Source organism: Spinacia oleracea, chromosome 1 (genome assembly GCF_020520425.1).
Source record: "Spinacia oleracea cultivar Varoflay chromosome 1, BTI_SOV_V1, whole genome shotgun sequence".
Classification (NCBI taxonomy): Eukaryota; Viridiplantae; Streptophyta; class Magnoliopsida; order Caryophyllales; family Amaranthaceae; genus Spinacia; species Spinacia oleracea.
Genome location: NC_079487.1, coordinates 121,037,898 through 121,182,076, shown reverse-complemented (window position 1 = coordinate 121,182,076; position 144,179 = coordinate 121,037,898). Strand labels below are relative to the sequence as shown.

The 144,179-nt window shown below is 35.0% G+C and overlaps 11 protein-coding genes and 1 long non-coding RNA gene across 15 annotated transcripts; 4 read left to right on the top strand and 8 right to left on the bottom strand.

Moving 5' to 3' along the window:
- Positions 1–4,252: 4,252 nt before the first annotated feature.
- LOC110775228 (abscisic acid receptor PYL2) lies at positions 4,253–5,373 on the bottom strand. Its single transcript, XM_021979829.2, has one exon. It carries the CDS (start codon positions 5,256–5,258, stop codon positions 4,659–4,661), a length of 600 nt encoding a protein of 199 aa, XP_021835521.1. The 5' UTR covers positions 5,259–5,373; the 3' UTR covers positions 4,253–4,658.
- A 9,656-nt stretch (positions 5,374–15,029) lies between these two features.
- Positions 15,030–15,977, top strand: LOC110775224 (uncharacterized). Its single transcript, XM_021979822.1, has one exon. The coding sequence runs from the start codon at positions 15,030–15,032 to the stop codon at positions 15,975–15,977; it is 948 nt and encodes a 315-aa protein (XP_021835514.1).
- Positions 15,978–20,556: 4,579 nt separating this feature from the next.
- On the bottom strand, positions 20,557–31,680 carry LOC110775234 (histone deacetylase 2). Its single transcript, XM_021979836.2, has 13 exons — positions 31,386–31,680; positions 31,206–31,261; positions 27,424–27,541; positions 27,192–27,254; positions 26,502–26,570; positions 26,256–26,422; positions 26,074–26,138; positions 25,935–25,981; positions 23,600–23,644; positions 23,459–23,509; positions 23,100–23,186; positions 22,188–22,275; positions 20,557–21,211 (listed from the first exon to the last, which is right to left on the bottom strand). The coding sequence occupies exons 1-13, from the start codon at positions 31,467–31,469 to the stop codon at positions 21,117–21,119; spliced, it is 1,035 nt and encodes a 344-aa protein (XP_021835528.1). The 5' UTR covers positions 31,470–31,680; the 3' UTR covers positions 20,557–21,116.
- A 5,899-nt stretch (positions 31,681–37,579) lies between these two features.
- On the top strand, positions 37,580–43,485 carry LOC110775229 (calcineurin B-like protein 10). Of its 2 annotated transcripts, XM_021979830.2 has the most exons (10): positions 37,732–38,005; positions 38,118–38,301; positions 38,568–38,650; positions 40,416–40,475; positions 40,839–40,889; positions 41,354–41,462; positions 41,561–41,613; positions 41,687–41,767; positions 41,970–42,082; positions 42,667–43,485. In XM_021979830.2, exons 1-10 carry the CDS (start codon positions 37,820–37,822, stop codon positions 42,719–42,721), a joined length of 975 nt encoding a protein of 324 aa, XP_021835522.1. In that variant the 5' UTR covers positions 37,732–37,819; the 3' UTR covers positions 42,722–43,485. The 2 variants fall into 2 exon arrangements, with proteins under 2 accessions (XP_021835523.1, XP_021835522.1); XM_021979831.2 differs by lacking the exon at positions 40,839–40,889 and having other exon boundaries at positions 37,580–38,005.
- A 4,708-nt stretch (positions 43,486–48,193) lies between these two features.
- On the bottom strand, positions 48,194–50,048 carry LOC110775231 (uncharacterized). Its single transcript, XM_021979832.2, has 2 exons — positions 49,829–50,048; positions 48,194–49,584 (listed from the first exon to the last, which is right to left on the bottom strand). The coding sequence occupies exons 1-2, from the start codon at positions 49,874–49,876 to the stop codon at positions 48,859–48,861; spliced, it is 774 nt and encodes a 257-aa protein (XP_021835524.1). The 5' UTR covers positions 49,877–50,048; the 3' UTR covers positions 48,194–48,858.
- Positions 50,049–76,798: 26,750 nt separating this feature from the next.
- Positions 76,799–83,359, top strand: LOC110775236 (uncharacterized). Of its 3 annotated transcripts, none has more exons than XM_056842654.1 (9): positions 76,799–77,169; positions 78,514–78,645; positions 78,822–78,986; positions 79,115–80,914; positions 81,002–81,060; positions 81,148–81,364; positions 81,462–81,827; positions 82,083–82,199; positions 82,533–83,359. In XM_056842654.1, exons 4-9 carry the CDS (start codon positions 79,126–79,128, stop codon positions 83,207–83,209), a joined length of 3,225 nt encoding a protein of 1,074 aa, XP_056698632.1. In that variant the 5' UTR covers positions 76,799–77,169; positions 78,514–78,645; positions 78,822–78,986; positions 79,115–79,125; the 3' UTR covers positions 83,210–83,359. The 3 variants fall into 3 exon arrangements, with proteins under 3 accessions (XP_056698632.1, XP_021835533.2, XP_021835532.2); XM_021979840.2 differs by having other exon boundaries at positions 76,803–77,169; positions 82,083–82,298; XM_021979841.2 differs by lacking the exon at positions 78,822–78,986 and having other exon boundaries at positions 76,802–77,169; positions 82,083–82,298.
- Positions 83,360–84,002: 643 nt separating this feature from the next.
- Positions 84,003–87,674, top strand: LOC110775232 (uncharacterized). The gene is made up of 6 exons (XM_021979833.2): positions 84,003–84,297; positions 85,647–85,705; positions 85,794–85,852; positions 85,940–86,392; positions 86,471–86,561; positions 87,146–87,674. Exons 1-6 carry the CDS (start codon positions 84,153–84,155, stop codon positions 87,230–87,232), a joined length of 894 nt encoding a protein of 297 aa, XP_021835525.2. The 5' UTR covers positions 84,003–84,152; the 3' UTR covers positions 87,233–87,674.
- A 434-nt stretch (positions 87,675–88,108) lies between these two features.
- LOC110775223 (protein REVERSION-TO-ETHYLENE SENSITIVITY1) lies at positions 88,109–93,469 on the bottom strand. The gene is made up of 3 exons (XM_021979821.2): positions 93,363–93,469; positions 89,443–89,852; positions 88,109–88,730 (listed from the first exon to the last, which is right to left on the bottom strand). Exons 2-3 carry the CDS (start codon positions 89,737–89,739, stop codon positions 88,305–88,307), a joined length of 723 nt encoding a protein of 240 aa, XP_021835513.1. The 5' UTR covers positions 89,740–89,852; positions 93,363–93,469; the 3' UTR covers positions 88,109–88,304.
- Positions 93,470–94,260: 791 nt separating this feature from the next.
- On the bottom strand, positions 94,261–98,248 carry LOC110775222 (uncharacterized protein ycf36). Its single transcript, XM_021979820.2, has 4 exons — positions 97,612–98,248; positions 97,489–97,517; positions 95,764–95,820; positions 94,261–94,799 (listed from the first exon to the last, which is right to left on the bottom strand). Exons 1-4 carry the CDS (start codon positions 98,114–98,116, stop codon positions 94,467–94,469), a joined length of 924 nt encoding a protein of 307 aa, XP_021835512.2. The 5' UTR covers positions 98,117–98,248; the 3' UTR covers positions 94,261–94,466.
- Positions 98,249–98,965: 717 nt separating this feature from the next.
- Positions 98,966–101,910, bottom strand: LOC130472171 (uncharacterized). The gene is made up of 2 exons (XR_008932260.1): positions 100,750–101,910; positions 98,966–99,680 (listed from the first exon to the last, which is right to left on the bottom strand). It is a non-coding gene; the product is annotated as an uncharacterized lncRNA (long non-coding RNA).
- A 1,357-nt stretch (positions 101,911–103,267) lies between these two features.
- Positions 103,268–117,823, bottom strand: LOC110775237 (serine/threonine-protein kinase EDR1). Its single transcript, XM_021979843.2, has 14 exons — positions 117,019–117,823; positions 116,160–116,600; positions 114,959–115,062; positions 113,936–114,744; positions 113,658–113,849; positions 109,977–110,017; positions 108,493–108,561; positions 108,284–108,384; positions 107,158–107,236; positions 106,974–107,072; positions 106,674–106,742; positions 104,227–104,276; positions 103,962–104,138; positions 103,268–103,874 (listed from the first exon to the last, which is right to left on the bottom strand). Exons 1-14 carry the CDS (start codon positions 117,478–117,480, stop codon positions 103,793–103,795), a joined length of 2,775 nt encoding a protein of 924 aa, XP_021835535.1. The 5' UTR covers positions 117,481–117,823; the 3' UTR covers positions 103,268–103,792.
- Positions 117,824–128,672: 10,849 nt separating this feature from the next.
- LOC110778027 (glycine dehydrogenase (decarboxylating), mitochondrial) lies at positions 128,673–135,578 on the bottom strand. Its single transcript, XM_021982586.2, has 15 exons — positions 133,958–135,578; positions 133,279–133,524; positions 133,104–133,181; positions 132,896–132,996; positions 132,620–132,815; positions 132,385–132,510; positions 131,789–131,974; positions 131,575–131,688; positions 131,059–131,211; positions 130,210–130,398; positions 129,991–130,068; positions 129,777–129,902; positions 129,405–129,503; positions 129,200–129,317; positions 128,673–129,112 (listed from the first exon to the last, which is right to left on the bottom strand). Exons 1-15 carry the CDS (start codon positions 135,179–135,181, stop codon positions 129,021–129,023), a joined length of 3,126 nt encoding a protein of 1,041 aa, XP_021838278.1. The 5' UTR covers positions 135,182–135,578; the 3' UTR covers positions 128,673–129,020.
- Positions 135,579–144,179: the final 8,601 nt, after the last annotated feature.

Genomic DNA, 144,179 nt, shown 5'->3' with positions numbered 1-144,179 from the left:
ATTATGTGTTGGTTTTTTCTTGTTTTTTCTAAGAATAGCCTGTTAAAGATTGTTGGTTCAGAATGTCTTCTGTGTTTTCTGGTGTTGTCTGGGTACTTCTTTTGGAGTTACTCAGATTGTAGGTGGTTTAACCCCTTTGTCAATCAAATGAGGGGTTTGTTGGAAGGTATGGGGAGTTATTGTGTGGTAAAGTCAGTCTCTCCATCTCTGATGTTGATGTTAGAAGAATGGAAGTTATCTGTTTTGAGTTGGCTTGGGGGTAATAGTGTTAGTTGTTTGGGTATAGAAGGAGTAATGAGTAATAGGAAGGTTCAGTGTCCTTGGGGTTGGGTTGTCAGTTGGTTGTGGAGGATAACTTGTGTTATTTCTCCTTTTAGGTTAGCGTTGAGGGTGTCTCTTAGCGCTTTCAAATGAGCGCTGCTCCCCTTTTTATGGGGGTTCATAGCATGCTATACAAGTTGTGTTTAGACGCTTGTGTGGAATACACAAGGTCTATTAATCTAGCCTGTCACATTGGTTCTCTTCCTCTCCTCTCCTTGTTCCCCCTGTTTTGCAGGTGCTTTCAGAATACTTCTAATGGTAAAGGACCTAACATCAGCACCATCTACTATAAAGGAAACATAGATGCAAATTGCCTTTGCAAGATAACGTCGTGTAAGTGGCGTGAGCAAGGCATTTCCAACAATAACGGGCTGAATCAAGAAAAGCACAAAGCCCTTGCGTTATTTATTAATACTGTTTGTAGTTTAGAATTTGTAATGGTTTATAAGATCTTAGTGTTATTAGCATGTAGTGTAGGTTTGTGAGACTTTTATATTTCTAAGTTTGAGCCTATGTCAAAAAAAAAAAATCAATGGATCCATTAACATCGTGGAGACATAAACTAAAAAGAAAGGCAAAAAAAGTGTACTCCAGCAATCAACAATTTGACAAGGTGGAAAAATAACAAAAAAGATAAGAGTCACATTGTGCATTGTGTTTTCAAGTTACACACATGAAATACTGGAAATTTATTGTCCACAATAATAATAAAAAAAACAATGGTTGTCAAGTAGCTTAATTGGTAAATTTTAAGGGGTACTTAGACCTGATATCAAATCTCGTTTATACCATTTAACTATATCAATAATATTAGTACTTCCTCTATTCTTAAATATTAGTCCTATTTTGAATTTTCAACTCAATATTTAAACGTAAATATCTCCAAATATGTATGTTAGAAAAATATAAAAATTTGATATTGTTAAACCACGCATCAAGACGAACAAAATAAGATCTCACATGAATTTGTTTTGAAGTACGTATTGGAAAGAAATTAGAAGATCCTCTTCACTTATGAATTGTGTCAAGATTCCAAAAGAGACTAATATTCGAGAACAGGAGAGTATATAAGTTAGACAATTAAAAATGAAATATGTAAAATAATTTTAATTTTTTTTTTTAGAAATGAAATAATTAAAATTTGATGCATACAATAAAGAGAAATTAGGTCACATGTATCTCAATGGTAGTTCACAAGTCCCCCAAGACTTTTACGTGCAAGTACAATCTTAATTGTATGGTGCTGCCTTTCTTTTTGTGGAAAGGTTTGACGTTTTTATTTAAGGAAGCCTCAATTATGGTTCAATTAATGGTTCAATTAATGGTTGATATATAAAAGGCTGCTTCACCGGTATCTACAACTGCTTCTGAACTTTTATTTAGTTCCACTTTTTGAGAGGGGAAACTAACAAATGAACAAAGGGTTGATAATACAATTTTTTTTGTGTATTTGCACAGTATATCCAGATAGAATTTTACAATTAATTAATAACCGGCTATATATAGAAAATTATCCATTTTTCCAATAAAAAAAAATTGATATACATTATATATTTCGACTGAAGGGACGTTATTTATTTAAAAGAAGGGAAAATATGTCGACTGAGACTATATATTTTCTAAATTTATTTATTTAAAAGTGAACCGATCCAATAACTCAAATCCAAAAATAATTTAACTTACCCGGCCCCACTGAATCCATTAAGGACTTAAGTCTATCCACAGTCCCCCACCCATAAAACTAAAATAAAATGAAGGAACCAATCAAAGATAAGAAACAGATCTAGTAGTATTAAACAAGTAGAGAAAATCTTATTTGAAAATGAATTGGTGCACATGCTTTCACTTTGTTTGAAGTTGCAAGAAACTTAATCCTAATTGGTCGGATTTCATCGAACCCACAAAGCGGTGACAAACTCACAAATTAATATACTTCTTATGAAGTACTCCGTATATATTTTATTTAAAGTAAGATGAAGTGCTCTATTAATTGGAGTTTTAAATTTGATTAACCATTTAACCCGGTTCGGTTAATAGGTTAGAGATACTTTATTATACTTCATGTATTAATAACTTCTCAATAACTACTCTGTATATTATATTTCATTTGTTCTTTTTTAAATGACATAATTATTTAGGCACGTTTGACAGTACACGATTTCAAGCATTAATATATTCAATTGTGGATAAGAAAAAATTATAAAAATTGATATTTTAAAAAATATTTATTGAGACGAAGCTAATAAGACCTTGCACGACTATATTGTTTTTTAAGTATAAATCACAAAAGAAAGTTAAAAGAAATTGTGTGAATATTGTCCAAAATGCAATTGTGTCATGTAAATAAGAATGGAGGAAGAATAATATTCACTAGAACTTACTCCGTTTGTCTTGTTTAAAGTTGATTTTTTTTTTTATTCTACTATGAGGAGTTTCAACCGCCTTCGTCGAGTGAACTAATCTCCCGCGGGAGTTTGCATGGGTACCTCGATGGACAGCAAACCTCCCAGTTGAATTTTTTCTATTTCCAAGACTCGAACCCGACACCTTAATTAAGGAGCAAGAGACTCTTAACCACTCATGCCAACCTCAATTGGTAAAGTTATTTTTCATTATTTTTAGTATTAAACTGAATTTGATTGGTCATATTTCCGATACCAATATTCTAGCATCATACACAGAAAATGAACGTAGAAACGCTTTCATATTGAACATCAAATTACGCCAAACTGCAAAATCTGCAAATTCTCTAAAATTGACCAATCTAACCACCGATATTTGCACCAATTACAGCTTATCGTGTTTACCAATACGTTTGTGCTTCATCAGGAAGATTCGTCAGTGCAAGACTTGTTCAATTTAAAAACATTACAAAAAACGAACACAAAAAATTTAAAAGAATATTCCAAAATGTTATGCGCCATTTTCCATACATTACCGAGTTCACTTGTTTATTTGTACGAAATATAACATTGTAAGTTTGTAACCCCATTAAAAAAAACAATGATCTCCCATCATACGAGAAAGGATGGACCTCTTTTAAAGATAAGATGAATGCTCATGAATCTTTTGAGGTAACCGATTTATTTAAAAGTGTATTTTATACTCCGTATTAGATTATATATTTGCATTACTTTTTACCAATACAACGATACCAAAATTATTTAAAGAAGCTTACACAAATTTTTATATGCAATTAGATGTATTTGAGATTAGATATACTTAAATTGTTTTCCATAAACAAGACATGCGTGATAAGCCGTTATTTGTTTATGTGTGGTTCACACCTCATATGTTGAATATCAATACCCACTAACGTACAAAAATTTAATACTCCCTCCGTCCCGGAATACATGACCTGTTTTCCTTATCGGGCCGTCCCTTAATACTTGACATGTTTTTAAAAATGGAAATATTCTAACAATATTATATTATTTCTCACTCCACCCCTATGAACCCACCTACCCCCTACTCCATACAAAAAATAATTAAAAATTCAACTCCTACTCTCCCCCAACCCCACCTCTTAACCCACCTCCCACTAACTACATTAAAATAATACCCCACTATCAACTACTACCTATTAAATTAAATAAGTCAATTCAAGTCTCTTAAACTCTGTGCCGGTCAAACCGGGTCGAGTATTCCGGGACGGAGGGAGTAGCACTTTTTATTGTCAAGTGAGGTAACAATTAAATAGACGTTATCTAGCTTGTAACAAGAACACATATATATCTTGATAAAAAATATTGCACATAAGAGGAAAGTGAGTTGTTGAACAAAAAAATTAGACTTAATCACCCAAGAAATCGAGTGAAATACATATGATAAACAATACATGGAGCGAGTCGATTAATACTACGTATCAAATTGATATTTTCACTAATAAGGAGTACGGAGTAGAAACGAACAAAATTAAAAGAGTGACATATATTTGGTACTACTTCGTATTTATGTCTTTTATTTTGGCGTTACAAGGAGGAGGAGTGACATATTAATTCTATAATAGAAAAATGAAAAATACTCCAAAACTACATAAGAGGTTAATGCAAAAATATAAAATTTAAAATAAATAATAATAATAAAAAAAAAGTACTCCATACAAAAAATTAACCCACATTCCTCCAAATACCAAATACCAACTACAACTAATTATTTTTTTCATTAAGGGAGAAAAACCTAGATTATTGACCATAATGATCTCCAAATCCATGCTAAATTAATTACATGGATTTAAAAAAAAAATTAAAAAAAAGAAGAAAAAGGGAAAGCCCTCAAAATTTGAGAACTATCCAATAATTAACATAATGTAATTATTATGTTAATTAAAAAAATCATTAATTTCCTTGAAAATCAGACGTGGCAATAACCCCAAGTTTTTGAAGATTAAGCTTAACAACAGTATCAACAAACATCTTTGTATCATCAGCAGAATTACCTTCAGGAATATCAACGATATACGATTCCAACACAATTGTATAAACTTTATTCTCATTGATATTCTTAAACTCATTGACGGAGGTAACAGACTTGTAGTTACGAAGGCGGTGTTGTCCACCCACCACACGAAAGCTTAATACGCGGTGTTCTTCGTCGAGAAGTTCGAGGCGTTCGGTGCTAGTTGATGCTGGTAGACCGGAAACTACGCTTACCTCACGTACGCTACCGACGGAGGAGCCGTCACCGGAGGTTAAACGGCAGCTTTTGATGAAATGTTTGTAGCGTTCAGGGTTGTCGAAACGACGGACGTAAGGCCAGATGACGTCTGCTGGGGCGTCAATGCGTTGAGTGATGAGGGAGGTGGTGGTGTTGGGTGGGGGTGGGTTGTAGGTGTGGTAGGTTTGGATTAGGGGTTGTAAGGTGGTGTACTCTTCTTGGGTTAGCCCTTGTGGTGGTGGTGGTGACGGTGGAGATGGTGGTAGTGGTTGGGTGGCCATGAAGGTGAAAGAGGGGGTTGTTGAGAGCACACGTGGGGGAAGAGGGAAGGGAGAAATTTTGGAGAGTTTGGGAAATGGAAGTGGGGAGGAGAACTTGTGAGCTTTTAAAAAGGGTTTTTTGTTGTTTATTTTATTGAATGGGTGTAAGATGTTGACTTATATAGTCCCCATTTATACCTCTGTTTCTGAAAGTTTTTATGTTTTCCGTTTAAGCCATTCGTGAAAATTCTTTACACTTATGCTTTATTCCGTTTTTGTAATATAAGGTTTTCAATTATATATACTCTTTATTTTGGTTTTTTTATTCATCCATTTCAATGTTTATTGATCCACTTGCATAATTATACTTTTTATTCTAAATTTTTTATTCATCTTTTCTCACGCTTAAATAAGATGTCACTCTCATCCACTTACAAATAAATACCCACTTACTCGATCACCCTCTCTTTTAGGTTAATTCGCGTGAAAACAATTAATAACCATAAATAACATATAGGAACGGCCGAACAGAAGTGGATTTGTTCTATTCACTTGAAATAAGTTGTGATTTGGTTTAAATTTTTATATGCTCAACACATCATGCATGCATCTTTTTGCAATTAGAGGTTGAGAGCGTGAAAGTAAAATGACTACTTTACCCTAGTAATCTAGTATATATTGCTTAAAATTACAACCACCGTCAACCTATTATATATTTCCTTAAAAGCATTACCCCCGCTTTTTTTTATTTCACCCCAATACCCCAGATACCACTAGTCCACTATACTAGACTCATTTTATTGTTGTAATAAATTTTGTGTTAGTATACATACTTTGAAGCACTTGAAAGCTCTAGCAATCATGTTATATATATATATATATATATATTTATATATATATATATATTAAAATTTTACCGGACATTTGTAACTTTTTTTTGTATTTTCAAATCAATAACTTATACTACGTATATATTAAAATTTTAAAATTAAATTATTTTATTTGAAAAATAAAGAGGAAGTAATTTACATAATAAATTATTGTCTAATCTTAATAAGATACATAGTATCCAACAATAAAATGTGTCAACGTCGTACACCTTAATAGTCATTTACTTATTAAATAGCTAACATCTAATTACTAAATACTTTTACTCAAATAGCTGATTCAATCAGTTGTCATACCAGCTAAATGAGCTAATACAAACAATTAGCAACTAACATCTAACAGGTAGTCAAACCAACTAACAACTAAAAATTCGTAACCAAACCAGAGCCTATAAGATTGCAAAAACAACCAAAATGTACTTATGGTGCGTTCTATTCACCTGATTTTCACTTATTTTTTTTGAACTTATCTGAACTGAACTTATCTTAACTTATCTGAACTTATTAGAACTTATCAAAACTTATTTTACTTATAAATTATATTTGGTCAACCCTTATTTTTCCTGAACTTATCTGAACTTAACTGGATTTATCCGAACTTATTTTTTCTGAAATAAGTGGAAATAAGATGAACATAACATACCCTTAGTAGAACCTAATGGAACTTATTTATAGTTAATAGAACTTTCAATTTTTATTTACTTTTAATAACAATTATCTTATCTAACTTTATCTTTTCTGAAAATTAAGTGGATACAAGGTGAACAAAACATGACCTTAGTTTTTAAAATACATTCATAATAGGCTCGTATTAAATAGACACATAGTACTCTATAATATAAGTAGTCTCTTTCTTTTTATATTTTTTGAGAAATGATAGATAATAACAATTGGTCAACTTGAATCGAATCTAATTACGAAAGACAAATATGTAATATCGATCGGACACTTATATAATACTCCATTACTCCGTAGTATAGAAGTAATTGATATAGAAATAGAAGTAATTCTAATTAGGGGTGTCTTGGTGTTAGTATGCCTAAAAGCAGGAGATTATTTAAATGTGTAAGGGCCAAATTAGGAAAAGATAGTGTTGATTAGCGAGCTTTTGTGGACCACATCGTGACCAATGAGGAAAGTTGTTAATCCAACTTGATAATAATAAATTAAATATTAATAATAGGTTTTTTTTTTTTTTTGAAGGTTATTAATAATAGGTTCATCATTCTGAATCTAAGCCACAAGTAAAGGCTTTATTTAATGCATAGCCTTAATCTTTTTTAGGAAAGTCCCTTTCAAAAGCATGATGATTGCATGCTAAATACAGGTTGTAGCTAGTGTTACATTGTACTGTACGTGTTTTAATTTTAGGTCAAAATTAAAGGGGAAATGATAAATCCAAGGAATAATTTCACTTCTTCCAAGGAAATCAGCTTTAAAAAATTGTGGATTTCCTTGACAGAAGTAAAATTTTCCTTGGATTTATCACTTCTCAAATTAAAGTAATAGCTAGCTCAAATAATTACTCTACATGATTTAAACGAATATACTAAAATATATTCTACTAAACTACTACTGTAGTAGTAATGGATTGGATTCTATTCGGTAGATTACTATTTGCCGCCCCATATTACTCAAAACCGCCTCATTCATTTACCCATATACCCTTCTTTATTTACCCTCTCATTCAACATTTACCCATAAACCCGTCCCAAATCTAACCACTACCGCCGGCCACCATCTCCGACCACCATCGCCGGCCACTACCAACGGCCACCACGTGAGTCTTCACAAGAGTTTTTTTTTTTTTTTTTGTCCGAATTTTTTTTAAAAACTTATGCATTTTTAGCTTGTACCATGGTACATGCTTATGAATTTTAAGCTTGTACCATGGTACAGACTTATGAGTTTTTAGTTTCGACCATGATATTGACTTATGCAATTTAAGCTTAATTGTACCATAGAAGGAGCTAAAAATTCATAAGCTTGTACCATGATATTTTTTAAAAGGGATGCAACATGTACGAGGACTTCCCAAAAGTCACTCATTCTAATACTACTCTCTTAAGCACAAGTAACTGACTAACTGCGGGAGTTTGAACGGAAAGCGATGCAATAATGGAGGTATGATTGTACCCATGGAATGGAGTTGCTAGCTAGTTGCATTGAGTCATACTTAATTAGGAGTCATGCATGTTCGTAGGAATTGAAAGAAAATGGTGCTCAATAACGTAACTCTAGTTTACAATTGGTTCACCAATTTGCTAATTTTAAATAACAAACAAGACATGCACTTTGTATAAGATTGTGGGCTTATACTTTTTTTACATAAAGTCTTGTCTTAAATTTGTGTACTTCTTATGCAAAACAAAATGTACGTACTACGTACGTTGTAGCTCACAAACCGTTGAATTAATGCAATTAGTGAGATCATATGTTGAATTGTGATCTTGTCTCTTGTGGACCATTGCGTAGTATGGAGTATGGAAAAATATGAATATGGCTTTGAGGAAGGTTGACTATTTTAGCATACATAAAGTCCCATCTGCTTTTAAACCTTTATCCCCTATCCACAAAATAAATATCTCTCAATAATACTTCCTCCGTTCTGCAATAGATGCATATTTTCTCTTTTTTACACTATTCATTAATTAACTTTGACAATTATTCTTTTACATAATGTAAAAACAAACATAATTAAGTGAGATCTTGTTAAATTCAATTCGTATCAATGTGAGGATTTCAAATATCAATTTTTTATAATTTTTACTTATACGCAATCAAAGATATTAATGTTCAAAGAAACATGTTGTTATACGTGAAAAAAGAAATGATGCATCTATTACGAAAAGGAGGAAGTATCATACTTCGTATGTGAAAGCTACTCAACTATCTAATCAATTTGTACTTCAATTATCCTTATAAATACAAATTGGTTACTTGTTTAATCCGTATTTGGTAATTTAGTTGTTTACTCTATATTTGTTTTATATGCACTTCGTATATATTAGATGATCGATGATAGTATTTTTTTCTATCAGGAAAAAAACCTAGGTAAACTAGATGCTAATTAATTCCTTAACTAGAAAGTTTAATTTCAATTAGATTAGATGAATCTACTCCACCAAATTAAAACTACGGAAAATAAGTAGAATCATCTAATATTTCTTCTAGGGTGTGGAAATTGATAAGTACGGTTTGACCTAAAAACAGAAAGGACGGCCAAAAAATTAGTTGCATCATCAAAAGTAAGACCAAAAACAGAAAGGTATACATATACGGTAATTATAACTTATAAAGAAAAGGAAAAGGGAGAAAAGGTTGAAGATACATACGTGAATCTTATGATAAGCTTTAACAAACAGTTAAACACTATTTTAATTTTGCTGTTATATCTTCCCATACACCCATACTCATCAACCTTTAGCTCTCCATCTTATTTTCACTTTTTTAAGATTTAATAAGATACGATAAATAAGGGCTAATAAGTTTAAATAGGATAACCTCAAGTCTTATATGTGACAGGCCAGTGCGTTTAAAGCTCAGTGCGTTGGTTAAAGGAACTTAAAAGTAACACCAACGTGGAAAATAAAGTAACACCAGTCTATACAAGAAATCTCTAACATGAAATTGAAGAAACTGCAATAAAACAAGAAAAGTATAATGTATAAGTAACACCAACATACGATTTGATGAAGCAGCCAGTGGATTTGGCTTCATCAAGAATCTTGACGAGTCTTGTGTATACGAGAAAGTCGGTTGGAGTAAGATTTCATTCCTAGTCTTGTATGTCGATGACATACTGCTTATTGGAATGGCAATCCTATGCTGGAGTCTGTAAATACTTGGCTCGGAAAGTGTTTCTCAATGAAAAATTTAGGAGAGGCATAATACATTTTGGCCATCAAGATCTATAGGGATAGACATAAGAGGATGATTGGACTAAGCCAAAGCACTTACGTTGATAACACTACAAGAAATGGTACTATTAACGACGGGAAATCCCGTCGCGAAAGGCCAATAATCGTTGATTAAAGACGGGATATCCTATCGCGAACCCGTCATAAAAGGGGCCGTCGTTAATAGAAATCCCGTCGTAAATTTGTCGTAAAACCGTCGTAAAAAACATTTGCGACGGTTATTCCCGTCATTGTTTTGTTGTTAGCCCCCGTCGCAATCGTCACAAAAGGCTTTTGCGGCAGGATTTTTGACCCGTCGTAATTAGGTTGTCGTTAAAGATACAAATTCTTGTAGTGTAAGGTGCTAGCTCGATTCAATATGATGGAAGTTAAGAGAGGCCATATGATGACACATGGTATATATCTAGGCAAGACTCGGTGTCCTAAGATATCTGGTGAGCGTAGAAAGATGAGTACGATTCCATATGTTTCGGCTATTGGATATATCATGTATGCCATGATTTTTAAAAGGCCGAATGTTTCGTTCGCACTCAGTGAAACAACCAGATAACAGTCAGGCCCAGGAGAGGCGCATTAGACTGTTGCCAAGAATATCCTAAAGTACATGAAAAGGACAAAGGATCAATTCCTAATCTATGGTGGAACTGATGAGTTGCTTATTAAGGGATATACGGACGCAAGCTTTCAAACTGACATTGATATATGATTTCAGATCACAATTTGTTTTTGTGTTCTCCCTTAATGGCGAAGTAGCAAGTTAAAAAAGTGCTAAGCAAGCACTATTGCGGATTCTACAACTGAAGCCGAGTACATTGCTTCCTCAGAAGCAGGTATTTGGATTAGGAAGTTCATAGAAGAACTTGAGGTTGTCCCCTCCATAAAGGGCCACTGGCTTTATATTGTGATAATAATTGAGCCATTGCCTAGGCAAAGGAGCCTAGGAGCCACCAGAAAGTCAAACACGTACTGCGATAATTTCACGTACTTCGAGAAATTGCTGAACGGAAAGAATCGAGATTTGCAAGGTTGGAATGGACGACAACGTCGCGGATCCATTAACTAAACGTATTGTTGCTACAAGTGAAGCACAATACACATGTAGCAACCATGGGAATCAAACATATTGGAGAATGACTTTGATTTTCTTAGTTTTTTTTAGAACATTTGTTGGATCTATGTTTAAAACAATTGGTTAACCATTTCATATTTATGAAATTATATTTTCATATTAATTTAATTTTGGTTTAGCATGAAATGAAGAATCCAAGCGATTCAATAAATTTAAATGGGATATTAAGATTGAATTCTTTGATAAAGAACATCAATAAGTGAACTTGGTGCAAGTGGCGAATATTAAGAGACGGAGGGAATATTCAAAGTCAATCAACAATAAAGCATATTATATAGGTATATCAGACTACGAACATACAATTACAAATAAAAATGTCAAATTATTAATTAACCCACATAAACTCAAGAAAATATATTTGTCATTTCATATAGAAAAAAGGGGAATAATACCAATATAAACGGAAAAACGTATAGGGTGTGTTTGGTTGGGAGAGCCACTGGAGAGGTTTGAGGGAAAAAAAGCTTTTTGGGGTGAATTAGAAGTTTGACCTTTAGAAAAAGCTAATTGGGAGTGTTTGGTTAGCAGAGGATTGGAAAAGAGTTTTGGGATGAAAAAGCTAATTTTGAAAAAACTCAATATAGGAGCTTTTTGCAATTAGAGGTTTGAGAAAGTGGATGAAAATGACTATTTTGTCCTACTATTGTCTATTATTACAACCACTTATCAACCTTGGTACCCTACATATTTTTCTCCTTAAAAACATTACTCACTTTCTTTTTCATTTCACCATATGACTAGATTCGTTTTTTGTTATAATAAATTATATATTAGTACTTTGAGGCAATTGAAGTATATTGCAATCATGCTTAAAATTTCATTAGTAATATTTATCTATTTGAAAAATATATATTATTAAAAAAAGTAAATACAGAATAATTTTTTTTTTTAAATAAATTTATTTTATTTAGTCAATGTTTATTAGAAAAAAATAGAGAGAAAAAATTAACACAATAAAATATTTGTCTAGTATTAATGAGAAACAAAGTATGTCAATGTCCTTAATGATCATTTTACATATTAAACAGCTAACAACTATCAGCTAATTTGCCAAACACTTTTACACAAACAGCTAATGCAACCATCTAGTCAAATCAGCTAATGCAAACAGCTAACCGCTAACAGCTAGTCAAACCAGCTATCAGCTAACAGTTAACAGCTCCTAACCCAACAGGGCCATAGATAATTAAACGAGATTTGAAATAAATAATTCTCTTAAAAGGATTTTGCATGATGCATAACACAAATTCAGATCTAGGGGTAAGGTGAATTTCACGAGCCGTACAAATTTAATGAAAAAACAATAATCCAATCCAATAACATAATCCAATTGTGAACTAAGAGCGGCGAAACAGAATAATTGGAAAAGGGTAGGTCGGGTTTGTTGTTTAGTGTGGGTGAGTTTGAGATGGTAAGACTAGCTTTCCGGACTCCGGAGTATGCATGGGCTTGGCGGATTTATTTCTTCCTTTCATACGGGTTAGTCTGGTCGGTCCAACCTGAATTTCACCCATGTATTTAATCGGGTTAATACAAGTTACTTTCGGGTTGAAACTTTCAACCTTAACCTAACCCATTTAACTTTAGGTCGAATTCGTGTCGACCGATTTAACTACTCGGGTTGAAAATCTCAACCCAAACACGTTATTTTCAGGTCGGGTTCGGGTTAGGTTATCAGTTCGGGTCAGCTTTTGTCAACCTTAATGACTGCTGAGTCACCCCTAAGATTACTGTTTTTCTTGTAGGTTTTTGCTAGAACTTCAACTTTTAGTCTTAGGATCTGATATTTTTTCTATTTTTTGAGATAATTTTTCACTCTTCACTCTCCGTCGAGGGATGTGTTTCCGGTACCGTGTCTTTTTCTTTGGTGGACGACAAATTAGAGTTTTGGAATACGTTTAATTCATTAGTTCAATCTTTTACCATTCTGTGGTATATTATAGGAGATTTTATTGAAATTTTATGCCTTAGCACATAAGAAAGGTGGGTGCCATCCTACTTTATGTCACTACCTAAAATTACAACGTTTTTCCCAACTCAATAACGCAAATGATATTCCTCTTATAGGATCGGCATTTTCATGGAAAAAACAATTAGAAAGTATATCGTATATGAACGTTTAGATAGATGTCTAGCAAATGATACATGATTACAATTGTTCCCTCATGCGGCAATTTCGTACGAATACTAGCTTCTCATGTTCAGATCATAGTCCGATTTACTTATACTTGGACAACTTCGGACCACCATTGCATGTTAAGAAGATTATTAATAAAACCTAACATGTATTTTCCATTTCCAATCATTTTTGTATAGATGTATATTGCAATAAATTAATCAACGGCCTTTAACAATAATTTGTATAAATGACTTTTGTTGTAAAACAAAGTTCTTTGGGATGGACATAAGTTGTAAAAAAAAAAAAAAACTATCTTAACTCCTACGGCTTGCTTTTTAGAGGGATAAGGGGTGGTGATAACTGATAACGATAAGGATTTCTTGTCCATTTTCACTCTTATCCCATGTTTACTTACAAGGAAATCATTATCTACGAGGGACAAAAATAGAGAAAAAATAATCCCTTATCCCTCATATTTTGTACCTGGGTGAGACAGGTACAATAATGAAGATATTATCTCATAAAATGGGAACAAACAATTTTATCCTTCAAAAGCAAAGTAATTGCACCAATAACAAAAACTAGCAAGGAACAAAGCTGCGAGGGACGAGAGGGCTTTGGAAACTTTACTTTATATGCCTCATGGACAAATCCACAAAGGTACCAAAGCTTCAAGGTTTTAGCTTCTGGGCTTTTGTAGTGTGGCCTAGTGGGCTAGTGGGCTAGTGCCTACCGTCAGTGGCGGATCTAGGATTTGAGAAATGGGAGTACGAATAAATTTCTTATAGTCTACCAACGAAAAAAAAAAAAAAAAAAACCGGGTCCAATTCCGCTATAGAAATGATACAAAAAAAGGGTCTACTTTCGGTATTAAAAAAGGGGTCAAAATTACATTCGTTGTAATATTTTAGTCCAAATAATTAAAATCTAAACCCACCGTTTACTTCAGTTATATTATCAACGTTTTACTAGTCTTTTAGTATATTCGATAAACAATCGAACAATTAGATAAATAAAGGGAGTAGTGAACTGTGTATATAAAAACCATTAATGAAATTGAAATCTTATTAAATTGGGATGACTTTTACCCATTTTTTTTTATAACTTTAAATATAATTTGATTAGCTTTTACTTCGTATATTATAGGAAAAGAAAGTTAAACATACATCAACATTGATTTACCTTTTAAAATGTTACCTTTATATATTACTAGATATTATCCCGTGCGATGCACGGGTTATATTAAATTGTTATGTTTAAATAAAACTCATATTAAATAAAACTCATATATATACCAATTTATATATTATATTAAATTAGTTTTTTTATCTTTCATTGAATTTCGTTTTAGATTTATTTTTTAATTATGAGAGTGATTGTTTTTGGATGAAATTGTATATACGTAATATGAATAATTAATTAATAAAAAATTCTACGTGACACTTAATTATTTATCTATGTGACACTCGACTTTTTTAATTCAAAATTAATTTTAAAATCTTATTTTTCATTGGAGGAAACCATTATATTTCCTCTGTGGCGCTCTAATATTAGATTAATGTTTGATTTTAAATTGATTTTATTTATTTTATTTTAGATTAGTGTTTGATTTTGAATGAATTTTATTTTAGAATTAATTTTTAATTTTTAGAGTGTTTGATTTTAGATGGAGTTGTATATATTAACAATTAATTAATTAAAATATCTATGTGACACCTAATTAATTATCTACGTGGTATGGTTTTGGATTTTATTTCCCCTGTGTTTGATGATGGTGAAGCCACTGCTTGTCTTCAACATGAAGAAATTTGTAATGAGGCTAGAAAATGGTTAAATGCGATTATTTTCTATGTTATTGGTGATTCACCGACTATTAAGTGTTTGAATGTATACATGGAAAGGAATTGGCCTTTTGTGACTCATCCTGAGATTTTCTACCATGAAGAAGGGTATTTTGTTATTCGGTTTAAAACTATGGCCGAAAAGACTAAAGTTCTTGCGTCTGGTACGTATACTCTTGCCAATAAGCCGATCATAGTGAAACCATGGACTCATGATTTTGATTTTCAGAAGGAGGTCTTGACTGAGATTCCTCTTTGGCTTAAACTTCCAAATCTTCCTCTTAGTTGTTGGGGGTCAAACTCTTTGAGTCGTATTGGGAGTGTTATTGGTAAACCAATCATGGCTGATGAATGTACCACAGTTCAATCTCGAATTTCATATGCGAGACTGCTAGTGAAGGTTGATGTTACTAAACCCAAGCTTGATGCAGTGAAAGTGGTGGAGCCGAATGGTAGAACTTTTATGCAGACTATTGTGTTTGATTGGTATCCTGTGTTTTGCAAAACATGCCAGAAAATAGGACATGACTGTACTGCTTTACCACGAACGAAGAAGAATATTCGAGGGGTGAAATATAAGCAAGTCTTGACTCCAAAGGAGACTGCTCAGCCATCAGTGGTTGAACCAGTTCAACATGTTCCTGTTGTTCCTGTTACTGAGACCAGGGATTCTTGGACTACTGTGGTGGGACGGTCTGCTGCGAAGATTGGAAATGCTTTAGCTTCTTCTCAGGCTGCTCCAGTTTCAGTCAATAACGTGTATGATTCTTTGTTTTCTGATCCTATTGTTGAGAGGAGTACAAGTTCTACTGGCGGGGGCAGTCTCCTCCTTGGTGAAACATGAGACTTTTACGTTGGAATGTAAGGGGTTTAAATAAACCCTTTAAGCAAAAGGAAATAAAATGCTTTGTGCTCAAAAATAAAATTGATGTTTGTAGTTTTAGTGAGACACGAGTTAAGTTTCATAATTTTCCTAAGTCTTCTGCTAAAATTAATAAAAACTGGAATTTTATTCATAACTACCAGTTTGCTGAGAATGGCAGACTTTGGATTGGTTGGAATACAAATTCTGTTGATGTGAGTATGTTGGATGCTTGTGCTCAAGCTATTGCTGTTAAGTTAGTTGACTTAGCTTCTGGTGACAGTTGTGTATTTGTGGCCATTTATGGTTATAATAGTCAAGATAAGAGAAGAGAATTGTGGCATTTCCTATCTCAAATATGTGTTTCAGTTACTCAACCTTTATTTTGCTGTGGAGATTTCAATGCTATCTTATCAGTAGATGATAGGTTGCAGGATAATGCTGTTACGGATGGAGAGACAGTTGATTTTAACAACGTTATGATTCAAAATGATTTACACCAAGTTAAAACTGTTGGTGCTTTTTATACTTGGTGTAATAACAAGCAGGGTGATGATCGGATTTATTCAAGGATTGATAGATGCATTGCAAACGGTTCTTGGTTGGCTTCTTATTCTAGTGTGCAAGCAGAAGTGTTGGACAGGAATGTATCCGATCACAACCCCATCCTCCTTCAGTTTGATTCTGGTGGTCATACAACAGGGAAAGCATTCAAATTTCTTAATGTTTTGGATTTTTTCCCAGTTGTGACTGAAGAATGGAGAAAGAAGCAACACTCTGTGCCTCTGCTAGACATTTGGTTTAAGTTGAAGCATCTTAAAGCTCCGCTTAAGCTCTTAAATGTTGAGCACTTTCAAGGCACTGCAAAAAAGATTTAGAACATTAGATGCAAGTTGGAGAATGTTCAGCATAAGTTGAATTTGAATTGTTCTGACAGTCTTCTTATAGATGAAGAAAAGATTCTGCTTGTGGAGTTAGAGAAGTGGAGTTTGATTGAAGAGAAAATTTGGCAACAAAAGTCTAGAGCAACTTGGATTAATGTGGGTGATGCGAATACAAAGTTCTTTCATGCTTTTGCAAAAGAAAGAATGAATCAGAATTCCATTAGAGTTCTATACAAAACTGATGGCTCTAAGGTGCAGAATCAACAAGGTATAAAAGATGAAGTTGTTCGTTTCTATAGAAGTCTTATGGGAACTGCTGCAAACTCTCTTCCTATGGTGGATATGAATATTGTTGAGAGAGGACCTCTTTTGTCTGTTGATCATAAAAGAAGTTTATGTGAAGCTGTTACTGCTGAGGAGGTTAAACGTGCATTATTTGATATGGATCCACTGAAGTCGCCAGGAGCAGATGGGTTTAATGTTTATTTCTTCCAGCAATGTTGGAGTATTATTGGCTCTAGTGTGGTGGTTGCTATCTCAGACTTCTTTCTCTTTGGTAAGATTCCACATCAGGTAAATTGCACCATTGTTTCTTTGATTCCAAAGATTAAGAATGCTGCTCATGTGAAGGATTTCAGGCCTATCGCTTGTTGCACTATTTTGTATAAAATCATTTCTAAGATTTTAGCAAATAGGATGCAAATTATTCTGCCTGATATTATTAATGACAGTCAGTCGGCTTTCATAAAGGGGAGGGTGATTTTTGATAACATTATCCTTGGTCATGAATTGATCAAAGGATATAATCGAAAGAATATCTCCCCTAGGTGTATGATTAAAATCGATCTGTAGAAGGCATACGATTCGGTTGAATGGCTTTTTATTGAATATCTTTTGCTCTTTCTTGGCTTTCCTAGACGGTTTGTTGAATGGATTATGGAATGCTTGACTACTGTTTCTTATAGCTTCAAGGTTAATGGTGAGATGACAGGGTCGTTTAAAGCAAAAAGGGGTTTACGGCAAGGAGATCCTATCTCTCCATATTTATTTGTTGTGTATGGATAGGGATGGAAATGGGTCCAAGACCCGATCCAGATCCAGTTGGACCCGGTCCATTTTTAAGGGTCTGGGTCCAAAAAAAATTAGACCCTGTGGATCTGGGGCGGATCTGGGTCTTTGTTCAATGGGGCGGGTCTGGGTCCGGGTCCAAGAATTAAAGATCCAGATCCGGTCCAGATCCGACCCACAGACCCATATATATAATTTTTTTTTTTAAAATATTAAAATTTAAATATAATTCAATCTTTACGTGCTAAACTTTATTAAGTTCTTATGATACTAAACTATTTAAAAATTGTTTGACGTGACATATACATAATAATATTAGAAACTTTAAATACTTATTGTATTACAGGGCTAATATGATTTTTTTTCATAAACAAAATTAACGAATATTCCATATTTAGTGGTTTTATTAAAGCAACGTTACGTTTACATACAAAAAATGGGAGAAAAAATTACGTAATATAAGAAAAATGAGGGACAATTTTTTTTTTGAAAAGAAATACGCTTAGACCCATTTAGGATCCAGATCCGACCCTAGACCCATTAGACCCAGTGGATCTGGGTCTGGATCTGATTTTTTTGGACCCAGCGGATCTGGGTCGGATCTGGATCCACCTCTTAAAAAGCGGGTCTGGGTCTGGATCTTGTCGGACCCGGTCCAGATCCGACCCATTGCCATCCCTATGTATGGAGTATCTAAATAGGTGCCTGAGTCTGCTTCATGAGAATTCTGATTTCAAGTTCCACCCAAGGTGCAAAAAACTGAAGCTAGTTCACATGTGCTTTGCCGATGACCTTCTTCTATTTTCTGGAGGTGATGCTAATTCTATCAAGCAGTTGTTTTCTGTGTTCCGGCTTTTCACTAGTGCTTCTGGTCTAAAGGCAAATTTAAACAAAAGTTCTATATATTTTGGTGGTGTTAACATGGACACTCAAAATGCAATCCTTGATGAGTTTCAGGTAGCTAAGGGCGAACTGCCATTTAGATACCTTGGGGTGTCATTGTCTTATAAAAAGCTTGTTGTAATTCAGTTCCAGCCCCTGTTGAAGAAGATTTTGGATAGAATTAACAGTTGGACAGCTAGATTCTTGTCTTATGCTGGGCGAGTTCAACTGATTAAGTCTGTGATTTTTGGTATTCAAACTTATTGGTGTCAAATCTTTATGATACCTAAGAAAGTTCTGAAACTAATTCAAGCTGCTTGTAGGTCCTTTCTTTGGACCGGACATGTTGGTGCTTCTAAGAGGGCTCTTGTAGCCTGGGAAAATATTTGTCTTCCAAAGTCTTCAGGTGGGTTTAATATTATTGATGTTGCTATCTGGAATCAAGCTGCCATTTGTAAGTTTTTATGGAATTTATCTCAAAAGCAAGACAAACTTTGGATAAAATGGGTACATATTTACTATGTGAAACAGAGAAACCTTATAACCATGAAAGCTCCTGCTCAATCTTCATGGATTATAAGGAAAATTTTTAATGCTTTGGGTTCGTTTTGGAGTGGCAATCAAGGCCGGGATTTGCTTAGCAGCACCAATTGTTCTATCAAGAACTTATATAAGTTCTTACGAGGTTATGCAGTTAAGGTCCCTTGGAAAAAGATGCTATGTAACAATGCTAGCCCTCCGAAGTGTATTTTCATAGGTTGGTTGGCTATTCTAGGGAGACTTTCCACTTGTGACAGATTGTTGAAAGTTGGAGTTTCTTGCGATGCAAGTTGTTGTTTTTGCTCTGCTTTAGAGACTTGCGAGCATTTGTTTTTCAGATGCCCTTTTGCTGCGGAGATTTGGGCCATGGTGCTCAAATGGCTTGATATGCCTACTGACAACTGGAGCTTCTGTTTGCAGAGTATTGTTTGTCGCTTTTGCAGCAACGGTGTTAAACATCAGGTTTTTAGAATGGCTATTGTGGTTGATGTGTATATGATTTGGCAGGAAAGAAATTTGAGGAAGTTTCAACACAACAACAACACTACTCAGAAGATCTTTAAGGCGATTCAAGTGATTATCTATAGACTATAGTAGATGTTTTGGCTCTAAGAATTTACAAAGTTTTGGAGCCTCTTTCTAATTTGGGTTTTTGTTGTTTTCTTTTCTCTTTGGGGTGCCTTCCTAGAAGGGATGCCATTTGAGTTTAGATTTGGTTTTGACTGGTTAGCTTTGTACTCATTATTTTGGTTATTAATCTAATTTTTCATTTACCAAAAAATTATCTACGTGGCAATTGATTTTTTTAATTCAAAAATAAATTAGAAATCTTATACTTCCTCCGTTTTTTAATACTCGCAACGTTTGAATTTTTAACACTATTCATATAATCTACTTTGATTATTCTTGGTGTTTTTTATATAAGATAAAACATAGTCATGTGAGATCTTGTTAGATTCGTCTCGATGTGTATTTTCAAAATATCAACTTTTTATCATTTTTGCATAAAGAGAGTTTAAGATATAAATGAACAAAGTTGGGCATTGGCATGCGTGAAACTAACAAACGTTGCGAGTATTAAAAGACGGAGGAAGTATTTCATTGGTCGAAACCATTAGAAATCGTAGGTGGCGCTCTAATATTTCAGCAAATTTACCTCCTTTATATATATATATATGTTAGATTAGTGAGTTTAAAGGAATAACTTTTATAAAAATGAAAATTTTTAATCCCTAAAAAAATCCAGCTAACTTTTTACACCACCTTTAAATAAGAATTTGTGATGTTGAACCACCCAGACATAATTGGAACTCTTTGCCCCGAAAATAGCCCACCTCGGATTAGAGCTCCACCTGCAGCCATGACCAGCCACGACCAGCCACCGCGATGCTCCTTCCCTGCAGCCACGACCAGCAACCCGCGATGCTCCTTCCCTGCAGCCACAACCAGCCAGCCGGATTGTACGTGTCACAACTTTCCGCCACCCCCTACGTCGATTTCCGTTAGTTTAAATTTATCGCCTTGCCCAGATACCTTCTCAACAAGCTTGGATATCACAATTTTAGAATATAACATCACTACAAATTTACAACAAATTATATAACACTGTTTTTACACAAAGGATTTCTTTCGCTACTTCCTCCTCTCTTTTTTGGGATAGTAATCAAGGATAAAGACAATCAAATGTCATACTCCATATTTGATATTTATAGAGTGTTGCATCATAGACCTCCAGTTCCTGCAGTATCTATTCTTGGGTGCCTGGCAAGTCTATCAAATGTTTCCTGGAAAGGTTTATAATGGAGTCCGCAATCACTCTAGCACTTGACTTCATATAACCACCTGAAACAAGATATGAGCTATCAAATAAAAATAAAATCCATAGTTGTGACTTGTGAGCTAGGTGTCTTAACAGAAACCAAACATGAGCCAGATCAACTGACACAATGTGGTTAAAATCCTGACCAGAGGTGATGTTGAGTGCTGGAGCAAACAAGGAAGGGGAAAACTTAAGTCATAACAACTAACAAGTATCTGAAAATGTCGACCTTATCTTTTAATTTTTAAAGTATCTGTAAAAATCAGGGATGTTAATGGGGCGGGGCGGGGCGGGGCGGATGCGGATCCCTCCATCCCCATCCCCACCTAAAATTTTCATCCCCATCCTTGCCCCATCACCCATGGCGGGCACAAAATTCATCCCCATCCCCGCCCCAACGGGTATGAACTACAATCCATCCCTGTCTCATCACCCAACTCGGTATCCATCCCCTTCTTATCCCCGCCCCATACTCGCGCCAAGACCTGCCTAGTTTTTCTTATTTAGCAAACATTTGTCAATTTTCCATAAGTAATGAAAGTTAACTTTAGAAGAAAAAAATACATTATGACTAAAGTAACATATATAATCGGAAAAAATACCCGTCATAACAAAAAAATCCAAACATAAAACTTAAAAATCTCACCTAAATTCATATAATCACCTAGAAATGCAAATAAATCCACACTCACTCCATCCCCGCCTATTTGGGGCGGATGCGGGGCGGGTCTCCTACGAAACCCGCCCCACTGACATCCTCATCTATAATACATACGACTCGGACTCAGACCAAGGTAGAGGGTGTGATTATCAATCAAATTGGTCTTGGATCATGAGGTTCGATCCTCCGACTTGTTGTCATCCCTACATGCGCCTGTCAAACACAGTCTGGGACCTTGCGTCCTAGAATTACCAATTTTATTTGCAGTTTGTTACAGAGCATTGAAAAAATTTGAAAATACTTTCGAGTCGATGGCTCATGTAAAGACTGAATAGAACCTGATGTAAGCATTACTATAGGAACGCCCTTCTCGCGAGCAAATTCAAACACTTTTTCGTCCCTCTTGATTACACCATCAGGGCTAATCTGGAAACAAGAGATAAGATTTCATGAGTAAGCCTTGGTCGTTTACAACCTCAAACAAATCCACTTCACCACTAATTGCGCTGCAAAATCTAAATGCATAGGAGTTCAATTGCCCCAACACTCAAAAGTGGACATGCCAGAAATAAATACCAACCATATACTACGTACCCAGAAAACCCAAAGTTGCAATTCCTTCACTGTGACTAAACAGAATCTCCACATAACAAATGACACAAGCTACTCCGTAACATTTAGCGGAGACATCTTGGCTAGCCAACTGTCAAATGTTCATCTTATTACAAATACGATAATCATGTTAACAGACAGGACTTAATTTCGACAAAATAACACATGGCTAAATTTCCTTTTTATTTTAACATGGTCCACCCAAGTACACCCTATTCAACATGTAGCGCTTTTTAATACACACCATGGTTCTTCAGGCATATCATTGCCAGCCCTAGGACTCAACTTCAAAAGTGTTTGTAATACGGAGTATTTTGTAACATCGTTAGCACTTTTCTAAGTCCTTACAATAGATATAGGGTAAATCCAGTCAAAACAGTCTAATTCATATTTAATCTCCAGCCATCCAGATTTAGCAGAAAGATATCTGCCTCTAAGGTGGCTAGTGCCAAAAATTAAAAAAATTAAAAAAAATGAACCTGTACTGCCATCCAAGGTATGTGATTTTTTTGGATAGAGTTATGAGAATGACCAATAATATCAGAAGAAGCAAGGTACTAAAAAATGAGGAAATTATTCATCATAACAGTAAAACTAAAGAACAGGAACATATGTAACAAGAAAAAGCTTTATCTTACCCTTAGACTTCCCAGTGGATCTCCATCCAGGATGTCGGTTCCAGCATTGTATACCACCAACTCAGGATCGAACATTCGTCTAGCAACCTGTCATAAATGTAGAAAGGGATCAAGTTTGCACTCCAGCACATACTTGTAAGGAATACCGACTAAACTAAGGGACACTGATATAGACAGGAATACATGATGGAAGCAAACTCATGAAGTATCTGAATTCATTACATTAACATATTTGGACTATCCTGCAACTCGGCAAAGCATGAGCAACCTCCCTTTAAAATAGATGAACTTAAAAAGGCAAAACGACTAGAAAGGAAGCTCTGGTAGTAGATATAGACACAAGCTGGAATGCTACATACCTCAAGTGCGCCATCCAATTCCTTCAAGTAAACATCTGTTGTGGTCCCACTCTGTACAACATATAGAACACGAAGTGCTTATTTTTTTATCGGCATACATAGCTTATAACGAAGTGTTCTGCCTTTTAAACGATGGCTTACTAAGATTTCGACTTTCTGGTTGATGTACCTCCTGGCAACAAAATCCTGAAGCAAAAATCAGCAAAGCTTTTCACAAATCTTATGAAATGGATGGAAGATATTACACGATAAAGAAATACAATACAACACAGATTAGAATCCCGCTGTACTCAGTGGTCAGTGCATTCACAGCCAGACCAGGAAAAATCAAATGAACAGGAGATAAAGGTCGCTCATTTGAGCATGAACACATCAAACCTTCACTTTTATACCAATGAAGAAAATTGCTAAAGCTATGGTTCAGCATGTAGCCACTAACAAACCTGTGAACTGTGACCCAAAACCATTCGCTACCACACGAAAATATTATATATATATATATATATATATATATATATATATATATATATATATATATATATATATATATATATATATATATATATAAAAAGGCTGAAGACATTGATGAACCAACCTAGAATCTTGATTGCTAAGTTCTCAGCAAACACATCAGTTTGAAACTCCACTTTATTTACAAAGTGAACATTGTTCATCATCTCAGCTCCTCTCTCTTTCAGTCTCACCCTCTTCCAATGACAAGTCTTACCATTTTAGTTAGCCCCTTTCACTAAAAACCCCTGAACATATCTTTGATTGTTAATTGAACTTACAAATATTTGTACTCTTCAAATGATTTAAACTTATTAGAACTTGTCTGAACTCATAAGCCCTCGTTTAAACATAATTATTAGACTTGAAACTTCCTCTAAAGGTGAAAATAACCTGGCCTTCGTCTTCCTTGCAATGTCCGTTAACATTGCCTGCATAGTTGCATATCATCCCAAAAATGTATTTTCAGAAAATAAAAATATCCTTTAGCTACACCAGATCCCAACATCAATCTAAAACACCACAAAAATACGAAAAATGTAAATTGCTAAGCATGTAGATGCAGCGAGTCAACAACACTATTGATATTTTGTTGTTTTACATAATCGTTTCAGAAGATTGACCAAACATCAAAATCAAATACTGTACTCCTTATATGGGATGATAAATTTTTTGATGAGCAATCTCTTAAGGGTATCCAAATAGCATATAAACAAATTGCGTAAAGTATTGACTGCAAATTACAGTATCTTAATGAGAAGAAAAAAAATCCAGAAGTACTTCGAACTTCTTAAGCTACTTTACATGGCAACCAAAAGGTATCGAGATATGCAACGATCGTAGCTTTGATGTAAGGAAGTTTTTATTTGATTCAATTGTTATGTAATTGTTACTCCCTCTGTCCCTTATTGTTTGCTTCATTTAACTTTTCACGGTCTCTAAGACGCGATTTAGAACGTATAATCTCCAATTCTACACGCTCAAAATTCTAAAAGGTTGATATTCTAAAAATATACATTGAACCGAGTTTAACAAGACTCAACATGACAATATTGTTTCTCATAGGTTAATGACAATTCATGGTCAAAAATTTTAAAGTTTGACCCAATGCTATGGAGCAAACATTTAAGGACGGGGGGAGTATATTCAAATCTCTGTGTGGATGTCGTACCTTTTATCAATGAATTAATTTGTTACAAAAAAAATATGTGGTCAAAGCGAATTGTGTGAATAGTGCAAAAAGTTATGCATGAATCTGGGACGGGGAGAGTATTTCATTAATGGCTTGATTGAGATCGATAGAGTTTAGAGTTTTGTGATAAAACTATGAGAATAGGTGAAATACTTATTCTCCCATACTAGCATTTCTAGTTTTGTTTATTGTTTGATCTGTTTAATTTTTTTACTCTAAATTAACACCAGGATATTGTGAAGCCTGTTTGACCGGGCAGAATCATACCCTTGTTTTCCCCCCAAACAAAAGAAAAAGGAACACACACACCGGAAAAAATCCCCGAACAATTCAAAATGAACTCCCAAGTTTCTGTCATTGAAGTGAAGAACTTAATATACCGCCTGGCGCCTTTGTGTTTCAATGGGTCTTCTCAATATACGGAGTAGCATTGTGGTGGGTTACATGGCCTAGCACTCTAGCTACCCCTGCTTACTAAAGATACATTGATGCTCATTGAGAAGTGATCTACATGTTATTCATCAGTACCTCAATGCATAATCCCAAATTTTTATCTACTACTTTGATTAGAGAAGATTTTGCAGAAAGCTCACAAGGTGGAGTAATGAAGAAACTTCCTCATAGGGTGGGGGGACCCAATTTTATTACCAACACCGCTTAAACATGACAGTCAAAGGTCAAATTTTAAGAAAGGTGGGATGAGAGACTTAACTTAGTATATTTTTAATTTAAAAGGAAGGATCTTAAAGATCTAATAGCGGCAGGGCAACTTACCAACGGATATACTTCAGAATTGTACATATCAAGTATGTATACTCTTTCTGCAGATAAAAGGAAGTATAAGAAATTGTTTAATGTCACAAGTAGACAAGCGGTAAGTTAATAACACAATCAGGAGTAAAAAGAATCATACTATCTTCAGAAAAATCTATTTCATGACCATTTCCTTGATGAGCATCAAGATCAATAATCATAACCCTGTCAATTTGAAACAATAAAAAATTATGACATAAAGTACATGAAACAGATGAAATTTTAAACAAGATATTTGAAGATTTTATTGGAAATATTACGCATGTCTTGAGTAACCAGTACCTAGCAATATTTAACCGCGCTAAAGCAAAGTGAATGCAGAGAGAGATGTCGGCGTAAACACAAAATCCACCTCCATTGTCCGCAGAACAATGGTGGAAACCTCCGCCAATATTAATCGCCCACCCACGCTCTTTTGCCAGTTTTGCAGCCAGAACAGACCCCCCTACCTACAAGCATATTACATAAGGTTCAACTTACTAATGGAGTAGAAAACAGGAAAATTATTGTATAATGAGATTTTTATGCCTGTTTCCGGAATGGATAAAGAATCTTCCGCTGTATGATACAGTTGGGCAACATTGCAACTGGTGGAACCTGCAATTAAAATGATAGTGAAAAGAAACTTAAACCCCACATAGACTCAGCCATCTCAATAATGCGGAAAAGATTTAATACACATTCAGGCATTAAAATGAAATTTAACCCAAAACCAAGGTACTATATTCCTAATCAGCAACCTGTGATTCAGTGTCCACGACTAGCACAAACATTGTCCGGCCTTAGTCTACCTCCCTGGCTATCTCTTAGAAAAATGTATTAGTAACACTAATGTCCTATCACTCTCCTATGCCCTTAAGAAAACAGTAAATCTTATGCCCAAGACAGGAATGCTTGAGTAACTTGCGTAGAGGAAAACAATTGGGGGGGGGGGGGGGGGGGGGACTAATCTTTCAGTAATAAATCGGCTTTGGTAGAGTGTTGGGAGTCACCTAATTGAATCCAGTAAACTACCAAGCAATTATTTTTCAATCATTGCCATGATCTATCTGGGGAGCATGGGCAATGAATTCTTCAAACAAAGTCAAGACGAAAGAAAGTAGAGGATGTTCAAAAAAATCGATAGAGGTTTTGGCTTTTGAGCAACAGTCAACATATGGCTCTAACTCCTAAATATAATCCAAATAGTGTCACTAGTTTCTACGATTTCTGATATACCTCCACAATTTTAGCAACAGTCGAGCTGCTTTGAAGACTATCCAGGTACTTCTCTGGATGCACCTGTAAACCAATCAAGTAATTATATATTACTCAACTCAAGAGGCAATAGACCAACAACTGCTTGCAGGGTCAGGACAGTAAACAATTGTCATTGCATTTTTGAGCAGTGACGGAGAGAAAGAGACATAAAAACTTATAGAGAACAACTGGGCAACAAGTGCTGAATTACCACTAAAAGATCCTCTGTCGAAGCTTCTTCAGGCTCAATAACACGACTTTTGTCCACTACACCTTCTGAAGCAAGGAACTGACATATGCGACCCCATTTTGAAGAATCAAACGGATGCCTAGTGTTAATCAAATAAAAAGTAATTACAAGGATGCATATCAAAAGGCACTGACGTTAACAATTGATTAGGCAAATCCAGAATCCCAAACAGCTTCGACGTGTCTCAGTGAATAGAAGAAAAAAAAAACTTCATAGAGATTCATGCATCCATCAGCTTTAAGCCTTCCGATGCATATATGAGCATTGAATCATATCCTAATATGAAAAAATCAAATAAAGCGCAAAGTTTGTTAAGGAAAGATCTACGCAAATCAAGCCAGTGGCCAAGGACATCTTGAGTGTTGTCAAACACAGGGAATTATTTCCCTTCATGGTTACAACTGGATCAAACTTCAGCCAGTTTGTTTAAGTATGCACCTCAATCTTTTCACTAGTTGAGAGCACCACAATTTCAAAAGCACCGCTAAGTTTTAAAAAAGCGAATGTTCCCATTGCCCCCAACCTCGGAAGAATTGGAACACCTCTAATATGGACAAATCCAAATGCATCCTGTTTAAAGCTCAGGAAGCACATTCCAGATTCCGACAATAGATCTCAAATCCCTGTTTATTAATTAATAAATTATTTTACTATACTACAACAACAACAACAACAACAACAACAACAACAAAGCCTTAGTCCCAAAATAATTTGGGGTCGGCTAACATGAATCGTCGTATGAGATCGTCATTGTCACCAATCAAACCAGAAAGAAGCAGGAAGTAAAAAGAAAAAACAAAGAAGAGAAAGTGGAATTAATGAAAGATAAGAGTAAATATTGTAAGAGATAATAAAAAATAAGTAAAGTTTAAAATAAATGAATAAGTAAAATAAGTACATTTCAAAATAACATGCCAAATTAAAAAAAAATTAAAAGAATTTTTAAAAATAAAATAAAAAATAAGAATAAGAATAAAACATAAAATAAAAAAAAAAAAATAGAAAGAAACAGAAACATGAAACCTGTATAAGTCAAATGAAGTCATCAATGTAAATTCTCTCCCTCCACTCTGTCCTATCCAACGCCATATTTTCCTCAATCCCAAGAAAGCTCATATCGTGCTCAATCACCTTCCTCCAAGTTTTCTTAGGTCTTTCCCTAACCCTTGCAATTCTATCACTTTGTCACCCTTCTATCTTCCTAACCGGGGCATCACTTGATCTTCTGCTTACATGTCCAAACCATCTTAAACGATTTTCCATCATCTTAAACTCAATCGGTGCAACCCCTACTTTCTTCCTAATAATCTCATTCCTCAAACGATCCTTTCTTGTATGCCTACACATCCAACGTAACATGCGCATCTCCGCCACATTCATCTTGTGCACGTGACAATGTTTCACTGCCCAACATTCCGTGCCGTATAACAAAGCCGGTCGAATTGCCGCGCGGTAAAATTTTCCCTTCAATCTTTGGGGAATGCCTGAATCACATAGGAACCCTATGGCACCTTTCCACTTCAACCAACCTGCTTTGATTCTATGGGCCACATCGCCATCCAATTCTCCATCCTTTTGGATAATAGATCCTAAATAACGGAACATTTCAGAGGCCTTGGACAATTTTCCCATCTAAGGTAATCCCCCTGCCTCTCTATCTTGGACTCCACGAAACTTACACTCCATATATTCCGTCTTGTTTCTACTCAGCCTAAAACCCCGAGATTCCAAAGTTTGTCTCCATAACTCCAACTTACTTTCCACTCCTTCTTTTGTTTCATCAATCAACACAATATCATCTGCAAACATCATGCACCAGGGTATACCATCTTGGATTGACCTCGTCAATTCGTCCATGACTATATCAAAAAGAAACGGGCTAAGTGCGGAACCTCGATGCACTTCAATCGTAATGGGGAATTCTTCGGTCTTAACAACACTAGTTCTCACACTCGTGCTAACTCCCTCATACATGTCCTTGATGATATCAATATACTTCCTCGGAATTTCTTTCCTACTTAATGCCCACCAAAGAATTTCCCTTGGTACCTTATCATACGCCTTCTCCAAATCAATGAAAATCATATGTAAATCTTTCTTCTTATCCCGATAATTCTCCATTAGTTGCCTTATAAGATGAATGGCCTCCATAGTCGATCTCCCAGACATAAATCCAAACTGGTTCTCCGAAATTTTCACAGTTCTCCTCAATCTTTGCTCAATAATCCGCTCCCAAAGTTTCATAGTATGACTCATTAGTTTGATTCCTCGATAGTTGGCACAATCCTGGACATCACCCTTATTTTTGTACAAGGGGATGATAGTACTTTTCCTCCACTCTACTGGCATCCTATTACTTCCCCAAATCTTGTTGAAAAGAGTTGTTAACCATACAACCCCTCTCTCTCCCAAACATCTCCAGACTTCGATAGGTATACCATCGGGCCCCACTGCCGTCTTGCGTCCCATCTTTTTCGGTGCCATTTCGACTTCTCACTTTTGAATTTTTCGCATAAAGTCTAGGTTAACCATATCCCGATGGATATTTGTATCACAATATCGCGCCCTTGATCCCCGTTGAACAAGTTATCAAAGTAGAACCTCCATCTATCCTTGATTTCCTTATCTCCCACCAAAACTATCAGACATATAATTTTGCTTATTTCATGGAAGCCACCTAGCCGAAGTCCACCAAAAACATTCTAGGATCAGCAAAAAGAACCCAAACTTTCTATCTCTCCGCCATGTCTAAATCGCAACACTTCATGGGACCAAGTACTACACTGTGAGTTTGCAAGTGTATGTACACAACTTCCCTTTTGCTTGTTGCTCATGGAGTCATGAGTGTAAACCGAAGCTTAGCAGTGAGCACATAAAAGAGCATACAAATCATATGTTTTGAGTTTTTCACATGCTTCAAGTAACTTTAAGTTTCAAAAACAAAAAAAACCCAGTGACCCTCATTTGTAATTAAGCAACCTTGAGAGTAGAGAATACCTATTTCCAGCCACAGCCATCCATTACTATCATAAAAAATAAGGATATATTGATGATGTCTCACTCCATCCCATATAAGTCCCTCTCCTCTGAACGTGGGCTACTTGACAAGGTGGGCTTAGGTTGAAGCACGGCATAAAAGAGCGTCAAAACACATTTCGTAAGATAACAAAATCTCTGATAATCATTTTGTGAGACTACTATATCATCTTCACCCGTTTCACCGCCACCACCCATCAATTCTCGTTGGAGACGATCTTATTTCTAGTGGTAGGAAGAATTAAATAGTGGGAACAGCAATGAGTTTGTAAGTAACTTGGCAATCACAAATACCCATAATAATGCTTATCTTCATCTAAGCATATGTTTCTCTTTTTAAGTTTTCATTAGCACTCAATAACACCACTAGAGTGATAATGGACATAAACTTTAAAAAACATATGCTTAAGGCTGGAGTAGCATTCTCATGGACATTGACATAGAACTTCCCTAACAAATTCATTACCCTCATATATTACCAACTATCAAACGGACTGCAAATAGAATGTGATCCTTACATATCACTAATACCATTACATGCACCAATACCGAACTCTAAATTATTTCCACATTCAATCAGCAATTATTCTAACAACCAAATAAATACCTAAACACACAAAACAACCAAAACTCAAGCAAAATCATCAAATAGGAACTTCAAGTTCATCAAATAATAATAAATTCAAACAAACCAAAAGAGCACTTACAATTTTTCCATTCCAAGGAAGGAGATATTGTACGCAGCTGAATATATCAGCGGAACCTAAAAACAAAAGACAAAAATTCATCAAAATCAAAGTTCAGCCTACAATTAAAATTAAATCATTAACATAAACTTAAACTTCAAATTCGACAGAAATTCAGCATGAAAACCTTCATTTAGATACCTTAGAAGGAGCAACATCGAAGTAGAGTTTACTGGAGATAATTCGATTGTGACGCATACTTTCAGGTGAAGACGAAGTTGACATTTTTTTGCGGAGGAGAGAGAAAAATTTGGAGAGAGAAGATGAAAGATGCAGTGTCTGAGCCACAATGTTGTATTAGAGGTGGACTACTTTCTTGTACGAGTTCTACCGCCGGCGAAACGGAGAATTTTTCCGGAAATGAGAAACATAATTTTTAATTTTTTGTATTTTTGGTTTTCTCAAATGTTGTTCACTATTTTGGCGGTTGGGATTTTACACGTGTTGAACCAGAAACTAACTAATGTGGGTGCAGGAAATTATTTGGACATTGAAGTTTAATTGTTTGGACTTTGAAGGAAGATCTTGGGCTAGGGAGAGTTATTGGGCCTTTAACGTGGAAATGTGAAGGAAAGTAGAATTATGGGAATTTATAAGAAAGTAAATTTGAAGAAATATGTACAAATTTTTAAATTTTAATTTATTTGGCTAATTATTATGAAAAACTGTGAAAAATAGAATATTACATATTTTTCACTTGTTTAATTTATTTATTTTCCACATATTTTCACAGTTCCATCACTTTTGAAGGGGAAAGCGTGAAAAATAAAACAGGCAAAATATAACTAGTTGATTTCCACATATTTCTACACATTTCATTTTCCTCACTTTTCCATTCAAATCACCAAACAAACTAAATAAATTATCTTATTTCCACACTTTTACACACTTTTCTTCGGTATACTAGAGTTCCAAACACATTGTAAAATAGACTAATTTTATCAGTCTTTAATGAAATACCCCTGAATTTTCGCGAAATGCACCAAATATCCCTTATATTTTTAAAATAGATAAATTACCCATAATTTCCCAAAAATGCACCAAACACCCTTAAACTTAAGGGATTTTAACGTCGTTAGTGATTATCTTAAGATTAACTTAATTAATTCCTCAATTGACCTAATTAAACCCTAACCAAAACAGATGCCATCCACCACTATCCAAATGCCAACCCCACCACCGCCATACCTGCATACACTTGCGCCCTTGCCTGACGCTGGAGCCTCCGACGCACAACGACTCCCTCGCCTGACACAGCGGAGTCGTCAGTGCACTTCACCGCCCATTTTCTTGCTCTCTTTACACAACCACACCTCCATGCCCCAACCTTTTTCATTTTTTCTCCCTACGCCACCCAGCATGACAGTTACCCGCTCACCATTGAAAGCATCATATACACCCGTATCTATGCGCCCATGCTTGGGTCCATCTCCGTGCCGACAATCGTCCCCGTCTCTTTTCTCCCCTTTCCCTTCTCTTCCATGGCAACAGGAACATAAACCCTAAAGATATTTTCTCCAATTTAATTTTGTATGCTATAATTACTAACAAGTTTAATTTATTTATCAAATATTCAAAATCATGACCGAATTCGCACCAATATTATTTGAGTTTTACCCAAAATTCAATAACATGTTCTTGAAAATTTTGGGCTTATTGTGGTGATGGGGCATCAAAGTGAGAAAAGCGTTATGGACAACAGTCGGCTCATGCGAGGTGGGTGAGTTGGGGATTGGGGCGGTAGCGAGTCAGGTGAGGTCAATGAGTAGATTTGGGGCAACGGTGGGGTTGGAGGTGGAGTCGGCTCAAGGGTGGTTGTGGTGGTTATGTGAGGTTTAGGTTTAATTATAATTAGTTTTGGACTAATTAGGTTTAATTAGGTCAATTAGGGGAGTAATTAAGTTAATTAGCGGTTAATCACTAATGGCGTTAGAATTTCATTAAGTTCTAGGGGCATTTGGTGCATTTTTTGAAAATTAGGGGTAATTTTATGTATTTTGAAAACATGAGGGGTATTTGGTTTGCTCCGTGAAACCTCTCCGGCATTTCATGAAAAAAATTGTAGTTTTATTAGCATGTGCGACCTATAAGTATATTTACTTTTAAGTTAGGGATGTTAGTCAAGGTTCAGAAATAGCTCAGATTGAATTTGATTATCAAAAAAATTTTGGCCTCCAGTTAGATTTTGTTCAAAACCTTTTAAAATTCAATTTTTGGATTGGACCATTTTTAAATGAAGAAGATGTGCATGTAAAATTACAAATATGTTGAAAAGATTACTACAGAATATAAATTATGAACAATTTGATACAAGGTTTTCAAAAAGGTGTTGAATGTATAGTTTTTCATAAGGCTATTAAAATATTTAAAAATATAAGAGTCCACTCGAATCTTCCCAAATCGGTCCGACCGATTCAAGCAAAACAATCCAATCTCAGAGCCTTAGATCATCAAATATCAACCACCCTGGGTTTTAGTCCATTTTAGTTTAAAAATGTACCTAGCTTAATTGTCTATGTAATTAAATAGATATAATGCTATTTAAAAACATAGAAATTGTGAGCATTGATATAGATAAGGGCGTGTTCTATTTATCTTACTTCTACTTGATTCAGAAAAAGTAAGTTCAAATAAGATAAGTCCAGCAAGAATAAGAGTTACCCATATATAATCTATAACTAAAACAAGTTTAGGCAAGGAAAAATTAAGTAACTAGAAACGCACCTTGAGTTTGAAGAATATTGTTTCAATGAAATTGAAAGGTGAAACTACCGAAAGTTTGAAAAGTCAAAAGTCGAGAAAGAAGAATGCTTAAGGTTTTTAGGGAGAAGACGTGGAACTTTTTAAAAATAAAAACAACGTACTTGCGGAAAGTCAACTTTTTAATACCAACGCCAATTGCAATTCAACTTAACTAATCAAGTTTCTAATAGTATATGCGGAGATTGTTTATTGTCTAATATTTTGGATTAGAAATACATATATAGTACTTATCCACATATCTTATACGAAGTATTTGATTAAACACAAATTCTTGTTTATAATGGGTGTACAATAAATATTGTACACCGGAGTAAAAGTTGACTCAAAATGCTTAAAAGTTACATTTATATATGTAAAAGTTATCTATTTTTTAATGATAAATTTTTTCATTTGAATAAATATTACTTTTCAAAATCACCAATAATGTATAAATTAATCATTTAACGTACCCTTTAAAATGTTTATCTATTAACTTTTTTATTTTATAATATAAAAGTTACAGAAAATAGGTTAAAGTTATGAAAAACTGCATAAAAGTTATCTTGGTGTACAATAAATTTATTGTACACCTTGTACGCGCAAGACCTTTTGTTGATTAAATTACATCCACAATCTAACATGAGCTAGCTTTTATCTCGTATGGATTATACTACGTAATATCTATACTATTATTAAAACTCCAAGGCAAGAAATATCATCTCGCTACATGTCGCTTCACTCATCGTCAACCTTGATATGTCATCTCATGCAATTTTCTTGATCACGAAAAAATGCTAGTTTATTAATGAAACTTACGTATCCTTATGTAGATTAGATATATGTTAGTTACCAAATGATCGAGTGGATGTCAACAAGCTAGTTGATAAAATTTTAAGGGGTGGTATGTAATACATGAGATCGAATCCCGTCTACATTATTTATCGCCTTACTTTTAGTGGTCTCTCTACAACAACAAAAAAAGCAAAAGAAAAAGAAAAAGAGTTACTAATGATCGAAGATTGGTGACCTCTCTCTACACCAAAAAGAGTTACTAATAATAGAAGATTGATGAATGAAGAGGTTATGTAATAAGTTATTTAGTTAGTACCTTTTTCTGAGAGGAAGTTATTTAGTTACCTCGTAAAAAAAGTTATTAGTAAAAAAATATTCAGATTTTATCCCGTTATATTCAATAATTACTAAAGGCGGAAAATCTTATTGTATCTTTTTTTCAAAAATAATTAATGACTATCCATTGTAGAATTAGAAATCTCTATTGATCCAAGAACCCTAGATACATTAATACGTATCAACAAAAAGTAAAAGAGATTAAGATCCACAATACAATACGACGAATTCATATCAACGGTATTTGCAATACAATACGACTAGTACGTGTATATTCGTATGGAGTTTTGACAAGAAAGATCCACAAATCTGTTATGATGTCCTTATGGGCTTTGTGAGTATGGCTCATTCGCACAGGATAAAAAACTCAAAAATGTTTTTATTTTCTTATTTCTTTTAAAGGGAACAATAATTAGAGGTACATACTGTAGTACTTCGTATTTATTATTTTCCAGAGGAAGTATTATCCCAAATTCACAACATTGAATAATTGCTGAGGCTGCAACAAGTAATGTTAAAAGGAAAATTTGGTAATATTAATCCAACCTTTGGCCGGTTTTCTTTTATTAATCCCACCTACGACATATTTTTTAATAATCCCACCTTTACTACCCAACGACTTTTATTGGGCTTAAGTGACTGATAACTGGTGAAAAAATCATCGAGATGGTGATGAATTGATGATGATGACTGAATACATCTAGAGAGAGTACTTCCACGTAGGGATATATTACCGCCGACAATAGGTTTATGACGTGTTGGGCCCAATAAAAGACGTTGGGTGGTAAAGGTGGGATTATTAAAAAATATGTCGTAGGTGGGCTTAATAAAAGAAAATCGGCAAAAGGTTGGATTAATATTACCAAATTTTCCATGTTAAAATTCTTATCCGAAACTAATACAATTAAGAAATCCTAGTCATTTAGTAATACGTTATGGTCGCATCAGGTATGCCAATGATTTGGAATTATTAATACGAGAGTAGTAAGCAATGATGGTCGATGGACCTGCTTCAAAGCACATTCCAATATTTTTTATAAAACTAGTCAATGGTACGTTCGTTGCACGTGACATTTAAAAACGTACTTCCTTCGTTATTATTTAGATGACACAATTTTTTTTTATCATGCTTTCCAATGTAATATTTCAATTACTAATGTTGTTGTACTTGTATGATTTTGACTTTTTGTACTTCGTATTATTCACACAATTTACCTTAATCATATTTCATTTTTAGTAAATAAAAACAAATGGTAGTATATACGGAGTATGTAATATTGCGTATATATTTTTAAAATATTAACATTTTATAAGTTTTCATAATATATAATTGAAGATATTAGTGGTTGATTTGTGTATTGACAAGCATGTGCAGTCAAATTGAGACAAGTAATTTGGGATAGAGGGAGTACATTACACTTTCTACTCTGTACTCCAGCAGTCCAGCTACATGGATATATGCAATGTCACTATGTGTCTAGAAGCATTAAGGTTCAGCAAATTATAATAAAAAATATCTTAAAAGAACAAATTGTAATTAATATACTAAGAAAAGGCAAATTTGGAAATAAAAATTACGACAAATGCAATCTTCATTGGGGCTTTTTAATAGAAGAGGATAAACTAATTGGAAAATTTGATACATACTATCGATCTAATTGAACTTACGAGTATTATCATTACCATCATTTTACCGTATACCAAACAAAATAATCGAGTACGTTGATAAGTAGCACTTGAATAATTGCTTTTGCACCTTCAAATCTTGGGTTATTTGAGTGAAACATTAAACACTCTATCATTGGGGCAAGACAAATTTAGCAGTATATATTGGCATTTAATACTATATATATCAATATTTTTTTCCTTTGGGAGGAGGCCGCTCCACCCGCCCCCCTGTCTCCGCTACTGATTATCCCTTATACGGATCTACCTTAAGAGAAGAGGTAATTTTTTTTTTTTTTTTTGTGATAAAATCTTGCAATTTAACTTTCGTTGTTGTTTTCTATTACTACATCTGAGCATTAAACTTTTACATCTTTTGTCTATAATATGTTTAAAAGTTTATCAGAAAAATATTTTAAATTTACTTTTACGTCCACACTTATAAAGTTCATTTTAATAATCAACAAACTCGGTTGAATTAGATTTTGCTCGAGTGAAGCTCAAACTTAAACAATTCCATAATGTTGTATAGGCCCAAATATTTTCAAGCACATGTTTAATTAATGTACCCCGTATATAGATTTAAGATCCAGCTATCCTGAACCGAAGGCTTTAACGAAACGAAATCAAGTGGTGTTTCTTTAAATTTGTTATGTGCCTTTACATTTTAATTTCAGAATACCAATAGGCGGATCCACCCATCCAAAATAAAAACTGAATAATCGCAACTCGAAGAATCACATATTCACATCATCCCATGTATCATTAATATAATTCGTACTTAGATTAAGACCCAACACTACAACAACCAAAAAGAAAAAAAGAATTAGAGTTATTGTAAGACCCAGCTATGCAACAAAACAAAATCAAGTGGTGTTCCTTCGTTGCCAAAAAATAAAAAAAAAAATTAAAAAAAAATAAAGGTGGTGTTCTCCCTCCGCCTCCTCTCAACCTTCGAGCATTACTACTTATCCAAATGCGGAATATTTAATTCCAATAAATCATTAATCATACAACCCCATATACGATTACAATGACCAATGTGCCCCATTTCGACTTCTCATACCAATTTAACGTTTTTCCCTCCCCTGTCAAATTGTCAATTCTTCTTCTGCAACAAGAGAGAGAAAAAAATCTACCACTTCCTTTATTTTCTCTCCTCAATCTCTCATGAACTTCTCCATTCTTCTACAATTACAATGCCTCTCTCTAACAATAATTCTTCAGTAATTCTTCAATTTTTAGCTGCTTGATCTTTCTCTCTCTTCAATTATTGTTATTATTACAGTAGAAAGTTAATTAATTATTTATTGAATGAATTGATTTTGTTCGCCGCAGTTTTCGAGCTCATTGACGGTGGGGGAGCGGCTGTGTGCGGTGCTACTTCCGTTCATCGCAATCGCTGAGGCGCTCGCTGCCGCCGTATCTCATTGCTTTGAATTGGATCCTCCTCATCTAAAAAATAAGAAGAATACGAGGCAAAATCATACCGATTTTTCGCTCCTTGCTGATGAATCTCGATGTACGTTTTTTCCGCAATTCGCCGCGAATATTTGCTTTTTGGTTGATTGATGCTTAGCTTGATAGTAATGATTTTAAGCAAAATCCAGCGGACGCCACTAATTGACGCTTGATTTTGTCACGTATTCCTAAATTAATGGAGTAACCATTAATGAAACGTATTAAACACTTACATCATTGATTTTTTTTATTTTTTGGTATGCGGATCTAGTGTTGTTGTGTTTGTTTCCGAAACTTAAAATGGCGGTCTATGTGAATTATTGGCAGTTACGGTGAATGAGATTGAGGCATTGTTTGAGTTGTTCAAAAAACTGAGTAGTTCAATAATTGACGACGGCCTAATTCACAAGGTATTCTTCTTAATTACACTGTTTGTTTTTAAATACGTGGTCAGCATATTTGGCGTCTGTTGTTCTTGCGTGTTCCATTCGGAATCTGGAATTGTCAAACTCTGTCAAACTCGTTGGCTGGATTTAATTTGATGAACATGTATGTAAATTGGAATGGTTCTTTCGTGTTTGTTTTTGCACGTGCACGCATGTAATTTCATTAGCTATTCATGTGGCTGACATTTTTTTTAGCCAAAGCTGAAAAAGTACTTCAGAATTTTTAATTCGCAAGTTGGACGTTTGTGACCTCCATGCTAATGCGAAGGGATGCAAGAATACACCTGGGGCGGGATGAATCTTAGGATGATCATATAGTTAGTATGTCCGAATAAACATACTGCATTGCTTATATAGAAAACATACTGCATTGCTTGTATGGAACACACAAGTATAGAACACACCGGAAGGATAGGAAAAATTTGGGGAAAGTACTAGACAATTAAGAGTCATCTACAATGTATTTGCTCCTGATATTCCCCCTAAAGTTAGCACATGCAGATTTTTAATTCCGTCTTGCTAAGAAATGCATTAAGCTGTTATTTTCCGACTGCTTTGGTGAAGACATCCAAGGGCGGCTAGGATATATGTAGGAGGAATATTGCTATCTTGAATCTCATCCCGCAGAGAATGGTAGTTAACTTCATTATGTTTCGTGCTCAGGAAAGATTGGATTCTCATATAGTCATTACTCATTAGTCATATATGGGTAGGGTAGCTTGACTATCATAGTATAGTCTCATTGATAGGAGATGTAAGTGCTACACTCAAGGCCAATAACAGTCCTCATGGACCGATGTTCTACTTTATTGTTCTCTCACAGTCTCACTGTATGTTTTCTCTTTTTTGGACAAATGTATCCATGATCTTATGGAAAATACGTCAATATTTGAAACACAGGATTTAGAACAGCATATGCACCCAATAACTCACAAAGAAAGGTTTGAGCAACAACTCACAATATTTTCATTGTATATGAATCATCTCCATATTTTTGGCCCTACCACACATATCATAACTATTTCATACTACTACTAGATGAAATGGGTAAGCAACTTAATTATCTATTTCATATTTTTACCCTCATGACATGATATGTGCCAACAACTATAACAGCAGACTCCTAAATAAATTGTCCTGGGACAACAATTTGGTTTTCCTTTGAGATTTTCTCAATAGCTTCAAAGCAGCTGGATAGAACATTAGATATGTGAAAGAGCTGTGTGTTGTCTTGTTCCTTTTTTCCCTCTTTGAATGAGAACAAGGTGGATGCGGTTTGGCTTGTCTGACTCCCCCCTCCCCCCCCACCACAACAATACATAAAAATATAAAATAAACTTAGAATTGGAGAATTTATCATTTAGTGTTTTGATCATTAATTTGATCTTATGGTTATGGTTAAATCGCTTTGGATAAATCTGTCTCCCAGTCTGTAGAGTTTTCTTTCCTTTACTTGGGTTGTTTTCCTTGCGTTGGAGAATCCTTCATCAGATTGGCAAAGGATGGTGGTTTTAAAAGGGCCATTGTGTTTAGTAAATGTTTTAACATATTTCAAAGTTATATAAAGAGATTCTACTTATGGATGTAGAGTTATGAACTTATGATTCTTATAAGCTATTTTTGACTTCTGTTTTGCATTTGTTTGCAGAGAGTATATGAGCTAATGTTTTCTTGTTTGCTATTGTAATCTTGAATAGTTCTAATTGTTTTGTTTTAAAATGATATCCAGGAGGAACTTCAACTAGCACTTTTCAGAAGTCCGCTTGGCGAAAATCTTTTTGTGGACCGGGTAATTGTCTTTATCTCTCATGTTCCTGCTCATTATTGGATGTAACTTCTAATTGACTACAATATTTGTTTAGTTATGCTCTTGTGAAAGGGCTATGAGCTTGTAATGAAGTGCCTTGAATTATTAGTGTAACATGTTAGCATCAATAAGCAATGCTAAGTTCTGACAATTCATGTTACTTTCAAGTTTCAACATAGTTCTCTAGCCAAGGAATTGCTTCCTTGAGTAATGAGTAATCAACATGTATTTACTTGCTTTCTTTTCTTGATGTACTTCCCATAATGCCTAGTGCCTAATGTAAAGGTTTTCATTAGTTTGGGATCTGTAATTTTTTTTTTCTTTTTTCTTTTTACTTTGGTTTAGGAGGAGTTGCAAAGGCCAATAGGTGCATGTGGGTTTGATTCCGTGTCCCGGGTATGGATTTTATAGACTTTACCAGTCAATTTAGCAAAGTTATGCAATATGTGAGAAAGTGTCGTCTGAAACATCTTTCATCTTTTAAACTAGAATAGCAGTCCATCAGTGATTAGGAACCATCCAATACTTTGTGGTGGCTTTCCTGCCTCTAGAAATACAAGGTATCTAGTCACAATGTTGTTTCATTATAAGGTAGTCGATACCTTTTGATTGGACAGTTGCAGAAGGATTAAAAACCTGGAAGAACCCTATGCAAGTACTAAAGGATGATTGCAAGAACCCTATGCAACCCTTTTGATAGGCAGTGTTTTTAACTTTTTCTTCTTTCTCTTTCTTTTTTTGTGTGGGTGGGTGGGGGGGGGGGGGGGGGGGTGGCTTTTTTGGTGCAATCTGATCTGCTGACGTTCTGTAGTGCTGAACAAGGACTAAAGCTCTTATCAATCACCTGATTGGTTTTGCAGGTTTTTGATCTGTTTGATGAAAAAAAGAACGGTGTCATTGAGTTTGAAGAATTTATTCACGCGTTGAGTGTATTTCATCCCTATGCGCCTATTGAAGATAAAATTACTTGTAAGCTTCTGGCCCATCCTCTTGTTTCAGTTGCAGTAGATATGACTCTTTTTTTAACCCAGTACCTCATGTCCTCATCTACTATTTATACTTTTCAGTTGCGTTTAGGCTGTATGATTTGAGACAAACTGGATTTATTGAACGTGAGGAAGTAAGTGTTATGCTGTATTTCTTGATCGCGTTTAACAATTCTTAATGCAAATTCTGAGACATGTCTTCTCCAGGTTAAGCAAATGGTGATAGCCATTTTATCGGAATCAGGGTTGGATTTGTCAGATGATCTTCTGGAGGCTATCATTGACAAGGTACTCTGCTTAAAAGTAGATGGAAATGTGTTTTCTTTTGCTTCTGGATCTCACAAAAATCTAAGAAGATCTGATTTTTGAACTTTTATAGATGTTGTACTCCCAACCAACTGAAGCACATCCTGGACTTTTTTGTATATTCTTGTTTAGCTACATATTAGTGAAGAAAACTAATAACGCTTAGAAAAATGTTGTGCTTCAGACTTTTGCTGATGCCGATGCTGACAAAGATGGTAAAATTTGCAAGGAAGAGTGGAAAGCTTATGCTCTTCGTAATCCCAGCCTCTTGAGGAACATGACTCTTCCTTATCTCAAGTATGTCACTTCACCTTTCACTCTTTCTAGATCCGTCTTCCATTCTCCTGAACTGTTTGTTTTTAATGAAGACCCTGTTTCTTTCTTTGGGTTTATCATCCTGAAGGTAACATCCTTATGATAACTGATTTGGCTCCGATAAAGTTTTTGATCAATGGAACATTAATAGAAAATGATTTTACTTTGTAGACAATGTTTACCATCTAGAATATTAGATCCTACTCAAATTTGATAGTTGATATTTTTTACGACCTGAGGCTGAGATACAGGGTGCAATGACTAATTTATTACCTATTAAACTTTGTGATGACCATTTTCTACTAATTCAGGTGATAATGAGTCCAATAATTTGTCTTCAATACTTTTAGAAAGTATAAGTTGTATTTGTGTTGTGCCTTTACTGATTCGTATAATAAGGTTTTTTAATGCTCTTTAGCTGTAATGCAAGTGCGAATCTGTGAGTATACCGGGGTTATCTTCCTTTAGGGTTCCCTTCGGTTAATGGAGATTTTTTAGGGGGTTGTTGGTGGTTTGGCCTAGAAGTGCACCTTATACTTAAACGCAACTTTGTGATTATTTTTCAGGGATGTAACCACGTGTTTTCCGAGTTTTATTTTTAACACTGAAGTTGAAGAATGAGTGATATTTCTTCACGGGAAACGATAGACAAAGCAAAAAGATTTTCCAGAAAACCAGGCCATTCAATGTGTTGCCTGAGGTGGGAAAATTCAATGGGTAAGTTCCCGGTGTTCGGCAGTTGGCTACTTGACTGTACACGTATGGTTCTGATAGTCACCATGACAACTGACGAGATCCCTGCTCTATGGACCCGGGCATTGGCGGACCTTTTATGCGGTAGTTAATGGAGGTAATGATAATATATTTATATTATTATATATGATTTTGGAAAGAGAGTCTCATGTCAATGTCCAGTCCACCCGAAAATATTTTTGTTCATAAATTTCCATCTATCATTTATTCTCACTATTAAGGTGGTGCTTAGTTATAATGGAAATTCATGAAGAAAATACATGTTGATGGAAGCCAGTGGCATGGGAACTTCCCTTACAAATTCACATATAAATTCATTATCATTACCACCGATTATTATTGCATACCAAACACCCGTTAGTGCGGGTGGGTAGCAAACTTAAACCTGTAAATTCTTAGATTGAAACCTGTGAAGTGTCCTGTTTTATTGGGGTTGCCTTTAAATATCAGGCAATTCTACTTGTCCAATATGGAATAGGTGCTTTGCTACGATTTGTTAGCTAGCTTCTATACTCATATCATATTGTCATGTACCCTCCTCATTGTGAGTAACTGTAATTATTCTCGAGGGAAGTTAATGGAATAAAGATGTAAACATTTTGATGCGAGGAAAGATAGTTTTAATCCCTCTAGTTCTTTTGGATGTGTGTGTGTATGCATTTTGGTAGTAAGGTAAGGAACCTAGGAGAATTTTTCTAAAGAAGTAACAACCTTTATATAGCAACAAATTAAGGAGATTGGCTAAATTTGAAGGCCAGATATTAAGTTGTTTAGCTTCTTGTGAAGAAACTGATATATGAGTCATACGATGTCGGAATTAATAGGTCTTATGGAGAGATCACTCTAGAAGTAAACCCTTGAGCCCTTCTGGTTGGCATTCTCTTCTCTCTTCCTTGTGATGCTCTCAACCAGATCTGTTTGTTTGATTGTGAAATCCGCCATGCATAACGGCGTACTTTATCAGCTTTTATGCCCACTTTACAACCTGTCCAGAATCTTAATCTTCACAGGAGGCTAGAACCGCTCGCATTTTAATCCCGAGGGGTTACCTTTGACATGTCTGTTTCCCTCCTTTTATGCAAGTTTATTGATAGAAACATTTTACGCTTTCAAAGTTTCTTAGGTTCCTTGCTAGTCAGCTAGTCATGAATCGTGTGGAAGTTCTCTGTTTGTCAGAACATCAGAATGGTGCTATGTTAGCAGATAGGTGTTCTTATCTGTCGTAACAACTTTTTACATGAGCTTTGGCAGGTTTATAATCGTGGTGAACAAATTTTGACAGGTTTTTATTTTGGTGAACAATGTCTGGCAGGTTTATATGTAAGTGCTCTTAATTTACTAGCAGATTAATCATCTTTGTTATGCTATTATATGCCTCCCGTACTTCCCGACTCGACTAAACTGCATAAAGTTGTCCCTTCTGCTTAGGAACAACAACACAGACACCTGTTTGTTTGGTGTTTAGAAATGATAATGGATTCAGCTTAAACTGTTGTCAGAAAAGAAAAAGTAGGCTTAAGCTGTTGAAAAAGAAAGAAAGTAAAGGCTTTAACTGTTGGAAAGAAGGGGAAATACTGATGGTAACCATAGATGAATTTCCAAGTTCCAATCTTTACCAGAGGGCTATTAGAGCTATGTTATGTTTAGGAAAGTAGATTATGTGTTGGTAAAGGGAACGTATGTTCAACTCCTAGTCGTGAAGTACTTAGTGAAGGTTTTCTATATAAACCCCATGATGTGCTCAACTTATGATCAAATCGATATCATTCAATGTGCAATAAAACAAAATACGAACATCCTAATACATGAAAATTCTATCATTACTCTTTTTTTTTTTTTTTTTTGGTGCGTATGAGCCACAAGGACAGTATAAATTACAAATAGGGGCAGTTGGTTTTAAACTTGAGACATATCGTACACCGGCTCTCTGTTTTAACCACTAGGTCAAGACAACACCGGTTTTATCATTACTCTTTAACACCCCCACAAACTCTTTTGGGGCTGTGTAGCTGTAGTAAAAATATGGAAGGCGGTGAAATGCACAGCGGTCTGGCAGTAATATGCTGTTGATGAAGAACTCCAATAATAACACACTAATCTAATTATCCCAATTAGGGTGAGTTTATCCCCAGACTCACCTCCAATATTCAGACTCTGTCACATCAGCTTTCCACTAATTTTTTTCATTATCCAGACTCACACAAAACTCACCCTATTTTTACACATTATCCCCAGACTCACCTCAGACTCACCTAACTCCTAAAACAATATTTTATGTATATTTTTTTTTTGGGTACATTTTCCAAATAATATTGAAATTATGTTTTCTTATATACAAACAAAGTAATTTATAATTCGAGAAAAAAATGAAAAAAAATAGAAAATGTTAATTTCGAAATTGACATATATTCCGTACTATTTAGAAACAATAATACAACATATTAAATTAAAAAGATCTAGAACATAAATTTAAAGGCAAATGAAGTGCATGGGTTGGAAAGTATATGTAGTAGCTGATTAAAATATTGCCGTTGATGTGCATGGGTTGGAAAATATATGCAGTAGCTCACAAAATATAGCCGTTGTGCATGAGTTGGAAAATATAACCGTTTAAAGTTGCGGAAAAAATAAATTAAAAATATAATTAATTTTTTTTTTAGGTGAAATAAAATAAATTAAGTTTGATGATGTGGCATGATTTGATTGGAGGGAGAAAAAAGTGGAGTCTTAAGTGAGTCTTGAGTGAGTCTTGGATTTTCAAACTCACTTCAAGACTCGGGGTAGTCTTTTACCACATTATCCCAAGACTTAAGCTTAAGACTCATCTTGAGACTCATCTTAAGACTAGGGATAAACACACCCTTAGTCCCATTTTTCTGCCCTACCTCTCTCCTTAGTCCTTACTAGACTATCCATACTCAGACCTCAGTACCTTTTGCTTTAGTAATTCCTTTAGATAAAGAACTGATCAGATCATGTCTTTATTTTCCGGTGTCTTTTGACCTCAAAATGATGAACACACATATACATACAACATATAATGGAGTGGGCAAAGAAGCTCGTGTGAGGCAAGAGTCTAACTTTTACTGCCTTTTACATTTGTAATGCCATCAAACACTCATTGGAATTTCCTAATAAACTGTGGGCTATGTTAGTTAAATTTGGGTATCGTGTTAGACATTGATACATGTTTAAGTGTCTTACTCAGCTAAATTTGGGTATTGTGTTGGATATTGATACGTGTTTAAGTGTCTTACTCAACTATTTTGTGAAAACTTACATGATTTTGCCCAAAAGTGAGGCGTTACAAGTGTACATATCCACACCAAAGTAGTAATAATAGTACTACTACTCCGTACTACTTTCTTTTTTGCTAGCTTCCATTAGTCTCTCCTATTTGGCAACAGAAAGGCCCTAGTTCTCTAGCTAGTCTTTGTAGGGCCTGTTTGGTTAGTCCGCAAAGGGGTCAAATAATCCTGCACTTTGTTATTGTGGGACATTTTTTCAAGTTTTATGGTGGGAACTGTTTTTTTCCCTCTCTTTTGCATGTGCACCGCATCATACATAGGTGCCACACCGTTCAATGAAAGCAACTCAACTCTTTAAAGATTTTCCATTCTCAATCATTATTATTATAAAATAAATGAATAATAAAAAATAAAAAATCCCCTACGTCAATTTGATTTTTCATGAAGATAAATAAATAGGAGAATTTGGCGCCAATTTACTCCATTACACGTTTGGTTTAATTTAGAAAATTTTACATCCGTGGGGTTTGTGTGAGTATGACAATGACATTCTCTTTTTTTCTAGCTTTTGTTGATCACTATATATTTGTAGTGGTTGAATTATTGGGCCACATCTAATCACATATACGTATCCATATCTACCCGGATACTATAGTAAATTAATCGAAAGTTCAGTCATTTTCATTTGATTGTAGTGTCCATTTATTAAACCTTGGTGATGCTTCAAATCAAACATTATACCTAGTATTTCTATTTATTGGAATTCAAAGGATGCATTTGCTACTTCTAATGATGTGTTCTCTTTACTTTAAAAAAATATCAGTTACAAGTTTGATAATTTTTGGATAAGTTGATATAAATTCCTATCAATTTTATAATTTCAATCATGTGTTATTGTCTTATAAGTTTACTTTTTTAAATCACCAGGTCTGGTCAGGTACAATAAAATATAATAATGTCCTACCAGGTCAAATAGATCACTTCAGATAAGTTCAGGTGTTCTAAGATGCAGATAAACGTAACTTAAGTTTTAAGTCTTCCTTCCTCGTCCATCCCTCTTCCCTCGTCAAGTACTGCCTCAATTATACTCCCTAGATAACTACACCTGCCCATAGTCGCTTTGACACCTTCCCTTCCATCGGAAGTACCATAGCACAACAAGCAGCGCCGATCATTGTCGCTACACAATTGTCACAACTGATTTTCTGACAATATATATTTTCACTAGGGCCAATTTTAGCTAGCCCTAGATTTGGACGAGTGATAAATTCTGCCAAAAATCAATGACAATGGAATTTAGGGAGATGAGAGGGAGTTATCTCCATTCTCCAGTGAGCGCAAAGTAGATTATGGACACATGTATGGAAGGGATATGTTCATAAAATTGGCGGAAGAAGTATAGTAACTCAACAAGTAACAACAATCATAAGGACAATCATAATGGTACTATGGTAGCATAAACTGTTGTTTTCTTTTAGTCTCCCTTAGTTTGAAGAATATTTCTTTGATACGTAGTTTACAAGTTATGTTCAAATATTTTGGTGGAGCATGAGTTGACAAATTGTAACTTGTAAGTAAGGGATGATGATAATTTCAGTTCTTAGGAACAAGGGAGACAATATAATTAATTGAAATAATAACATATAATTGTAGTATACTACTATAAAAGACATGACATTTGAAAAATAAAATTATCCTCTAATATCAGTCAAGCTATAGACAAGAAAATCTAGCATTTTGCACACTTGACATGAGTAAACATGTAAAATCATTGGTATATTTAGCATGCTTATTCCCTTACATGCATAATAAGAGGTCGGGCGAGCGGGCTGGCGGCCGGGTGGGCGGGTCTAATGAGATGCAGCTTTAATGGCAGACACTCAACCTTGAGATAATGGTAGTTATGCTTCATGGCTAGCTAAAGGGGATCACCAGGGTATTGGAGGCATATTCATGATTGATGTTGGTCAGTCTCATTTTTTAACAAATATAATCATTATTAAGAGTTAACTTTAAAAAAGCATCATTACATTGCACAAAAAAGCAAAGACCAAATATCCAAAATCAATAAATAAAGCAAAAACAACCTTAGTATTATATAATTAGGTAAAAATCTTCTTTGATGATTCTTCTCATTACAACCCCCAAATCATCATGTACATCACCATGTGTTTGACATAATGATACATACATATAAAAACATACACACTAATTAAAAATTAGTGAAGAAGGAAAAAAAAGCCAAAAGCCAAATCTTGTTCATAAATCCAAGATGGCCCCCCTCCCATATCTCCTTTGAATGGGAGTATCAAGCATATTACATTACATTACCAAAATTAGGAAAAAAAATTAAGAAAATTAAGAAGAAAAAAAAGAGGTAAAAGTCACCACCACCACACAACAATATAAGTGGTGGTTAGACTTGATGATATTTTGTATCATTTTTTCTCCCTTTCTTTCCCTTTCAAGGGAGAAGTTAGGACATGTTTCTCCTAATTTGTCTAAGACAAACTATATTTTACAAGAACCTAAACCAACCCAACTAAATGATAGGATGGTAAAGTAAAAGGGTAATTAAGTAAATTAACCATCCATCTCCGACACTAGTCTCTCTTTACATGTTCACTAGTGTGGAAAGGGAAAAAAAAAAAAAAAGGATGGGTATTTTTTTTTTTGCTAAAAACTAACATCAAACTTTGACAAGCATCTCACTAAAAATAGTACTAATCTAACTACTAATAGCAGTAAAAGTCAATACTAAACAACTCTTTGGTACTTAGGGGAGGGAATCATTGAGTAATCAAAATGATCTAACCCCCTTTTTGTAGGGGAGTTAGAGTTGGTAATGGTGACTGGTGGAATTTCAATGGAGTCAAGTCTAGGAGGTGGGTGTTGCCATTGAGGAAGCGGGCCCGCTAATAGGAGTGTTTGGAGTAATGGCCCTGCCTCCATGACTGCCTTTAAGAGCTTCCCTTTTTCTGGTAATGGGCGGCGATTGCTGGCTAGTGTTGCTGCTATTTGTGGTGGTAATGCTGGTTGTTGTTGTGGTTGTGTTAAGGCAGGGGAGTTAGTACCACCACCGTGTGGGGAAGAGATTATGCTGCTCTCCTCACACTCAGAAGATGATGAGGAAAAACAGTTAGTTGTTGTGTTAGTATTAGACAAAGAAGCCGCCGCAGCAGCAGCAGATTTTTGCTGCTGTTGCTGCTGCTGCTGCTGATGCTGCAGGCTTTCCTGATGTGGTTGCAGTTGCGGCTGTCGCTGCTGCTGCTGCAGTTGCTGTTGTAGCAGCAGCTTTTCAAGCATTAGCTTTTGGGATTTTGATTGAGCTTCATCTCTTTCCTTAATAGTCATCATCAAGAGATCTTTCATGTGCATCAATTCCTCTTCTTTTTTCATGATTTCTTCTTGAGCAGCTATAACTGTTGCCTCTAACTCCATCCTTGATTGCAAAATGTACTGTCTCATCTCACCCATCATTCCCTGTCAACAAACAAAAACAACAATTCAGTAAAATTTAAGGTAAGTTTTCTAGTACTAAAAATGGGCAAAAGCAAAAAAAAACACTTGATTAGTTGATTTGACAAGTAAAAAAAACAACATTTCACCAATTCCCCAATATATTACTTCTTTGGCGGAAATTGATTTGCAATAATAATAATATCTGCTCGAATTTTCCCTCCAAAAAAACCCAAGAACAAAAAATGATGAGATTTTCGCTGATTACCTCGTCTTCATTGTAGTAAACCCAGCCAAAAGGGCTACATTGCTCCATTTTTTCCTTCCAAATTGATTAGATTAGAGTAAGTGAAGGAGAAAGAAGAGTTGAATGCAGAGGTTTTGTTAAGTGGAGTTGATTTATTTAGAGAGTATAGAATGAAGAAATGGGTTGTGGGGTGGTTTGTCCCCTTATATGGAATAGAGAAGTAGCCACTATTTGCTCTTTTTTTTGCTTTTGGTATATTTGGGCAGATTGCTTTTAGGGATTCATGGGACATATGTTTGGACAAAGACACCAAAAGCCAAAAGCATGCAAAAACACAAATGCGACTTTCCTATTTACTCCAGCTTTTTCTACTCAATATCATTATGCCAAATCTCATCCCATGTTTACTTTATTACTTCTAGGATTTTAGGGGGTTCATATTCATTTTCGAGTACTGGTTATATCTTGTACCCCGGTATATCTAGAGCTATAGTTGTGTGTATTTCATTTGTTGGATTTAATATGAGCAACAAAGAAAGTCATCTTGGGTGTAAATAGCTCTAGGTGAGAAGGTATAAGATAGATTTTGTACATCTTTTCTTCATCCAAAATTTTCGATGTTTTTTGTTCGCAACATACATCTTGTATGAGGCTAAACTTGCAATAATTTATTGTAAGACGCGGATGGTTTGTATTTCTTTTTAGGAGTCACTTAATAGTAGTGTCTCACAATGAATTATTTTAAGTATGATCTATCTCACTTGGGCCTTGTTGATTTCCCATGATTTGGTTGTTTGTTTTGAATGTCAAAACACAAGCTTAGTTTACAATTTTACATCTTCCCATTTCAATGATGGAAGCAATTTTTTATGTTTTACGCTTTCTGTCAAGTGTAATTCTATATCTTATTGATAAAATTATAGTTGTCTAATCTTGTAATGCCTCTCTTTTATTTTCTCTTTAACACTAGACTAGAGGATTTTGTTTTTTGTTTTTTTTACATAGGAGGAAAATATTTTAACTAAACCAATACAATGTAAAATATAGTTGGGGAATGATAAATTTCAGAGAATTGTGTCAATTGACTTGATTAATGAAGCGGAAACGTATTACATTATATACTAAGCTCATGGGCTTGGAGCTTAAGGCAGACACGGCAAACCTAATGACAACAAACTTGGTAACAATATAACTTGGTTTAGGAAACAATCACATGTTTCCTAATCACCCTAAAATACCAAAAATATATCCACAATACTCCCCCTCAAGTTGGAGCGTAAAGATCACTGACGCCCAACTTGGACAGTAGAAATGAGAAAGCCGGAACACCAAGTGCTTTGGTAAATAAATCTGCCAACTGGAATTTAGTGCCAATGTGTGCCATAGAAATCACACCACGAAGTAGTAACTCACGCACAAAATGACAATCAATGTCTATATGTTTTGAGCGTTCATGAAAGACCGGGTTGGACGCGATATGAATAGCTGCCTGGTTGTCACAGGACAGTCGAATTGGTTGACGGTGGTGAACTCCAAGAGAAGACAACAACACTCGTAACCACTTAACTTCAGCACAAGCATGCGCCATGGCTCGATATTCGGCTTCAGCTGAAGAACGAGATACCGTGCTCTGCTTCTTAGTCTTCCAGGAGATTGGTGACTGCCCCAACATCACAAAATATCCACTAACTGATCGGCGGGAGATTGGACAACTAGCCCAATCGGAATCACAATACGCATACAGTTGCAAATTACAATCTGCACGTAACATTAAGCCCTGACCTGGATGTCCTTTTATGTATCGTAAAACCCGAATTGCAGCGTCAAAATGATCTTGTCTCGGACATTGCATAAATTGGGACAAAATGTGAACCGCATAGGATAAGTCGGGTCGTGTGATCGTGAGATAGATTAAGCGCCCAACTAGCCGTCTGTACTGAGCTGGATCTTTGAACAAAGGGCTAGTGGATAGTGCCAATTGATGATTCTGGGGCAATGGTGTTTCAACAGGTTTGCAAGCAAGAAGGCCAGCTTCCTCCAAAATATCCAACGCATATTTACGTTGGTTTATGAACATACCTTCCGACGATCTTGCACACTCAATACCAAGAAAATATTTCAATGGGCCTAGATCCTTAAGGCGAAAACAATCATCCAGGTACCGTTTGAAAGACGTACATAGAGTCGGATTATTCCCTGCAACCAAAATATCATCGACATACACCAAAACAGACAAAATATCGTCCCCTTTTCTGTAAGTGAAAAGTGTATGATCAGCATGAGATTGTTGGAAACCATACTTACGAAGGGAGGAGGTAAGTTTGGCGAACCAATTACGAGGAGACTGTCGTAGGCCATAAAGAGACTTACGAAGGTGACATACCTTACCGGGAGATGCTCCAGAAAAACCCGGTGGTAGGCGCATATACACCTCCTCGTTCAAGTCACCGTGGAGGAAGGCATTATTTACATCTAATTGATGTACTTCCCAATTCCTTGCTACAGCAACTGCAAGAAAAGTACGAACTGTGACCATCTTTGCAACCGGAGCAAATGTTTCTGTGTAATCTTCGCCTTCAGTCTGGTGATTACCAAGAACAATTAATCTTGCCTTATCACGTTCAACTGTCCCATCAGATTTCAGTTTAATTTTGAATACCCATTGACACCCAATTGGTTTCTTGCCGGGAGGCAAGTCAGTTATCTCCCAAGTCTGATTTCTTTCAAGAGCGTCTATCTCATCCCGCATGGCTTTCCGCCATCGTTCATGTTGTGAAGCTTCCTTATAGGACCTGGGCTCTTTGTTAGCACTTAAAGCAGCAACAAAGTTTATATGATTAACATTAAACTTATCATATGTCACATAATATGCTATAGGGAACCGCGTACCTGAGGCTGACGATGGATCGGATGCAGAGGAGATGGGGTGTGTATGACGAGCCGAGTGACAAATGTAGTCTGTATGCCACGATGGAGGGCGGCGCTGTCGTGGTGCTGGAGCATCATTAATAGGGTCGATGCCTCGGGCTCTCGAGGAGAACTAGGGGTCGCAAAAGAAGAAGGAGACTCAGCTAATACGGTCTCGTCATTTAAGAGACGCACACTTGGCATTGGGGATGTACCAGGTTGTTGCCCCTGCTGTCTCGTGTTATTTGCAGGTTGTTTTGTACGAGTTCGCCTTGAGTACACAATAGGAGCAGAATCAGGTGGCTGGGCAGGAGGAGTAGAGTGTGACAGACTCCCCCTGTCGTCGTCAGAGGGTGAGGTAATTGTAGCTGGTACTGGTGTTGTGTACTCGGGATGATAAAAAATACCAAACTCCAAATCTGCATACTCCATATCACAAGAAAGTGGTGGCTGGTCAGTTTGTGAATTTGTAGCAAAAGGAAACACATCCTCCATAAAACGAACATCCCTTGACACAAAAATCTGTTGTGTTTCTAGATCAAATACTCTCCACCCTTTCTTCCCAAAAGGGTACCCCAAAAACACACACTTACGGCTGCGAGGTCCGAACTTATCCTTTTGTCGTGGCTTGTTATGGGCATAGCACAAACATCCGAACACTTTTAACAAATCCATATTCGGAGCCTTGCCAAACAAAATTTCATATGGTGACTTACCTACCAGCAATTTAGTAGGAGTTCTATTAATCAAGTGTACAGCAGCTTGGACACATTCACTCCAAAAACGAAGAGGGAGAGACGCCTGAAACCTCAAGGCCCGAGCTACTTCCAATATATTTCTGTGTTTTCGTTCTACTCGTCCATTTTGTTGTGGAGTACCAACACAAGAAGATTGAAATAAAATTCCCATGTCACCGTAAATATGTTGTAAAGGTGTTGTTGTAAATTCTGTGCCATTATCAGATCGTATAACTTTTACATTCTTGTCATACTGAGTTTTAACCATTGCACAAAAATTACGCAAACAACCAGGTACTTCACTTTTCTCTTTAAGTAAGTATACCCAAACAGCACGGGAGTGGTCGTCAACAATAGTTAAAAAATAATGTGCACTAGAAGATGAAGATTTTGTATAAGGACCCCATAAATCACAATGAATTAATTCAAACAAATCATCTGCTTTATTCTCACTTAAGGGAAAAACGGTACGAGTTTGTTTAGCACGTAAACACACATCACAAGAGTCTAGCTCTTTCTTTATTTTGCTATTACTACTAGCACTACTGACATATGATAAATGCTGACTTGATGGATGACCGAGGCGACGATGCAAAAGAAGAGCCAAGTCCGTTGTTGTAGCATGAGTCGAAATAGGCTAGTCCATTGCACAGAAAACATACACCCCATTCCTTAGCTCACCGAGTCCAATCGCCGTCCTCGTTGTGTGGTCCTGCATAATACACAATCGATCAGTAAAAGTTACAAGGCAATGTGAGTCAAGGATAAGCTGGCCAACTGAAATTAAATTGCATTTAAGATTAGGAACGTATAGCACGTTCCGGAGTATTAATCCATTTCCCATTTTCACACTTCCTTGAGAAACTGCAGCTGTTTGAACTCCATCTGGTAAACTAACAGGGCTATGAGGCATATCAGAGACATCAAAAATATGTTCCAACGTTCCTGTCATGTGGTGAGAAGCACCACTGTCAAGAAGCCACTGACAACCAGGGTTCTTACCAAACAATTTTTCTGATGCTGAAGTCGACTCAAGAAGAGTTAGCAAACGCTGAATCTGATCATCAGTGAAGGCCGGAGTTCCTGCATATGTACTGCCTGTGTGTGCAGCATCAGAATTCTGCTGGGCAGCATTAGCAGATGCTGGTGAGGACGTGTTATGGCCCCGACCACCTGATGATCCCCCTCTGCCACGGCCACCCCTACCACCACGGCCTCCGCGACCGCGTGTGCTTGGAGGGAAACCGATACGCTGATAACAACGTTCATAATTGTGTCCGAATTTACCACAATGGCTGCACGTTGGTGGGGTGGATTGAGAGTGTACAGGGGCTGAATTTGAAGCATTGCTTGGCTGTGGGATGGAGGCAGATTGCACAGCAAAACTGACGATTTCAGATTTGTCATCACGGTCTCGAATAATATTGCTATGACGTTCTTCTTGAGATGCTAAAGAAAACGTCTTGTTCAAGGTGGGAAAAGGATCCATGCTAAGAATCTGAGTACGTAAGCCCTTGTATTGTTCATCATCAAGGCCTAAAACAAAATCATGGGTCTTGTCGCGCTCCACACGAGCACGAATATTAGAGGCAGCCGTACATGTGCAGCCGCAAGTCAGGTCTTCTTTGCCGTATAACTCATCCCATAAAGCCACAAATTTGTTATAATATGATACAACAGAGAGGTCTTTTTGACGAAGTAGGTTGTACTCAGATTTTAATTGATTTACACGAGGACCATTTGAAACACAATAGCGGTCCTTTAAATCAGACCACATATCCTTGGCAATTTTATGAGATACAACACTAGGCTGAATAGATTCATCAACAGAGTTAAATATCCAAGAGCAAATAGTTGAATTATTTGCCTTCCAAGCCACAAATTCAGCACTCTTTTCATCCGTAGGTTTAGCAACATCACCATTAATAAAATCATATTTGTTTTTGCCTTCCAAAGCATTCACAATTGCTTTCTCTCATATATCATAATTATTCTCTTTTAACAGATATTTAGACAGAGAATTATTAGGTCCTTCTGAAGGATGCAAATAATAAATAGAAGAAGCATCATGAATTAACTGGATTTTAGTTCTACCATTGTTACCGGAATCCTCCATGGAAACAGATTATATAGGAAACTGACCAAATTGTTGAGAACTGAAACTCGATTGAGCAAACCATTGTTGCTGCTGCCCTGCGCTGATGTACGATGCGCCAAGAGAGGCTGCAATGGTAGAGGAGCTGCTGAGGGAGCGCTGAAAAGAAGAAAAAAAAATTTGAGGATCAATTAACCATTGGCTGTGATACCATGATAAATTTCAGAGAATTGTGTCAATTGACTTGATTAATGAAGCGGAAACGTATTACATTATATACTAAGCTCATGGGCTTGGAGCTTAAGGCAGACACGGCAAACCTAATGACAACAAACTTGGTAACAATATTCCTTGGTTTAGGAAACAATCACATGTTTCCTAATCACCCTAAAATACCAAAAATATATCCACAATAGGGAACCTTGCTAGCCAAGTTTTAACACGCCTTGGCTTGATTTGGTTTTATTTACAGAGTACAAACTCGTGCTCGAGCTCGAACTCACCTCGATTTTAAAAATCCTTATCGAGCTTGGTTTGATAAGAATTATTCGAGTTTGGGGCAAGCTTCGAGCTTGACAAGGTAAAATATATTGCAACAATACGCACATTAACATATAAATATTAATATTGTATTTAATTTGTTTGGACAAGTTGTGTTGAAAACTTCCTTCTCTTTGTCATCCCGTTGATAAATTCAAATGATACACAGAGTACTCCGTATATCGTATAAATAATTTTACGAGCATCGATTATGACTTATGGGTATTGAGTTTGAGTTTGAGTCGTTTAGTTAGCCAAATATAGTATAATTTTGAACTCCATAACAAACAAATCGACTATTTTGCTGGAGTACTTTTACGTTCTTAGGTAGTCATAACAGGACTGAACAGACAAGTGTGTAGACTGTTGTAGCCGTTAGTTAAGTCTTAAGTGTGAAATCAGTATCAGTAGTTACAAAAAGGGACAGTAGGCCGCCGCAGTGTCATGGCACGTGCAGTATGGGCGTGTGAAATCGCAGGTTCAGTTAATTCTGGTTTAGACCGTTTTGGCTATTATGGTTTGCCTTGACTTGACATCCCTTTCAGCCTGTTTTTACATGGTTAGCTGTTTTCTATTGGAACAGGAAATTATTGTTAAACTACTCATTTTCCAAAAGCAAAGTTTCAAGCCTTTCACTATTTTTGTACATCTACATTCATTATATTATCCACTTCATTTCATTTTTGTATTTTTCATTTGTTTTGTTGAAATAGGAAAACCATCTACGAAAATAATAAAGGTCGCAGCATGTTACCTTTAAGCCATGTCACAATGATGACATGACATGCTTATGTGTCATGATTTAAATTGGAAGCTAAAATATTTAACTTATACGAAGTATAACCTATTAATTATACATGTTACAAAAAAATGTAGGAAAATCTTAATATTCTAATTTGTTTCCTTCTTCGTATCGACTAGGGGTGAAAGTTTGGTAGCAAAAAACCGAAAACCAAACCGAACCGAATAAGAAATTCGGTTCAGATTTTTTCTATTCAGTTCGGTTTGGACTGAGATTTTTAAAAAAATTGGTTTTATGGTTTGGATTGGATTGAAAAGTCTGAAACCGAATAAACCGAACTAAAACCGAATAAACCGAACTTGGCTAAAAAGTATAATAAGGGCCCGAAAATTGGCTAAAAACAAGTATAATTTAGGCCCAAAAACAGGCCCAGATGAAAGACCCATGAAAGTTCGGTTTTATGGTTTGGATTGGACTGAAAATTAAAAACACGGTTTGGTTTGGATTAAAAGATTATTTGGTTTGGATTCGGTTTCAAAAAATGAAAACCGAATTAGTTCGGTTTGGATTCAGTTTGGGCCTTAATCCAAACTGAAAACCGAACTTTCACCCTTAATATCGACTACCTTATTTACATGTTTTCACAGTAAAAAAATATTGCATTGATAGTAAAAATATTCTAATGACGCACAACCTACGTGGCGCCTATATGGACCAATTAAACTCCGACTTTAATTGTTGCAATTTACGACCTTTATCGTCACCCAACCATTTGATTATGCTTCTCCTTTTCTGACTAATTTGCAACAATTTTAATTTTAAACTATTCAGATTTATATACGAACTTTGACTATATTTCTTTTACTAATAACGTTATCATGTAAAATATTACTACCTCCATTATTTTAGCTTGTCCCTTTTGGAATAGTCTACGAAGTATTATTTGAAGAGATATAAATAATTAAGTTATAACTTCATACAGAGTACAAGTTAAGAGAATATTATACCTAAATTCGTTCACAACTGCAGTACGATACAGATCATACTACGTATGTTCTAATAAGTTGATACGATTTCTACAAATTCTTACTCCGTATAATTTGAGAGAGCAACTTTCAGCGAAAAGAAAAAGTCATACGGAGCACCTCGTATAAATACTACAAAAGCTTTTGTGTAAGACCGTCTAACAGTTAGACCACTTTTTTTATACTAACTAAACTAGTGTAAAACATAACTGTATTTAATAAAATCATAACTAATTGAATAACAAAATAGTTAAGGTATAAAGAGAAATAGTTAAAGTTAAGAGTCGAATAGTTATTATTTTCGAACAAACTTATTAGTAACTAAAACTCATAAAATCTTAACCAATTGATCTCATTGCTTAACTAATCAGTTTCATTGTTTAACTAATTGGTTCAGTGCTTACTAATAGTTTCAGTGACATAACTAATTGATTTCGTTGCTTAACTAATTGAATTTCAAACTTAACTAATTGATTTCAGTGGTTAACTAATTAGTTGAAGTGCATGCATAAAAGTGGTCTAACAGTTAGACCGTCTTTCTTAAAAGTTTGTATAAATACTATGACTATCATATACGGAGTAGTAGTGTAGTACAAGTCTACAAGTTCGATCCAGCAATAGTTTCAAAGTTTTTCTTTACCATTATACTCCCTCCGTCCCGGAATACTCGCAACGGTTTGACTTTTTGCACTATTCACATAATTCACTTTGACCCTACTTTATTTATAGTATATGAAACTAAGTATTAGCACATAATATATTGTTGGCTTCATCTTAATATATATTTTCAAAATATTAATATTTTATAAGTTTTTATACTATATAATTGAAAATATTGATGGTCAAAGTTGTGCATTGGCAAGCGTGTCCGGTCAAACCGTTGCGAGTATTCTGGGACGGAGGGAGTAGACCAAGTACGTACTTTATGTCAAAAAAAAATTAGAACAAGTACGTACAAGTATATATTATTTGGGAGATTTTATTAAGAAAAGCACATACCTAGTGGATAGTATCATAGTAATGTAGAATTTTATCATGAACATTATGTTCTAAGGTACTCCTTCTGTATTTATTTAAGGGATACACTTGCATTTTCCGCCGTATTTATTTAAGAGATACACTTGCCATTTTTAGTAACTTATCAACCCCACCATCTAATTAAATAATCTATCTACACCCCATCCCCACCCACAATCCCCTAAAATGACATGGTCCCCACTTGTTTTACTTATTAAAATACTACCCAACCCCACTTGTTTTATTACTTTATTTCATTCAATTCTTTTCTTAATACCCGTGCCCGACCAAATGTATCTCTTAAATAAATACGGAGGGAGTATCTCTCTTTTAAATTAAGCATAACTCATTACATTTTTTTTTTACAAAAAAAAAAATAAACATAACTTATTACTCCGTACTATTATTATCGCTTACCAAACATTTGGTTTGTACGTCTACTTCTTAATCGAAGTCAAATACACATGCATATTATGCTTTCAATGGCATAAATGTGGAACTATCTACAACAACTTGGCCATTTTCGTATATTTATTTACGAGGGGAACTCTTAATACAATTTTCTTAACAGCCAAGAAACCCCAAATATATTGTAAAACTATAAAAAAAAAAAAAAAAAATCATTTTTGCTATTGAATATGGATAGTAATCAATCTAGGACTGCATGTGTGTCTCAAATTATAAATTTCCATGGATTAATTTACTATTTATTCAAATATGCATACATATAGTAATTGGTCAACCGACTAAATGATTAAAGGCCTCTTATCTACGTTAAGCTTTTTTTGTATACAATATAATATAAAGCATGTCCTTTGATTTGCCCTTCTAGACTTGCTAAAGTTCATTCTACGTATCACTATTTTTTTTAAGATAACATATACCCGTACGTATATTGATTACTGATTACTTGTGTTTTTCTACTTTTCTTCCTTCGAACAATTTACTGATTACTCGTTTTCAAATTGTGTGTGTGTGTTTTTTTTTTTTTTTTGTCTTTTTTTTTGGCATAAGAGCGGCAAGCTAGCCACTCCTACAGTATCATGTACCATGCAAAATTCTCACTAGTGTTTTCGAAATATAATGTTAATTAGGAGCCTTTAAAGGAGGTGTGGAGCAAAATTAAAGGCTCGAGATAATTGGTACCTGTTGGTGTTTACTCACCTACTACTACTGCTTCCCTTCTGCTCTCTGCAGTCCTACACCACAAGCATCTAAACAGCTCGAGGCAACCAAACAACAGCAATGCAACATTCTAGAAGCTTCATGATGACATCACAGCTCTAACAACTTTCTCATTCTGTTATGGATTCTGTTATGCATCATGTAATGACATCATTCTTGTAACTGATTCTCTCCTAGCTTGTAACAGCTGATGTGTACATATAAGGCCATCTTATTGGTTGAGCCACATCATCACACTTGTATATATATATATGTTGCTTGCTGTAATTCGTTTAATTCATTTCAATAAAAAGAAAGCTTTAGCTAAATTCTGTTTCCTTATTCTCTCTCCCTCTTTCTAATCAGCAAGCTGATATTTAGCTTGTGAAGAAATCAACCCAAAGTGGTGATTTCTGATATGGTATCAGAGCAGATGATCGTATGATCCTGCTGCAAATTCCTCCTAGCTTTGTTCATAGTTTGATCAATTGATCATAAATTTTTCTGATCAAAATTCTTCGAAGAGATTGTGTGTTTCTGTTAGCAAAATGCCTGCAGATCAGCAAGAACCTTCTCAGAATCCTAACTCTGCTTATTATCTAAGCAATAGTGATTTGAATGCCACAAAATTAGTGAGCATTGAATTTGAAGGAAAATGTTTCAGTGATTGGAGAAGGTCAATGATGATTGCACTTTCAGCCAGAAATAAATTGTGTTTTGTTGATGGCAGTTTGAATCAGCCAGCACCAAATTCTGCAAATTACAGAATATGGATCAGGTGTAATGATCTAGTAATCTCTTGGATGCTAGCTTCTCTTGAGCCAAAGATTGCTAGGAGTGTTCTTTATCTCAAAACTGCAAGAGCAATTTGGCTTGAGTTGGAAGATAGATATTGCAGGGAATCTGGTCCTCAACTGTTCTCAGTTCAACAACAATTGAGTGAGTTAACACAAGGAGATGAAGAAGAAGTAGCTAGTTTCTTCACAAAGATCAAAATGCTATGGGATCAGCTAGATGGACTAGAGCCATTACCTGTTTGTGTTTGCACTGGATGTAGCTGCACACTCACACAACAGTTGCTCAAAACACAGCAGAATCAAAGGCTAATTCAGTTTTTAATGAAGCTGAATGACAAATATGAGCATCCTAAGAGCACTATACTTATGATGAGTCCTTTACCTACAATTTCAAAGGCATATGGACTGCTCCTTCAAGAAGAACAGCAGAAAGAAATACACAATCACAAACATCAGTCACACACAGAGTCCACTGCATTTAATGCTAGGAGATTTGACAATAAACCTTACAAAGGACCATACAACAACAACCCTAATTCTCAGAATACAGGAACTGGAAATCAATACAAAAATTTCACCAACAGAAACAACCTATATTGTGAACATTGCAAGATGAAAAATCACACAATTGACAAGTGTTGGAAGTTACATGGGTATCCTAAAGATTTCAAGGGAAAAGGAAAAAGAATAGCAGCAGCAGCTCAGTTAGATGAGTACATTCCAACAGCAAACAAGACAGATGAAGGATCAGGAGTAGTTCATGCTACTTTCACTGAAGATCAGTACACTCAGCTGATGCAATGCTTGCATACTCAACAAGTTGCTAGTCAAGCAGAGAATTCTAGCTCTCACTCTCTTGGTCTAGCAACTACCTATCAACCTCAAGGTACATTCTGTCTCATGTCTAAATTTAATAGAAATTGGATTTTAGACAGTGGAGCCAGTGATCACATGTGTTCTGATTTGTCTTTATTCAAATCTTTTGAACCTGTGATTGATGGTAAACATTCAATAACTATACCTGATGGTACTGAACTCCAAGTGAAACATAAAGGTATCATTAATCTGAGTGGAGGAATCACACTCAGAGATGTTCTTCATGTTCCAACTTTCCAGTTCAATCTGATTTCTATATCAAAATTGTGTCATGATACAAACTGTTCAGTTTCATTTACAAGTGGTGAATGTCTTATCCAGGACCATTCCAAGAACAAGCATACTCTGCTTGGTAAATTGGAGAAAGGTCTATACAGTTTAAGTGAGGAATTCTTGGTGACAGAATCCAATATAGCACCTCCTAAATGTGCACTTTCTTCTACCAGTTCAGCTGAAGTTCAAGAAGCCAAATTATGGCACCTAAGACTAGGACATATGTCATTTGGCAAAATAAAAAACCTACAAGGTGTAAATGTACAGGGTTGTATAGCTGAATCTTTCTGTCAGATTTGTCCTCTAGCAAAGCAGACTAGATTTCCATTCCCAAATAGCTGTATTAAGTCTACTAGACCTTTTGAACTATTACACATTGATGTATGGGGGCCATATTCAGTTTTAGATTTTTCTGGATGTAATCAATTTCTTACTATTGTTGATGATTACACCAGAATGACTTGGACATATTTCATGAAAAATAAAACAGATTCAGTCAAGATTATGTCTCAATTTTTCATTGATGTTGCAACACAGTTTGAACTATCAGTCAAATATATTAGGTCAGATAATGCTCTTGATCTTACTGAAGGAAAAATGAAGGATTTGTTCCTTAGCAAAGGCATACTACATCAAAAGAGTTGTTCTTATACTCCTCAACAAAATGGTGTTGTGGAAAGAAAGCACAAACACCTTCTAGAAACTGCTAGAGCTTTAGCTTTTCAATCAAAGCTACCTGACAGACACTGGAACCACTGTATTCTTACTGCAACATATCTGATAAATCGAATGCCCTTGAAAAGCATTGACTTCTGCACTCCTTATGAAAGACTATACAAAACCAAACCTGATCTTTCTCACTTGAGAATATTTGGTTGCTTATGTTACATAACCACACCTAAGATCCACAGATCCAAGTTTGACAAGAGAGCAGAACCATGTGTTTTCTTAGGTTATCCACCAAACCAGAAGGCTTATAAAGTCCTAAATCTAGCTACCAACAGCTTGATCATTTCCAGAGATGTAACTTTCTATGAAAAACATTTCCCTTTCCATTATTCCTCTTCTCCCAAACAGGCATATTCTAACCAATTTTTTCTTCCTATTACCACTCCATTTACAGATTCTAATCCTATCTCTTCTCCTATACTAGACAACCTTCATTCTCCATCTGCTTCACCATCCCCAATATCAACACCAATATCAACACCTTCTTCTCTCACTCACACTTCTGAACATTCTCCATCTCATATTTCTATCTCTTCTCCCACAGAACCACCTGAACAACCTCAAAGAAAATCAACAAGAGTTTCAAAACCACCCTCTCATCTCAATGATTTTGTGTGTTCAAAACCTGTGAAACATTGGTGTAATTTGGTTGCATATGATAGCCTCCCTGAGCAACAGAAGACCCTTATTGCTGCTCACATGGATTACATTGAACCAACTTCTTATCAAGAGGCAGCCACAGACTCCAATTGGTTAGTTGCTATGGAAAAGGAAATCACAGCATTGAACAACAATCATACTTGGGATTTTGTTTTGCTTCCCAAGGGCAAGAAAGCTATTGGCTGTAAATGGGTGTTTCGAATTAAAAAGAATGCAGATGGCACCATTGAAAGATACAAAGCCAGATTGGTAGCTAAGGGTTTCACACAAAAATATGGCATTGATTACCATGAAACTTTTTCTCCTGTTGTCAAAATGTCAACTATTAGATGCATCATTTCTCTTGCTGCCAGCAGAAACTGGAAATTGTTTCAACTTGACATCAACAATGCTTTTCTACATGGTAATCTAGATGAGGAGGTTTATATGAAAGTTCCTGAGGGTGTTTCAGCTCCTACTGGTCATGTCTGCAAGCTTACAAAATCTTTGTATGGTCTAAAACAAGCTTCTAGGCAGTGGTTTGCTAGACTACTTGATGAATTGAAATCCCAAGGGTACACTCAGAGCAAAAATGACTACAGCTTATTTATTAAACATGATTCTTCTGATATCACCATAGTTGCTGTCTATGTTGATGATATTATTATCACAGGATCAAATGAAACCACCATTGATGCTCTCAAAGCTCATTTACATCATACTTTCAGTATTAAGGATCTTGGTCTCCTAAATTTCTTCCTAGGGATTGAAGTTACTCACACTGCTGAAGGTTACATTCTTACACAAAGAAAGTACACAAAGGAAATGCTTAGTGACTGTGAACTTGATATCTCTAAGCCTGTTGTCACTCCTTTTCCTCTCAATCTCAAACTGACTACTGAAGGTCAAGCATGCCCCAATCCTGATCTTTACAGGTGTTTTGTTGGCAAACTTAATTTTCTCACTCACACCAGACCTGATTTGGCTTTTGCTGTTCAGTCTCTCAGCCAATTTATGCATGCCCCAACCACTTCTCATCTTGATGCCCTCACTCATACTCTCAGATATGTTAATCACACAGCTGGGCAAGGAATTCTCCTAAAGGCTACTGAACAGCTCACTTTACAAGCATTTTGTGACTCTGATTGGGCTGCTTGCCCTACCACCAGAAGATCTGTCACTGGTTATATTCTTCTTCTTGGAAACTCACCAATCAGTTGGAAATCCAAGAAACAATCTACAATTTCCAGGAGTTCTTCTGAAGCAGAATACAGGGCTATGTCTCAAGCAGCTAGTGAAGTGACTTGGATTGTTAGATTGCTCACAGAATTGGGTATTCATGATCTACAACCAGTTCACCTTCATTGTGATAACCAATCTGCTTTGCATATTGCCAAGAATCCCATTTTCCATGAGAGAACTAAACATATCGAAGTTGACTGTCACTTCACTAGAGACAAGGTTCTTGAGGGCTTAATTCATCTAAGTTATCTTCCTACTTCTAATCAATTAGCTGATATTTTTACTAAAATCCTTCCTGGTCTACAGCATAGGGTTTTATCCTCCAAACTTGGCATGGTAAATTTTCTTCCCACCCCAAGTTTGAGGGGGGGTGTTGGTGTTTACTCACCTACTACTACTGCTTCCCTTCTGCTCTCTGCAGTCCTACACCACAAGCATCTAAACAGCTCGAGGCAACCAAACAACAGCAATGCAACATTCTAGAAGCTTCATGATGACATCACAGCTCTAACAACTTTCTCATTCTGTTATGGATTCTGTTATGCATCATGTAATGACATCATTCTTGTAACTGATTCTCTCCTAGCTTGTAACAGCTGATGTGTACATATAAGGCCATCTTATTGGTTGAGCCACATCATCACACTTGTATATATATATATGTTGCTTGCTGTAATTCGTTTAATTCATTTCAATAAAAAGAAAGCTTTAGCTAAATTCTGTTTCCTTATTCTCTCTCCCTCTTTCTAATCAGCAAGCTGATATTTAGCTTGTGAAGAAATCAACCCAAAGTGGTGATTTCTGATAGTACCCTAGCTATCTTGCAGAATCCGGTTTTTTTTGGTATAAGCTTAAATGTTTAGGTAAACTATATTATTATATTAACCAACACTCTCTAATTTGTTTCGTCAAGGATATACTAAATGATGTTAGTTTCCTGGCCCACTAATTATTACAGCGATAAAGTACGTCACTAGTCACTACAAAAATTTGTATCTTTAACGACAACCTAATTACGACGGGTCAAAAATTTCGTTGCAAAAGCCTTTTGCGACGGGGCTTACAACCAAACAAAGACGGGAAACAACCGTCAGAAATGTCTTTTACGACGGGTTAACGATGGGATTTTCCATTAACGACGGCCCCCTTTTATGACGGGTTCGCGACAGGAAATCCCGTCATTAATCAACGATTAATGGGCTTTAACGACGGGATTTCCCGTCGTTAATGTTACAATTTTTTGTAGTGTGCCCATGTAAGTCCTCGTGTCCCGTGCCCTAACGTCGTGATTTAAATGGGTCAAGGAAAAGTCGTGCCGTGTCAATACGTGTCTCTCTTCTATAAATGAGGATCATTTGCGACCCATCCCACGTTCCGTGTCGGGCGCATCCTAGCGAGCTCCCTTACTAATTTTAAGATTTTTTGGTTAATTGCTTAAAAAATAATTGTGTCGGCGTGCGAGCCGGGTCAGGTCGTGCTCGTGTTGGACATACCAAATTTCTAAAATGATACTTAAGCACGCGCATCCTATGACCCATCGACATGGATGTCGTGTTAACAACGGGCTTTGGGTGGTGCCGAACTAACTTTGCGTTACACTCAGGCAGTCCGCGTGCTGGCTCAGCCCATACTCATCTCTACTCTGATACCCACAACTAGAGTGGTCTTTTAGGTAATATAAGGTCGGGTTCAACTTAGGTAGTTGTATAGGCCGGTCAAATTCTACACATATCATCTCTCACGATTCACGATGAGTCATGTTGTGCTAGGTCAGTTCACATCCACCCACCATATTGTCAACTTCGAATTTGAGTCAGGTCAAATTATGTGCGAGTTATGTCCAGTTGTTTTTCCTTTTGAGTTCATGATGGAATCGATTAGAGTACAACTGGATTTGGGTTAATTTTCAAGTCTGTTTGACGTTGAGTAGGGTTTGAGATAAGTATATGGTAAGTAACTTTGGGTTCCAGTCAAGTTTGAGTTAGATTGTCATTAGGTCATAAAACATTCAAGTCTGATTCATTTTGGATTTAGGTCAAGTTCAGATTAATGTGTCATTCGTCTAATGTCAAATCAAACTTGATCCGATAACTATCAAGTCGAATCATTATGGGGTAGGTCAAGTTTGAATGGGATCACTTTAGAAAGGTCAAGTTTGAGTCATTATTTTTTATTTGAATGGGACGGTAGAAAACGTTGTTCAAGTTACTTTAAGATCAATTTTATACGAATCGAGTTTTTCTCAAATCATTCGAAGTACCCCGTAGTACATTTATTAGTGAAATATTCGTATAATTACAAAATGATTTTGCAGGTTGATGTCATTTAAATCACTAAAAGTTCAAATTTGATTTTGAACAAGTCTGATTTTATTTTTAAAACAGACATTATAAATGACACGTGTCACGTCCTGGTGAAAAAAAAATTCCGTCATTTTTTTTTATTCATTTATTTGTTCCCGTAATCTTTTTATGAAAAAGATTCTGTATATCTATTTTACATTATATTAAATCAGAAACTAGAAATGACACGTGTCACTTACTGGTGAATGTTTTTTCGGTCAAAACTTATTTTATAATTCTTTTATTTGTTTCAATAACCTTTTTGTAGAAAAGATGCAGTATATTTTACTAAAAATTTATTAATCTTTTGAAAATCTGTCAAAATCTTTTGCACTCCATACTACTTTGTTTTCAAACAATTCTTTGTTACTCAAATATTTTATAAAAAATTGTCAAATATATTATAATTTTATAATACCCGTGCGTGTACGAGACCTAATCTAAATTTTATACTATTCTATATTTCTATATGAGAAACAATAAATATTGTGTAGTTGTTTTTTTTATAATAGGGAATTGAAATATCGTATTGTTGTTGGATATACTTGGATTTGATTAATATTTTCCATTTCGTCAAAAAATATACGGAGTACTGTGTTTAGAATGGTTAAACGGGTTGATTGGGTCAGGGATCCATAAAGTTCGGCTTATGGTCGACCCAACGGGATGAGAGATTTTAAAATGCGTATTATATTTTGATTAATTTGGAAAATAAATATACAAAATATGTGTATAAATTAACAAATCTTCATACACAAGTATATATTAGTTAAATTCAACCATAGAATGACGTATAATTCAAATTAAAATCATATTACACCCAACAATAGTAACAACATGTGTTAATGTTTTTAAAATTCTTCGTAATCTTATTTATTACTATAAATACAATGATTTCTAATCGGTTGGGTCAAAACAAGTTCGGTAGGATTTTGACACATTACGTTTCAGATTGTTCGGGTTCAGATAAAATCGAATTATGAATCAAAAAATCTTGTTCAAGGTCCATTATTTACGGATCGAATTCGGATCGATTTCTGACAATTATAACTGTGTTGCATTGGTTAAGAATCTGTGTTCGAGAATACTCCGTATATTTTTGGCATTGGTTAAGAATCTGCGTTGCAAGTTGAGAAAGAAGTTGCCACCGAAACGCGTAAAAAGATAGCATTTGGTAGGACATACTTCGTACGTGGGTGGGTCCCACATCTTTTTACAACAATTGTTACCTCCTAATGGACATTAACGGCTTCTCTCTTTGACCACCACTTCCATTTTAACTAATTGTGTTAGTAGTTAGTTACTTTAGTTTTGTATTAATATAGCCTTAGTAATGCTCAATTTGCAATTGCCCATGAAGAACAACAACATCAATGCAGAAATAAGCGTGTGGGTCCTTAGGTTAAAATAATAAAATTGATAACCGAGTTGGTTTAGCAAATTCGTTGCTCACTTTGTCTCTTAATTAATTAGTTGAGGGTTCGAATCTCAGTTTTTAAGAACGGAAAAGATAAGCGGTCATTTCTTTACCCAATAATAGGAGCACATGAGGTGAGTGGATTGTACGCTGATATTAACGGTGAACATCGTATTCACCCAAAAAAACAAGTATTTATCGATTTTGTTTTAAAATAGAAATACCGAAATACTATATATATATCTGAAACCAACTTTTGAGATTAGTAGCATGATTATCGAGTTATATTGATGACTCAAGATGTTTGCTAGCGATTCAAAAGATTTGCTTTCCTAGGCACTAGCTAGCTCATAATATTGTTATACTTCCAATTCTTTCTCTATCTTCCAAAGTCCATATGTTACTCACTAATTAGAGCAACTCTAATGGTGGGCTATAAGGTGATGTAGCTAAGCTTGTCACATCATATTTCTATCTACAATTAATTTAAGCTACAAACTTTCACATTGGTGGGCTACAATCCCTTGTAGCTCCATGTAATATTTAAATCATATCTCATTTTATTTTTTGAGTTACCTGCCCAAAATAGCTACAATGTTTTAGTAGCTGTTGATGTCATTATTGCAACAATGGTGGGCTACCTGCTCATATATTCTTTTTTCGTGAGCAGATCCATTTTCCAACCATTGAAGTCGCTCTCACTACTCGACTTCAGCTCCATCTCTTGTAAGAAAATCACAACTAAATGACTAATAGCGGATTTGGCACAAAAATACCTCGTTTGATGGTCCAAGCAAGGATAACTAAACAAATAAACGCAGACAACCTTTTCTGAAATTAATGTTTTCCAAAATAATAGGAACATTTTACCTTTTCACGTTTGTCTATGTAAATATTGGGACATTAATATCTATAATTTTGTATCCGTAAAAATTATAAAAAGTTGATATTCCAAAAGTACACATCGAGACGAATCAAACAAGACCTCACACGACTATATTTTACTTACCCATAATAATAGTCAAATTTATGATAGTGTCAAAAGTGAAGCGTCTCCCTTATTTCAACACGGAGGGAGTATACATCTTCGTTTTTGAGTCAAAAAATTGCTCGAAATTTTAGGCCTTTCTTATGTGGCCCTTGCTAGGTGCCCCGATTTCACTAGCCCATATAACGAGGGCGTCAAAATCGCAGCCATGCATGTATTATGAAATACATGCCATGGGCTTGTTTGTAATTTCCCAGCCATTTTGAAATTGTTGAATAGTCAACCCCGTTTGCCAACTTGGATCCTATGAATACCATTTTAAAATATTTAGCACCATTTTTGTGATATTAATACCACTTTATAAAATTTAGTACAAAACGAGTACCATTTAAAAAAAGTTTAGTACCATTTTTGTAATACCAATACCATTTTTGTAATACCAATACCAACTCAGCAATGCCAAATCACCACCCCGTTTTACAAATTTACAATTCTGTTATACATTTCCCCCCAAAAATATTTAACATTTACATTTATCTTTTTATTTGGAGTTGGCATGTTTTTACAAATATATGCCAGGCATGTATTTGGACTTCCTCCCATATAACAGGGTTGCCTCTACCTTTTCTTTCAAAAATTTACAAAAATTTGGGTTTGATGGGCTTGAAATAGTCAAACTTCTATCCGACTTTCTCTTTCATTTGTTCATATTTTTGTTGCAAAAGAGTTCAACCATTCAACTACAATCAAATGAACCATGTATGATGTAAATAATTTTTAAAGCCGCAACGTATAAATCGATGAATCGTCTCATGATAATAACTACATCCTCCGTATTTTTTTAAGAGATACACTTGGCCGGGCACGGGTATTAAGAAGAATAATTGAATGAAATAAAATAATAAAGCAAGTGGGGTTGGATTGATATTTTAATAATTAAATATGTGGGGACCATGTCATTTTGGTGAATGGAGGGTGGGTGAGTTTATGAAAATATTTGTTTAATAGGATGGTGGGTGATATGGTATATTAGATGTATTATTTAATTAGATGGTGGGGTTGAAAAGTTACTAAAAATGGCAAGTGTATCTCTTAAATAAATACGGTCGGAAAAGGCAAGTGTATCTCTTAAAAAAATACGGAGGGAGTAGTAAGGAAATATTTAATACTACCAATTGCCCGTTGGTTCACTGGTGATTGGGGCTGAACTTGGTAGGGAGAACTCGTGTTCGATCCCCCGCAACAACAATTGGGAGGGGACTGGAACCTATCCACCCAGAACTCGCTCCGAATTCGGATTAGCTCTAAGGGTGAACCGGGTGTTAACACCAAAAATATTTAATACGAAGTGGTAACTTTTGTGTAAGACCGCCTTATCAAAAAGGCCACTTTAATTGTTTAACTAATTGTTTACATTGTTTAACTAATTGGTTACATTGCTTAACTAATTAATTTCAGTGTTTAACTAATTGGTTTTATTGTTTAACTAATTGATTTCATTACTTAACTTATATAACACCAAGGTGATCTTTTATGTAAGACCGCCTTATATAAAAGTTTGTAAATACGAAGTATGTAACCATCCTAGCTTCATTGAAACTGCAATTATGTACTACGTGTATATGTATTTTTTAGAACCAAATTTCTTTCGTAGATGTAGCATGACTTTTTACGACCCAAATATTTTTTTATATAGAAAAATTCCTAAATAGTGTAAAAGAATCTAGAGTGATAATCTTTTCTTTTTGTAGTGATTCCTTCGGTCTCCAAATCAGATACTTGATTAATATTTTGATACATTCTTGGATAACAAACCACAATATGCAACGCATTTGTAGTCTAGTGGGGATTACTTCAGACAGCCCTGGTCCTGACATTTTGAGGGCCCTAGGCAAAATAAGGGATTAGGGCCCCTTCCGAAATGATATGTCTTTAACTGAAATGTTATCATTTTTTTGTTAAATTCATTATATTGTTGAATTCAAATTAATAAAATATTATTATATATCCTTTGTAGGATCCTAGAATTCAAAATCATGTTCTAGTCAACCTCTTGAAGTATTTCAATAAAATAAATACTTACTTAATTACAAAATAATTAATATGCATAAAGAGATTTTTAAAAAATAAATAAAATAAAGGTTTATTTCGAGCATATAAAAGTATTAGTTAATTTTTTCATCATTAAAATTTGATATCTATTTTAAAACTTATAGATCCATAGTCCATCAAATAAGCATTTTTTTCACCAACATATAGTTACATCAATTAGAACTGAGTATTAAAAGTCAAATACTACGCACATAAACTCAACGTAAAACTTAATTATCTTGTAAATGATTAAAGGACAGAGCTAATACAATTAAAGGGTTTAAATATTGAGACACTATATGTAAAAAGTATTATGAATGAGAAAATTAGTTGCTAAAAAATAAATTTAAATAAAAAAATTACAGTGTAAGCTAACAAACATAAAAATAAAAATATTGAAAAAGTTAAAAAAAGAAAAGAGTTGAACAAATAAAGGAAGATGGAAATCAAAAAGAAAAACAAAATAATAAAGACAGAGAGGAGAATCAAACTCTAGACCTATGATAGGTATCAAAACTTTAACACCTACTACGTACTTTCTACCAATGAGCCAATTAAGGAACTAACATGTGTATTTAATGTGTTGTTTTATACTAGTACTAATTAACTGGACATGCTATTATTTTGGGCCCCTTTCCGCCTTGGGCCCTAGGCGGTCGCACCCATCGCCTACCCCCTAGGGTCGGGCCTAACTTCAGATATCAATATATGTACCATAAAGAGCAAAAATTTGCACCCACTCACCAACATTGAATAAGTAAAAGAGTGATGATAAAGGTCGTAAGTTGAGACAATATTTAGTTGTTGAAATGCAATATTTTTACCATAAGAAAATGTAAATTAGGTAGTTTTTTTTTTTTTTTTGACGGAAAACATTATCACTTACTTTCTACCAATGAGCCGAAATAAGGTAGTCGATATAAAGAAGTAAATAAATTAGAATATTAAGATTTTCCTTCATTTTTTTTTTGTAACATGTATAATAAGTTATACTTCCTCCGTTTCTCAAAGTTCTTTACGCTTTGGAATACGTATCCAAAATATGAAAACTTTGACCGTAAATTCTCACTATTATATACATCAAAACATTACATGTAAGATCTTGTTAGATTGGTCTCGGTATGTATTTTCATAGTATCAACTTTTTATATATAATTTTTTCACATACAAAATTGGATATATTAGTAGTTAAATATTGCATTGCAGACCGTGCAAATAGTAACTGTAAAGAACTCTCTGAAACGGAGGTAGTATAAGTTAAATATTTTAGTTTCCAATTTAAATCACGACACATAAGCATGCCATGTCATTATTGTAACACGGCTTAAAGGTCGCATGTTGCGACCTTATCATTTTCGAATCTATTCTTTGTACTTGGAAGATTATCACATATTAATATAGTTCTTCGTTTTTGCGTAGAAGATTATCACATTGTCCCATTCTCTTGTTTAGTAACAAAATTCCTCACAAAGTCTATTTACTTTACCCCAAACCCACATGCCAAAAAAATAAAACTACATACTCAATAAAACTCTAAACAAAGTGAATTGAAGGTGGGGGATATTTTTTACGCATAGCACACCCGGTTCACCGGAGCTTAGCTCCGACTACATCCGAATCCGACCCGTGTCGCACACCTTGCTTATGGTGGGTGAGTCTCCCAACAAGAGTTTCTGCATACGGCGAGGCTCGAACCCGAGACCTCCCTTAAGCGACATCAAGCTGCTTACCACTTGAGTCAACTCTATGAAGGTGGGGGATATGACACTATATATTTAATCAAGGAGCGGAGAGGGATATACTAGTAATAGTCAATATCATCAACTATGTGTTTGATCTAGTGGTTAAGACCGATGACTTGTGCATGATAGGTTACGAGTTCGGATTCCCACTCCCCCATTTGTAATTTACGCTATCGCTAGATGTCTAGAACACCTTAGGGGTATGTACTTCAAGCTGTCGGCCTATTTGTAGGACTTTACTAATGTATGAGCAATTTGAGATTGTCAATTAAGATGTATTAAGAACAATAATAGTTGTAGATATAAAGCTTTAAGTAAGATGCATGAATATCAAAGAAACTTGCCCACAAATTGAAGAAGTAACCAAGTAAATTAGCTTGACGTTTATATTGATTAAAGAAGTGAAAGTACATCCATAGTCAATTACTAGTGGAGTACAATTAAGTATATAGTATCTACTTGAAGAGTATCTATTTTAAGCTAGAGAGATGATTACCCTAAATCGAGCGAAAGAGAGTAATATACGGAGTAAGTTTTTGATATGAAGATATATTGCTTCTCATTTTAGTGTCTTTTCTCTATGTATAGAGAAAATCCTGTAGATTCAGGAAGTAAAAAATAACTTCCCTTCTTTTGGAATTTGGATGTTAGCTTATATTGCCCAATTATTATTTTTAACTCATTTTTAAATGTGTATTTCCTAGGATTTTTCCACACTGTGTGATGTGTTGTTGGGTCGGTATTTTGAATCCATTGTTTTCAAAGGTTACACGTTATATCAATTGAATAAAAAATACCTATGTAATGATTGGATAGTATGGAAGCTGTTAAAAGAAAAGTTAATCCTAGCGCTGGTATGGACTATGGAGGTTTATACAAACATGTTAAGAATAACGTAGTTATCCTAAAGGATAGAATATCATATGAGATAGAGTTATGTTATATGATATGAGATAGAAGTCTATAGGACTTAGGAATCATACGAAGTGTAGGACATCTAGTTTGTAACATAAATAGAGACGTATCACGAATAATATGAGACAATAAAATAATATAGTCTTCATAATTTAACAAAACACCATCAAGGCACTCCACTCTCATTGCAATGCATTGTTGCAATAACGGTAAGATGATGATGAAACTAACACAATTACTAAACGTCGAGTTGATGAAAATGCTATGATGTATAAAATAATTAATTGCACATAAAGGGTAAATCATGTAATTTTTCAAAACAATTGATACAACTCAAAAGGACTAAAAAACACAATGGCACACTATAGGAAAACCCAAGTTTTTAAAACAGTAATTGTTGTTTGATCACTTCTATTCTGATGCGGCATTGCTAGATCGTCTGGCTACTTCTTACTTGACTTCTGAATTCTGATGAGCTGATTTTGGTTGACTTGGGCTTCTTCCTTGGGCTCCTTTTTCTTAAATGGATCCGGGTATTTAACTTTTTTCGGGCAATAGGGCTTATTCTTAAAACTCAAAAAGTAATCACTTATCATCAAACAAGAACAGAGAACCCAACATAAACGACATGTTTGTCCCCTCCAAAATAAATCAGGTTGTGAATATTTAACATACGAGCCTTGATCTCTTCTCCTGATCTGATATGATTTATCTAGTTTTTGATTCAAAAGGTCTTGCGCATATAAGGTATATAATAAATTTATTATATGCCAAGATAACTTTTACCTATTTTTTGTGTAATTTTAACCTAGTTTTGATTAACTTTTATATTAGTAAAAAAAAGTTGATAGATAACCATTTTAAAATGGTTAAATGATTAATTTCATACATTACTAGTGATTTTGAAGAAATAAGTTTGACTAAAATGAAAAAAGATTATCACTAAAAAGTAGATAACTTTTACATATATAAGCTTAACTTTTAAGCATTTTGAATTAATTTTTACTCAGATGTACAATATTTATTGTACACGATCTGGTCTTACCTGATTACTTCATATGAGCGTTTTTTTTTGCTTTATCTAATCTGAGATAATATAATAACCAATCAAAATAAGATGAAAAAAACATAATCATAATACATTAATACTCCGTACCCTTAATTTCTGAATTAAGGGTTGGTGTGGGACAACTGTTAATTAGTTGTTGGGTGGGTTTTTTTTTTTTTTTTTTGAGGGAATGTTGCATATGTTGGGCTTGCTTACTTGTTCAGTTTTGTTCAAGAAGTCAAAATCCCTAACCAGTTTGTACTTTTTTTGTGTGTTTGTTGGGCTTCTAATTGTGTTTATAGCTGGACTTGTGATCAAGGTTCTTGACTGGTTGTGTTCTACGGAGTATAAACTATACTCACGAGTCACTAGTCATCATTGTACTCCATAGGCAGCTTTTGACAAAATCTTAACTACTTGATTAAGTGATAAATCCAAGTAAATTTTTACTTCTTCCAAGGAAATCAACATTTTTTAAAGTTGATTTTCTTGGAAAGAGTGAAATTCTTCCTTGGGTTTATAATTTGCCCTTTTATTCCTTGAATTCTATTGGCTCATACGAAGTAACACTTACCACTATTTTGATTTTGGGTGTTGCTAAATGCAGAAAATATTATCTTTGTGCAAAATGTAAAATGACAAAACTACCCAAAAGGAAAATAAATTCACAGTTTCAACTTTCCATCACGACCGTTTGCTTTTTACCAGCCAATCGACCAAATGATTAAAAAGAATAAAAAAAAAAAAACCCGGTGAGATCAGAGATTTAGAGCTGCAAGAATTGAAAGAGAGGACAAAAAGAAAAAGAAAAAGAAAACAATGGGGAGAGAGACCCAAATATTGAAAGCTCTATAATTTCTCAAATTACGTTTAACGGAAATTGAAGAAATCACAGGGTAACTATGGGCCTGCGATTTGCGGAACAATGACAAACCTGTGCTTCGAAAACTCAATTACCCTCTCCCTACCTCATTCTTAAATTAATGATAGAGTATATTTCATTGTTGCGTTTGCATTAGCTTGATTGTTTGTAAATTGGAAAATTTACGGGAGTACAATTTAACCAACCGTTTTCATCTTCGATTAATTAGAGTTGAATTATTTGAAGAATTTGGTTTTTTTTCCATAACGATGTTTAAGCAATTTATCTTATTCAAAATTAGAGATAATTGAATTTTGCAAAAATGGAAGGTGAACAGTACATTTTGGGAGATAAGGAAGGAACTGGTAAGCCGTAACTCCGTAAGCCTGGTAAACGAAATTCTTTTCCTTTTTGTACTTTTTAAAATAAAAATTAGGGGTATAGTCGACTTTTCAAGTTCTGTACAAAGAAAATATTTTCTGCATTTAGAAACTATGATTTAGAGACGGAACGAATATTATGTTTGCATGGGCCACCTAAAAGTATGTGCCCATGTGAATGATACAAGTAATTAAAAACGGAGGAATAACCGAATAACTTTATTTTATTTACTTATTAGTCACCTCACACCTGTGATATAGACTGATTAGAATTTTGCCATTATTTTGAGGTAATCCTACGCTTTCGTATTTTTTTCCACCAACATAACTTCTTCAAAAATCTTGAAATTGGATATTTACGAACTTTTTTTTTAAATTTTTTTTCTTTCTGTTCTTCAAATATTTGCGGAATAAGAAAATCCTTGGAAAGTTTTACCCTTATTTTTTCCCCTCCTTCTAGGTAATATAGTAATTTTTGGATTTCATTGAAAGAAAGTAATTTAGTTTCTCTCCTCAAACTCCAACCCACAGCTTCTCTTCATCTCCTTCCGCCCCCTCCCCCGGCCTCCGCTTTCAATCTCCAGAACTGGTTGACGGAGGACTTCAAATTACCGCCGCCTCTTAAACCCTAACTACTCTCCTCCCACAAAACCACCATCTTCTAGTTGTGTCACCACCTCTAGTCGCCGCCGCCGCCTCTGCCATTGTGGATGAAAAACATTGAGGTTTCAATTTGGGAGACTTCCAACCATCTCTCCTTTTCTGCCGCTTCTATTCACGGTGTTGACAACAGTGTATAGCTTCTTTTCTCCATGCATTTTCATCACTTGTCTATTTTTATCATTTTTTTTTTGGGAATTTTCTGTTGATTTTATTTGTGTTTGTAGATCTATAAAATGGTTACAACTTACAACATTCTGTTTGCCTGATATGATGTTTCAAGTGATGAAATGTTGGTAAATTTATTTTGTTGGTTTTATTTGTTTTGGTGTTGTTTTTATGTCTAATTAGACTATACGGCTATACCTAGTTCATAATTGTGGTGGTAATGTGGTAATTCTATTGTGTATTAGAACAATTCGTGGACTATGGACAAGGGTGCACCATGAGCATGGTAATGCTAGAAATGCTAAAACTTAATGAGTACCTCTGTGCATAGTGTCAGTTAATTAGGTTACTTCAAACTCTTCATTGGATATTTGACACTCGAACATGTTTTTGACACTTACACACTTCAATTTGGAACCAAAATCATGCAAACATTTCATGAACTTGTATGACTGACACTGTGTCTGTTTCTCTGTAGCATAATTTGTTGATCTTTCTTGTTGGGATATCGTAAAATAACTACTTTCCAATGATAATGTGTTAGCTCATTTCACTTTTTACTCCAACTCTTTATTTCACCTCAATACCCATAACTGAACTGAAGTACGACACTCAGACACTACATTTTGGACCAAAAGCATGCAAATTATACCGATGTTAAGTTATTTCGATTGAATTATATGTTTACTTTCTCTAATCTATTTGTTAAAGTACGTATCAATGGGCTATGTCGCAAGTATTTTGAAATGGTGGAAGTACATACTACTACCTCCATTTTCCTTGGTTCTACTCACTTTCCGTTTTAATCCGTTTTTCTCAGGTTTACCTTTTCCCGTTTATGTCTTTTTATTCATATTTTATCATTTCTCACCACATTTTATGATACCCCATTATATTTAATATTTCTCTCACTCTATATCTCTCCTTCAGAACAAAAACACCCACATAAATGGTACACTTCTTATTTCTCAATGGTTACTGGTGCTACAATATCTTGAGTAGTACTTAGGAAAACTGAGGTAGTAATAAATATTTTAAATTTTATTCACAACTTATTATTGTATCAATTATGATATTATTATTCATTCAACCATTGAGTCCCAAATAATATTCATCAATTTCAGTAAGTTTTAAAAAATTATTAATCTCTTATTTTGCGGCAACTAGTTATAGTTTCCATACATAGCCTGAGGTTTCTTAATGAGGAGGACTACTTCTTCCCTAGGTGGTTTTTTCTCAATAAATGATGGTGTATATAACTACTTTTAGCTCAGGAAAATGATTTTTGTATACAATTTTGTACTATGCAGATTGAAGTTCTGTTCTACATCCAAGGAGCTTTTCTATTTAATGTCTGACTACGAGGCCTGCTTTTCTCTTGATGATGGTCCACTTGTTGGATTTTATTTGTTTAAAAATTACAGATTGGTTTCACCTTCAAGGTATATCATGTTTATTCTATTCTGATTTCCTTTAAGAAACCAAAAGGGAAAAATCTATGCTTCTATTTTCTCAAAAAATTGACATCCTTATGCTTCGAAATGTAGCTGGGATGCATTGAGATTTTTTAGAATTTAGTCTTGAATAAATCTTATCTTAGAGTGTGTCTTATGACTAGGTCTTGCACCACTCTTGCTTGTACAACTAAGGGAAAAGCGAACCCAAGGATGTTTCCTGAATTGAGAGACTGATGCTGTTTTATGTGTTATTCCTAAAGCATATAGTGTGCAGGCTCTTGTAACAGTTTCTGTTGTAAATGCTGGTGAATGCTACCCTTCGTTTGGTGAGTCCCTCATTCAGGAAACATTTCGCAAACTTTTCTGCCATATATACCAGTATTTCTTTCCCTGCAGCGCAGAAATGCGTTCCGTGTTATCATGCTAAGTTGACCTATTCACCATGAACTTTCAGGAAAATAAATAATGTCTGATCTCGAGAAGACTAATAAGATTTGGAGTCCGAAGCCTGTTGAATACGAGGACTCTGAGGCTGCAAAGCTTTGTGCGGTTCTTCATGATTGCAAACATTCCGTTGAGGATTCTGTGCAACAGACCATCAGGACAAAGAAACTACAATATGGAAAATTCAAGGGTCAAGATGGGAATTATGTTAGGCTTGGCCCTTGTTTCAAACCTGAAAAACTTGATAAAGTACTCAAATCGCTGAAGGAGTGTTTTCCTACTGAATTTACAAAGTCGCCCTTTCTGAATGAGCCGGAGAAGCTAAAGTGTGATTGGGTGAAAACCTCGGGCAAGCCAGTCAATGGTTGGACATCTACCATTGACACTCAACAGTGGTTCACTCGACTTTCTAGCAAGCACGATAAGTGGAGGAAACTGCGTATTTACGAGTTTCTTAGGCTCTCAACATATCCCGCTTTGCCATTCTACGGTGCTATGACTCTAGGATTGCTTTGTTGTTGGAATCCCTGCCTCAATGTGTTCGTCACTGGCCAGGGTTTCAAAACCATCACCCTTGAAGACATAGCTTTTCTTACTGGATTGTCTCCTATTGGTGTAGACCTCCCCACTCAAAGTTTAATAGATGGAGCTCTTGACATGGAGAAGACTACGCCATGGAAGAATAAAACAAACATGTCATATAGCTCCATTGTGGATTACTATAACCCTGATAAAAGTAAATCCCTCTCAGATGAAATCTCTAGGAAAGAAGAGGTATTGTTTATCAACCTTGCTTTTTGTAAACTGCTGATGTTTCCATCTTGCAATGTCAATAAAACTTTCTTGAAGCTAGCAGCAAACATTGAAGCTTCAGGACTGGACCCAAAAAGAACTGAATCCTTGTGTCTTGCCCCTCTTTTCCTGGGACAAGTGTATCGATGCCTTTATCGACTTCGAACCCATGAGAAGCTTTCTACTGCTGGTGGCCCTATATGGGTCATATCTATGTGGGGACTTTTTTACTTTCCTCGTCTTGTTGAACATAAAGACGACGAAGAGCTAAAAGCAGACTTTGACAAGCCTTCAGTTCTTCCTGTCAAAGAATGTTGTTGCTATGGGGAGTTGGCTATTCATACAAATTCTCCAGTGGTACATCTAGCGTTTGAAGAAGTCTTAAGGGGACTTCTGTTCCCCACCAGGGAGGCAAGTCAATCTGATTGGCACCCTTTTTCTGGTGAGGATGAAATGGATATTCCATCAGAAGGAAAAATTAGGGAGGATACATCAGGGCATTGGATGAAGGAAGCTGCCCCAGTTTGGCTCGTAGAGATTTCTTGCATGAGGATCCGTGAAGGGGATGAATCACATTGGTCCTCTATTTTGGTTTCTCGAGACCTTATCTGCCTCGAACCACAGGCCATTGGCGTTGAAGCTTATAATCCTAACCTCGTGGCTCGTCAATTTGGGATGACTCAAGGCCTGGGAATCCCCTACTATAAGACTTTGAATCGTCCTTGGGGAACCAGACTCAATCTTTTGGACATGGCCTTGAAATCAGTTGACAACAAGCATTCCTTCACCGAGACATGGCTGAAGTCTTTACCTACCTATGAGGTAAGGTATCTTCATATCACCCCTTGGTTTAGACGGGCCGAGATAGATTCAGGTTATGAGCTTTGGTGGATTGATTTTCTCAAGAGATGTCAACCGTCATGGCTTGAAGCCTTTGCCACTCTTATTCGAAACATCCACGGTCCTCTAATGATGTATTCTCCATCAATTGCCCAGAATTCTTTGAATCCAAGGAAAAGTAATTTTCTCTTACCCTTCTTATTCTTGTGTTTTTCAAATATTTAGTTTTCTGGTCCTCTTTAACCTTAGTTTATATTACTATTAGAAAAACACAGCAGAGCTCGAATCGCTGTTTTTCCTGGTCAGACAAAAGCTTTGATAGAGGTATGGTATAGTAAGATCTCTTCTTACACCCCTGTGTATCTGTTTCCTTTATGATACTGATGCAGATATCTATGTACTTCCTTTTAGATAGAGAAATGTGCTCAAACATCATCTCCTGCTAAGAGGGAACTGAAAAGAAAGAGTGAAAGGATCATGGCCGCTTCTACTTCCCGGCCTTCAAAGAAGGCTGTTGTTGAAGAGTCCAAGGAATGTGATGATAATACTCCCCTCAAAATATTGAGGAGGCGGCATTCTACTCCATCTTTCCACCGTGCCCTCAGGACTGTAAGAAAGAAAAGGAAATGTAGGCCTTAGCTTCATCGCAATATTTCTTTAAATTAATTATATCTGAATATTCCATATTAAAGTTGTAAGAAGTAACTCATTTCTCTTTGGTACAGACAATTTTCAACCAGTAGCTTCAAGGACTTCGAGTATTGTGCTGGCCTGTTCGAATAATCCGAAACAAATACACATCAAAGAACCCTCCCAGAAGACCGGGCCTGATATTTATAATGTTTCCTTGAACGTTCTCAAGGTTCTTGAGAAAGAAAAAGAGGAAGCAACCACCCCTGGCATAGAGCGTGATACTTCCCATGCTACTCAAAGTATTCCGGAAAGCTTGAGGAAAATAATCAATGAAGAATTAGCATTAGAAACTGCAGGTTCTGAACCTGAGGACTCTCTTGAGCCACCTCATCAGATGGTTCTTGGAATGGGTTCTGCTAATCTCAAGGAGACATCTTCTGTTCTTTCAATGGACCAAAGTACCTTCTATTATACCCTCTTTCTTTCCTCTTTTACTACACTTCATGATTTCATACTTACTCTCAATGTTGCGCATATTAAATGTCCAAAAGGTGTAGTTATTTTCTGTAAAATGGTAAAAACCAGGGAATTCATACTTAAAGTAATCCTTAAGCATTGAAAGTAAGAAACAACATAAGTATTTTTTTTTGTTTTTTTTATGGAATATTTGTTTGTTGCAACACCCTTTATTCATTGATCTTCACACTTGCCAGTTTTAGACAAGGTGATTTTGGAACCCCAAGAAGCTGACCTTACTAGAATCTCTCCTCCTCAAGCGGAAGATCATCCATCAATACAAATGGAGCCCACGGAAGGTTCTGGGACAAGAGGTACAACTACTTCAGACATCTCTCAATCTGTTATTGATGATGGCTCCCCCACATTCTCGGAGGTACTCGAGTCTGTGGAGCTACCTTTGAGCTCAAAAGGTATTTATATGAAGCTATAGAAATAATAGAGTTGTGAATTTTTTTCCCATTGTTTTAGTCCTTAAAACCAATCTTAAATAAAAACAGGATTAGAAACAAACATCCTGAATTCACTCTGCCTCCAATTAAATGAAAGTAGGTTTTGGGTATTTACATTTCTTTTTATTATTGGTAATTTGGTATTTGAGAACTTTACCCTAATTCCTGTTTGTTTTCTTCTTCTTTCGTTGTTAGGGGTCTGTTACACCCCTGAAAAGGCGCTTGCAGAGGTAAATTCACTCGTGTCTCTCATCGAGGATACCCTTCGTCCTGCTTCTATTTCATCAGCATTCGACATTGAGAAAGAAAATGCAGAGAAGATCCTCAATGTATTGCAAAGCAACATGGAGAACCTCACAGCATATGCTGACCTGGCAGATCAGATTCATAAACTATCTGTAGTATCCCCTCCGCAGTTTAAGCCTAATTTAGCTCACTTCCGGAACGTTTTCTTATCCCTTCAACATCAGCTGCAAGATATTAACAAGGATGGAGTCAGGTTGACCTACGATTCAGACACCCTTCGTGATTTGAGTATCATCGCCAAAGATCTTCGAGATCGTATTCAGAATAGTCGAGAAAGAATAGACCAAATTCAAGCAGAATGTAGTGAATATGATAAGGAGATTGAAGAAATGGAGGCAAAACTTCAAAATCTGAAGCAACAACGAGCCAGTAAGCAACAAGAGCTAAACAAGGAACAGCATAAATTTGATGACTTTTCGTTGACTTGGTCAGTAACTATTCCTTCTCTTCAAAAGCAGACTAAAATCATGGTTACTGCTCAACAAACAAAGGCAGAACGAGAGTCTGCTCTCAAAACTGTCAAGGCCAATGTCCATAGTTTTCTCGAGCTTTTAAGAACGATGTAATTTATCTCATTAGCAATCAAAATAGGAGCTATTTTTCTGTAATCTTGTATTGTTCGCAAAGTTGTCCCATTTGTGGATGCGCGATAATGTATGCTAGTTTGTGTTATTAATTTATTATTAGTTCAGATCTTAAATATTGATCTTTCTTCAGGCTTTAACCTCCCATAAGTTTTTTACTATGTTAGTTTCTGCACTTATCTTAACCATCTTTAAGCTAACGACTTCAAGTCATGATTGTTGGAGTAGACAGGTAGAATACAAAACAAAAGGTACCTATACTATATCCGTTCTTGTTCTTTACGCTTTGGAATATGTGTCAAAAGTATGAAAACTTTGATCGGAAATTCTCAATATTATATACATCAAAACGTTAAAAATAGATTTTGTTAGATGAGTCTCAGTATGTATTTCAAAAAATTAAAATATTGATATAAAATATCATGCACACATATTGTTCATAAACACTAACGGAAATGAGGTGAACCGAACATGGTTGACGTGGCTAGTAATGAGAGACGATGAGTCATAACTCCTAAATCTAATGACTAATGTTGTTAATGTAGGATTGTTGAACACGAGCTCTGCTCAGTCAATCTCCATGATTGACAAGTGAAACATATCAACGGATATCTTCGTAAATAAATTGTCAAAATATATACAATTTGCATATTTAAACATACAATCTCTTTTTATATTAAAATTATTTCCTTTTATTTTTATTTTTAAAAAATATCAAATACTCCGTATATTATTTGTATTATTTTTTATTATAATTAGTACAATTGTTTTGAAATTTCTCGTCGAACACGGCCAGCGTGGTTATGGAAAACAAATTATTCCCCGCATCAATCTAACGCTATCAATTTTCTGGGAATCCCTTTCTCCCTCTTTCCTCTCTGTATTTACTTGTATAGTTGTATGCGTGCTTGTTAAACAGGTTTTAATGGCGGACAAACCAAGTAGAGCTTTAGTGCTCTATGGCTATGGCTTAGCGCCTTACATCACCCCCTTTCACTCCCACATTCACGCTCTTGCATCCAGAAGTTCCTGCGGCTTCTTAGCGATTGATGATTCCTCCCCTACTCCAGGTTTATACCCTCGTCATTTTTTCACATCATCCTTTCAACTTTCTGTATTTTCGATTCGATTTCTCAAATACCCAGAATCATAATTCGATAATTGATCATTTCTTTTGTTTAATTCAATGCATATTCATCAAAATCAGTGACTTTTCTTTCTGGGTTTTGTTTGATTAATCAACAAATGATCTTTAGAAATGACTTTTGTGATATATTTATAGGGTTTCTTCAAAATTTTGCATGATTTGAAGTTGTTAATTGTTTTGTTCCGGTGATTTTGTAATGTCAAAGAAGCTGGAAGTCATTTATTCATTTACTACTTGAGTTGGATGTTATGCTTGCTAATTTAAGGAATTACTATCAAGAGATCATTATTCATCACCAATCAGTTAGTGATTCATGTTCAATGTTACCTTTCCCTGTAATTTGTAACGCCTTCACTGGTTTTGGTCAGTAGATGAAAGCATAAGTATAGGATTAATTTCGAATTCAAGGCTTTCTAATGATTGTTCCGCTTTGATGATAGAGTTCCAATTGTTACTTTTCTGCAATGAGCTTAACCATAGAGCATTTAAGGCTCAATGAAGTTGGATAGGATGACTTGCGACCCTTGTATTCTCTTTGGTCTTTTCCTGCAACTATCTTCAATCGAAGCTTATATCTTCTCTGGTTTCCTTGCCCGCGTTGTCCTTTTTTTCTCTGAGTACTATGTTGGGGATAAATCTCTTTATATGCATACCGATGACCAACTCAACCAAAAGCTTAAACTAATGGTTGAAGCCCCAAGATTAACTCTTTCACGCCCCCTCACATGAAAGCCCCTTTGGGCTTGAAGTGTGGTTGCAACATGGGCCTCCCCATATCCAGCGCTAAATATTCCACTTTGAAAGGAGGGGGATGAGATGTGAACCCGTGATTTGTGTCACGCTCTGATACCACGTGAGAGGACCAACACTGCCAAAAATTTACGTTGATGGTTGAAGCCCCTAGATTAGTTTTAAACTAATCTCATACTAATCGACTATTTGTAGGGTTCCTGTCTGTACAAATCAATCAAGATATACTTAAGGTAACATTATACAAATATTTTAGGTGGATGAATGTATAGCGAACATGAAATCCCATCACCCACCTCCTTATGGGATGTGTTTGGATTTTTTAATTTTTTTTTCTTTCCATTTTCTGAATTTCCTGTAGTTTTTCTTTTTTCAATAGTAGTAAATTCTTGTCTGGTTTACTAAATTAATCTTAAGTGTGATTTCTGTAGTAGTATGAAACGCTTTTTCTTTCTCCTTTGAAATCGAAAGAGGGCTCGTTTATGTAGAGTTCCTTACATTATTACCTGTCTTCTATTGCAGAATTTGCAGATGACAAGCTAATCAGAGAACTGGCAGAGCTACTGGATGCAAATGAAGCTGTAAGCATCACTATTTGTGGAATTGTGGATTCAAGCTTTTGTTTCTGTATAAGATCTCGACATGTTTACTTTTACTTTTTGGGTTCAGGTTGAAAAGAAGGATTTTGGATCAGAAGCTTTGAAGAAACTCCCAAACTTAAATGAAAGGTAGGAATGGTTGTACTTGTCACGAAACTATAAGAGAACAATGATTTTTGATGTAAGCATGTAAAACCTGAGTGGTTTTCCTGACAGGTTCATGGGAATGAGAGCTGCTATAATCTCTAGCAGTCCGACTGTCAAATGCTTTGGTGAGAAGCTTGGTTTCACTAACCTGGAATTTAAATCAGCTGATTTTGCAGCTGAAGAGTTGCTAAAAATGCTTGGATTTCAAGATGGGAAAACAGTTGATGACCATTTTGATCTAGTCTTTGTGCATATTGGATCACTTGTGGGGGAAGAAGGTGCACAAAATGATATTGACTATGTAAACAGTTTGGTTGGGACGATATTGCAATTAGCCCAACATGGGTCAGAAATTGCATCCCGTTTGCATTTAACACTTATCATGAGCTATGGAGCTGTCACAGTAGATGATCCGAACTTATCATTGTTGTCCTTGCATGATGAAAACGACTCTGACCTTCAGTCCCTTTTCCCTCGTCAAAGCTATACTCTGAAAGGAGCAAATCCAAGAAATGGAATTAGGTACTAAAACTGTTGATTCCCTTTTATTCACATCTTCACATTGAACTACTTCATGGATTACAATTTTGTTTTTCACAGGCACCATAGCCCGATTCTAATAGCACAATGGCAGGATGCTGTAACTCGTAAGGATATGGCGCAAGAGTTTTCTTTCAGTGAATTCAAAGAGGTATGTCTATTATGTTGCATATTAAAATAATAAAATGATAATGTTGCTATAAGAATTTAGGTAGAATGGACTTATCGCGATGATGCAAACAATAGGATGAACATATAATGAACAATTGTTGCGCCGTGGGATCTGTCCTAAAAGACGATTCCGCACTACTTCCCGATGCAAAAGCGGTCGCTCAGGATCAACATCAACACAAAGAGTATTTTTTGAGAGGAAGATGAATGTGTATGATTGTTTTGTGTATCTTTTTGCTGAACAAAACCTTGATTAAGTAAGTAATCAAGCTTTTTGGAAAATGAATAGTCAGAAGAGGCCCACAACCTCGCACATCCCTAGGCTCGAGCCCAAACCCGACCAACCTACACACACGTATGAGTGTGTCCACCAAGCCTCACTATTTCTTTCTTAAACAAGAGGCGTATCCATACCCCTAATATATAAAAATAGCAATTGTTTGGTATTCTACCAATGTGGGACATTTCTCGCTTTACATATTATACAAGATTTATCATAAAGGGTAATTTTTGTCACAATTTTTTGGTCTGAATAATGTGACTTAATTTCTGCTATATTTTCAGAACTGTGGAAACCTTGCAATAGCAGCTGATAGATTTTTACATGAGATAGCCTTTAAGCTATGGAAGGCACCGAAATATGGAGCATAGAATGCGAGATGGAGCTCTACTGCATATGACATGGGACTCTGGAGCTATACTAACAAGAATGCAGTGAAGTTTAGTCTGGTCTGAATGCTGATTTCTTGTCTAACATCATCACTCAACAGTCAACAGCTTCAGACTGACAATCCTGGAAACGCGAAGCTAGTGTTCTGAGATGGGAGTGAAACAGAGAATTGTTGCATCAACTACTTTAAAACAGATCTCCTGTAATAGGCTAACCACCTGTAGGAGTTTTGACTTGTTATTTTGTCTTCGGGTGTATTGTAGCCAAAATCCAGATTATAGAGTCACTGGAATGCTATAAAAGACTCGGATACTGTCTTGCATTTGCAATAAGCTGTGTGAAATTAAACGAAGAGGATACTACGTATGAAAAGAGTGTTGTACCCTTCTAAATTTTACTTGGAAATCTTAAGGGCCTGTTCGATATCGTTTTTATTTTCAGTTTTCAATTTTTTTATAAAACTAAAAACTAAAATGTGATAACAACAAAAACAACAAAGTAGTTTTCAGGATTTTGTTGTCAGTTTTCAAAATCAACATGATTATTATATGTATGACTATTTTTCAGTTCATGATTCAATCTAAATCATACTCATATGACTTTTAAAAACAGAAAACTGAAAACTAGGCATGATACCGAATAGGCCATTAATTTGTCACAAGCGTTGCATTCGTTTTCTATTGTAGAACGTTGACGTGGCAAAGTCGTAATATGTTGGTTTCTGTCGAGCAATCTAAAGTGAAAGCATTTCTGCACGCCCGGTTGTTACAATTTTGTTCAGTCACTCCACATTTCCTATGACATATTGTGTTTCTCCCTGAAGAGGGATCCATGAAGCAAACAGACCTCGAGAACCATAACAGAAAAACATGACATACGAATTTTGAAATAATTCTATAAATATACACTTCATTCCTCCTAAAAACAACCATCCAAACCAAGCATGCACAAAATTCGAGTTTGAACGTAACCTCTAAATATACACTTCACTGTATCATTCTGCCATCTTCAACTTACAGAAGTTAGAATTTTTATTACAATTTGGCCATGCATCTAACAGTCTAGTATGTTCTTGATAAAATAGGTTCCAACCACAAACCAAGCAAGAAGCATAAAAGAAAAAGATAACAGGGCAATCAAGAAGAGCCACCCAACCATGTAAATTCCAAGGCAAACCACCACCACAAAAGGCAGGAAAGATCGAAGGACAGACTTCACATCCACCCATCGCCCCTTACACAGTACAAGTGCAGCAATGTTAATCATATTCCAGCTCATTGACCCACCGCAACATAGGCGGTTGAGACAGTTGGCCACAAACGAGTGGCAGTTACACGTGAAGAGATTGTATGATTTATTCTCGTAGTGACGCATACTTGATTCTAGACCGTCATCCCAAGATATAGCAGTCCCAAACTCGTGATGCTTGTAGCGATGCTGCTCGCACTTGTGCCCAGATAGATTCGCAGGAAAGCAACACTGTAGAAATAAGGTTAACGGAAAAGTTAACAAAATTGACGGAAAATTGTCATTAAGGGTATTCGGTGCATTTTTACAAGTTCTCAGGGGTATTTGGTGCATTTCTGAAAAGTTGAGGATATTTCGTGCATTTCTTTAAACCTCAGGGGCATTTCATGAAAAACCGATATATTTCAAGCGAAAAGTCACATTTCATAAAATAAATGACACTAGAAAATTCATGGAAAGTATTTACCAACATGCTTTGATATATTTTAGATGTTATATCACTACAAGCAAGGAAACTCCTACAATTTTGAAGCAACATAATGTGTTGTATATTTGTAGCAGATCATTGTTTGAGATAAAGCTTTTGACTAAAAACACTATAAAATTAAATTTTACTCTCTCATCTCATTTGACTTGCCCCATTTGACTGTTTTTGGGAGTGCTTTTAGGGCCAAGTAAAATGAGACGGAGGAAGTATGAAACTAAAAACAAGTGGCGTAGAAAACAACCAGGCATAAGTGTTCTCTAAGCTGTTAACAAACAAGTATCATTTCAACAAAACTATAAACCAGAATTCTCAATAGTTTTAATGATCGAGGAGTTCCCATTATCAAACAGTCAACATCTATCAATAATTCAATATGCAGAAGAATCCAACACTAATTTGCAGAAGAGTCAGATTAAAAAAACACCATGCTAAATTCAAAGTGACTAGCAGGAATACCTGTCTTCTGTCAAGTTGGTAGTATCTGGCGACTGCACCAAATGCAAAATCATTTACATTTACAAGATTAGACCCAGAAAAATCTAGAATAGAGCCATCTTCCCGACATATGCCAACATGTCCAATAAAAGGTGCCAGCCACGAGACAACTGGAAGTGGAGTCCAAACTAAACAGCATGGAAACTTCGACTTTTCTGGATCAATAACATTAAGAGGCCAAAGCTCATCTAACATGTTTATAGTGTCATTATTGCTACCTGCCTCTAAACCCATTCCAGAAAGTGTTGCAGGTATCATTAGTCTTTCTTAGATGCTTTGAGATGTATAACATATCAGATATTGATTTCAGGAAATTTTCATCAATCCCAATTTTGATCAGCATTCCCACACGCACATTCCAGTACGGATACCTGAAAAAAGAAATCAGGGGATGAGAGATAGAAAGTACATATTTTTTGCTGACAGGCCAACAAATAGAAGCAATATCTCTAGAATATTTGCAAAAGTTATGGCCTCGTAGAGTAGGTCTCTAATACAGGACATTTTTAGCCTCGAAAAACCCCAGCGTCAACCGATTATATCCAACATGCAAAACTCAAACTGAAAGAGTAATACAAAAGGTGAAACGGTCGGTTTGGACCAGATTCTTGGTAAAACCAACGCCGTACACATTTCTGGGAAGGGACTAAAAGAGCGACAAGTTATCTGTTCAAAGCCTTACGCATTGCAAAGCCATGATTAGCGAATACTTCGTATAACGTTTCAATTTGGTGGCAAGGCGATAACTTATTCTTCCTCAGCGCCATTGCACAACACTCTCAAGCTATGTTACTCGGACTTGGGTATGGATGGACACTCCTACACTTCATTTTGGTCTAAAGTCATGGAAAATTTTCACAATTTATCCGAGTTGGACACCCGTGTCCGACACTAGTACCTGAGTCCTACTAACATCTCTCACGTCTCAAGGTAAATGATAGAGAAAACAAGGGTGAAAACATGCACGATTATTTTCCTTGCTCTCCACCAGTATTTGAGAAGTGACAGGTAAGTAAAAGCATAAATTGAGTTGGAAAAGGACTTTGCCTATTTAGGAAAAACCACTACACTTTTGAGGGAGCAATGGTAAGCCGTAAGATACTAAATCTACTATGAAGGTTCGGTACGTCGTCGCCATTTGGTAAGAGCTGAAGAAGCACAATGCCACCTTAATTTATTACAATACAAACGAATCTAGTAATTTAGAAGCTATGTTGATATTTGATATTCAATTTTCGTGCATTGAGTATTTGAGTAGATATGATACATTGAAAAAAAAAATGTATTAGTGAGGAATTTTTCAATGCAGTATTTACCGCTGCCAAGGCAGATACTGATAAACAATATATTTTCTAGCAAACTAAAATTGTCTTGGCAACAGTGAATATTGCCTTGGAAAAATCATCGCTAATAGCTTTTGTTATAATGCATGTTTCCCACATCATTTTCATGCAAACAACTCAAATCCTGAATCTCTAACACATATGGATAGGCCATGCATCAAAATATTCCTTAAGGGCCAATAGGAGAATAGTATATTATATCTTTGATACTCTTAGTGTATATCTACCCTTTTGGGAGGTCCTAGAGGTACATTTGGCGTATCATAATTTAGGTAGCGATTAGTGGTAGATATAGCATATAAATAGCGTTAAGCATGTTAGCATTTTAAAGTTAGCCGGTAACGTTTTTTTCAAATTGTAGTTAATTTTGAAACAAGATATATGACTAATGGCTTTATTATTGAATTTAGCAATCAAAAACTTTTCCCAAACACTAATATTATCAACAACTGCTTCGACACCTAATATTTACCCTCTGCTAGTTGACACGCTACCACTAGTTTTGCCGAACATGGCCTAAAAAAAGAAAGAGGGAAGTCAAAAAACAAAGGGGTGACTAGGAGGGAGCTTCGTCGGCTATTGCATGTTTTCCTCCTTAACTCTAAGGGACACAAAATTTCCCTCCCGGTCTTTCCGCCTTTTACTTTGGCTTCCCTCTTCCTTTTGGTGGGATTTGTGCCAAACCGAGTGTACCTTTAGTATCTGAACTTATTTTAATTATGAAATATATACTTGGATAGCTCTTATATCTTATTTTCCCTGATATAAGTGGAAATAAAGTGAATAGAATAAGACTTAGTATCCAACATTGATAAAAGAAGAGAGTGATATTTAATTTAGAAGGCTAAGCTCTTAATACTAGACGATATTAGGTAACTTCCTTTTTTCTTTTTCAAGTTCCTAACTTCCTAATATCACAATATTACATTAATATTATTTTGAACTCTCTCAATACATTTCACAATTCAAATAAAATATCGTTCTAAACTCCTTATTAATGACTTTGCTAATTGCAAGTCATTCTAATCTTCATTCACGAATTCACCTTAAAAAAAATTAACAACATTCTAATGTTTCTTATACTCCTACATTTAGGAATTACTAATAGATCAACAAACTTCATTAGATTCCATACGCATATTCTTCAATTCACACTAAACCCTACCTAATATATTCATCCGCCAACAAAAAAGAATAAAAACCCCGCCCAAACAAGAGGATTCTTAATTTCTTATACAACAGTTGAACCAAGACTATTTATTTTGCTCATTTGTTAATTAGAAAGGCAAATAAGCAGATGAGCAAAAAAAAGGTCTTGGATCTACCTTGCAAGGTACAACCAAAATTTAATTCCATGGCTAATTGAATTGCTTGGTTTTCGGGAAAACAAAAAAAGAACTTAAAAAAAAAATCAAAATTTAAAGGTTTAAGAACTTAAATTAAATACCACATGTACACATAATCTGCAATGTCATGAACACTTAACATGCATATAAACCGAGAAGAATAAAAGAAGAGGGTTCCACGGTTCCACCAAATGCCTTTGAGGATGAAACTTGATCACAAGAGGGGTACCTTTCAATGTCATCTAGGTCAACTTAGCATCCATTCGGCTTGGCTAGTCCTTAAAGGTTCGGTACTTAAACACCGGGGGAAGGTTTGTGATATAAGTTTTAACCAAATTTCACCTTGGTAGTTGTTAAGTGCGCCTTGAAATGTAGGAAGTTTACAAAAGCATCTTTCGGTTATGTTAACTTTCCTTGCTTCCTATTTTTACGGCTTGCTCATGACTGCTACTAGTTATTTCATGGGGAATAATTTAGGCTTTTATTAAGGTTTCCTTATGTTATAAAAGAAACCATAAGATGATCACCAAGATTAAGCCTTTTTGTAAAGACTTCTTGTAATCCTCTTGTTGCTAAGAAAAGCTATGAATCCCCCAACCATGGAATATGGACTAGGTGACTGAACCAAGTAAATCCTTGTGTCTTTTACTTCTCAATTCTCATCTTCATTGTTTTTCTCATTGTATTTTACTGTTGACTAATGTTCGGCACTAATCAAATACGAAACACCACCTATTCATAACAAATTAACAATATTCCTTCGAATAACATTGCTTCTAAAACCAGAGCACAATCCATAAAGGTCTTCAATTAATGTGATTTGAGCCAAATTTATGGTTTCGGATTTCAGCCATCAACAATAAAACAAAGAAGTATTTTTTGTAATTTCTTCCTTATATTATCTTTCATTTGGGAGTTCCTTAATCAATCAACAAACTCTATTATCAATTCACACCAAACCCTATTGGCCCATATATTTATAATTCATTTTTCAACAAAGAATCGAAACCCCAGCAAACAAAAAACGAGGGTTAAAATTGCAGCTAAGAGAGAATCCAAACCAGAAAAGAACCCAAATCAAATTAATTCAATCTCAACAAAAACTTAACCAAAAAAGAACAAATTAACAGCAAAGAAGACCATAAATCAAACAAAAAACAATTTCAAAAACAAAATTAAAGAGAAATATTACCGAATAGAAGGGCATTGAAGGAAGAAAGGATCAGAAAATGTGTCTCGTTTTCCAGCTAATGAAGTAGTTGTTGTCTTTGGGTCTGCTTCTCATGTTGCAAAAACCACCTGCTTAACCAACACCCACTTTTCCTTTTATTTCCAAAGATTTGTTCATCATTCCCAAATCAACATTATAAAAAGGAAAATTAATTAAAAATATCAAAAAAGGGGTGATTTTCTTCATAGAGGAAATAGATTGCGAGTTGGAAAAATGGAAAGGTGCATGAACCTCGTTTTTCTTTTTCCTTTTACTTTAAAAAGTTTGGTTGGTGGGTCCCATTAGTTTTAATTTATTTAGGAGGGGGTGGTGGATCATGTGTTCACGAGTCCACTAATCATTTTATGGGAAAGAGATTATGGGTTGTCGATTTACGTTTAAACTAGCTTATGGGCCTGTTCGGACAATTATATAGTGGTTGTTCAGTTGTCTTTTAAAGTGCTAATTTTGTTGAGGGATTGTTACTTTAGTGAGTTAAAAGTTGAAAAAACATACAAATTAGATGGTGGATTAATATCGAGTGTTAAAGAAGAAGCTAAGATGGGGTGGAAGAGGTTATATGAATTAAATGGTGAATTGATGTCGAATGAGTAAGATGAATTGTGGTGTTAAAGCTGTAAAATAATTCGGATAACAAACAACAAAAGAAAAAAAAAATTAATGGTGGAAAGATGTGATGACACATGTCATCTAATAATCTATAGCCTTCCTAGGTATAGATACGCACCTCAAGATTAGATTAATATTTTTTATTTTTATTTTTATTTTTATTTTTGATATTGATAGCAAAGAAGACGCACACTATATGGGTAGAAATGTTATACTTAGAAGTTTTCTATTTATAATAGAAACTCACACATTCTTTTAATTAGAATTAATTAAGATTAATGTCACATTAAAAGAGTAACCGAAGGTTACTTACGTCTTACGGTTAAAGTATCTCTTCAAAGACCTGAATCTATACTGCTATACAGAAGTAGTGATGATTGATATACAAGAAAATACTTAGAAATATACGTCATGTACACTACAATTTTTCTGGTATTATGTGTTCCAGGCTATCAGTCATTCAGCAAGCAGACCAGGTTCAGGTTCAGGTTCAGGCTCAGGCTCAGGCTCAGGCTCAGGCTCAGGCTCAGGCTCAGGCTCAGGCTCAGGCTCAGGCTCAGGCTCAGGCTCAGGCTCAAGTTGAGGTTCACCACAGAAAGCATCAGGCTCAAATGATCTAGCAGAATTATCATTGTAAACTCCAGCTACAACCCGATCCCCACCTTCCATTGACAATTTCCGGAGTTCCTTCTGGCTCCCTTCATAATTTATTAAGAGCGCGACACTAATAAATAAAGATATTGCGAGTGCAACCAACGAGTTTTTTAACCTGATTAGAACCGGCTTCACCTGGAAAATACACATGATTCAAAACCACTATCTTGACTTGATCATTTCGACTGTTAATAAAGATGAGGGATACTATATAAACAAGAATCTTAGATATCCTAAACATAATTCGAGAGACACAGGCACAACTTAATCCGTACTGCCATGTTTCCATTCTTCTTTTTTCTGGCAATGTAACTTCCATTGGTCCAAAACCTTTTTATAGCAAGGTAGCAAGACCTTCGATTTCTAATAACAAGGTTCTACCAATCTACTACTGTAGACCTTGATCTTGAAAGAAATGCAGTTTGGGTTTGGGGAGCCCGTTTTCTGGTTCTTTTGTGTTCGGTGTTCCCAAATGGTTTTGGCATGCATATCAAGTTCAATCATTGTACTTGTCGATCTTTTAAGGATAGTGCAGGTCAATTTCACTTGTTTCCAACAACAACAACAAACCCTTAGTCTCAAAATGTTTGGGTCAATCTCACTTGTTTCCAAATGAAAATAATGTTGAACGAAAGGCATACTCATAATACAACTTCAATAACTCTTTAAAGGCATGTTATACTAAGTTACTAACACTATCTGGATAAAAGGATTTGGAGAAGAAGGGAAGGAATGGAAGGAAATGCATTTCCCCTTATTTGGATATGACATAGGGGAATTAGGAGGAATCCATTTTCCTTCCGCTTTTTAAAGTTATAATAAATCAAATTCCTCCATTGTTCTAAAATTTGAAGGAAAGAATAGAAGCTCACTCTTCCCCTCCCTTTCCCTCCACAAATGCTAACCAAGATATGTGTAATACCTAAAAAAACAAACCCTAGGGATGTGACATGACGCCTACACTACCGTTTCAAATCCTTCTCAAAAACCATCATTCATAGCCTCATTCTTAAAAACCACCCCAAACAAAAATTAATCAACATAAGGCATCAAAATACTCAAAACACAAGTTGATCTGCTACAAAATTAAACAGCTAACCTGAAATGAGCCTAAAAGCCGATCACGTGCCAAAATCTCAGCAGTTTTGACCCATATCTGCAAGGCACGGGAAAAAGAAAATTGAATTATCTTTTTAGTTCAGCAAAGATTTGAACTTTCACTCGGTCAATTTTAATTTTATTTTTCTTTTCCTTTAGATAAGGGGAATTTTTTAAAGAAGCAATTACAGACCAAAATGCATGTCATTTGGTGGCAAGAACTCTAGCAATCCAGCGTCTTTAGAGTCAGAAACTGCATTTAGCTTGTTTTCAATTGGATAAAACTTACTTCGAGCAAAACGAACCTCCTACTAGGGTGAATTCTGACCAAATGCTGGTGTTGCTTATGGACTGAAAGTTTCTTATTTTTTGTTGCATACATAACTATCCTTCTTTGCAAGGAGAACAACTACATAGAGTAAGTAAGCCAAATTTTCTTATTCCTGCAAAAATTAGCCATCGTCTCTACGTATTTATGCTACATGGTCTTTTTTTATTTTTTTAAGTATTCTACTGCTATGAATAGCAAAAGTTCACCAGAGTTTAAGTTAAGTTCAGCAAAAATTAGCTGACAAAAAAGTCAGTAGCTCAATAAAGGTACAAAGAGTCCTTCATACAGCTGTTGTTTGGTCTGGTAAAGCAGCAACTTTACTCAATTGAAAAAGCTCATCCAATTAAAATTTCACTTGGATGGTTCCAGAAAACTATCTTTAGATAACTATAAGCCAAAGTAACTTTATCCAGGTACATGGTGAGAAATAATTTCATGTCCAATAGCCATGTTTCTTTTCGCTTGTCAAACCCCCCTTTCCACAACAACAGCAACTCTACATGTCTAAGCTTGAAATTAGCATGACTGTTATCTAGAGGCTCTTAATCAGTGTCATTTAACACCAACAAGTCCTCTTCTTATACAGCCTCTGTTGAACAAAAGACTATTAAACTTATGTCCTTGTTTCTTGAGAGAATGCCTTGGCAGTTGGCACAGTCATACTAGTGGGAGTAGCACTAAACTTGAGTCTAAGCACTCATCCTCAAGGAAAGCAACCTAAAAGGAAGGAAGTTTCTCTTTTCATTAAGCGCATTGAATCAGAAGTCAAACTAAGAGATAGTTTAATACGGAGTACAAAAGATTGTGCCTCCGAATGGCTACATGAACACTAGAATTCATTTGATCTTCACACAGTTTTTTTTTTTCCAAGTATCAGATGAAGAAAAACATGCAATTATATCTCTAATACTAAGGATTAGGCAGATCATCGTTTCACTTTTCACACCTCAGAACAAACTAGCCCCTTAGTTTGCCTAAAATGAATCCTAGAAAGCCAAAAGACCAATGGTTCACAGCTTACACCTCCACCAACAACAATCACCATATCCATTGTCATTACATTTCCACATCTACAATTCAAATGACAGCTGATGCTCAACAACATCACATTAACTTTACAAGCTAACATAATTCGACGCAAACCATAGACCATAGCATACATCAAAAAAAGAATACCCAAAAAACCAAACTTCATAATATTTTCATGCATACAACCTAATACTAAATAGTTCCATTCGATGGTCCTAGTTTCCAATTCGGCATATTTCAAATCGACTTTCCTAAATTTTAATTCTCTCTTTACACATTGAATGCACCAATTTCCAATTTCCAATTTCCATAACATTTGTGGATACTCAAATAGGATAAATACAATATGTGAGCAAAAAAATATACCTGACCATCATACCATCCTGTCTCTTCATCTGAAATCAAACAAAATAACATATTCATCAGACAAATACCATAAATACATACAATACAGAATTTATAACACAGAAGAAAGGAAAATCAAATTACATTCAACAGTGGCACTGAGTAAGCGGTTTCCCACATAAGCCCACCCCAAATACATCCTCAGAACAGCAAGAGTAACAACAAACAGGCCACTCAAAAACGAACCCAGAACCACTTTAACCGGGTCATGATCAAACCCAACTGACCCGAACCATGAAACGGGTAAGCCTACAAGAAGGCCAAAGGAAAGACCAGTAGCAAACAACCTAGAAGCGTATTCAACAAGATCGCCTGATGCCCATGAAAAAGGGAAGGAAGTTGAGAGATTTTGGTATTCATTTATGGGTTGTTGATCTAAAGGAACAGGACACTCTGTTCCTGGTGGGGTGCTGTAATTTCTGAACAAATTTGAGGAATTTGGTGGTTTTAAAGAAAGATTGAATGATCTTTTGTGGTTGAAATTGAGGGGTTTGGATGAGGATAGGAGAGAGAAAGGAGTTGAGAAGTGGAAGAAGGGTGGAGGTCTTGAAAGAGAAGGTTTTGGAGATTTGAAGAAGATTTTGGCCATGGCTTTAAAGGGTTTGTTAAGCAGAAAGTGCAACCTGAAGAGTGAAGATTGCAGGAGATGTTCATGATACACTCCAAGTCTCTAACACAACATTTGAGTTACTTTGACTTACCAATTACCACAAATCCACAATGATACGAACTTACAAGTTACGACCATTTTCGTAAGGGCGACCCAAGCTCACGTAGTCACGTGACCGATTGTGCCTATATGGTTAGGTATCTATAAAAAATTCACTTATTTCGTTGTGATGTATATTCTCATACTTTTATATTATCCTTGTGGGTCATTCGCACCAAAAAAAAAAAAAAAATCTCATGCTTTTCTAATAATTGTGGTAGATCTATCATCAAAAAATAAAAATAAAAAGATTGTAGTAGAGAACCAATTGCATGTTGGTTCAGTAATGATTAATGTTGAATTTGGTAGGAGGACCCGTGTTCAATCCCCGCAACAACAATTAGAAGGAGAATAACATATTCGGTCAGAACTCGTCACGAATCCGGATTAGTCCTATGCGGTACACCAAAAAAATAGAGGGTGCTAAACGCAACCTGATTTTACTTGACGCAGCATTTTTTCCTTTCATTTTTTTCGTTCTGAAAAATACCATAACTCTCACTTTTATTATTTTCTCTCATCCATTTTTCATATTTTAGTGTAACATGTACCTAATAAAGTTAGAATACATTTTTGGATTGATATGGACGATTATTTTTGACTTGTAAGACCTTGGAATTGACGTAATATTCGTTTTCTTTCCTTTTTTTCGAGTGTTTTCTTTCAACTTGTATGAAATACACCCATCTATTTTGTACAAATAACAAAATATAATTTATTTCGTACAGATTGAACAAAATATAATTAAACATTTCATACAAATTGAATATAACAAAAGTAAGTATTCTATATAAATTGAACAAAACATAATTAATTATTTCGTATACGTTGAACGAAATAGTGTATAGAGTGCGCATGATTCAAAATTAAGAAAGTTGTCAAGATAAATGGAAAGGAGACAATAACTTTTCTAGATGCATGCAAAACTTAGAGCTCACAAGTCTAATACTCTAGTCGCACAGGATTTGCAAATATTTGACTTTTAGATGAGCTGAACGAATCCACAACAGAAGCTTGATCCAAGCCACTAGTCACTACTTATCACAAACTTTTTATTGAAGCCTCCATGAGCAAATAATATAATGAAGCTCTCGACAGTCAGAATATAACTTAATGGACCAATTGAGGTTGGCATGAGTGGTTAAGGGCCTCTTGCTCCTTAATCAAGGTCTCGGGTTCGAGCCTTGGGAATGGAAAAAATCTCAACTGGGAGGGATGCTGCCCATCGAGGTACCCATGCAAACTCCCACGGGAGATTACCTCGCCGAAGGCGGTGGGAACTCCTCGTAGTAGAACCAAAAAAAAAAGAATATAACTTAATGGAGCCTTCAATATGGAGTATTCCTTTGTCAAACTACAAAAGCTTTAAGAAGTGCCCCAGAACTCAGTTATTAATATAATTATCAGTAATTCAATTACCAACCAGTAGGGAAACCTTCATTCCCTGTCAAATCATGCCATGGATTGTGTGTCATGTAAGAATTGCATAACATTGATAGAGTTTCAAGCGTCAAACAAGAAAACTTAAGTTAAATACAAGAGATGAAATGCATAGCTTTGAACAATTCAAAATACAACAACGTACATGCCAATAATCAACAAAACAGGAGGACAATCCTAATGTTGATCTACCATACAAAGTGTTGACATAAGATCTCATAATGGATGTTTGTTTGTCTAATTTAGATGAAGCCATATGAAGTTACTTAATTTATTTCGGACACATCCTATGAAATACTATTATCTACTTTAGACATAACACATGAAATCCTTCATACTATTTTGGATAAACTACATGAAAAGGAAGCTACTATTTTGTGTAACTCATAAGAAATAGTTTGTATTATTTTATCCCAACTACACAAAATATACTACTCTATTTTATTCCAACCATCAAAAAGTATATAACCTATTCCACCCCAACATCAAGAAACAAACCCAAATATATAAAACAATGTATAATCTTTCATTGCAAAAACAAGATAATACAATACTCTAATATCAATTATATAGAACAATTAGGTGCAAATATAGTTCAACTGTCAACAAATTCAAATAATAAAATCGCATTAGTTCAGAGATGATCAAGAACCGCATTTCGTAGTTTATAAAAAAATGTTTTCTTTAACAAAATCTTCAAATTAATTAATACTGGGGGTAATTTCTCGATGAATCAATAATATAGATGTACGAAACAATGGAACATTCAACTATCTTTTATCAAATTGACCATTCAACTATCATGAACTACAACTACACAAAATCAATCATTGAGCTAATCAAATCACAAATCACTTAAGTACAATCGCACATGCCTACAATTCCTATAGTTCGAATTCGAATTCCTACGATCCTAAAATTCCCAATTCCTACAATTGGGAACCTAATTCCTACAATTCCCAATTCGAATTTCATAAAACAATGGTAATCAACCCATCAATTTTGTTAAATAAAATCAGCCCCAACAATACCCATAAAAATTCTCGAATTTGAAGCAAGAGGAGGATGATTACCTTGAAAGATTGTGGATGAGATGGGTTGTATGGCTGGTAATCGTAAAATTAAAAGTGCGGTTATCATGTAGATTGAACGGAGGTTGAAAGGAGGACGACGGCTGGAGAGAGTTTTACCTTAGGATAGAAACCAAGAAATTAAAAAGGGTATTTTTGGTTTTTTACGGGGGTGCGCTAAAGTAATTAAAGGTTGCGTATAGCAACCGTGAAAAAATATTATGGTAGCGATGCAAGTGAGATCAGACATGTAGAATATCGTTTTTTTTCGGATTTTTCATGAAATGCCCCTGAGATTTAACTAAATGCACCAAATACCCCTAAACTTTCTAAAATGCACCAAATACCCCCGAGGTTTTATAAAAATATACAAAATGCCCTTCATGAGCTTTTCCGTCTATACCGTTAACTTTTATGTTAACTTTTAGCTCTAATTTTTTTTTTCTTTCTTTTTTTCTTTATTCTTTTCTTTATACTCTTTCTCCTTCCCAGGAGTCTTTCTTCTACCACCCATATCACCACCGTGCCCCACCACCATGTTCCATCTCCACCCGCCTCTTCTCTTTCTCCACCCCCGAAGACATCATCGTTGAATGCCATAAACGCAAGCCCAACTCTGTTCCTTGCTGAAGGAGGAGCTAACACCAATCTAGTCCTCCCCAATTCTCTCTCCCCACCCAAATCCCCACGTCCCCTCCTCCAATCTGAACCAAATCACGAAAATCGGAACCAAATCCTAATGTTTGCGAAAATCGAACCAAACGCAAGACCACCAGGAGCTTTTTTTCCTGACTCTTGTGCGAATGTTTGCGGGGTTAATTATTGTTGGGTTTAAGTTATTAAATCATCCAAAAATCCTAACTTAACCTTTAAAAACAACTGGATTTGGGTGCGAATGAGGAGACCCAGATTTTCGTTTCATCAAAAATAATTTGGTTAGAGAATATCAAAAGAAAAATAAAAGAACAACCATGGATGAAAATCAAAACAGATGTTTCTTCCAAGCCAAATGGCTAAACAAATTAAATACACCCCCTTCTCAAAACCCCAATAAAAAGAAATCGACTAATTTCAACGGTTTGATGTATCAAAACTTCGGAGGAAGCTAGTACTGATATACGGAGTACATGAAGAAGATGATGATGGTGATGGCATAGCAAAAGGAAAGAGAAGCTGGAGCAACAGAAGCAGAGCAGAATAGTAACAACCACAGCAAGGTGGATGCAATGGAGGAGAGAGAACAGAAGGGGTAGAGAGAAAAGAAAAAGAAAAGAAATTCTAAAAAAAGAAATTCTAAATTAATTAGGGGATAATCGGGTTAATTAGAGATTATTAGAGGATAATTAATTGTTAATTAAAGGTTGACTAGATAGTTAGAGCTTAATGACTAACGGCGTTAACGTCCGTTAGTCAATAGGGGTGTTTGATACATTTTTACAAACATTAGGGGCATTTTGTGTATTTTTATAAAACCTCGGTGGTATTTGGTGCATTCTGGAAAGTTTAGGGGTATTTGGTGCATTTAGTTAAACCTCAGGGGCATTTCATGAAAAATCCGTTTTTTTTGGGGGGGTTATGTCGTACCTCAGACCACATTGACAGTTCCATTTGTCATGTGCAAGTAATGTAACCTCTAATTTGGAAAATATGGTTTTATCCACTTATTTGATCTAATTGCATGGTTTTATTATATGCAATATGAAGTACGCTGTATTTCAAGCTAATATTTCGGTCCCTTTTTATTCTTTACGTATTCTATTTTGAGTGTCTTTATATTGAAAATATTTTCTTATATGTTATGATATAAATACCTTAATATTCTATCAAAATTTAGGCTCAAAAATTACTTTAACCAATTAAATTCATTAGCACATTCAAACTCTTACACTTTTCCATTTGAGCATTAAATCTTTCCTATTTTCCCAATGTCAATTTTTTGATAAAAGTAAAAATGCTAGAAATAAACGTATTTGCCTTGTTTAAATAAAAATAAGAAAATTTCAATGCATATTGATTAATCGTTCACGTGCATAATATCAAACGTAAATAAACAAAAAAAAAGGCACGGAGGGAGTAAAAGTGAACATCAACTTTTGTGTGAGACCGTCTTATCAGAAAGACCACTTTGATTAGTTAACTAATTGGTTTCACTGCTTAACTAACTAATTCTAGTGCTTAACTAATTAGTTCAATTGCTTAACTAATTGGTTTCTATATTTAACTAATTAGTGTCAATGATTTAACTTATATGACGCTAAAGTGATATTTTGTGTAAGACAGCCTTATATAAAAATTTGTAAAAAGAGCTAAAGAATGGAAGACTTTATGAAAATATGATCCTATCTATGACTATAAGTCGACAACTATACTATACGGAGTACTTTGTGTTTATCTTTTATAAGTCGTCGTCTTTCACATATCAAACTTCGAAAATCCATTTACTTCTCATTGGATCAACAAGTTGTTCAAATCTATTCGGACTGCAGAGACTAGAGAACCATAATGTACAAAAAGAGCAACGTAGACAACCTTCCCAGTCCCCTTTTTTCCCCTTTACATTCCACAATAACAAATTCATAAACGGTTTACAATTCCAATGGCTTGTAAATAAAAATATTACCCCAAAAACAAAAGACACAAAACTGTGGTTTATTCACTTTATTTTTATTTTTTCCTTTTTTTTCCCAACTGAAACTTATACACTTTGGATTTTTCTTTTGTCATAATTTTCTTGCACATTTAAATATAATAATAATATTAACACTTGCAATCCTACAACAGCTAACCCCCATGGCAACCTCCACTGCGCTTCGCACAGCGGACCAATTTTTTGAGGAAGTCCATGGATCTCAAGATTGAACTTCTGAACTGGTAGTGCTGAGTCCCCGCTTCGAATGAACCAGCACCTAACAATCCAGTGTTCTGTGTGTTTGTTTGTTTGTTTGCAACAAAAATACCAGTTTACACGGCTGCTCCTGTTACTCCAGCTCTTCGAGCATAGCAAAAAAATCCTAACTATGAACACAATCGATATATCACACTTGTTTTAATCTTTCTGTACAACCAGCCTATGAAGACCCTTAAGCCGAGGTATAAGCTGCGAGAAAGAGGGCCTCATTCGAGGATCGCTGTAAAAAGGAATAAATAGAACATGTCAGCAACCAAAGAGAAGTATTTGGAAAGACTCGAAATTACAGAATTAACTGTAAACTTACTTTTCCCAACAACCCCGTATTATCTGAGCGAGCATTGGATCTACTTCTTCAGGGATTACAAGGCGTCTATTCTGAAACCCAACAGCTCCAACAACTTGCATAGGGTTTAATCCAGTCCATGGTACACATAATGTAGCCAATTCCCACAATATTACACCAAAACTGTAAACATCACACCTGAAGAGTGCACAGTTCCATTAAGTAAATATCATCAGGTAGATCTTATAGTTATCAGCATCTCAAGCTCTGAATTGTCTTAACTTACTTTTCATTGGATGGCTCGTTTCTTAAAACTTCAGGCGCCATCCATTCAGGCTACAGTCAGTTAGCAGTCAGGAGTCAGCCACATTAAATCAAATTTTCAACGGCTTCAACACGGACAATAATAGATCCTGACATTAAATTCTATTCCTTTGAGCTATAAAATCGGACTCTTCATTTAACCTCAAGTAGCCTTGTCGGATTCTCGACACTCCTATATGGGTATGGACACTTGGGATACTTCATTTTAGACCAGATAACGAAAACTTCACATAAAATAGCCAAGACTAGCACTCAGACACGTACCTCTATAGGACATGAGTATGCAAGTTCGAGAAACCTACCCTCAGAGTTAGAACTTGTGTGTAATATCAAAATATTTGGGTGCAGTCTTTTGAAACATCCACCCTCATTTCCTTAGGGTGAAGATTTGTAGACATTATTTTTCTTTGAGGAAAATGCCACATGCACTCTGATTTCAACTTCATCTCTTAGAAGATTTAGACTTTTGGATATGAGTATGATACTTAGGGTACAATGTTTGGAAATTAACAACACAGATCCCTACTTGATGTTACTTATAAACATAATAGAAAACAGTAAAATTTGAAGGCAGTTATCTTGATGGGAAATCAGCACTAAGGCATTACCTTGAAAAATGTTCCAACAGAGCATCTCTGATAAGGAGACAAATACAGTACTACATTATAAATGAAATAACTTCGTTGAAGCACATATACTAAGTGGTAGCCCATAACCAATCTCAGCCTATAATTGTTCAACTCTACAAAAAGAGAGCACAACACTTGAATTTTCTACATAGGTATCTGCTCTCACACAGTCACAAATATGTCCTACACTTGGGAGTTAGGAGCACAATCCGCATGGCGCTCTAAATGATTTCCCTATTTTCAAGTAAAATGAACATTGACAAAAGGCTATTGACTTAGGAGTACAAGTGCATGACCATGCTAAAAATAAAAATAAAAAACTCTACCCACAGGGGGAAGTGGAGTTAAATTTGGACAGGATTGAAGAACCAAATGTAGCAACATCATGTTTCGCATCCAAATCATGAGATACTCAAGTGTTAACTAGAGGGTAAGTTTCCCCCCACTAAAAGTTATAGCAGTTGTGGTAATCCTTATCCACCAAAACTATAGAATCAATTTCCTTGTTTTCACAATCAATGCCTCTAAGCATGGAAGGAACTGACCTAAACAAGTCAATAAGATCTATTTCTTTCCTCCAGAACCTAATCCGAATACCCTCAGGTGCTGGTAATTAAGGCGCTTAACCACCATCATAGCATCACATTTGAGATCCCGACTCTCAAGGCCTCAATCTATCAATTTTACCAATTACAACCACAATTGAACACATTTTTACCACTCTGATATTTGACCCTACGCAGAAAATCTATTTAGACTACAAACTGAATCCCTAGAAAACCGTACCCAACCTGTTAAATATTACTAACACTTATGTACTCCAAGCTAAATCCAGCAGGAACACCATCATCACATTACTCGTGGGATTAATTCTCAATCCTAAAGTCTCAAGCCCAACATTTTCATTTACAGAAATCGCAATTCTAAATCCCACAAATTTGACCTGCAGAAACCTGAATTTAAGAGAACATTATCATTCATCCAAGCAGTAACTATCCTCCACTAACATCACAAGTATTTTATCATCATCGTTCAACAAGCATCACAATTATTCTAGCAGCAAATACTATGTTTGTCTGAAAATCCTAGTAGACAAGAGCAGCAGAAGCATATGGAAAATGTTTTGAACCTCAAAAGAATACAGTTAACACTGTCAGGAGCTCCAAGTACTCTGCTGTTGGACAATATCCAGCATACATTATTGTACAATTGCTAAATGGTATGATGGACATAGGACCCATCACATGCATTTTAATGGATGTTGCACTCTGTTGGTTGGCACTGGCCAATAATATCAAACTTGGAGAAATAATACTAAGTTTCACTTCATTGTTGACTTCACCGGATAAAAATATCTGTAACTATCATGCCACATAAGAGTTCTGTCAATATTCTAGACTAAATGAACAGCAGATACACTATTACAAAGTGCCATAATCTATCTAGCTGGGCAAACTGGAGTGAATTTTTTTTTTTGCATCACTTGCAAGGCTGGTTTTAAAGCACAAAATGCAGTAGATTTTATTTATTTACATATGGTTGTCTACTTTGTCCAGATTCGATTCTCACAAGAAAAAAGAGTTTTCTAGCTAGTTGCTCTATGAACAGTGTTATTCTGAAATGACACTGACAGCAATATGGCATACACAAGAATCAGGGAGCAATTTTATGAAACGATGAAAGAACAGCAACACTAGTCAAGCCGGCTGAATTTGAGAAACTATTCTCTATACCACCTTTAATATACATGCAAGCATGCCTAGAAGGTAAGAGGCATTACCGTTCCTGCGGTAGAGTTTGAAGACAAATAAGTGTGGTACTTCAAGCGCGATAGACCAAAATCACAGACCTGCAAACAACGCTAAACTATCACACACATTCTGCTAAAATATAAAGAATCCAAATTAAGAGATATAGGTGAACAAGAAAGTATGTATCTTCTGAAATATCTTTCTTTGACCAAATCGAATGCAAGTGCAAGTTTAAAACATTTTATTAAAGCTCGAATGATTTCAACTTGAAATAAGAATATGCATCGGTGTACAAATTAGATTCGATTCCAGGTGCATTGAGAACTAACCTTAACAACCCAGTTTTTATCGACAAGAAGATTGGGTGACTTCAAATCTCGATGGACAACAGTAGGATGACTCGTGTGCAGATAATTCATTCCCCTAGCCTACATGAGTACAATGCATTCAAATTTAAAAAGATTGAACTGCCTGATAAGAAAAAGTCTCATGAAATAGAATTTAAAATGATACCACGTCAAGAGCCATTTTCATCCGTTTCTTTTCATCAATTTGAGAGCCAGATCGATGCAACAATCTGTACAAACTTCCCCTGCATTACAACAAGACGATGTTCAGAAGCACAGCACAGAAGGTGAAACGAAATGCTTGTTTTGGAATATTGATACCAACGGTTATCACTTATCAATTGTCATACAAACCAGTTTGCTACATTAACTTTCAGGTTGGCAGTATCATGAAAAGTGTAAGCATCTAACGAACTCAGGTTATATCGGAAATTATTGGTTCATTGTATTATTTGTATGAACACTTATATTTAACTTTTGTTTGGTTCATTTCTATGTAAGTCTCAGAAATTCACAATGTATTTGACAGAATTGTAAGAACTATAGAATCCCTTGGGCGTTGCATCTTCACAAACGCATTTGTTTGTTTACACAAAACAATTGACCAATGTCTTGCTAGATTTGCAATTTTCCTATCAATAAAACTATAAAATCTAATGACCCTCAAAATTCCGACTTCAAAAAATTCATGTCGTCTCAAACTCTCAATAAGACTTGTCCTTCTAATTGAAGCTAGGTTGCTTGGCACTACCTCAGCTAATAATCTAATACTCCCTCTGTATTTTAAAAAGAGATACACTTTGACCGGCACGTAGTTTTAGGATAGTGAGTTGACTTTATTAAAATAAGATGAAAGTGAGGTAGTGGATGAATTATTTATTATAGTAAAAAGATGATGTGAGTAAGTGTGGGGACCACAAGAAAGAGAGAAATATTAATATAATTGGAAGTGGGGACCACAAGAAAGAGAGAAATATTAATATAATTGGAAGTGGGGACCAAGACATGTCAAAAAAGGAGAGTGCATCTCTTTTTAAAATACAGTTGTTTAAAACCCCAAATATTTAAGAGGAAACAAAAATCCCAGACATCAGTTCACCAAAAACAAAGAGTAAAAATGGGAGGAAAAAAGAGAGGAAGAAAACACCAGACTATGGCAACTTTTTAGTGCAGCAGATAAAATGTACATAATTGATGGTATGCAAAATCCATAGTCAAAAGTTCACCAATGGTTTTAACGCAAACAGATTTGACATCTAGTATGCATCTGCTAGCGTAGATGAAGTACTAACCGGGGAATAAACTCCGTAAGGATTGAGAGATTTGGAGGTCGGGTAACCGCACCCATAAAGAGAACAACATTAGGATGTCTCAACCTTATCATCATTTCTGCCTACAGAAACAGCCATTTAAACTAATTAACCACAAAAATAATGAAGAAATAACAAGAAAATATAAAGAAAGCAGATACCCAGCGAAAAGGCAGTAAATCAATGCTTACTTCACATTTAAACTGAACAAGCACATCACCAGTCAAGTCTTGGACTAAGAACTTTTTAACAGCGACCTCCTGCGAAGAGCAGAATAATTAATTTCATTGCAAAATGCGGCAAGAAAAACTTAAAACTGCCATTATGCACATCACTCATGTGTCCAAAAACAGAAAAAGGGCTAAAATGAGAATTAACAGTTGGACATGGACAACATATGGGCACATCTAAAAGCAGACAAAACCAGCAGAAGGTAGACGAGTAATTAAGATAAGACATTGACATTTTCATTCCAAAATTGAATTATTGTACTACCAATATCAATCCCCGTAAAATAGTACTCCTTCTGAAAGCAAATTAAGAGAAAGAAGCGAAGTTATGCTAACTCTATAATGTGAGGGGTACACTTAGCTTAGAAACCCCCTCCAAAACAATATGAATTCATATGGGAGTTTAGCACAAAGGGGATGCTACTTTGTAGAATCATCGTAACAATTTTAGCTTCAGCAACAATCCTCCATTGTTACTCGCGAATTATCCACATGACTGAATTAAAAATCCATCACTGATTGAAAAGAAACACAACGGAATTAGCATCTGATCACAAATTTATTCAAGTTTCCCCCTCAAGACTCTCGTCAACTATATTAAACGATATAATAACGGAAACAAGAAGAGAATAGGATATAGGTCTGTTTCCGTGCTATATGGAGTCCCAAACACCTGATGTCCTCCATAAATACAATTTTTCATCAATTTTTTTTTTTATTGTTTTGGGAAACGTTTGTGTAAATCACTCACATTTAGGAGCCCTTCAAACTACAGGCATTTCTGATGCGCTTGGGCGTCTATTCACATTTTGGTAATCAAAACGTCTTTCAGAAGCCAAAATGCTTGTTGATGAGTGTTTTTGTGCTTCCTAGGTTGTTACTTGTTTATTTTTTTTTTGGTAAGTGATAATTCCTACTATGAAGTTCAATGCTCATACACAAAATACAGTTTCAGTGCTAATAAAATGGCCATTCAGTTATTCAAGCGACACATATTCACCAAGTGACCAAAGTCTTATTGCATAACAGTTGCCGTTAACCCCTTCCAGTCAAACCCACAATGTATGAGCCTTCAAAGCAAGAGCATGAAAATAAACATTAAAGCTATGTTTTGTTCACCTTATTTCCACTTATTTCATGAAAAATAAGTTCAGTTAAGTTGAGATAAGTTAAGTTAAGTTGAGATAAGTTCAGATAATATAATTTCGGGAAAAATAAGGAATACCCAAGTACAATTAATTAACTAAAATAAATTATGATAAGTTTTAAAAAGTTCATTCAGATAAGATAAGTTCATGAAAAATAAGTGAAAATCAGGTGAATTGAACGCACCCTAAGTGGCAGAAAATTCCACAATACATAAATTCCAAGCAAGAAGAATGTGATCCATATGAAAACTACAGAATTTATGGAAGAATTAGTTCTGCATGAAAGAAAGAACTTACAGTGCCATTCCAATCTGCACGGTATACTTCACCATAGGAACCTGTGAAAATAAGCTCATATTATTTTCGCTTACCACATTGATATAAGATTATACATGCATATAAAATCATAATAACCATTAGTCATCATGACATGGATCTTGATGGCCTTGAATGAAACTTTAGATGGATGTATAGAAACAAATGATTTTAGGATGCAAATAAACCATGTATTTCTGCTTTGTGTCTTCTATTAGCTTCTTCGATTTTTTTCATGTAGTTTCGTTTATTCGGTCTCTTTTACCAAAAAAAAAGAAGGATGGAAATAAAAGGATTGTCTAAGGAAACAATTGTTTCATATTAACTTCTAATAGCAACAACACTAAATTCATATTAACAAGAATTCTCTAACTCAAGCTTTAAACTTAAAACAAATTATCATACATCTCCATCTCCCAGTAAATATCGCAAATGCATGGATTCATATAGACAGAGGTCATAGAGCCAACAAAATAACCAAATTTTAAATATTCTTCAAAATTCAAAATTAAAAAAAATCCTAATGTTACGTGAATGGTGTCCAACTAAACCTACAGGATTCCTAACATTAATCAAACTGTAACTACCTAACTTAATATGCTACTCCCAATTGAAGTTTTTTTTGTTTAAGGAACACAATTGAGATATACTGCCTCGCCATTTGCCCATTTCTTTGTCAAGAATAAAGTCGTATCCAACCAAAAACAACGCTGCACCAACATGTACTAAAAGTCTAAAACCCAACCACAAATGACACACAAAGGCCTAAAGCTCAAAGTTGTACATTGTTCCATTGATAATATTTGTCGCCAAATAAAATACCAATTCACCCAAAAATGAGTTATCTAACTTGTAAAATAAGCTAAATCCAATAATTAGATAGATCAACAAATAATTATATTTGGACCGACTCTTAATCCAGCGTTGTTTAGAAAAATGATTACACGGGCCCAAAAATCTGGTATTTTCATACCTAATGCAAAGGTACTATCACACCATACTCTAATCTAATGGCAGAAATTTCCCATAAAAGTGCAAAAAAGATCACCAACAATTCAGAATGACAACATGAATCTGATAATAACACCATGCACGTACCTGAAGGACTAAAAAAACCTACACTTTGATACCACTTGATACGGATCTTAATTAGCCCAAACGAAACTTTAGATTGGCGGACAATAAAATGTGGTTTTAAGAAGGAAATTAATGAATAATTTCCTGCAACAATCCTTAAATTTGATGTTGATGGTAACGACACTAAATTCTATGTAAATTTGTTCAAACTCTAAATGAGAATTGTCTAACCCACAGTTTACATGAAAGGGTATTTGGTATGAGATCTTCATGAAAAGGCAAGGGAATGAACTCTCTTGATTCACTTGGTTGTTGTTTGCTGAGTCATTTTTTCATTCCTTTCCCCCCAATTTCCTCTACCGTGATTTCCCCCTTCCCCCCAAGGGTTTCACCTAAAGGAATGACTCATCTTCATTAATCAACTTTGACCACTAAAACTAACCACCTATACTTTCCACCCATACACCAACCAATCCCAGCCACGCCACCACCTGACCCAACCACCTTGGACCACCTGACCCGACAACCCCACCGCCGTCCGGTTCCCCGCCGAACAACAGCCACCCCAAACAACCCTAAAAACCCATTCTACCGACCTCGAAACTACCCCACCCATCCCAAAAACCACCTTAACAAACCCGGAAACCACACAACCCTCCCAAAATTCACAAAATCCACCCACCAACCATGAATTTTACCCCACCCACCCCTGAAACACACAACCACTCAAAAAAGAAAACAACCCACCCTTCCCGAAAACCAGCCCACCCACCCCAAAAACCATCCCAAAACAACCACCATTAAATCAACTCCACCCACCAGACAAACAACTCCAACTATCACAAAAGTTCTCCAAACAACTGATTTCATCTATTCCCACCTCCGTATCCCTATCCTTTTTCCTTATCCTTCTAAGCAAACATCACATATGGATTTAGCTTTCCTTTCTCCTTGTTTCCCTTTCTTAAACTTTTTCCCTTTGCCCTTCATAATCCAAAAACCTTATAAACCAAATGTCCCCTAAACTCTTCACCCCCCCCCCCCCAAAGATTACATCATAATTATAATATGTTTTATCGCGGGAAACAACAAATTAACCTAGTTATGGAATATTCTTTAAAACAACAACAAACCAGATATCCTACAAGGATGGTGTCACAAAGATAATCTTCCGACGCAAGGTGTTTGGACCCAATAATCTGGATGGGGCAATTTCAAATTTTCAATAAGGCACAACTAGGGCGCACCCCTGGGACGCAAACCATTTTTCAGAACTATTTTTTACTACTTATTAGGTGCGCCAGGAAACTCCAAATCTCCTAGGTGCGCCTTGAGCCTTTTAATACATTGCTTCCAACATGAGCTTACATCTAGTGCTACATGTTTTTGTTGACCCACTTTCTTCGAGGGACTCTTAACCCACTTCATCAAAGTCATCTTTGACCTCCCTGTGCGTCTTTCAAAATCCACATTATCCCAACCCTCTACCTTTTTAACTGGTGCACTCTCTAGTCGGCTTCTGACATACCCAAACTGATGGTGCCATTTCTTCCATAAATTATCCTCAACATCAACAACACTAACTCGCCTCCAAATATTTACATTTCTATTATTATACCTCGAGGTACTATCATACGTCCATCTCAACATATGCATCTCTGTGACAAGAATCTTCTAAATATGCTTATTCCTAAATGCCAACATTGACATCCTATTTACATTTCTATTATTATACCTCGAGGTACTATCATACATCCATCTCAACATATGCATCTCTGTGACAAGAATCTTCTAAATATGCATATTCCTAAATGCCAACATTGCCATCCTATGTTGTTATTCTTCTAAATAACAATAGGAAAAAAGGGGGAAAATCTCTCATGTTGCTATGTGGAACATTATCCACTATAACTCTAAAAGTAGTCCTAACACTGATGACTCAAACAAACTTAATATGCTTTCTACTACCACGTCATTTCTTAGATAGAAACAAAGACATCTAACCAAAAATGATGTTGCATCAACAGGTAATAAACTCAATTACAAATGTTTGAAGTCCCAAATATCAAAGTTGTATGTTGTTTCACGAATCATATCTACCAAACCAAATAAAATACCAATTAGACTATAAAATAGTCCATGGTGCATGAGTATAAGACAAATCCAATAACAAAAGAGACCAACACAATTATCATATTTGGATCGTCATTTAGCAACCACATCACATCATATTTTCTGCATAAAAATGTAAATGAAGTACGGTGCTCGTATCCATTTATAAATAAGGGCATAAGAAATATCAAGCTATATCTATAGAAAAAAAACACACTCTTGCACACATTACATTAACTTGAGAGAATCACACCATAAGATACCAAAGCCTAAGACAATTGTATATCAACACTAATCTAATGTAGAAAAAATAAAGCAATTAATCACGTCAAACTTGATCCATCAAAGAAACACAATCGAGAAGTATATAATTTCTAGATATGAGACTGCATGCCACAATACTGATATTTTAAAATTAAGTATTTATCCTAAATAGCTTCAAGTTTTAAAGAATGAGGAAGTAGAGAATCTGACCTATCCCAATTCTTTCTCCGACCTGGAGATCCTCCCATGGTATCTCCCATTCTGCAAACTCACCGAGCATAGGGCAGACTCCCTCAGCGGAGATGGGGCTAACACACTCATTCAGGCTATCACAAGGACGACATAGTCTCTTGGTAGTTTCCAATTGAGCACTGGATTCATCACCTGATCCAGTTTGATCACCTGCAACAAAACAACGACCTTAAGTAATACCCTCACACGAAGCTCCTTTGTCCACTGTAGGAAAAAAATAGAAAACAAAGCAACACCTGTAGCACCGCTAGTTGTCACTTTGTTAGATTCATTAACAGCGAGAAAAATATTCTCGGCATTAGGCTGAGAAGAAAAGGGAACATTTGCATCCACAATACGTTGTCGTGTTACATTATCAACATCGTGTTCACGCTTCTCACAGTCATTCAAGGACTGTACTCCAGATTGGCACAAGATTGGCTTCTCATTGCTTGGTCTATGACTTTCTGGGTTATAAAAATCTCCAAGGCAAAAGAATTCTCGTCTTACTGGTTGAACTAGTTCAAGCAATGTCTTTCCACGTAAAATACTAGGACTCATATTCACAAACAAATCTGCTGGAGGAGAAGCACCACTTTCTAACAAAACTGCATGCAGTTTCTGTGCAAATTCAGGATCTTTTGCTGCACTAATTACATATTTTGAAACATCCTTGACTTTCTTTTCTTGTGCCAGTGATGCTTCTTCAGCAGAACTTGGTGAGCAGTCATGCAAACTGTATTCCGATTTAAAAGGCTTCTCAAAAGTGTAATCAGATTTCTCACTCAAATCTGATCTGACAGCAATCTCATTTGCTTGTTTTACTTGTTGCCTTAAGGATTTTGCTTCTTTCAAATTGGAGTCAAAAGCTCCAGAAACCTCAACAATACTACGTATATTATCATCTAACCCAACCACTTTGTCAAAAACCAAATTTAAGTTGTTGACAGCAGCAGTACTATCAGACAATCCCCTTGCTTCTACTGCAGTATTCAGCAGAAAGCTGCTAGGTACCTCGGAAGGAATTAGTGCCCCAGGAGCACCCATCAAATCGATTATGTATTCACTGCAATATAAAACAGTAAAAAAATATACATTAAGATAAAGTAGTAGGCTTCTTCCCAAACAAATTAGGATTTCAAATAGAGGAAGGTATAACTCAGTGATCCAGTGTTAAGTACACACAAAAACGAATTTGAAACAGCCAAATAAATGATAACTGCCTTAACTGGCCCCACAACCTTACACAAACTTCCAAAGACAAAAGCAATAGACCTTACCTCCCATCGTCGCCTTTAACCAAGTTCACAGCTCCCTCATCAGTGCCAGTGCACAAACTCCCTTTCACAAGCATACATGGAAGATTGATTCTATCAGCTAGTACCTGGTGCAAAATTTAGGAGACTCTTCAAAAGGTATTAACTTTTATTCCGGTAAAAGTAAGAACAGTGCATATAAAGGATAAACAAGACAGGTGATAGTGTGATAGTGCATATCACCCAATGTAATATAACAGAAAACAGATAAAACTGGAAGGAATCCCAATGACAACAGCCCTCCCTCTTAAACCGCCAAAAGAAAAACCTAAAACTTCTTATCATCTAACACCACCAGACTATCAAATGCATGAACACAGGCACCTCGAACTCTTGAAGCAACCAACAGGCTAACCCCGTCAACCCATCCCTCAAAATAACATGCACACCAATACAAGAAGCACACACTTTGTCACCGAATAACATCCTAGGCATCAAAAAGTTAAGAATTGCTAATATACTTAAGGCCCGACGTCACGCACCACAACCTGCAAGCAAGAACAGCGGAAAATGTTGGTAGGCAAGTATAACCAATTAACCATAGACTAGATTTGTTGCTCTCTATGACTTTTTCCAACCCTGCAACAAATGTATTTATTCAAATATTCATCTCTAAACTTCTGTCTCGAAATCAGTGAAAAGGTTCATTTCAAAATAGCACTTCTCATACAATTATGAAAAGAACCATAGAATAGTTTTTTATAGAGGCACAAAGAAGTGATAGTTACATAGTTATTTTCTTAGTACCTTGTCTGTAGCTAGTCAACATTTCCCAATTCAGATTATACACTGAGAAGTTAGTCCGGGTAAAGAAGCCTTAAGCCAAATGAAACTTTAAGAACTATCATAGTCAATTTTGGCACCAACATCAGCAAACCAAAAATAAGGCAGATAAAGCCTAGACTAGAAAAACTATCTACGGCATTCACAACAAAATCTTCAAATGACCAGTTTGTTATTCACAATGACCAAGGAAAAAACCAGTCCGCAACTTCCCACAAGAAATTTTGTAATACTAGGGATCTCATCTTCAATGTTGTCAATTTGTCATCGGGTATTTCAAGAATGTGTTATAATAACTCTCGGAAAAAAACGATTTGCAACAAGATATTAAAAAAATCATAAGAAAATTAAAACACTAGAACAATGGTAAAAGACCACACACCTTAAAAAGTAAGGCACGATGGCGTGAAAGCCCAACATCAAGACAACCAAGAGGAAGGACAGTGGTGTTGAGAGAAGCCCTCAACTGATTACTTCTCACTCGCCACCTTCTCGTAATTTCTTCAGCATTAGCAACAGGACCGCCCATTCTATTAACAACAAGATTAGCTAAACTCTGAAACAAATCATTCAAAGACATCCCACGTTCCAAAACCTTAGATTCCACTGATATAGCATACACTTTATTCTCAAGTTGCTGCAACTGAACATCAACAGACCGGTTCACCAAAACAACTTCATATTCAACATTACTCAAAATGGAAATAGCTTGAAGATCAACCAGCAAAGGCATTTCCCCTTGTTCAGCTGAGTTCGAAGTGATAGCATAAACATCATAAAATCCATCCACTACCTTCTCATCGTATTGAACAACATTGTAGTTCTGCAAAGAGCAACAAAACCGAAAGCAGTCAACAAAAGCACAGACTAAACTTGATAAATAGCATAGCTCGTTCGATAATCGGATGCTATTCATAGTTGAAATGAAGCTAAGCAAAAATTTCAATCCATTAATGCCACAAACGTCACTAGACTAAAACTAACCCCGTGTAAAACCCAAAATCCAGCAACACAACCAATCGCCCCCAAGCTCTCCGTCTACTTTGCTTAAATTTTACACTGAAAATGATAAATGTTCTTTTTCGAGAAACAAATTAATACCACCTACATACGCTATTAGTACCTAGATAATCTGTAAAATGCCATGAATTCAGCTCAATTCATTTCAAAAGCATTCAAATTTCTATGCATTCACGAACAGCCTCAAATTCGATACCTAAAATTAGGAAAGAATTACTAACCCAGTACTTCAGCGACACAAATTCACTAAGACGTTCATTATCAGGCACCGACGGAGAGCAAGCAAGACTCAATTGTTTCGCAGCCATGATCTGTTGGTCGGATTCGTCGTCGTTTCGAGTCTCGGGATCCGAAGCGCTGATCGCCATAGCTAATTGAAGCTGAAAGTCTTCCTCAATTGAATTAAAATCAGCAGGATTTCTCCTGCTCACATTTCCGCTGACATTTTCCGCCGTCGTCGAAGTCGCCGTCGATTCTCTCAAAGTCCGATCACTCGGCGACGAAACCGAAGGCGGCGAAGATGACGTTGACGTAGAAGAAGGCGGCGTAGCCGTCGCCGTTGACGTTGAAGTCTCCGTCTCCTGCGTTCGATTGTTAGGTATCCGGCGAGCTGCCGCGTGATGGCGATTGTGATGGTCGTTACCGATGTGGAGCTTCCGTAAAAGATGCTTCATCTTCGACATGTTTGCTTGGTCGTTGAAGCTCGAGCTTTACATTAATGGCGATTCTTGAGAAAGAGAGAAAATGGAAGAAATCCGAAAGGTTTTGCTGTTCAACTTTTGGGGGTTAATTTTCTCTCTCCTCTTCTTGTTCTTCTTCTTATTTTTCTTGTTATTTGTTTCTGAGATTCTTCTTTAATTCTCACCTTTCTTCTTCAACTAAAGCTTAAAACTGTTCGAATTTACTTGGTTTTTAACCGTTCACTTTCTCTCTCTTCTTATCTTGCTTCCCTCCAATACACTCCCTCACTTTACCCTTTCCTTTTTCTTCAAGGTTTTTAAGCTAAGCCAAGATCCCATGGGTTTTCAACCAAATGAGGGGAGAGTGAGGGGTTACTTTTATATTCCATAATAATAGGATTTATGATGTTTATTATCGAGGGTTCTACGGAGATCTCAATAGATGATGTTTGCGTTAAAATGTTTATATTGTTTCCACCAAAGAAAAAAAAATTATGAAATATTGAGAGGAATGAAGGCGTTTCATAAATATTCTTGAATTAGAGATAAACATTGACAAGATGTAACGGCATAGTGACAACATCATGTATCATGAAATGGGTAAATAGTAATTTTGAAATTTTAAAATTAAATAAAATCATTGTCGATTCTTAATAACTCTTTTTCACAATTTACATTTCATGTCATGCAATTTGCAACAAGGAATCCATTGATGGTAAGATTCATGTGATAATTTTGTCAAAGAACAAAATTCCAATTAACTTTCTATAGAGACAATATTCATGATAGCCATGACATATGATCTTAGATTTAATTTTATGATTTATATGGTTTTTGTATTGGCGGAATTTACATGATATATATATATATATATATATATATATATATATATATATATATATATATATATATATATATATATATATATATATATATATATATATATATATATATATATATATATATATTATTTTGAAGGAAACGTACATTTCGTACTTTTTCTTAAATTAGGGAAACCATGAACCTGGAGAAGTTTAGAGATAAGATCAAAGATGATTTCATGGGGTGGCTATTTTCCCAAACTTTTTACTCATATCATGTTAGGGATATAGATGGGCTAATAATGATACAACATGATCAAATTAAATGATGTAGAAAGCTAACTATTGACAAAAAATCCTTTGTTTTTTTACTTGTTATGCAGTACGGTGTATGGAGTACTTTATATGGATTAGGTCATGTTAGGGGTGCAAACGAGCCGAGTTGAGCTGAGTACTACCATGTTTATGTTCAATTAACTTAGGCGAGCTCGAGACAAACCCCGAGCTTTCAACCAAGCTCAACAATCTGTTCAACTTTGGTTTGTTTAAGAGGGTTTTTTTCATGAACGTATTGTTTATTAATCGAGTCGAGTTAATAAACGAGGTTTTTTTCCTTAAACGAGGTTTTTTTTTGGAATGTTCACTAATATAGAAATTTAAATTCTATTTTAAAGATATTTTTATTCTATTGTATATTTTTTTGGATGTTAAAAGTTAAAATGCGGATTTTTCTACAATCAAAAATAATATATGGTAAATTTGATTAAAGTGTATGTCCGCATTGTACGTATATATTCTTGTTCATATAAGATATAGAAGTGTCTTACAAAAACTTTTGTGTGCCCCCGATCTACGGTATTTTACTGTATATCCAAATATAAAAGTGAACCAGACCAAAGATATAAGTGACCTTATTTGAGAACTAAAGTTACCTTACTCAAGGATAAATGTGACCCTAACCATTGAAAAGATGTGACTTCCTAACTAACTTTAAGATTGTTTTAAAAATAGTGGGATCATGCCAATTTCTAAAATGATCTTCATACATATTAGTCAAAATGCTAACTCAAAATCCATATTAAGTCTAATTAATACTCATAATTGTTTATTTTGCAAATACAGTAAGTCAAAAGTATTTTTTTCTAACAAATAAACTAAGCCATAAAAGTCAACCAACCAACCCAAAACTGTCATTGATTTTTGAATAAGATGTTTCTATGCCTTGAAAATAAGGTAACTTATAACTACAATAAAGAGAAATTATAACATCAATAAGGGTAACTAAAAGAACAGAATAGGTGCGTATAACCTTCCTCTTTTAAGCCGCCACACAATATATTATCGTAGATCGGCCTTTCTGAAAAGTTTGTGAGTGTCTTATTTCCAGGTACAAAACTACTCCCTCCATCTCTTTTTGTTTTTTACGTTTGGTATTTTTCACGCGTTTTAACGAATAATTAATTTGCATTGAAATCCCTCAATTTTTTTTATTTAAACGAGATAAATTACGTTTATTTATAATGTTTTCACTTTTATCAAAATTCTGATATTGGGAAATGAGAAAAATTTAATGTCCCAATGGAAAAGTGTAAGAGATTAAATGACCCAATGAATTTGATTGGTTAAAATAATGACTGGACACAAATTTTGATAGAATACTAAGTTATTTATGTGATAATATAAAAGGAAATGTAAAAAACATTTTGAAATACCCAAAAAGGAAAACGTAAAAAACAAAAAGAGACGGTGGGAGTAGAAAATAAATCCGAGACAATTATAAATCATTATCACACATTACTTTTTCTTGCAAATGAAGGCGTTTTACATATTACTAGTATTCTTGAGCGTCAAATCTTCAATTTCTTCTATTTATTCTAAAATAATTCATGATTGATTTAAGAAAGAAAATTAAAAATGTAAATTACTCCGTATTATTTTTTTAAAGGGAAAATTTATACGGAGTACACTGTTACGGAGTATAAAGTATACCCATCATTTTAGTGTATCGTTATTCGACGTCCTCAATCGCTAAAAACGCCCTCGTATTTATGATGAAAGGACAATTTTACCCTTCTAAAGAAAATTTTCCCCTCCCCCTTCACCCTTCCCCTTCACATTTTTAAACTTTTTTTTAATCGAAATTAATATATAAACAAATACATTTTTTAAACAAGAAATTCTAACAATTTTTTTTCAATTATATTAATTATTTTAATTAAGAAATTCAGTATTTATTCAATTCTTTTTTGACAACACTTTTTTAAATATCAGAAATAAAAAAACGAAATAATAAATTTTTATTATTACATTCGTTTTTACCTGACGAGAAAAAAAAATCATTTTTTTAAAAAAACACGAGAGCTACCCGGAATTGGCGGCTCGGACCATGGTTGATCCACCCAGAATTGGCGACTCGAACCATGGTTGGTCCACCCGGAATTGGCGGCCCGAACCATGGCTGGGCCGCCAATTCCGGGTGGACCAACCATGGTTCGGGCCGCCAATTCCGGGTGGACCAACCATGGTCAGTGTTGCCAATTCCGGGTGGACCAACCATGGTCCATGCCGCCAATTCCGGGTGGACCAACCATGGTCCGGCCGCCAATTCCGGGCGGCCCTTGTGTTTTTTAAAAAAATGAATTAATTTTTTTAATTCATTTTTTTTCGTGCTAGATAAAAACGAATAAAAAAATAGTTTATTATTTCGTTTTTAATTTCGAATATTTTAAAAAGTGTTTAAAAAAAAGAATTGAATAATTACTTAATTTCATAATTAAAATAATTAATATAATTGAAATAAAATAAAATTGTTAGAAGTATTTATTTAAAAATTGTAGTTTAAATTTTTTATTGTTTATACATTAATTTCGATTCAAAAAAAAAGTTTAAAAAACGTGAAGGGGAAGGGTGAATGGAGATGGGGGGTAATTTTCTTTAAAAGGGTAAAAACGTCCTTTTACCATAAATACGCGGGCGTTTTTAGCGATTGAGGACGTCGAATAAAAACCCCCTCGTTTTAAAGCACACAAATTTGGATAGTTATTATGGAGTACATACTTTAGTAAAATATTTAACTGGAATTTATCCCTCTAAAGTTATTACGGATTACATACTTTTGTAATTAATTAAATTGTGAACATACGAATTTAATCAATATAAAAGGTCTTGCATGTATTAGGTGTACAATAAATTTATTGTACACCAGCATAATTTTTACCCAGTTTTCTCTAACTTTTGCCCAATTTTCTCTAACTTTTATATTATTAAAAAATAAGTTGATAGATAAAAATTTTAAAGAGCTAAATGATAAATTTTATACATTATTAGTGATTTTGAAGAAATATTTTTTATTAAAATGAAAAAATCTATCAGTAAAAAATAGATAACTTTTACGTATATAAGGGTAAATTTTAAGCATTTTACATTAACTTTAACTTCGGTGTACAGTATTTATCGTACAACCCATGTAAATAAGAATTTGTGTAATCAATAATATGTAATTTTTGTCCTATTACATACGTAGTACATATTACATGTTTTATATGTTTAATAATATGCTAATTTGACCAAAATATTGAGTAAACATATTTTTCATTGTTAAATATACTGATTTGACTAATATCCAATATTCATTTAGCATATACTTCATTATTACTACATGGTATCTATTATTTCCATAATTTTTATACCAATATTTTTTTACATACATAAAAAGTTTATATAAAAGGATAGAAAATAAAAAAATTATTTTTTTAAAGAATATGTTTTTGGCGGGAAAACTTATACCAAAAAGTGACATGTGTCATCCTTAATAGGTGTATGTTGGGGCATAATCACAACAAAAATGGAGGCTCGACCGCAAAAAAACCAACATCAACGCTTCTCGTCTTACTGATATAATGATATTACTAAACTAGATACTATAAATTTTGATGTCTATTTTAGTATAATGTAATAAACTACAGACTATAGATTTTTAGAGTCTTTACGACAATTCAATTGAGGAAATCAGCAAAAACAATAGTCTTGGAATTTTTCTTTTGTACTGAACTAACTGTATCATGCATAATTGATTACGGAGTACAATATGAAAATTGAAAAGCTAATTAATCTTGAAAAATCTCCCCCTCTTTTTTTTTTTAAAGGTGCCAAAAAATAAGATTTTGTAGACATTAAGTAGCCAAACTTCTATTTTAGACCATTTCTATTAAATTTACGTGTGCATTCTATAAAACTACATCATAGTGGTCGAATTCCCTTATGTTGGAATTATCCTATAGCTAGTTTAAGTTTTCGAGTATAGTCTAGTACCAATGGAGTACCGTAAATTTGGTTTGCAAGAAATCGTGACAAACATATCTATACTATATATTAAAAGACGTTTTTAAACAAGTTTATGTGCCATGTGGCGAAACCGCGACCTCACGTTTAAACAATGAAGTGTTTACCATTGAACTATAACACATTACATGGTATCATCGTAAAAAATAATATACTAATAACTGTAATAAAAATGAATTGATTAATAATATTTTCAAAATACGAAATAAGAATAATATAAATGTTACTAATGCAGTAACCCGAGACATCGCCCGGGCCTAAAAACTAGTTACGAATTGTAAAGTTGTCTACTCCGTATTTTCTAGCGATGTGCGAGAGATATATCGCAATACGTGAAGGATATTCCATAACCGGCGTATTGGTAAAGCATAGCCAACCAAATGGGAAGTACATGTAAATGAGAAACTTGTGACCGTAGTCAATACTCCTTTGATTTAATTTACTTGTTTATTTTATTCCAATTTGGTCACCCAATATATAGTGGTAGGGTTGTCTTCATCAATTTTTTATTATCTATGTCGACTATATATATTTTAATTACCTCCCTAAGGTTTTGGTCACACTTGATATTAATTTTTTGTTCTTAATTAAGATGGGTTTCTTCGTATTTCGTCAGAAAAAAAGAAGTTATCTTCATATCGAAAAATCGTCTCATTTTAACTATCTGTATAAAATACGTTAGGTGAAGTATATCGTAACATTTATAAAGCTTTGAAGTTTGACCTATTTATGTGACAGTGGTATTATATCCTCCAATTCCTTCTTTGTTTTTATTTTTTTATTTTTTTTAACAATAGTGTATTTATGTTTTCCCCATTCCATCTTATTACACTTCATAATAGTTATTTTACCCGTCTTTCTTATTGCATTTTATAATTTATTTGCTTTTTTTGTCTTTTCCTTAAACACAGTGTTATATTTCATTTGTTTCTAATTAGATGACACAATTGAGTTTTATACATTATTCACACAAGCTCTTTTAACTTTCTTTTTGTGATTTATATTTAAGAAAAACCATAGTCGTGTGGGATCTTATTAGATTCGTCTCAATAAATATTTTTTAAATATGAACTTTTTATAATTTTTTCTTATCTACATTGGAGATATTAATATTTGAAATCGTGCATTGGTAAACGTGTCTAATAATTGTGTCATCTAAAAAAGAACGGAGGAAGTATATCAGTATGATTTTATATTAGAGTTTTCCCTAGACTAAGTTGTATTTAAATTGTAAAATGACTAAGGGGCATTCAAGTTTATCCAAGAGTTGCTTCGCACCAAACATTTGCTTATCGAAATAGGACCAACAATTCTTTCTAGAGGAACAATGTTGTGTAGTGGACCCTCAAGCAAGTTTTTCTAGAAGACAGAAGATGGTGAATGATTGCAGTTCGGGGATGATGTCCAGATCTATGTGGCTAAACATCAATGTCAGTTTCTATATGTATAAAATATAGAGTAGTTTGGCACTAGTAGATAATGTTGTATCACCCTAACTCCCCATGTTTAATGTAGTATGTACTGATGAATCTTGCAAGGCAATGCTTCATGTTCTTGACCAATATTCTTTGCATTTTTTCCTTTTGTAAAACTTAAAGAATTCGGGTTACCAAACACATCTAATGTATAATATATATTACCTAAGTGTTTGTGTTTGAACTTTGTATGTTTGTGATTTTCATATTTCGTTTTCCCTGGCCTTTACTATACAAGTTTTGCAAATTTACTTTTACTAATTGATTTTACATCCCTTGGAGGAGCGCGTGGTCCAACAACTAGTTCATTTTTAAAAAAAAAAATTAATTCCTCCCAAAAATGTTTAAAAATGACCGAAACTTAACCTTTATTGATAAATGTATTTAGTATCAAAGATTCAAAGGGAATTGCTCTTAATTTGTTTAATTCTTACCAACAAGGGCTTAATTCATTGATCGACAAAAATAAACCTTTACAAAATACTACTCCGATCCTTACGTATCTTATGCCTTAGCTTAAAAAAAAAGAATAACTAAAATTCTAAGGGCATGCTTGGATTGAGGGTAATGTATTAAAGGGGTAATAAAAGTCAAACTAAGGTAATTGAAGGTGATGATGAGGGGATGAAGTGGTGGCAAAGGGAACAAGGTAGTGTTGGCAAGAAGAAAATAAAAGGGAAGGGGTGACAAATACCCTCATCATGGGGGAAATAGTTACCCACCATCCCACTAGGGTGATTATTACCCTCATTTTGGGGTAATTACTTCCCCCCTTCCTCCCTTCTCCTCACATCACCACCACTACCACAACTTCTCATAACAATACCACCACACCACCCTCCTTGCAACCACATCAATTCACCTTCATTGTCCTTTTATTATGGTGGTTTGACTTTTATTACCCCCATAACCCATTACCCCCAATCCAAGCGTGCCCTAAAAGAAACTAGACGCTGGAAAAATTCTAAGGGAAAATTAGGCTTTTGATACCATTTGAATATAATGACAAGGTGCGGGTGCATATTGTTTTACAATATACAGTTACAAATATATCATTAGTTCATTAGTCGCGTTTATTTCTATATTATAATTTTTTTAAAGGTAAGATGAAACTTCCCTTGCAAGGAGAGGGGGAAATATAGGGATCGGTATTGCAATTTGCAAGAGGTGAGAATCGAACTCCCATCACAGGGGTGGAAGGAGGGCCTTCAACCATTAGGGCAACCATTGATTCTCTGTACCTTTATTTCTATGTAACTAGTGTTTATACATGTGATACATGTCTAACATTTTATATGAGTAATGGTTAATGGTATACTCCGTATTAGACAAATTAACACGTTAATCTAGGTAAAAAAAAATTCATTAAGGGGACATCGAGTACTCAAGAATTCCGTTTTTTTACGAAGTGGAATAGAGATACATTCGGTTATAACCGTTTGCATATTTCTAAGCAACACTTTGACCTTGTTGCTTGACTAATTAGTTTCATTGTTTAACTAATTGGTTTAATTGCTTAATTAATTGACTACATTGCTTAACTTATATGAAAAAAATTGTATTTCTAGGTAGTCGAAATTTTATTAAAATCACTTCGCTCTAAGTATTTTTATGTTAACAGTATATGTGATATATCGAATTTATATCTAATCACTCTACGTTATTTTCGGCAGATTCCAAATCTGTGTGAACACTTATACCATCAAGTTAATGGCGGGACTTATATCACACAGGAAACGGGCTATGATATACTTCGTATTATACTCCGTTCTACCTCGTAGTTGTGCTTGAGTTGGCAAATATTGACTTAGTGGTAGTTCGTTAGAGGGTGTTGAAGGTAAAGTTCCTATCAAACTTAAGAGCCAAGGTTAATTGTCAATCAAAACACCCTGTACCCAGCTTTTGTTTTTTGGGCAACAAGAAGCAACATGGTCTACGTACCAATCACAATGGATATGTTATGCATGTATATCTATTTTTGGAAACATCGCAATTGTTAAATCTATTAATAAGTAAGAAAGTCGTTTTTCTTTATCTTAATTATTCTGCGTGTTGAATTTGGGCATTATGTGATGATTTTGCACCAGCCTGTTTGCTCTATTTGTACGGGACTAGAGCTGTCAAAAACTGACCCAACCTGAAAACCCGACCTGAACCGACCGAACCCGTAACCGACCATGACCCGAAATTACGGTTAAACAGGTAACCCGAAACCCGACCTGTACCCGACCCGAAAAAACCGATAACCGATTTTAACCCGATGTTGTAACACCCGAACCCGAACCCGAACCCGACCCGAAAATGACCGGTAACCGAACTGACCCGGCCGAACAATGACCCGAACCCGATTCGATACCCGACCCGATGTCAACCCGAAACCGATTGTAACTCGATGAAACCTGCTATTGACTCTAAAATAAGTTTTAAAAAAAAATTAGAGTATAAAATAATTAAAATGTATAGGTTAATTATCAGACCCGAGTTTGACCCGTCCCTGAGAGTGACCCGACCTGAATTCCATTTGATCTGATTATTATCCGATCCAAACTAAGACTCGAACCCGAAAATAACTATGTTGCAAACCGACTTAAACTCGACTCGATGAGACCCGAACCCGAAATTATCTGCTACAAACCGACTTAAACCCGACCCGATAAGACCCGAAATCAAACCTGACCGAAATGTGACCCGACCCGAACCCGACCTGAACCCGACCTGAACCCGGGATAGGAAAAAACACGATATGACCCGACCTGAAGTCGACCCGACCGAACCTGAACTCAACCCGAATGAAATATTAACCCGACACGACCCGACCTGATCATAACCCGAGATCCGAGATGACCCGACCCCACCCGACCCGATGACCTGTTTTGACAGCTCTACACGGGACAGTCTACGTACACCTCCTTTCTCTTTTCGTGGTACTTCATTTTTATTTGAGTCGGGCGACGTAATTTACCACGCTGGACGGATTAAGGAATTTTATTTGCCTACTAGACGTCCAACTGTTATTGCTTGTTTGGTCACACAAACGCGGTTTAAGTGATCAAAAGGTCTTGCATGTACAAAGTGTACAATAAGTTTATTGTACATCAACTTAACTTTTACCCAATGTTCTTTAGCTTTTACCCAATATTCTCTAACTTTTATATTATTATAAAAAAAGTTGACATATAAACATTTTAAAGTGTTAAATGATTAATTTTATATAATATTAGTGATATTGCAGAAATAATTTTTATTAAAATAAAAAAAATTATCACTAAAAAATAGATAACTTTTACATATCTAAATGTAACCTTTAACCATTTTACGTTAACTTCAACTTTGGTGTACAATATTTATCGTATATCCCGTGTAAATAAGAATTTGTGTTAAGCGATTACTCGATTGACTTCTGCTAGTGGGTCCGACCACTTTTTTTAATTAGATATATTTATTAATGGCGGTTGCAAACTACAAGTATATTTAAGCAAGGGTTGTTGTTGTAAGTGTGAATCTATGTGATCAACGCTTGTTTGATTTGATGCAGGAACTATTGTTTTAGGATTAAAAAGGGTTTTATTTTTATTTTTTATTAATGTATCTTTCAAGTGAACGAATTTCCGGATGTGGGTACCTAGTCTAATATATATATTTGCTGAATTATTAGAGCGCTACATAGGATTATTAATGATTTCGGCCAATAAGATTTTAAAATTAATTTTGAATTAAAAAAGTCGAGTGTCACGTAGATAAATAATTAAGTTCCACGTAGATATTTTAATTAATTAATTATTATTATTACGCATATACAATTTCATTAAAAAACAAACACTCTCATAATTAAAAATAAATAAATCTAAAATGAAATTCAATGCAAAATCAAAAACTATTCTAATATAATACGAAGTATATAAAATTGGTATATACATAGGAGTTTTATTTAAATATAACGATTTAATAGAATCCGTGCATCGCACGGGCTAAAATCTAGTAGATATAATTTGAAACCTCGTGTTATACCTTATAATATCTCACTTCGCAATGATAATTTCCCTTATTTAATTTATTATTGGTTGTTGTAAGTGTATTTCCCATTAAAATTGTTTGTTACCGCCTATCAAACGAGTCTTACAAAGAATGAGGTTGGGTAATTTAGGCTCGCATAGTTCAAGGACAATTATCTTTTAGCGAGTTGCAACACTAAATCACACTTAAACTAGAATTTGGCCCAAGCGATACTCCGGTTACTACTTTGAATATCATATTGTGGTGTGTAGTACGTAAAATATTAGTGTAGACTATACAATTTGAATCATTTGATGTTTCAAGTTACATATATTATGTGCAGAAAAGAAAATATCTTATGGTTGGTTAACATGGTAAGACATCCACTTTGCATGTGACAAGTCACATGACATGTTCTAGTGAAGAAAGGAGTTCCATGGAACGCGTATACGCTATTAGAAACGTCTTTTAATATATTAGTATAAATTTTGTGTCATGTGGTAGAGAATTGAAATATGGGATCATGCTACAACATCAAAATTATTGAACATTTCTGCGAAATTGATTAGAGAAACTTCCTGCATTTTTATTCTCCGATCTTCTCACCGTTTTCAATTTTCGGCATAATTACACGAGTTAAAACCCTTGGGAGAAGGCGAAGAAAACTGAAAGAAGTGGTTGTTGAACTAGAAAGAAGAATATACGAATGACATTCCAATTTCTTCTAAGGAGGAAGCGAGGGAGAGAGAGGAAGAGAGTGTATACCTCCAGAAGTAATGATGAACATATGAGAGTGCCTAAAAGAAGGCTAACCCCTCATATTTCAAGTGGTAGAATGTAATTGTATATACAACAAAACTATGTAAGAAAGACATCTTTGGCAAGTAAGCCGAAAGGCTGAAAGGGTACGTGTTTAAGCAGTAGCGGCCTTCTCTTCTTCATAGTGATTTGCTGATTGAAGGGTGCAGATCAAGTTCCGATCACCATAAACGTTGTCCACACGTGCTGAAACCAACCACACGAATTATTTCAGTTTAACAACAAAAAAGGAAAGGAGTTGCAAGTCTGGTGAATGGGAAATTGAGAGCATACCATTAGTAGGCCAAAACTTGGCAGAGCGCAACCAGGGAGCAGGGTAAGCAGCATAGTCCCGGGAGTATGGCTTGCTCCATGAATCTGCCATCAGCATGGAGGGTGGATGTGGTGCTCCCTGCACAAACCAATACCCAATTTTGTTATCTTACTTTAACAAACTTCATTCTGAACTGAGATTAATGTATATCAGGAGTTGATATACCTTGAGCACGTTGTTGTGGGGATCAGCTTTTCCATTCTCAATCTCTGCAATTTCTCCTCTGATGGAAATTAGCGCATCACAAAACCTGTCTAACTCCGCCTGTTGAAGCCAAAATATCAAACACCAATCGCCATGAGATATTTTTTCTTTTTTTTGTGGGTGGCGGGGGGGGGGGGGAAGGGTGATTAGCAGGATACGGCTTAATTTATATTATCTGAATTTACCTGAACTTATTTTATCAGGAAAAAAACTTATTTTGTCTGAAATAAACTTATTTGCTTATTTTTCTGAACTTATATTATCTGAACTTATTTTGTCCGAAATAAGTCGAACAAGACAGAGCCGTACATCTAGGCAACTAAGATGAAATACCTTGCTTTCACTTTCAGTTGGTTCAATCATGAGTGTGCCAGGAACTGGCCATGACATTGTTGGGCCATGGAATCCATAGTCCATAAGACGCTTGGCAACATCCTCAGCCTCTATTCCAGCAGTGTTCTATAAATGGAAAGTATATTTTAACCATATAAGTATATATGGGAATGAACCAGTGGGTAAATTGAGTAAATTATATCAGTAGAATTACCTTGAAGCCTCTCAAATCAATGATAAATTCATGAGCACATGTTCCATTGACACCACGGAAAAGAACTGGGTAATGGTCCTGTAGAGACCAATGAAAGCAGAGGGTTAAGCAAAGATCATAGTTATTGTCCAAAACACTGTAATTCAGCTTTCATGATACCTTCAACAAAAGGGATCAAACAAATTTATGTAGATGTTAAATACTTAAAAGGCCAAATACCTCCAAGCGCTTAGCCATGTAGTTCGCGTTCAAGATAGCTTGCTTAGATGCTTCAGTAAGGCCTTTTGAGCCCATCATAGCAATATATGTGTATGAAATTGGTAGAATTAGAGCAGATCCCCAGGGTGCAGCAGATATCGTACCTAGGGGCTCCATCTTTTCTGGGGCTGGAATTCCACCAGTTGACACCTTCACCACAACCAACGACATTATAAACATTGATGCATAGTTTGAGTACAGAACTTTGGGATAATTAAAACATAAATAAATCTCAAATTTGCAACTTTATATGTGACTGCATGTATTACATCAGAATTGTTGGAAATACAGGACTTGAAATGAAGTTGAAAGTTAAATTTAGCTTTCAAAATTTTCTGTACAACATATATGGGCCATAGTGCCAAACCCATACGGCTGCAAGAGAGTGATCTAAGGATTGAATCAGACTCGAAGAATATGACATCATGCCCTGCTAAAGAGCAGAAGTTTCTTAAGGAACTACATTTCTCGTCTAACTAGCTGAGAATCTTGGTGTCCAGTTTTAGAAATCAAATAACATTACTGAACTTTGGGCTAAAAATGGTGCAATGTCAGATGGACAGTGGGTCTTGTGGTGAACTTTCAAAGCTGATGCTTCGAGGCTATATGAGTATTAGCCAATGGTTTAATGCAAAAATTCATGTACTGACTATATTTTGTGATTTTTTTCCTGAAAAAAAACCCTTAAAACTTCTAGAACTAGTGGTAAACACACTTTCTTTTGTTACCACTTGGTTTTTACACCTGAATTTATACTTATGCAAAAGGAAGAACCATTTTCATGCATTAGGTTTAGATGAAAGATCATACCACAGGGTGCGATGGCAAAAATGGTGCCAAATGTTTCTTCACACCAATGGGGCCCATACCCGGACCACCTCCACCATGTGGGATGCAAAATGTTTTGTGCAAGTTGAGATGACAAACATCTGCTCCAATGAATCCTGGGCTTGTGAGACCAACCTGAGGAGAATGGTAAAGATATGTCATAAGTTTCTTAATGCTATACTGATTCCGGAAGGAAAGCAGAAGAATACATGTAAGCCGTTATTAGAGTATTAACTGATACATAATGATTCGCTATTATTTTTGTTAAAAGAGTAACTGCTTATTAGACATAACTAATTTTATCTGAAAAATACTGAAATTTACTGATTAAAACACATCCAAGTGAAGCAAGTTTAAGTCTGACTAACAACAATGCTAGGAGAAAAAACACAAGAATCAAAGAGTAAGGTTCAGAAGACATGCTTTTAGCCATTATCAGCATGAAAACCAGGAATTATATGGAAACTATTCATAAGAAGGCAAATTCAATCAATTAACCTGTGCATTCATGTTGGCACCATCCATGTATACTTGACCGCCATTGTCGTGAATAATCTTGCAGATTTCATCAATTCCTTCTTCATAGACACCGTGAGTTGATGGATAAGTAACCTGTATGATAAAATCAAAATCAGCCATTGCTAAGAAACACACAACACATTTCAGAATAATTCAATGGAGTATTAGTGATTTAGATTACAGTGGTTCATACCATAAGAGCAGACAAGTTGTCCTTGTGTGTTTCAGCAGCTTTTCTCACTTCTTCAATGTTAATATTTCCCTTAGCATCAGTTCCAACGGAGACAATTTTCATACCGCACATAGCTGCACTCGCAGGATTTGTTCCATGAGCAGAGACAGGTATGATGCACACATTACGATGATGATCTCCCCTTGCCTATATTCAGGAAATTATTTCATATCAATTTCAATACTTAAAAGGAAAGGGTGTTGTAAAAGCGAGTTATGGATAATAATGTGAAGAAACACAGTTTTTTCAACTTCCCAGACTTCATGACAAGAAAACAACAACCAAAATTTCCCAGCTAACAAAACAAAATTAAGCCTAAAATGTAGTTGCAAAGTAGGAAAGATAAGCTCCACACACTTTCAAAAACTCTCAAAGGTAACATATGCTCACATGGAAGTCCTTCAAAACCAACAGCCTTGCATGGCCATATGCTTTTACAAACATGTCATTGGAAAACTTCCATTTAAATTCTTTTTTAAGACATCAAGATTTTAACAGTGGTCGTCTCAATATAACTAGTGAAATAGTCAAAATGAAGCCGTCTAGAATAACCATACCATATGGTAAGCTCGAATAACCATCAACCCAGCATACTCTCCAGCCGCACCAGCATTGGGTTGCAGAGAGAAAGAATCGAATCCAGTAATGGTACACAACAAATCACCCAAATCTCCGAACATTTCCTACATAATTAAGAACACATAGACCCAAAAGAAAGTATAAGGCGCATTGTTAAGATGTAGGATGATAAGTTGGTGAAATCACGAATATATGCTACACGTGTTATTGTACCTGGTAACCCTGAGTTTGTTCTGTTGGGGCAAAAGGATGAATACTTGTGAATTCTGGCCATGTAACTGGCATCATTTCAGCTGTGGCATTCAACTTCATTGTACAAGATCCAAGTGGAATCATACTGTGGCATAGTGACAGATCCTTTGACTGTAACCTATAAAGGTATCTCAGCAGCTCATGCTCCGTGTGGTATCTAATGAAGAAAATTGCACTCAGAATTCAGCATAAAATTCATAACTATTGCATAGTGAATTCAGTGAAGAGAATCCATACGAGTTAAAAATAGGGTTAGTCAAATATGAGCTCTCCCTCACAAGGGAAGCAGGGATTGCATTCTCGACTTCTGGAGCAATAGATGCAGCAGTAAATGGCACCTGAAATATGATCAACATTATGTTGAGAAAATTGTCAGTATACTTTCAAGTATTGTGTGTTATTATGAACTTCACTAAAAATATCAGCACAAAGTAAAGAAACTCACAGCCTTGCCACCAGCAAAAACTTTGAAGAGTTTATCAACATCTTCCAAAGTTGTTGTTTCGTCAAAAGAAACAGTGACCTGAAAGTAGAAGATGCAACCATCTCAACATGAGAAGAGATTAACCAGATACACATACACGTATACACCATTGATTGTTACAAAGAATCAAACTCACAGTGCTGCTGTCCACAACACGCAAATTCATCTCATGCTTCATAGCTTCATCAGCTATTGCTTTGGCATCTGCGCACTTGATCTTCACTGTGTCGAAGAAAGACTGACCCTGAACTTCAACTGTCCCGAGTTTTTTCAACCCAGCTGCAAGTGTGCCAGCAAGACCATGCACCCTTTGGCCGATGGTCTTAAGACCTTCAGGTCCATGGTAGACACAATACATCGCAGACATATTGGCCAGCAAAGCCTTCAAAACAAGATACATAATTTTCAATTTACCACAGAAAATCAAGAAATCAACAAAATTACAGGACATCGACATGTCTTTGAAGACCAAATTGAAAACATCCCTACAAAATAAAAAAGAAACACAGTGCAATATCCTCAGAACACCCCCTCTCAAAACAGAGAAAAGGAGGAGAAGCAGGCACTTCATCTTCCAAACTATCAACATAAATGTAGATCTACAAGCAAAAGAGAACATAACACAAACAAGCACCCTACAAAGAAGACATGAATATATGATACAACAAAAGCAAACCAACAATGAGTCTGTGAGACCGTGACTGTATCACAAGCAAACCAACTATGACAGTAATATTAAAGATACATTAAACACAATTCAGGATATGAAACATAGCTTATTCAAGTTCACAAATCATGTAAGAGAAGATCTATACCTGAGCAGTACAGATGTTGCTAGTAGCCTTATCTCTTCGAATATGTTGCTCCCTTGTTTGCATTGCCATACGAAGAGCAGACTTGCCAGAAGAATCAACGCTAAGACCGATAATTCTTCCTGGCATCAACCTCTTGTACTCTTGAGAAGTAGCCAAGAAAGCAGCATGAGGACCTCCATACCCCATAGGCACACCAAATCTTTGAGCAGACCCAACAACAATATCAGCACCAAATTCACCCGGTGGCTTCAACACCGTCAATGCTAAAAGATCAGTAGCCATAACCACCTTAACCCCACTAGCATGTGCCTTCTTAATAAACTCCCCATAGTCTAAAACCTCACCCTCAGTACCAGGATACTGAACAAGAACACCACAAACATCCCCTGATGAGTAATCAATATCTTTAAGATCCTTTGTCACGACCTTAAGATCGAAACCATCAGCTCTAGTCTTACAAATATCAATGGTTTGTGGATGACAGTTACTTGCTATAAGAAAAGTTTTCCTCTTCCCTTTTAAGATATTGTTACACATAGCCATTGCCTCGGCTGCAGCAGTACCCTCGTCAAGCAATGAGGCATTGGACATGGGTAAACCAGTAAGATCAGTAATCATAGTCTGGTAATTCAACAAGGACTCTAACCGACCCTGTGAAATCTCAGCTTGGTAAGGTGTGTACTGAGTATACCAAGCAGGATTTTCCATTATATTCCTCAAAATCACAGGTGGTACATAAGTATCATAGTAACCCATCCCAATAAATGACTTAAAAACCTTGTTTTTTGAAGCCAAAATCTTCATATGCTCAATCATTTGAGACTCAGTTAAACCCTGATCAAATTTTGAGAATTTCATAGATTGGATCCTAATTGATTTAGGCACAGTTGCATCAATTAAAGCATTAGTATTTTCAAACCCACAAAACTTTGCCATTTTTATTTCTTCATCTGGGGTTATTGAGTTATGTCTCCTAGCAAAAGTATCACTTGGCTTCAATGCTTCTACAGAAATGGATCGAGTTTGAGGTAATCTCCCAAAACCCACATTTGCTAACTCATTATTTTGACGGGAAAAACTAGATGGTGGCGGTGGTGCCATGGTGGAGACATACCTTGCGGAGGAGATAGAATCAACCACCTTACTGTGGTTGTTGTTGGGGCGGTGGTGGTGGTGCAACCGCCGTAACATAGCCCTGCTAGCCACCCTCCTTGCACGCTCCATTTTGGTAAAGATTTGATCTTTTTGCAAAAACAAGAGGAATTCAGAGATGGGTATCTTGTTTTTGCCCAAATGAAGAAATGGGCAGAAGTTTGTTACAGAAAGTTCAGAAATTTATGGTTTCCATTGGAGTAGGAGAGTGGCTAAAAGGTTACTAGTGGGTTGGTGGATACGAAGTTCTATATTGGGGCGCTTTATGTTTATTTATATGTGTAAACCCAAAAGGAAATATTTCATTTATTGTGATTTGTGGTTTAATGATTTCGAAATTAATGTATACCAAAAACACTCAAAATAAAAATCAAATTGAGATATTAAAAATAAGTTACGTAATACATACGAAGTAATTTGTTTATTTTTTGATTAAAATGAGCCAAACAATCTTAATATTAGACGAGTTTAAAATATTAATGTTAATGTTATGTATTTGAGTATTTTACAACTCTGGAATAATTTCTATTGAATAAAATATATTTTTTACGAAGTACTGTACTCCATACTTGTTAGCCATTTAGCTCTGTTATGTTCACTCATGTTCACGTAGAATAAATATAACAAATATAAATAAGTTCCCTTAAAAAATACGGGATATTGAAGTTCAATTACAATTGAAAAGGCATTGACGGATTCAAATGAATTTAGTTAACTTTAGTCAAATGCAAATTAAGTAAATACGGAGTAAGAGACATAGAGTATAAAGCAAATAAAGGAATTTTTTTTAATTTTTTTTATGATTAAAATTGATTTTATCTTCCTTTCTAACAAGCCAGAACTAATTTAAGTGAATCAAAACTGATATTGTAGAATTAAACCTATTTAATTTTGAATATTAATACTTTTAAGATGGGAAGAACATAATGGAATAACAAAAGCTTTTGTGTAAGACCGTCTAACGGTTAGACCACTTTTTTTTGGTACTAACTAAACTAGTGTAAAACATAACTATAAGTAATAAAATCATAACTAATTGAATAAGGAAATAGTTAAGGTATAAAAACAAATAGTTAAATTTATGAGTCGAATAGTTATTATTTTCGAACAAACTTATTAATAACTAAAACTCATAAAATCTTAACTAATTGATCTCATTGATTAACTAATAAGTTTTATTGTTTAACTAATTGGTTCAGTGCTTAACTAATAGGTTCGGTTGCATAACTATCTGGTTTTGTTGCTTAACTAATTGAATTTTAAACTTAACTAATTGGTTTCATCGGTTAACTAATTAATTAAAGTGCATGCATAAAAGTAGTCTAACCGTTAGACCGTCTTTCCTAAAAATTTGTAATGGAATAATAATGTAGAGTAATTTTTATGTTTTTGAGAATGTAGTTCAAAAAAATTTAACAGGAAGATGGTTGGTGGTGATGTGAGACTAGAGGAGAGAGAAAGCAAGTAGATTCACCTAAGCCAGAAAAGGACACTGATTGCCAACGTCACATGCAGATCACAGAATTTTAAGCAGTAAATTACTCCCATGTTATTTTTATATATTTCCTCCATTTTGGAAATATTCACCATTTATTTTTTACACTATTCATATTAAAACTTTGGCCATTTTTTGTGATTCGTATATGTAAGGAAATTTTAGTCATGTACGATCATGTTAGATTTGTATCGATATGTATTTTCTAAATATTATTTTTTTATAATTTTACTTGTACACGATTTGAGATATTAAAGGAGTAAAAGTCAATCATGGTGCGATATTTCCGGAACAGAAAAAATATAATAATTGTAATTTTGTCAGAAATTTATTTTAGAAAAATAGAAAGATGACAAAAAAGAGCAAAGCCCACTAACAGATTGGGGTGGATGGAGTGGAGAGGATTGAGTAAAAGGAGATTGAATTTCAATGGATCATATTTCACCTTTATATTTTCTGATTATTTGTTTTTGCTAATTTTATAAATTTCATTTCAATAAAAAAGTACGTTTGGCTATGGAACTCTGTGTTGGCAGATTTTGTTACACATTTGGCTTATCACAATTTTGTGCCTCATAAAATGTCCACCAATCAAATAATTTTTAGATCTGGATTTTTTTGAGAAGTAAGGATGGCATTCTTACACTTGTTTAGCTGTGTGTTATTCTTAACACTAACATTTTCTATAGATATCGTATTTGTGTTATTGATAGCCCCACGACTTATTTAGTCCTCCGTAGACCGTAATAAACGATAATAATAACACTAATTATATTTTTTGTATAACACTTGGGTTTGCATATAGAAAGGTGTACATGAAAATATAAGCATAAATAAATTAGTTGCATGATTTTATTTTAGTTTCACTTTTCACAATGTAAACTAGATTTTTATTGAGAAATCTTAGCAAATTTATAGTTTTGGGCACTTATGATGCGAGAACTTAACAAGTCTAGACGTGGAGGTTATGAGCTTGAAATTGAAGCTCGACTAGAATTGAGTTTAAACTCAACTTGAGATAAGCTTCAAAAGAATACATATTATGTACTATGTATTTTTTTTGTTAACTTAAATTTTTATCATATTATACAACCAAATAAGCTAGTGAAAGCTCTCGAACTCAACATCGGGATTCAAACATGTGTATATACGGGTGAGTTCTATTCACCTTTTTTACTTATATGGACTTATTAAATACACTTTTTGAACTTGTTAAGTTACAAATTGAACTTGAACTAATAATCTTAATCAACCCTCATACGAACTTATCTCAATCTATTAAAATTGAAAGAAGTGAAAATTATAAGGTAAACACAACATGACCTACTTCTCCGTAACTCTTCACCTTCCCAACTTAAGTGTTCTTTCTCCTATCTCTTCTATGTAAATTAATTCATTAATAAAATTCCCTACACCATCTACAAAAGAAACTTGACTATATATAACTAATACATAACAAATTAAATAAAATAAAGGTTTCGTTCATCGAAACTACGATTGTTGACTAGATCCTGCATTGTGTGACATTTCTCGCACTGATTGTTGGAATATACAACTTTTTCTGGTAGGCAGTCTAACAATCTTTGTAGTCGCGATGGTGATTCTCCTTTGATTCGTCTGGTTGTGTGTCAAAATATTTATAATTTTTGCGATCCGTCTAATTTTCTATAATCCTGGACATTATTCGAAAAACAAGGATATAAACTCCCGGAGGAAGAAAATTCTATATTTGATTTGAGGGAGGAATGTTTATTGCGGAAGGAGTAACCATTATTGTAAACCTAAAAAACAAAAAAAGAAAAGAAAACCCCACATAAATGAAGATTGAAGAATTTTCACCAATAAAAATCCCTTTAAACATACTAATGGAGTCTACGGTTAAAGAGAGAGAAGAGGGGGAGAAAGTCCCACTTCTTTGAGGAAGTATTTTCGGATATCAGATATGTGCTTGTAAATACATATCATAGCAAAAGACAAAATAAGAAAAATGACAAAAAAAGAAATTAATTTTAAAACAAAAATGGTAATTTTTTTGCAGAATGATACTTTTTTTTTACAGAATGATACTTTTTTTACAGAATGATACTTCCTATTTTATCTTTTAGCTGATATATCTGATATGGGAAAAAACAACCTCCACTTCTTTCGCCTAACCTAGCTAGTATGCAGTAGTATATGTTCAATTCCCTCATTGTTTCTAGTTTCCACGTCATTTCCTATTCAAACTTTCTCTTCGTGTCATGAAATGTTGAGGATCTTATTATACTTTGTACATGTGCTTCTTGTATATAGTTGTCTAAATCGAGATAAAAAAAAACTTGTATTGCGCTTTTGTAATTTGATTTTTATGTATAGCATTACATCAATTGTTAGTTGGATTTTTATCATACCTAATCACAAATTATGCATGTCCTAAACAAAATCATAATTTTCAAAATTGAAAAAAATAAAACCTTAATATGATACATTTAAACCGCACTCCAATCACCTTAGTAAATGGGTACTAATAAAGTACTAAATTGATGAATGTACTACTTCTCTCTTTTCTTTTTCATTTCTTCCCTTCAAATGGGTAATTTTTATCATAAAAAAAAAAAATACTGATTAGACAAAAATCATATTTGTGTGATAGGCATGAAATCCTCAAGTTTGGGGGGTCTAACTCAACAAATTGTTGGGCTGGATTTTGTAGTTTAGGTATTTGTCCAAATTTTAGTTGCAAAGTGTCAAAGTAATAAGAGCATGAAAGCTTGAGGTGTATGGACTACAAGAGTTAAATGTAACCATGTATTACAAATTATTGTGGGATATTTGTAGAACCAAAAATCTGAAAATCACTTTACCATTGAAAAGTTGATTTCATCAATTTTATTTGATATTTTTCAAACTGTTTTCCTGAATTGCTAAAAGAATTTCGTATTGTATTGATTTTGAATAAAATTACCATGATATTCTCAAAACAAAATGAGAAAGAGGCATAGTCTTTTATTTCCATTACGGTCGATAGGTAGCCGACTTGCCGGTAATAAATGGTGGGAATGAGAATTAATCTAACTGTTATTTGGCAAGAAAATAACATCATGATGTCTATGGTAAGGTAATTTAGTCTCAAATTTGCGACCCATAGCTCGGTAGCTGGTAATAAATAGTGGGAATGAGAATAAATCTAAGTGTTATTTGACAAAAATAACATATATCATGATGTCCATGATAATGTAACTTTGTCTCAAACTTGGTGTTTTTTTTCATAAATTTGCATTTCCACCTAATACAACCCCCGAAATGAAAATGAATGGTAATGAAAATTTATAACGTACAAGTGATAATTTTGAGTGAACTAGCATTACCATGAGAATAGATATTGATTTTCCTTACAAATTTACATACAACTTCTTCCAATTGACACCATTTATGGTCGGTTCCCTCTGTCCCAACTCTATTATATATACAAAGTATATAATAATTTTAAGATCTTAATTATAGAAAATAAAATTATAGCATATACAGAGCATACTCATAAAATATCTTTGACTTTATTACTAATTTACTACCTCCGTTTCAAAAAGATCTTTACACTTACTATTTGCGCGAAGTCTGGTGCAATGTTTGACCATTAATATATCCAATTATGTATGGCAAAAAGTTATAAAAGATGATATTTATAAAATACATTTTGAGACGAATCTAACAAGATATCTCATGATAATTTTTTATAGATATAATAATGAGAATTTATGATCAAAGTTTTAATTGCTGGACAGATTTTTCAAAGCGTAATTTACTTAATGAAACGGAGGTAGTACATACTAGCTAATGTAGCTAACAATATTGCAACAATTCTTTCTATATAAAATATTATGGAATGCAATCTGAAGTATATTGTACGAATATAACGTAAAGGATTTTAATTTTTTAAAAAAACATATTTATAAACTTACATAAAGTTGAAATATTACTAATAGGGGTACATACTAATTAGTATCTGTATGAATTGCAACAAAAACTTCCAGAAAATAAATTTCAGCAATCTTTGACATAAAATATATATTGCATTTGTTTCAAAAATATTTTCATTTATACAATACTATGGAAAATGTGTATACTTTCTTATCAATATCAAACAAAAAACAAATTGAACAAAACATGTAATACAATGTGTATTAATATTGAAATATTATAGCCACTATTATTGTATGGATCGCAGAAATATGTTTTTTATGGGTTTTTGTTACACCACATAAAAATAGATTAGATGAACAATATAGATCAATAAAGAAAGATCCAATTCAATATATCCTACACCGTATCTATAAAACTTAAACGTATGTAAGGAGAGTAAATTATGTGATTCGGATTTTAATCTATGTTTATATTGATGTTTTTCTTCTTCACCTCCTCGGTACGTTGTATCGCGGGATTATATTATAAGTTAAAGAAAGAAATATAGGAAAGTATGAATTGGTTTTATAATATTTTGTTGTATAACATCATTGGTATATAAAAAAGGACATAGAACAGACCATGATATAACTTATTCATATCTTAAAGAATATTTAAATCCCTATGTTAAGAAAAATAATTCAATTATATTAATTCATAATAGCACAGGAAGGAAAAGTTGTATTGCCTTTTTGTTGGGCATACAAAAAAAAAGAAGAAAATATGAGTGATAAAGAGAATTTCAAAGTCTGTGTTATATTTGTAATTTTATTAATCTATTAATATAAACATGTCTATTATTACTCAGTAAAGTAGGTTGATTATAATTAGTATATAGATTGATATTACTTTCTTTTTTTGAATCGTCCATGGATGTGAAACTGACAAGTGTTGTTCTCGAATTGTATTACTTTGTTGTTGGACATTAAAAAAAGAAGAAAAATAGGAGTGCTAAATAGAATTTCAGAGTTCATATTCATATTTGTAGTTTATTAATCTATAAATGTAAAAAATTCCACTATTACTCAGTAAGTAATCGATTTAAATTCGTGGATAAATTGATATTAATTTTTTATAAACTGTGAATCGCACAAGTGCTATAATATCCTTGCGATAATGAACTATTTGATATATAATGTAACTAAGGAGTCCGGATCCTCTAGAGTTTTAATAAAACTCTACAAGGTAGAGTTGTATCTAAACCATACATTTTAAAATCAATGACTCATGTTAGTAGGAAGGGAAAATCAGTGGGTGAAAATCAGGTCCGGATCCTCTAAAGTTATCTGACGCGGGGATGGAGGAAAATCTTGGCCCCACCATCAGCTCCAAGTGGGCGGGGATGAAGATAAATTTTGTGGGTTATGGGGATATGTATCTGACGCATGTGATGGGGTTATCTACCTTTAGTAACGGGCAATGCTGAATTTTTTATTGGACTTGATCGCCTCGCTTATCCTTTATATAATTGATTGTGAGTGTATCAATATTTTTTTTTTAATAATAACCTACATATTATAATTTTGTTTACTCAATCAATCACCTTAATCAAACAATTGTGTTCCAAACACTCTAGAATAGTGTTTTAAATTCATAACTCTCATACCCAAAAGCAAAAAAATATAATGGTCAGACCTAAGGTTGAACTTGAGGTGGGTGCGAATTCTCGGGTGGGTGGTGAAGCCGGAGATGAGTATTATTTTGTATTTCGCAAAGGTGGGATAGAGTTTGAGATGAGGATAGTACCATAACTATGGTGGGTGGCGGGGATGAGGACAACATAGGCATGTATAGTTATAGAGGGACCAATCCTCTGCACCCGCCATTCCTCGAAGTCATATATTGCTGAATAGAGTAGATTGTGTGAGTAGGCCGGTGTTCAATGATCGGGTACAAGGATAAATGATGTGTTGAGTATTAGGTGGATATGATTATCGAAGTAAATGATGGATGCAAATGACTTTATTTTTGATACGGGCGATGAACAAGGGTGAAAATAATATACACGCACCCTTAGTGGTTTTACTATAAAATAAAATAACACATAGAACGGTGCAATAACATATCTATCGATCACTAATTTTAATTAGAAGGATATCTATAAGCTTTATTGATGACAATTTTCAATATCCATAATTTAGTTTTCATTCAGAATTAATATTTAGATTATATACTATATTAGTGCTCTTCTAATTGGATTCGGATTTACTTGAATCAAAGGAATATTGATTATATAAGATCGATTTCACATTGTTGTCGCCTTGTCGGAGCTAAAAAGCTTATATAAACGATCAATTTATTATTTATTTATTACAGATAACTTATTATTTATTATTTATTTATCAGTAATATTCAATTTAGTTCATTTTAGCTCAGGAACATGATTCAATTCAGCTCAGTTCGAAAAGGCCTAAGTGCCTAACTAGGCCACTCTTTGGATAAATTTTTGGTAAACCTTTGATGGGTTAGACAAGACCTAGCAGGAAAACATTATACGTGGTGTTGTAGTGGGCCTAGTGGCCAAGGGCCCAAGCTAGAAATTGGAACAAAAATGCAAAACTGGCACTAATATTTATTATACGTAAAATTAGGGGTGTAAACAAACCGAGATGAGTACTATTGTTATCATGTTTGTGTTCATATTCGTGAACATATTCCAACTTAGAGGAGTTTGAGCTTGATCATGAACTTTTAACCGAGCTCTAAAATTTGTTCAAGCTCAGTTCGTCAAGGAGGAATTGTGTTTATGAACAACTCGTTTAATAATCGAGCCGAGCTCAAACTTTTTTCTTACATGAATTCTGGACTTTAAGCATTTGAAAACCTCAAAAGCCCTATATTCCGTATGTTATTCGTATTCTACTCTTCATTTTTTTTCTGAGGTTAAAACTCAAATGTATGGTAAAATTGTATATACAGTACTTCATAAGGCGAACTAGTGACAATATAATAGTCATATCTTACCAAAATAAAAATTCAATAATTGTATAGCCAGGGAGTATATGTTTATATTTAAACATATTTATTAAACGAGTTTTAATATTTTGTTCAAACTCGTCTCATTTACTACTTAAACAAGTTTTCTTGGAGGCAAGCTCAAGGTATGTATTGAGATTATCAACTTATTAACGCCCCTACGTATACTACAAAAGATTAAGAGATTATAATGGACCATGAAGTATTATGAGCGCCTAATCATTAGTTAAGGCTTGTAAGAAAATGTATTTGGATATGGGCCCAAAACTAAACGGAATATCATGACTCATGCCCAAATTTTTGGCTGCATAGCTATGCATGCAAAATTGCATGCATATGAACTTCAACTGCTTCGTTTTAGCAGTTTCAGCCTTCTTTTTTTAGTGTATTATTCTGTTTCCTTTTCTTCTTCTTTTTTTTCAAATTTTTAAATTTAATTTTTTTTCTTCTAAAGATTGTATAACGCTTTTTTTCCCCAAAAAAAATCTCATTATTTGAGTAAGCTGCAAGCACAATAAGGAACAAACAAATGGATATTTAAAGTAACTTAATGAACATTCATGTTCAAAAAATGAACATATCATCTATTTTTTATATGCTTCTTCTATTTTAGTTCTAAATTTTCTGCTTCTTTCCTTTCGGCTTCCACTTTTTCGTTAG

Excerpts from the sequence above, each read along its gene's own strand:
- LOC110775232 (XM_021979833.2), top strand. The coding sequence starts at position 84,153 with ATGGCGGACAAACCAAGTAGAGCTTTAGTGCTCTATGGCTATGGCTTA. Across the intron at positions 85,853-85,939 it reads CTCCCAAACTTAAATGAAAG|GTTCATGGGAATGAGAGCTG; the intron begins GTAGGAATGGTT and ends TTTTCCTGACAG. Across the intron at positions 86,562-87,145 it reads CTTTCAGTGAATTCAAAGAG|AACTGTGGAAACCTTGCAAT; the intron begins GTATGTCTATTA and ends CTATATTTTCAG.
- LOC110775224 (XM_021979822.1), top strand. The coding sequence starts at position 15,030 with ATGGTTTTGGATTTTATTTCCCCTGTGTTTGATGATGGTGAAGCCACT.
- LOC110775229 (XM_021979830.2), top strand. The coding sequence starts at position 37,820 with ATGTGCCCCATTTCGACTTCTCATACCAATTTAACGTTTTTCCCTCCC. Across the intron at positions 40,890-41,353 it reads GGTTTGATTCCGTGTCCCGG|GTTTTTGATCTGTTTGATGA; the intron begins GTATGGATTTTA and ends TTGGTTTTGCAG. Across the intron at positions 41,768-41,969 it reads TGGAGGCTATCATTGACAAG|ACTTTTGCTGATGCCGATGC; the intron begins GTACTCTGCTTA and ends GTTGTGCTTCAG.
- LOC110778027 (XM_021982586.2), bottom strand. The coding sequence starts at position 135,181 with ATGGAGCGTGCAAGGAGGGTGGCTAGCAGGGCTATGTTACGGCGGTTG. Across the intron at positions 132,997-133,103 it reads TTTTTGCTGGTGGCAAGGCT|GTGCCATTTACTGCTGCATC; the intron begins GTGAGTTTCTTT and ends ATCATATTTCAG. Across the intron at positions 131,689-131,788 it reads ACAACTTGTCTGCTCTTATG|GTTACTTATCCATCAACTCA; the intron begins GTATGAACCACT and ends TTTATCATACAG.
- LOC110775222 (XM_021979820.2), bottom strand. The coding sequence starts at position 98,116 with ATGGCCAAAATCTTCTTCAAATCTCCAAAACCTTCTCTTTCAAGACCT. Across the intron at positions 97,518-97,611 it reads ACTCAGTGCCACTGTTGAAT|ATGAAGAGACAGGATGGTAT; the intron begins GTAATTTGATTT and ends GTTTGATTTCAG. Across the intron at positions 94,800-95,763 it reads GGCTTTTAGGCTCATTTCAG|GTGAAGCCGGTTCTAATCAG; the intron begins GTTAGCTGTTTA and ends TGTATTTTCCAG.
- LOC110775223 (XM_021979821.2), bottom strand. The coding sequence starts at position 89,739 with ATGATACCTGCAACACTTTCTGGAATGGGTTTAGAGGCAGGTAGCAAT. Across the intron at positions 88,731-89,442 it reads ACCAACTTGACAGAAGACAG|TGTTGCTTTCCTGCGAATCT; the intron begins GTATTCCTGCTA and ends TTATTTCTACAG.
- LOC110775236 (XM_021979841.2), top strand. The coding sequence starts at position 79,126 with ATGTCTGATCTCGAGAAGACTAATAAGATTTGGAGTCCGAAGCCTGTT. Across the intron at positions 81,061-81,147 it reads AGACAAAAGCTTTGATAGAG|ATAGAGAAATGTGCTCAAAC; the intron begins GTATGGTATAGT and ends ACTTCCTTTTAG. Across the intron at positions 82,299-82,532 it reads GCTACCTTTGAGCTCAAAAG|GGGTCTGTTACACCCCTGAA; the intron begins GTATTTATATGA and ends TTTCGTTGTTAG.
- LOC110775228 (XM_021979829.2), bottom strand. The coding sequence starts at position 5,258 with ATGGCCACCCAACCACTACCACCATCTCCACCGTCACCACCACCACCA.
- LOC110775234 (XM_021979836.2), bottom strand. The coding sequence starts at position 31,469 with ATGTCAACTTCGTCTTCACCTGAAAGTATGCGTCACAATCGAATTATC. Across the intron at positions 26,571-27,191 it reads CTGTTGCTAAAATTGTGGAG|GTTCCACCAGTTGCAATGTT; the intron begins GTATATCAGAAA and ends TTTTAATTGCAG. Across the intron at positions 26,423-26,501 it reads TTTATCCATTCCGGAAACAG|GTAGGGGGGTCTGTTCTGGC; the intron begins GCATAAAAATCT and ends ATATGCTTGTAG.
- LOC110775237 (XM_021979843.2), bottom strand. The coding sequence starts at position 117,480 with ATGTCGAAGATGAAGCATCTTTTACGGAAGCTCCACATCGGTAACGAC. Across the intron at positions 114,745-114,958 it reads GTTAAAGGCGACGATGGGAG|TGAATACATAATCGATTTGA; the intron begins GTAAGGTCTATT and ends TTTATATTGCAG. Across the intron at positions 108,562-109,976 it reads GTGCAGATTGGAATGGCACT|GAGGTCGCTGTTAAAAAGTT; the intron begins GTAAGTTCTTTC and ends TGCTCTTCGCAG.
- LOC110775231 (XM_021979832.2), bottom strand. The coding sequence starts at position 49,876 with ATGGAGCAATGTAGCCCTTTTGGCTGGGTTTACTACAATGAAGACGAG. Across the intron at positions 49,585-49,828 it reads TTTACTACAATGAAGACGAG|GGAATGATGGGTGAGATGAG; the intron begins GTAATCAGCGAA and ends GTTTGTTGACAG.